At 35.3% G+C, this 107,926-nt stretch overlaps 7 protein-coding genes across 11 annotated transcripts; 4 read left to right on the top strand and 3 right to left on the bottom strand.

Moving 5' to 3' along the window:
• The first annotated feature begins 1,995 nt into the window (after positions 1–1,995).
• LOC138319668 (solute carrier family 49 member 4-like) lies at positions 1,996–5,340 on the top strand. Its single transcript, XM_069262815.1, has 5 exons — positions 1,996–2,103; positions 2,765–2,832; positions 3,066–3,184; positions 4,329–4,511; positions 4,912–5,340. Exons 1-5 carry the CDS (start codon positions 1,996–1,998, stop codon positions 5,046–5,048), a joined length of 615 nt encoding a protein of 204 aa, XP_069118916.1. The 3' UTR covers positions 5,049–5,340.
• A 5,592-nt stretch (positions 5,341–10,932) lies between these two features.
• LOC138318519 (growth hormone secretagogue receptor type 1-like) lies at positions 10,933–21,914 on the top strand. The gene is made up of 2 exons (XM_069260960.1): positions 10,933–11,008; positions 20,019–21,914. Exon 2 carries the CDS (start codon positions 20,027–20,029, stop codon positions 21,314–21,316), a length of 1,290 nt encoding a protein of 429 aa, XP_069117061.1. The 5' UTR covers positions 10,933–11,008; positions 20,019–20,026; the 3' UTR covers positions 21,317–21,914.
• Positions 21,915–22,468: 554 nt separating this feature from the next.
• Positions 22,469–29,731, top strand: LOC138318520 (perlucin-like). Its single transcript, XM_069260961.1, has 4 exons — positions 22,469–22,626; positions 28,263–28,357; positions 28,953–29,049; positions 29,384–29,731. Exons 1-4 carry the CDS (start codon positions 22,578–22,580, stop codon positions 29,596–29,598), a joined length of 456 nt encoding a protein of 151 aa, XP_069117062.1. The 5' UTR covers positions 22,469–22,577; the 3' UTR covers positions 29,599–29,731.
• A 2,972-nt stretch (positions 29,732–32,703) lies between these two features.
• Positions 32,704–38,701, bottom strand: LOC138320043 (lectin BRA-3-like). The gene is made up of 4 exons (XM_069263133.1): positions 38,518–38,701; positions 36,617–36,714; positions 36,204–36,303; positions 32,704–33,071 (listed from the first exon to the last, which is right to left on the bottom strand). Exons 1-4 carry the CDS (start codon positions 38,567–38,569, stop codon positions 32,836–32,838), a joined length of 486 nt encoding a protein of 161 aa, XP_069119234.1. The 5' UTR covers positions 38,570–38,701; the 3' UTR covers positions 32,704–32,835.
• A 2,213-nt stretch (positions 38,702–40,914) lies between these two features.
• LOC138318518 (lectin BRA-3-like) lies at positions 40,915–51,367 on the bottom strand. Its single transcript, XM_069260959.1, has 4 exons — positions 51,182–51,367; positions 49,380–49,477; positions 42,320–42,413; positions 40,915–42,086 (listed from the first exon to the last, which is right to left on the bottom strand). The coding sequence occupies exons 1-4, from the start codon at positions 51,231–51,233 to the stop codon at positions 41,857–41,859; spliced, it is 474 nt and encodes a 157-aa protein (XP_069117060.1). The 5' UTR covers positions 51,234–51,367; the 3' UTR covers positions 40,915–41,856.
• Positions 51,368–55,002: 3,635 nt separating this feature from the next.
• Positions 55,003–103,164, bottom strand: LOC138318517 (TOG array regulator of axonemal microtubules protein 1-like). 5 transcript variants are annotated; one of them, XM_069260953.1, is made up of 24 exons: positions 101,049–103,164; positions 89,903–90,059; positions 89,585–89,692; positions 80,141–80,218; positions 78,779–78,826; positions 77,908–78,098; positions 75,470–75,508; positions 73,673–73,860; positions 72,610–72,902; positions 71,309–71,425; positions 69,167–69,357; positions 68,815–69,013; positions 67,924–67,999; positions 67,498–67,644; positions 67,100–67,205; positions 66,177–66,263; positions 65,724–65,872; positions 65,247–65,405; positions 64,446–64,572; positions 62,444–62,544; positions 61,930–62,107; positions 61,431–61,647; positions 60,774–60,860; positions 55,003–60,373 (listed from the first exon to the last, which is right to left on the bottom strand). In XM_069260953.1, the coding sequence occupies exons 1-24, from the start codon at positions 102,939–102,941 to the stop codon at positions 60,117–60,119; spliced, it is 5,193 nt and encodes a 1,730-aa protein (XP_069117054.1). In that variant the 5' UTR covers positions 102,942–103,164; the 3' UTR covers positions 55,003–60,116. The 5 variants fall into 5 exon arrangements, with proteins under 5 accessions (XP_069117054.1, XP_069117058.1, XP_069117055.1 ...); XM_069260957.1 differs by lacking the exon at positions 71,309–71,425; XM_069260954.1 differs by lacking the exon at positions 75,470–75,508.
• A 2,350-nt stretch (positions 103,165–105,514) lies between these two features.
• LOC138319667 (uncharacterized) lies at positions 105,515–106,849 on the top strand. The gene is made up of 3 exons (XM_069262814.1): positions 105,515–105,526; positions 106,283–106,414; positions 106,649–106,849. The coding sequence occupies exons 1-3, from the start codon at positions 105,515–105,517 to the stop codon at positions 106,847–106,849; spliced, it is 345 nt and encodes a 114-aa protein (XP_069118915.1).
• Positions 106,850–107,926: the final 1,077 nt, after the last annotated feature.

Below are 107,926 nucleotides of genomic sequence, written 5' to 3'. Positions count from 1 at the left end.
ATTTTCGTCTTTTCGTCTTTTCGCCCCGAAAAGACGAAATTTAACAACTTTAAATTTGGTCTGAAAAGACGAAAAGTCAAACCAACGAAAAGACGAAAGTGATACACGCTAATTAGCGACTTTGATTCTCGTCTTTTCGCCTTCAAAATTCTCGTCTTTTCGTCTTTTCGTCTTTTCGCCCCGAAAAGACAATTTAACTAACCTTAATTTTCGTCTTTTCGTCTTTTCGCCCCGAAAAGACGAAAATTAACAAACCTTAATTTTCGTCTTTTCGTCTTTTCGCCCCGAAAAGACGAAATTTAACAAACCTTAAATTTCGTCTTTTCGTCTTTTCGCCCCGAAAAGACGAAAATTAACAAACCTTAATTTTCGTCTTTTCGTCTTTTCGTCTTTTCGCCCCGAAAAGACGAAATTTAAGGTTTGTTAAATTTCGTCTTTTCGGGGCGAAAAGACGAAAAGACGAAAATTAAGGTTTTTTAATTTTCGTCTTTTCGGGGCGAAAAGACGAAAAGACGAAATTTAAGGTTTGTAATTTTCGTCTTTTCGGGGCGAAAAGACGAAAAGACGAAAAGACGAGATTTTTGAAGGCGAAAAGACGAAAATTAAAGGCGCTAATTAGCGTGCTTCACTTTCGTCTTTTCGTGTTTGACTTTTCGTCTTTTCGCCGCGAAAAGACGAAATTTAAATTTGTTAATTGTCGTCTTTTCGGGGCGAAAAGACGAAAAGACGAGAATTAAGATATCTAATTTTCGTCTTTTCGGGGCGAAAAGACGAAAAGACGAAATGGCATAAATCAGCCACCGTAGTATTGGCATACTCCAATGATACTAGACACTTGCACGCACCCGGATATAGGCCACAGTTCATCTCCTCTGTCTTGTTCTGGGAAGGCGCATATTTAAACAATACACGGGACTCAACATACAATTCCATATCATATATTTACTTCCCTAGCTAAATTCTTAGACATTTAGCCACAATAATAGCATTTGAAGTTTCGTTCAATATAGCCTTTATATGTATATAAGATTGGACGTTGTTATCAGTGAAGAATATTACAACACTAAGATCAACCTCTATAACACATTTTGAGGTATGAGATGTATTAGATTTGCGCAAGCCTTTCTCATAGGCACAGTGTTTGGCTCCTTCATCATGGAGATGTTCTACAAAAGGCCACTAGTTGTTGGGATTTTTTTTTTAAAAAGTCGTATGGAAAGTTTTCGTCACTGAAAATTGACCACACACTTTAGGTCCTGTATACGCTTTGTTTGTTTGTTTGATTTATTAACGTCCTATTAACAGCTACGGTCATGTAAGGACGGCCTCCCATGTATGCGGTATGTTGCATGTATGTTGTGCGAGGTGCGTGTTTTGGGAGACTGCAGTATATTCATGTTGTGTCTTCTTGTATAGAGGAACTGTTGTCCTTTTATAGTGCTATAACACTGAAGCATGCCGTCGAAGACACCAAGCAACACACCCCACCCGGTCACATTATACTGACAACGGGCGAACCAGTCGTCCCACTCCCTGTATGCTGAGCGCTAAGCAGGAGCAGAAACTACCACTTTAATAGACTTTGCCAGTTTGGTGTGTCTCGTCCAGGGGACAAAACCCAGAGCCTTCCTCACAGGAGCGAACGCCCAACTCAAGGCCAAAAGTGAGGCGGTGCCAAAGGAGGCATTAGGAAAGATAAAGTCAGTTAGGAAGAAGAGAAAAAATAAGATCCTAAATTTAGTCGCCTTTTACGATCATGCAATAGGGGCAGCTGGTACGATTCTAACGCCCTACCTGCAGGGAGACAAATTACCACTGTATCGTTTACGGATTTGAATATTCCACAGCTATCTTGAAATTCTTGACATTGTGGTACTTTCGGTGTTGTAACAGCTTTCTATTTTATAGTACTTCCGGTGTTGTAACAACTTTCCATTTAGAGTACTTCCGGTGTTGTAACAACATTTCATTACAAAGCACTTCCGTTTGAACAGAATGCTTCCGTTTTGGCATTTGGGATTAGCCTTCTCTATTCCTTCCGGAATTTATGGTGTGTGGGCCTCCACGTTGGACGTTACCGTCAACCAGTTCGGCATTTCTCAGGTAATATGTTAATGCAGAGTCTAACGGTTATAGGTACGACAGTGGCCTTATTGCATGTGTAAAACGAAGACAATATCGTCTCATGAGAAATTGCGAAGAGGTCTAATGGTGACAACTTTCAAAATAATAAACAAGCATCAAAATATGAATTTTTAATACAATATGCTGTATACACGACAAAGTTTCTGTTAATCCCAATATATGATTCATCAAAGGACTACAAAGTTGCACTTTAGAATGATATGCGACTTGTGAAAGGGATTTCCTCGAATTACACATGTCTAATTTTAAATCATAACAATGTGTCACCTCAAACCTGACAGGAAAAGATTCAGGGTAAAGTAGATAAGTAGTATAAGTACATTTTCACTATAGCACAGAATTAGGTAGTGAATTATTAATATTGTATAAAGCTCACATGTTTTCCGTTTATAAGCAACCAAAGAAAAAGACCGTGACTTTCTATTTTGGAGCTGGGAGATCCATGATGGGTGATAGTGACAAACGGGAAATATCCACACTTCATTGCTCTTGTAAAATAACCGATGCTTCAATGATAGCTATCACATCGTCACCAATGGGATACCGAATAACCAATTGATTAATTTTATACATGTACAATTCTGTTACCTAATAATTTCACCTCAACAACATTTTTCAGACTGAAGCAGGTTGGCTTGGATTTTGGGGAAGTACAGCAGGAACCTTGTTAGGAATTATATTTTCGAGGTTAGTTGTTCGTCATATGACTCTGAGGTTGAGGTAGGACACTGATCAATGGTCATCATGCTCCAGCATTTGTGTCATTTACGTAATAATCTCAATAAATTATCAAAAAAGTTTAACATAAAAAATATGGACCCCTTGGAAGTATAAAAGTAAAGAAAATTTAGTCCACAACTCCTTGAAGAAAATTTACTGTTCCTTCCAATTAACAAATGATATATTACCTTCCTTCTCAGGTTCGCTGATATCTTCGCCAAAAGGATGAAACTTTTCCTGATCTGCATATACATCTCGGCAACAGTATTTTACGTCGTATTTACATTAAGCTGTAATCAATCGATTCCTGGAAACAAAGGTAATATACAATGCATTAAAGAAGACTTTGACTTTAGTAAACAAGTCTTATTAATCAAAAGGATAAAAGGACGCGTTTATATCGACGTTTTCAAAGGCATTATAACAACTTTTTGGACTGCGGCATAACGACTTAAAAAGACTTAGCGTGTTTGCTATTTTTAAAGGGCGTTATAACGATTTTTCTGTTATATAAAAGGATTTAGTTTTATCTGATATTTTGATTTCTAAATTCACCCTTGTAGGTTTTCGTAAAGATTGACATAGGCCGCAAAGAAATAATTTTGTTATCGTTGATTTTGTTTTTTTAATTAAAACATAATATTTTATTCATATGAAAGAAGGGTAAGAAGAGGGTAAGATAGAGGAGGAAAGGGGAGGGGTAAGGGTAAGGGAATATAAACTTGTATTGAAACAAATAGTCATGGTTCAAAAAGGTATACAAGGTAAGGATTCATAATAAATCAAAATTTCTAACTAAATTTCTATTACTTTAATTACCGATATCCCAGCAATTAGTAATAACATACATAATATGTGGTTTTCGTCATATTGGGTTACATGAGATTCGTGAATGTGAATGAGAAAGATACAGTATAGAGGGAACTACGGTGGCTGATTTGTGCCATTTCGTCTTTTCGTCTTTTCGAGGACGAGAATTAAGAAACCTTAAATTTCGTCTTTTCGTCTTTTCGCCCCGAAAAGACGAAATTTAACAAATTTAAGTTTCGTCTTTTTGCGGCGAAAAGACGGAAAGGCGAAAACTCAAACACGAAAAGACGAAAGTGATACACGCTAATTAGCTACTTTAATTTCGCCTTCAAAAATCTCGTCTTTTCGTGTTTTCGTCTTTTCGCCCCGAAAAGACGAAAATTAACAAACCTTAGTTGACGAAATTTAAGGTTTCTTAATTCTCGTCTTTTCGGGGCGAAAAGACGATAAGACGAAATGGCATAAATCAGCCACCGTAGGGAACGAGTGTACTGAGATAAAAGAAGGAAGACTGAGTGTTGGCTAGGGCTGGCATGTGGTAGTAGACCTCAACGATCTGTTCAACGTCATATAGCCGTCCTTTTTAATTTTAGTTTCCTGAATTATGTGGCATAGTTTTAAGCATTCTATTGTTGTGAATGCTCTATTTATAGCTTTGATCTACTTTACGTGTATTTCCGGGGGTGCCGTGGTCTCGGGAGCCTTGCCATTGTTTTATGAGATGGCGTGTGAGCGTGCCTACCCAGCAGCGGAAGGTGTGATATCTGGATGTATCACCCTCTTTTTGAACCTCACTGGATCTCTGGTTCTTCTGTTATCTTTCATACCGAATATAGGTTTGTATGGTTACGAGTTAACATCAGAACAACTTTTCCAAAACGAAAAATTCTTATACATGCCAATCATAGACATCATTAACTTGCAACATCTCGCGGAAACAGTCTTCGAATTGTACTTTTTTTATTAAAAAATCGAAACTTGTGCCACAGGGTGAGGCATAGACTGGCCACCAGACCCTAAGTTGCTGATAAGACTTTCTCAGCAGAGTTCTTTACTAGAATATCTCCCCCTAGTTTAAAACTTACTCTAGAATCAAGCATGTAGTAGAGACAAAAATAATCAAGCCAATTTTTAGTGATTTGTTTAATATTCTAGAGACTGGTAGCCAGTCTAGGTGAGGCCATATGCCCTTCTCCGTATACGGACACATAATAACATATTTTTTTATATGAACAGGCACTACATGGATGAATTGGGCCTTGGTATCTGCTATGGCGTGTGCCGTGTTGTTAATGACAACGTTTAATGAACAGTACTGGAGACGGGATGTTGATATTCCGGATAAAACAAACCAGCAAACACCGCCACCTTAGTATAAATTGAACAGGAACCTAAGGCATTTCCACTGAAGAAATCAATGCCACCTGATGTGATATTAAATTATGAAGAGTTCATCATTCATATAAGATGTTCAAATTCAATAGTATGACCTTTACAACCACGTGTATGACATTAAAATGTGGATATTTCATATTTAAATAATATGGTAAAGGTTGTAGACATATTCCCTTGGACTGTGATAAAACTGTTATCTAAATAATTAATTACAAATCTTTTTCATTTCGTATCTATCATATTGTTACGGTGGCTGGGAGCGGACATGAAATAAATAATATTATTGCGTGGGAACGAAATATTATTGCGTGGAAACGAAATATTATTGCGTTCGAACAATATACTATTGCGTGGGAACGAAATATTATTGCGTTCGAACGAAATACGATTGCGTGGGAACGAAATATTATTGCGTCGTGGGAACGAAATATTATTGCGTTCGAACGAAATACTATTGCGTGGGAACGAAATATTATTGCGTGGAAACGAAATATTATTGCGTGGAAACGAAATATTATTGCGTGGGAACGAAATATTATTGCGTTCGAACGAAATATTATTGCATGGGAACGAAATATTAATGCGTGGGAACGAAATAATTATTGCGTTCGAACGAAATAATTATTGCGTTCAAACGAAATAATTATTGCGTTCAAACGAAATAACTATTGAGCTCATTATCATTCATGGATGATATGACAGTAATCATGCCACAGTAGTAATATTATATGGCCTACAACTTATGAAACCGCACCTTATCTAAACAAGAGGCCCAAAGGGCCTTAACGGTCATCTGACTACCTTAGCAATAGTAAAATTAATTTTATATGGTGTCACTTTGTCAGGACGATGTCAGGATCATTTTCAATTTCTTTCAACAAATTTTATTTCAAACAAGAGGCCAAAGGGCCTTAACATGTAGGAAATTAATTAGATATAGTGTCATGGTAGCCATCTTCGATTTGGGATCAACCTGAAGTTCAAAATGTGTTTTTAAGATGGCGGCTGTGGCAGCCATCTTGGATTTCGGATCGATCCGAACAATAACAACACTTTGTCGGGACCATGTCAGGATCATTTCATGCAAGTTTCAGCCAAATCGCACCGGTAGAACTTGAGAAGAAGTTCAAAATGTGTTTTCAAGATGGCGGCTTTGGCGGCCATCTTGGATTTCGGATCGACCCGAAAAATGTCAACACTTTGTCGGGACCATGTCAGGATCATTTCATGCAAGTTTCAGCCAAATCGCACTGGTAGAACTTGAGAAGAAGTTCAAAATGTGTTTTCAAGATTGCGGCTTTGGCGGCCATCTTGGATTTCGGATCGACCCGAAATTAACAACACTTTGTCGGGACCATGTCAGAATCATTTAATGCAAGTTTCAGCCAAATCGCACTGGCAGAACTTGGGAAGAAGTTCAAAATGTGTTTTAAAGATGGCGGCAGTGGCTGCCATCTTGGATTTCGGATTGACCCGAAAAATAACAACACTTAGTCGGGACCATGTCAGGATCATTTCATGCAAGTTTCAGCCAAATCGCACAGGTAGAACCTGAGAAGAAGTTCAAAATGTGTTTTAAAGATGGCGGCAGTGGCGGCCATCTTGGATTTCGGATCGACCCGAAAAATAACAACACTTTGTCGGGACCATGTCAGGATCATTTCATGACGGCGCACGGCGGACGGCGCACGGCGCACGGCGGACGACGACGGACGAAACATGACGACTATAGGTCATCCTGACCCTTCGGGTCAGATGACATAAAAAGATGTTTTCTTTATTTTTAACCATTTAAAGTTTTGTTTATTGTAATATGTATGAACAACTTAGTATATAAACTTGTACGTGCAAGATACTAATTTGTACGTACATGATACTACGTTGTACGTGCAAATGTACAAGATAATAATTTGTACGTACAAGATACTTAATAACTTGTAAGATATTAAGTTAAACGTATAAGATAATAATTTGTACGTACAATTAAAATACTAGCTGTACGCACATGATACAGCGATGTACGTACTAACGTACAAGATAATAATTTGTGCATACGTACGTACAAACGTACACGATACTGTAACAATAGATACTAATAAATTACTAAGTTATACGTAAAAGATAATAAGTTGTACGGACATGATAAATAAAATCATATATTGGTCCTAATACGCTGCCGTTAATAAAAGCAGTTTATGTGCCGTTATATTACTGTATATATATGACTGTAATGCATCGGGTTATTATGTTTAAATATTTCCATTTTAATGTGTGCAAATTGTGTTACAACAAACATTATTTTGTATCAATACTTAGTCAACTAATTTAAAAAGTAAAACAATGAATTTCCATGACTTTTTCTACAATTTTAATGCAAATCATTGAAGGCAAATACTGTAATACAATACAAATCCAAACAATATATGCAATAAACTTTAAATTAATGGTTTTAAAGTAAAAGATGCTATATAAAATATACATTATTAAGAAGGTTTACACAAAACCACTTTAAATGACCAATTACAAAGAATATTGATATGAAATTGCAGACTGCCACATTTGAAATCGCCAAAGGTAAACCGTTGATATTTCGTTCCCACGCAATAATTATTTCGTTCCCACGAAATAATAATTTCGTTCGAACGCAATAATATTTCTTTCGAACGCAATAATATTTCGTTCGAACGCAATAATATTTCGTTCGCACGCAATAATATTTCGTTCGAACGCAATAGTATTTCGTTCCCACGCAATAATATTTCGTTCCCACGCAATAATACTTCGTTCCCACGCAATAATTTTATTTATTTCATGTCCGCTCCCAGCCACCGTATATTGTTGATATGTTTTTCTACGATATTTGCTATTCTGGCTTGCTATTCATACTATTATCTAGTATGTATACATTGCTTTTTTACTGAACAGACCTTTATTTCTACAACAACAGGTGACTGTTACACAACTTTGTAAATATATTGCCAATCAATATTGTTTTTACTGTTTTTATATTATGCTTAGTCAACGCAGTCAATATATATATGCACTTAACTTTAGTACTGTGCGTATGTAGCTTAAGAATAAAATGCAATAACGAGTGTTGTTTTATTGAAGATTAATGTCAATTCTCACATAATTATCACACATAAGTTACCAGCGGTCATGTGAGAATCTATAGAACAATGAGTGTGGAGACAATCAGCGTCGTACCTGTAAATTACTGTGGGTGTCGGACAAAGGATGTGTGAACAACAACGACCATAATAAACAAATACCATTATCACGATATAGTTTTATTGGAAGTACGAAGTTATGACACCGCGTAAACAAACCTGCGATTTCATAAAATAGTAATTAATTATAGCTACCAAGCATCCATAAACCAATGTTTCTACAATTAATTATGAATCAACATAACTTATTCTGTGGATTATCAAGATTTGCAAAACATCCTCACCAGTCGTTTTCTCAAGGCAGATGAAGCAAAACAGAATTGCTATCTACAGCCGATCTGCTATTGATGTTGACATGGAAACGATGAGAAACACTTGAAGCATTGATAAACAATTAAAACCCTTCAAGATGAATGAAAATAATGTTATGTCGTTGTTAAAAGAAATTTGATGAATATGGAAATAAAGTGGTACGAGGATCAATTCCTCGTAAATACATAATAACACAAATAATCAAGTCGTTTGTAGCATTTTGATGAGAAAAATCACTCCATACGAAATGAGTAAAAACGTCTAGGCTAGACGAGTGCATATTGGGAAGAATATGTTTCAAACATGTTTATAACGTACCGATTTTCAGTATTTCCTACTGAAATCAAAAATAAAAGAACTATATTTCTGTGTTGTTAGTTGTTTTGCGTTTAATGTGAAATATAGTATACGAAATATTACTCGCGTTCGAGCGAATTGATATTGCGTGGGAACGAAATATTATCGTGTGGGTACGAAATATTTATAGTTATGAAATCTGTAATAAATTAAAGTATCTGAGTGGGGTGTAAATAAGTTACAATTTGTTTAAAAAAAAAGCTTTTTATCATTTAGCAGCTCGAGTTGAGGAACTATTGATTTCGCATTGGCTGACACCTTTCAATGGAAATGATTTCACACCTATGTTTTATATGGCTGTGAGGCTTTAGTAATTATAAGCTCATTCACTGCTTACCACTCATTTTTTTACACATCTTTAAGATAAAATAGAAAACACCAAATACTATTAAGCATTAATGTCACTATTTCTTAATTTTATCGGGGTATGGGAAAAAAACTTGTTTGCAAACTGTGTGAATCCGATTCTCACAAAAGTTTGCAAATTTTTTTTTCATAACCCGATAAAATTAAAAATAGTGACATCAATACTTATAATTATTTTCATACTCTATTTGATAAAATGAAGTATGTTTAAATGTGACATTTTAGTGGTTTTTCAAGAGATTCTCTTCTCCGAATCGATACGCAACGTGAATGTCTCTATTGTGACGTCACGATAACGTCGGGGTTTCGCGCCATTCTCGGATTTTTTTTCATAGTGGTTTGCAAAAAAAAAATATTGGCCAATCAGAAAGCCAGATTTGGTATGAAAACAAAGAAAAAATAATTATCAATACATAGCAAACTTGGAAGGCTTGCGCTTTGCATTAATATTAAAGTTAGAATGATCAGCTTTTATGCTAAACATATGAAACATTATCACAACAAGTAGCACAGCAATCAAATTTTATTAATTTCATCACATCATATATGAAAAACATTTTTGAAAAATGTGATATAATAAATCATTTCAAAGATTTCAAAGATTTATATATTGTCAACAAAATTGTACATATTTCAGAAACTCAAAGAATTTTTTGAATGTAATTGGATGAGTAATATCTATTATTCGCCAAAATATGCATTAATTATCGAATTCGGATCAGAAAACTATCTTTTGAACTCCCTCCAAAGATGGCAAATTTTATTGTAGATTTGGAGTTCGAAATGAAAAAACTACTAATCGAAAGTGGCAGATTGTCAAATACATCACACAGTAATAGAATAAGTAATTGAGAGATATTGAGATGCATTTCATTATTTGTTTAATTGTAAAGTTCATCATCCTATTGTCAGTAGAAAGAAGTACATGTCTAGATACTATTACGAAAGGCCAAGCACCTTTGTATTTAACACTTTGTTCAAATATGCATGTCATAGTAAGTTGATATCAGTAGAAAAGTTCACTAAAAATAAATCTAAATTTACTTCGATCTAATATACATTATGCTCAGTCAAGTGAATGCAATGTTTGCATTACTATACATAACTGCCTATATTTGATAATGAATCAAATATTGTCATTGTCGATTGCCTTTAGATACTACTATAAAATATAATTAACAAATTCCATTATCTTGGCCAAGACGAATTGATATCATTAATAACAAAGTTTACTTTATATATCAAATATCAACTTCTAACCAATATCCATCATGTTTATCCAAGCAAAGATATGATGTGTACTGTACTGTGATTCTTTAAGAGGGTAAAATTTTATTGTCACTGGGACTAAAAGCATGTGTTGGTCGTCTGGCGATCTGATCGTCTGGTGATCGCATCATAAATCTGACTTAGATGGAAGTATCTATCAGATCTTCTAAAGGTGATATACGCATGTCAGGCCGGATGTACACGATGTATCAAAGCACTGTTTGTTTCCTAATTATCGAACCAGCCCGCGTCTTTGTTAAAGTCAACAACGACTGGCATATCTCGTGGAGCTCTGTCGTTAATAGGTGAACTATGGTTGATTGACAGGTGAGATACGATGTTTTATAAGCATGCGGATAATATAAGTATGAAACACAGGTAAAATATCTGCGAATACGGAGAATTGTTCTTCTCAGTGTTCACATCAAACTCACCTGCTGAAAATTGTACCAAAAAATTATAAGGTAAGAAATATCCTTTTATTTTTTCCTATTTAATTCAAAATAATAATAATGTCATTATATCAACTTTCGGAAGTATGTATATCTGATTTCCTATAATGACTGTTATTATTTTTAAAACTTTTATTTTTTCACGACGAATTAGTTATCTGACAGTATAATAAGTAATAAGGTTACAAACTAGCCAGTAGTTACTAAGCAGTTCCCGAAGAAACAACTTTGAATACACTTTAAAGAGCCTTAGTAAAATGATATTTTACTTTATCGCATTGAACACGATTTTTTTGCATTTGAAATTATTATTATCAGAGTACAATACGTTCGAAGGAGTCCACCAATCAATCATCTCTTTATAGCTTTTGTATAGATTACGAAGAATTATAAAATATTAAGCGCTATAGCACCGAACATTTATTTACAAACAGTTGATTTACGAAAGGTATGGTAATTTACTACATTTTCTCCTCTGTTCAGCGTTTTGCCCTTTTGCCGTTTTTTATTTATCAATCATTTATTTTAAAACATGGGATTAATTTTTAACCAACATTAATCTAAATTGTTAATGGACTTATTTTAAATACAAGGATTCGATTTAACTTAGACGTATAAACAGAATTTCAACCAAATAGTTATTTAATTCTTCAAAAATGTAAATCAAACAAAAGGATTTTTCAAAAATTTTCAAAACGTTTTGTATGTTTCATTATTCTTTATTTTTTAATTGCAACTTTGTTAATTATTCAAAAGTGAACACAATTAATTTCATGGAAAAGGTGTTCTTTATAAACCATTAATTACTAGCAATATAAAAACACCTTTTCCATGAAATTAATTGTGTTCACTTTTGAATAATGACTCTTGGATGTAATATGAAGAATAATTAGTTCCTCAATTTATGTGTACAAAGTTAACAGCTACACGTTGTCTGCGCGCAGGGTATTATTCATATACATATTATAAATATGAAGATAGGAAATATTCGTCCACTAGCTTTCGTTTATTTAATAAAATATTTCCATATTAATACACTGTGGAATTGTATCATTATTTTCCACTCAGATGTAGAAAGAAACTGTGCTGCCTTGACATATTTATCAGATAATTTTGAAGATTATAGTCTTCTGAAGTCTTACTAACATCGGGTATAAATCCAGTTTGTACAGCTGACTGATCAAGCTACTAATATAAGCGTGACAAAGATATCGCCTCAGATAATGATTTTGATTTTGCAATTAGTGTGTGAAGAAATAAGAGTTTCTTGTTATCGTTTTCCACACCAATTATCTGCGTTCCGGGCGCATTGGATTGACGATGTCTGATCGATTAAGCTTATAAAAATACTTGGGGTATTTCCACGATTTCATGTTGAAAGGCATTGGGTCGTTTACTATACACTGGACATAATTACTTGTTAGTGTTGTTGGTGACGCAAACATTTTCGGCAACCCATTCAATCTTAGAACAAAGTACATTTTTAAATCTTTATATGTAAGAAATCTAAAATGCATACTTGTACAAAAGTAAAATAATGATTCTTTAGTATAAATACACCTATTATGTTGCTTTGAAGTGATGAGCACACCATGCTATTTACTATAACTGTTAGAAGTAAGTGTTGGTACTATTCTTATGGGGGTGACTATAATGATGTACTTCAACCTATAGACCGGAATTCTAGAAATCAAAATGTACGTTTTAAATAGCCAGTTTTTGGTCTAAGTGACCTAATTAAACATTTTAAGTTAGCAGACATGTGGAGAAATAAACATCCAAATGTCCTGCAATATAGTTGGCGGCGACGGAATAGACAAGAGGCCAGTAGATTAGACTATTTGTTGGTAAACAAGGCCTACCTCATTAGGATGAAATCGTGCGATCTCCGACCCGCTCAGATACGCTCGACTGACCATCTAGCGGTATCTATGAAAATTCACCGACCAATGGATAATCGGGATAAGGGAGTTGCAGTGTCTTAAAGGATGCTGAATATAATGAACTGATAAAATCTGTTTTATTAACTGTATTACTGAAAGTAATGCATTTAGGTTGAGTAAACAACAAACATGGGATTTAGCGAAGAATATTATAAAAGAAGCAACGATCAAATACTGTTAACAACGAAATAAAAACCTAAAACAGTCTGTCCTTGATCTTGAAGAAAAATTAGCAGGGTTTTATCAACAATGTGATCTCACAAGTACAGTTGAGTGTGAACAAGAAATTGAAAATATCGAAAGGGAATTAGAAGTTTATTACCAACATAAAGCCGAAGGGGAGAGGGTTAGATCACGTTGTCAATATCTTCTAGAAGGGGAGCGAAATACAAAATTCTTTCTGGGGCTCGAAAAGAGTAGACAATCAAAAAAGGTAATTCACCAAGTTTTAAATGAAATAATCAAACAATTACAGATAATGAGGATATCTTAGATGAAATACAGAAATTCTATAAAAAAATTGTATACATCCAATGAGCCTGATGATAATGGTATAAAAAAAATATTTAAAGTGAATAGTCGGGCAAAGACACTCTAAATGCGTTCATTGGCCTTCCAAAAGTTCTCACATATTAATACGACGGTCAAGTTCTGCTTACATTTCCCAGTTCTGACCATTGAAATAAATAAAAGTTGAAGCATTGAAAGCGAGGCTGCGTGGAAATGTAACCACCGATATAGTCAGCCGGGAGGACGTTTTAGGATTCCTATACTTAAAATTAATTTCTTCGTACGCGGACAGATTTTGACGAGAGATATTCTATTTCTAATTCATAAGAAATTATGCTGGATACATTCACACCATTTTTACCGATTTTAGCCATCCTTGCCCGACTGTTCACTTTAAATGATATTAATATTGAAACTAAAGTTAGTGAAGAACAAAGGGAAATTTGTGAGGGAATACTGACAAAAGATGAATGTAAGTGTGCCTTGGACCGTATGAAGCAAAATAAACGCCCGGGGACTGACGGGATTACTACAATATTCTACCAACATTTTTGGGATTTAATTGAGGACACTGTAGTAGAGTCTCTCAATGAGGGATATGCGATAGGAGAATTGTCCGAAACACAAAAAAATTGGTCTTTTATCTTAAATGCATAAAAAGGGTGACGAAAATAATCTTCAAAATTGGCGACCAATAACATTATTAAATAATGATTACAAAATTGCAGCACATGCCCTAGCGCACCGTTTAAAACAAGTTATGCCGGACATTACACATACCGATCAAAATGGTTATATCAAAAATAGGTTTATAGGATTCAATGATTCAACATAAGACAAATAGAGGATATTATTGATTACTCTGAAAATTTTCAAATTTATAGTGTTATTTATTCTTGGACTTCAAAAAAACGTTTGATACGACAGAATTACCATTCATTATAGAGACTTTAGGAAAATTCATCCTCGATATTCCAGGGGTTCCGATCACTTACGACCTCTACACCCCTGGACTATCTCATAGTAAAACTGGAGGCAACAGAATAGAACAGGTAATTTAGTCATTTGATGCACATCAAAAGAGCCGTATAACGGTACACTGTGGTTGACTGTCGTTCTCTTTGTAGTCTTCGAAGGAAATCTTTGCTAGCCTGTGATTGGTCAAATGTTTTCCGCTGAGCTGCTTCAATTTCACGATGAGATAGTCCAGGGGTGTAGAGATCATTAGTGATCGGAACCCCTGGAGTATCGAGGATGAGGAAAATTCGGTTTTGGGAATCTTTCATTACATGGTTAAAAACACTTTATAAAATATTCAAGGTTGTGTATCAAATAACTATTGGATTTCTTGTCCGTATGAGGTGACGAGAGGAATACACCAGGGCTGTCCATTGAGTTGTTTGATCTTTGTTATCTCAGTTGAGATTATGGCGATAAAGATAGGGGAAAATAATATTATCATTGGTGTGAAAATCAGAGATAAAATTATGAAGATTACACAACTAGCAGATGATACAATTTTATTTATGAAATATAATGATATTTAAAAAAAGCAATAAAAGAGATTGAGCTATTTGGTAAATTTTCTGGCTTACATTAAATAAGAAAAATCGGAAGGAATATGACTAGGTAGGAACAAAAACAGAGAAGATAATGTAGGAAAAATGTCAAGAAATACGGTCAAATCATTGGGGGTTATTTTTGGGGTAAATAAAACAATTGCAGATTAAGAAAACTGGGATAAGATGATAAATAGATTATCTGATCAAAAATTCGAAAAAAACGTAAACTGTCTATTTCAGGAAAGATTATAATTGTCAATTCGCTCGTCATTCCTAAAATAACGTTTTATGCGTCAGTGCAATATATTAGTACGGAAAGAATAAAACAATTAGAAAAACTAATTTTCAAATTTATCAATTTATTTGTGATGATGAAAATGACAGAGTAAAACGTGCGGTAATGATTAGAGATTACTCTGAGGGAGGGTTGAAAATAAGAGATGTAGAATCTCATGTAGATATGTCGAGAATTTCATGGGTTTATAGATTATTCAATGAAAAAGAAATATTCAATTTCAAACTGGAGTGTAGTATACCTAGATTTTATTACAATTTTTTCGGGAAAAACGCTTTAATATTCAAAGTGAGGGTAAATAATATTAAACATCTTAATGATTCTTACAAATTACCTGTTTTCTATAATAGTATTTTAGAATCATGGATGAAATTACAGGAAAAAGAAAATTGTAAAGAAGTCTTACTAACATCGGGTAACAATGCAAGTGTAATGTTAACAATTTTGGCTATAAGTTATTGCAATTGTGTAAACAAAATAATATGTACATCGCAAATGGAAGAGTCAGAATTGATAAATCTGTTGGAAAAACTACTTGTAATGACACAAGTGTTTTAGACTATTTAATAGTATCATCTAATTTCTTTGAATTAATAACTGATTTAGATGTAATGGATTTTGACCCTTTATTCTCTGATGTACACAGTAGAATTGTATTTCGTTTAAGTAGTTAAAATAATACTGAACCTTCACCAAGAGAGGATGATCTAAACTTATCTAAAGATAAAACTTACATTAAATGGAGAGCAGATAAACAACAATCCTTTTATAATTATGTACAAAGAAAACTGCTGTGAACAATTAAATATCATAAATGAACAGTTAGAATCCTTAACTGAGAAGGGGAATAACAAGATCACAACTAAGGATATCGATAATGTTGTAAATAATATCAGTGATCTTTTTAAGACATCTGCTAAAAAGGTATTTGGTACAAAAAATAGTGCAAAGTATATTAGCCAAACCAATAATAAACCTTGGTTTGGGAATGATTGCCATAAAAGGAGGAAAGAATTTCATGCAGCTAAAAATAGATATAAACATTGTAAAAAATCAGACAATAAATCAACGTTAAAACATGCGAGCAAAATGTAAAGACAAACTTTAAATAAACTTTTCATGATGCATAAAGAGAAGAAACAGAATGAAATAAGACATACTGCGAAATGTAACCCCAAAGCATTTTGGAGGTTATTAAATGATATTGGAGGTAATTCAAACGAACAAAACGTTGATATTAAAATTGAGGAACTATATGATTATTTTAAAAATCTTATCAAGGAAGATAATACAGACGAACATTTTGACTTCGATGATGTATATAATGGTTTGTTTGATGATATATTGAATGATGTAATTACTGTGGATGAAATAAAGCATGCAGTTAAAAATCTTAGTAATAATAAGGCAGGTGGTATAGACTGTATTATAAATGAATACATAAAAAACACACTGGACCTATTTTTAAATGTCTATCATAAATTGTTCAATATTTTTTAAATACGGCATGTATCCTAGAATCGTGGAAATTGGTGTAATAAAACCTTTCTATAAAAACAAAGGAGATCCGAAGAACTTAGATAATTATAGAGCGAGGTTAGCCTGGTATCTTGCCTAGGAAAAGTGTTCACATGTATTTTGAATACCAGACTTAATAAGTTATCTGATGAATTTCATATCATTAGTGGTGCTCAAGCTGGCTTCAGAAAGCAACATTTTACTGTTGATAATATTTTTGTTTTACATACCCTTATATCTATATAAATATATCACGCAAGAAAAAAATATACTGCTCTTTCGTAGATTTCAAAAAAGCTTTCGACTCTGTTTGGAGAATAGGATTATGGAAAATGGTTTAAAAAAGTAACATAACCGGGAAAATTTTAAAAGTCATAATTAACTTATATGCCAACACGAAAGCCTGTGTCAAGAAAGGGAATGAACTGTCAGGATTATTTGATTGTAATATTGGTCTAAAACAAGGGGAAAATTTGTCACCTTTTTATTTGCAATTTATCTAAATGATTTAGAAGACTTTTTTCGTGAAAATGACGCCAGTTATCTCCAAACTATGAAAAGCTTGAGTGATGATGTTGGATTGTTTATTAAGATGTTTCTTATCCTTTGTGCTGATGACACTTCCGAATCAGCAGAAAGACTACAGACCTTATTGAATATGTTTGAAATATACTGTAATGAGTGGAAACTTACGGTTAATACGCAAAAAACTAAAGTTGTTATATTCTCAAAACGGAAGTGTAAAACACGTTTGCGTTTTTATTTTGCAACGAAGAATTAGAAATATTAGAATCTTTTACATACTAAGGCATTTTATTTAACTATAATGGTACATTTACTAAAGCAAAAAGTAAATTAGCGGAACAGGCGAAAAAAGCTTTATTTGCTGTTTAAAAAAAAAAAAAAAAAAAAAAAATAGAAATATTTCTCTGCCAGTTGAATTACAGCTGAAGATTTTTGACACTCTTGTACAACCTATCCTTTTATATTCTTTTGAAATGGGGTTTTGTTTTGAGAATAATACTATTATTGAAAAAATCCACTTGTAATTCTGTAAACGTATCTTAGGTTTGAGACGTAGTACACCAAACTTTATGGTCTATGGTGAATTGGGTAGATGTCCGTTGAGTATTGAAGTGAAATGTAGAATGGTCATGTTTTGAGTATAATTTAATTTCCACTGATAAATTGTCAAGCAAAATATATAAACTAATGTACCAATTGCATGTAAATGGAAGCATAAGTTTTAAATGGATCGATTTTGTACGAAATATTTTGTATGAGACAGGCTTAAATTTTGTATGGAATATACAGGAATCTTGTACATTGAACAAAATATATTTAAAATTTACCATTAAACAAATACTTCAGGATCAATTAATTCAAAGGTGGTTTAATGATATGAATTTGTCATCAAAATGTGAAATGTATACAGTTTTTAAAAACGATTTTCAAATGGAGAATTATCTATTGAAACTGAATGAAAAAGATAGAAAAAATATTGTTAAATTTCGTACTTCTAATTTACATTTGCCCATTGAAACGGGACGATGGGCTAATATACCACGCAATGAAAGAATTTGTCCCCTTTGTTCTAACGGTATTGGTGACGAATTTCATTACTTATTTAATTGTACTCACATATCAGTTCATCAAATTAGGCAAATACATATAACAAAATATTATTTTACGAACCCTAATCTAACAAAAATGAAAGGTCTAATCTCACTGTGTAACGTACGTATTCTTTGGCAACTTAGCAGGTTTATCGAGAAATTAGAGAAATTCATTTATAATAATTAGATCAATTAAGTCCATTATATTCTGTATTATACTTATGTTGTGTTGATTGTATTATACTAATGCTATGTTGATTGTGTTCCGTCATGTCAAAATGTAATATACTGATTTGACACGTAAGTGTGTCAGAGCGTAATAAAGAAATCTGAGAAAAAAAATCTGGGTATAAATCCAGTTTGTACAGCTGACTGATCAAGCTACTAATATAAGCGTGACAAAGATATCGTCTTTGATAATGATTTTGATGGCAATTAGTGTGTGAAAAAATAAGAGTTTCTTTTTATCGTTTTTCCACACCAATTATCTGCATTCCGGGCGCATTGGATTGACGATGTCTGATCGAGTAAGCTTATAAAACCACTTGGGGTCTTTCCACGATTTCATGTTGAAAGGCATTGGGTCGTTTACTACACACTGGACATAATTACTTGTTAGTGTTAGTGTTAGTACTTTTCTTTAAATTTTTATATTTAAGAATCTAAAATGAATAGTTGTACAAAAGTAAAACAATGATTCTTTAGTATAAATACACATATGTTGCTTTGAAGTGATGAGCACACCATGCTTTTTACTATAACTGGCACGGAATCGAAAAATAACTAATAATTCTTTGCGATATAATTGATTCTATTTTCATAATACATGGGGTTTTTAGGAATTTCTTTTAAAATCTATATTTAACAACATATGCAATTTCTCTTGCTTCGTCGCCATTGAATATGAATTATACATGTATATATAAATATATATATAGTTATCATGTTACTTTTTTCGATAATGAAGATCATTACCTGTATAATGACATATTAACAAAGCATAGTTCAAAATCAAAACTGAACAATAATGAATATTGTATTACACATTGAATATTATTTCATGCAATTTTGTCAAACTGTTTATTGTTGATTTTATAAATAGAATACGTTTGATTATACATAATTAATTCACGTTTGTATAAGCGTTGCGCTCATTGTAAAGAAACGGTTCAACTAACCTAGGATAGCTAATGTCGAAAGGCTATTGTTAGCCCTAAGGAGTTCCTGTCATTATATCACTTTAACTATAACACTGTACATGTTCATTATATCAGAAAGTACTTTTGATTTAGATATTATTTCCTGTGTGTATATTAAATTCAAAGACTATTTCGTACCATTCAACATACTAGAACACCAAATGCATGTCACATATTAATATGTGTTAAAATTTGACAACCAATGCTAAAGTGTAACATATTGATATAAAATAAAGGTTAACCGGCCTTCATAAAACCCGTAACATATCAGTTCTTATATAGTTTAATACTACCTATCAACGCATGAGTGAAAACATTCACAACATCTACATATATACATGTATATAGCATTTAACGCCACTTTTCGTTATTTTTACAGCTCTCATTATGGACATGTTCGGGACCAATTCGATACTCTCGTCATTTAATGATACAACGGACAGTCCAAGAGGAAACTTCATAAATGTTTCACAGGATGCAGTGGAAAATGTTTCATGGAACAACACCGCGTGGCTTAATACATCAACTGAGGCACCAGTGATGGCGGACGACGACATTTTGCTGAAAATCCTAGAGGTCCTTCAACATGCAAACTACGTCTTGCTACCAACGTTTCTCCTGCTTGGCTTGACTGGGAATTGTTTGACAGTTATCATTATGACTGGTCGGCGATATGCTCACCTTACATCTCGTCTGTTACTCATAGCGCTAGCCGTCTCTGACTCAGTTTTGCTTTTGACACAACCTCTGAATAAAATTTTTGTAATTGAATTGACTGGTATAGATTTGAGAGCCTTCTCTGACGTAGGATGCAAGATTTATTTTGTCTTGTTTAAGACGGGGAAAATGACATCCTCTTGGTTTGTGGTACTACTGTGTTTTGAGCGATTTGTTGCAGTTTGGTTCCCGTTTCGTGCCAAGGCGATTTGTACGCAGAGAAATACTATCCTGTCAATTATCTGCGTGTATGCAGTCATTGGTACCTACAACTCCGTCTGGTCGCCCTGGTCCACCATCATTAACGATAGATGCCACCCGGATGCTTATAACGCAAGCGATCCTGAAGATAAAGCCGCGTTTGGGAGATTTCTCGTATGGGGTTGTAGTCTCTATTCATTCATACCGACTGTAATTATGATGATCTTGACACCTCTTATCATCAAGAAACTTCTGGAACACAAGAAAAAGAGGAAGGCTATTGCCAGCATTAAAAAGAAGGTGGAAGAAACTAAGATCACGGCCATGTTACTAGGCATTGTGACCGCCTACATCATCCTCATTCTACCCGTCACTTTCCTGCATATCACCTCGTTCCTGATTGGCGTCAAGGCGTTCGGGGAAAATCCAAACGGCTTTCTCATCTTCAGGGATGTTACCCAGATCTTGGAACAAGTTAATTATGCAATTAACTTTTTCCTTTATGTCACGACTTCACAGCAGTTCCGTAAAGGCCTTGTGGATCTGCTAAGCTGTAAGAAGATGGGGAAGCCTTACATGTCCAGAATCGGTACCAACAAGACCTCCAGTCAAAAGAAGCTGAATGGAAGCATGCATGCCTCATTGTATTCGGGATCAAGTGACTCAGATGCTGGGAGCAGGTCTGGGATCACGGCTATAAGTAACTTGGAAAAGCAGCAGTTCCAGCCGGAGTCACTACCCGGCGTGGCCTACCCATGATGGTAAACATAACTTGATTTAGTGACATTGTAACCAACTATGAACTAAATCGTACCGATCAGATTCCAAGAATAAACAAAAAGTGCATACCTCGATGTTTATTAATGTTGTGAAATATTTGTGATAAATATTATGAGTATTATTGTGATTATCATTGTGATTATCATTGTGATTATATTTGTGATAATACTGTTTTCACTTTGGACATTATCAAATAAGGATATCATTTTCCACGAATGGACTCATTTGAACTTTAATGTTAATTTCGATGGTGAACTCCTTAACCTTCTTCCGTTTAGATGCGATTTGACGGTAATATCCGTCAATAAACACCGACATCCAACCTAAGTCAAAATGAGCTCACGACCACAGGATGCACTCGTAGTCTGTAATCGCCTCCTTTGTATCAGACACTATCATGCATGAAAACAGGAAGACTCTTGTATATGTAGCATAATAATAATTATTATATCGGGTAGTAAAACTTAATTATTTATGATAATAATAATAAATAAATAATTTTATTATTTTAAGTTATGACTATGTTTTCAAAATAGTGTTGGTGTACAAATTACGTGAATTAAATATATCAAACCTTTATATGCGTGCGTATTTTTGTTTTTTTGGTTTAGTTTTTTTGTTTTTTTGTTTGTTTTTTTTTTTGTGTTTTTTTTTTAAACAATACAGCTCTTATTATGTAGGTGTTGTTAATTAAAAAAATGAATTTCATTGGATATTGTTGGATTCGTTGAACAGTTTTAGATAAAATGTGAAAAATTAAATACAGTGGTCTAGTTTAAAAATTTAAGTCACATTAGGAGCCGAGAAAGAAAGATACTAATGTATTCAACATTTCAAATATAAAAAAAATAAACATAAGGCTTCGTGGCTTCGTTCCACCAATTATTTCTAAACTTCCTCTAACCTTTTAGTAATGTTGATGTTATATTCGTCACTCTTTATCTACTTAATTGACAGTTTTGGGTCAGCTTGGTAAATGCTGAAACTGAGATTTTAAATGCCAATTTTCTACAATTACAGTCATACCATATAAGTATTATATGTGATTTTATCAAATGATATATCAAACAATTTACAGCGCAGCGAAATAGACTTAAACTTTGAGCAAATTAGCTACCACCAAAATGCACTACCACTCAGATATAATTGGCGATGATATCCAACATAACAACGATTGTCACCGTATGCTTCTCATGAAGGAACCCCAATACACATCTGAGAGATTGGTATAGCGTGGAGGATGGAGCATGCTCTCTGCATTCTATTCCTTTGCTGGTGTTTTACGCTTGGTAAGCGAATTTTCTTACTTGAAGAGTTTTTATCCTACATAATCATTCCTCATTGTATATTTTAACTACATAAACTATTTAGCATTCGCGTAAAGTTATACATGTATAATAAGATTTTTAACTTCTATTAAACATTTGTGTTGACAAAACATTATACGCTCAAAACCTTTTGTTTATTTTTCGAATGAAAACCGATATCTGCTTATTGTTGTTAATCCTTTAGTAAAAGAATAAACGAACCTACTTATTAAAGTTCATACTTTTCATATCAACCTCATGAAATATACGGGTTATAATAGAGCTCATAGTTTTCTAACCTCTGACGTTTGATGGCATCGTTAATTCAATTAATAGATTTAAAATAAACACTCCAAGTATTTTAATACATCTTCAATGGTTTTCATTTCCTTTAACCATACATCTTCAAAAGTTTTCATTTCCTTTAACCATACATTTTAATGGTTTTCATTTCCTTTAACCATACATCTTCAATGGTTTTTATTTCCTTTAACCATACATCTTCAAAAGTTTTCATTTCCTTTAACAATACATTTTCAATGGTTTTCATTTCCTTTAACCATACATTTTTAATGGTTTTCATTTCCTTTAACCATACATCTTCAATGGTTTTCATTTTCTTTAACCATACATCTTCAATGGTTTTCATTTCCTTTAATCATACATTTTTAATGGTTTTCATTTCCTTTAACCATACATTTTAATGGTTTTCATTTCCTTTAACCATACATCTTCAATGGTTTTCATTTCCTTTAACCACACATCTTCAATGGTTTTCATTTCCTTTAACCATGTTTGGTAAGTCTGTGAAGTCTATAACATATTGTCTTCCTCATTGCCTCGAATATAAATCCGTTAATTGTAATGCATTATAGTAAATCGCCTTCTTGACTTTTCGCTTTCAGTTTGTGCCATTTTTGCCTCTGATATAAGTCCGAAGATATATGATGTCAGTGTAAAGTAAAAAGCTTACGTCCTTCTCAATATTTTCATCAATATTAATACAGGTGCGCGTCCATACAATGGAAAAGTACAACCATATAAAGTATCTATGCAAGAAAATAATGATGTTTGTGGATGATGTAAGGTAGAATAATAATTTGGTAAACGAGAATAAAATAACGATAAAATCAATTCAAATAAAGATGAAATCAAATAATATATATATATAATATAACGATGAATGAAAATAATATAATGTTAACATCAATGATAGATGAATATCAAATATATCTACAATGTACATGTATGTCACCAATCATATTAATGATGAAATTGATTGATATGATGTTTAAAGAAAAGAATACCATGTCAAACGAAAATAAGATGATGGTAGAAGCAAATAATATATCAGTCACATCAAATCAAATATTGATAAAATCATACCCTACACTGATATAATTAAGTGTATTATGATGATAAAACCATATGATATAATGAAAACACAAATTCATAGAGTATATTTGAACCATACGAGACAGCTATGGCGTTCCATGCATGTTCAGGAGTAGCGATCTGCAACTTGCCGTTGTCTCCTTCCGCCGGGGTATCATGCATCTGACCTTCAAAGGGTTTAAGTAACGATAGAAAGAGATACTTCCTGGATAAAAGTAAATCATCATGATAAAAACATATCATATAATGAAAACACAAATTCATATAGTATATTTGAACCACATGAGTCAGCTATGGCGATCGATAGACATGAGCTCTCTGGTTTGCCTTGTCTATGACCTAAATTTAAGATGTTATGTTAACTACAGGTTTAATGGGGCAAAAAATATTGTGTTTAAAACGTCGTATTTAGTCAACGAACACTAATAGGCCGGGATCTAGGGGGGTCCACGTGCACACACCCCCCCAACTTAACGAACCAATGTTTTCAATGTTTTTTCTGTTTTTTTTTTTGAAGCCTTATGACCCACTGATAACGAAATCGAGAGGTAACATTGTATAAACTGGGATGAACTTCCGGTCATGACGTCATCAAGATGGCTGCCATCTCGAATTTCACTAAAAATTGAAAAATAGTAATAACATTGACATTTTTCAACCGAAGAAGACAAATGAGGCATCAAAATGACCACAATAGAACATATAATACATATCAGGACCATATAATCCAATATATGAAGTTATTTCTACGCAGGAAATATAAAACTCGGATTTTAAGCTCATCAAGATGGCCGCCATCTCGAATTTCACTAACAATTGAAAAATAGTCATAACATTAACATTTTCAACCGAAGTAGACAAATGAGGTATCTAAATGATCATAATAGAACAACAAATTTATATCGGGACCACATAATTCAATATATGTAGTGATTTCTAGGTAGGAAATGAAAAAATCGGATTTTAAGCTCCAAAATGACAGTTATTTGACCTCTAATCACTCAGTAAAACAATAAAATATATAGAGATACAAAAAAAATAATGTTATATCATCATTAAGTTCACAAAACATCATCGGGTGCGTATACTGGGTATATGCTATTTTTCTAACTCCAAACCGCTGACACTACAGTTTCCTGGTGTATTATAAGTTCCTTAAATAAGTTTGACTATTGGCAATTTATAAGTAGGAACGTGAATGAAAAGTTGACAGAATATCTAGGTAGGACAAGTCACAGTTTCGTTTATTTCCTATGCATAGTATAAGCAAAATGTCAGATGGTTACCACAATGTCACATATTTCTTTCACTGGTTCTCAATTATAACCATTATCATTGTGCGTGCTTTCCCGCCTCACTGCACTATCCTCTGACGTGACTCGGCATGTCTGGTAGCTGGTACATGCAGTCCGAAACAGAGTAATCGAGATATCAGTATCCAATTCGTCGAAAGCCAGAGCTTCGTCTTCGATGTCGATGAGCTGATGTGACACTACATTACCAGTGGTGTTCTAGCCTGTCATCTTTCATGACCCATCCATGGCCAGAGTTTATATCAGGAACAACAGGTTCAGGGATGTGGGATCTCTTTCAGATTCTAACATATCGTATATGCTGTTTCAGACTTCTCAGGAAATTACACCAGATCCAGATTCTTCGAATGGTGGAATGATTCAAGCACCATTCATCAACCTTGTGGACACTCGTGCGACTATAGATGGCACAGGTGATATCCTCGAGGTCTTTAATGAGGTCATAAATGTTAAATGTTTTTCATTGGTCAGACTTTCCCCAGTCCCTTGAAGGTACTGGTTGTGTCGCATCTGGTGTATGCGTGGATACACCATTGAAGACTCTCCAGAAAAAAGTTTTTCTACAGTTCTCTCCAGACTTGGCAAAGAGAGGAGCTTCACTGTAGACCTCATTTATGACCTCAAGGAATTCACTTGTGCCATCTATGGTCACTGAGGGTTCAAAAGAATGAGGAATTGTGCTTCATACGAATTAATGAGAAGCAACTCAACCCTTAGCAGAATGTGGCCCTGGTGTCTTTTCTATCCTACCGGAGAGGTCTGGAACATCATATGCGATATGTGAATCACTAGGTTGAAAACAGGATGAGCTCCCACATCCGCGAACCCGATGTTCTTGATGTTACCTCTGGCCATGGACGGTTGACAAGTTAGAACCACGATGGTAAACCGGTAATGTAATGTCACATCAGCTCATCGACATTCTGGCGAGAAAGCACGCACAACGATAATGTTTATCATTAAGAATTATTGAAAGAAATATGTAATACTGCAGTAACCATCTGACATTTCCTCACGTTATACACAGAAAAATAAAGTTAACAGTGGATGCGCTATTTCTGAAAGAAACAAATTTCGGAAAGTGTCGTGGTATTAACGGAAACAAATGCTTTCTTCAGTTTTAATTTTAATGAAACTGGAGCTTATACAATGTTAACATTGTTTTTTTGTTGGTGTTGTTTTTTGATTGATAAGAGGTCAAATAACTGATTAGAAATATTAGTTTGCTGTTGGCAAACATTTTGCTGCGTCAACCCAAATATGAAAAATTTGCTTAGAAATTACAATTTTCGAGCTTAAAATCCGATTTTTTCATTCCCTGCGTAGAAATAACTACATATATTGGATTATATGATATATGATATGTATTTGTTGTTCTATTGTGGTCATTTTGATGCCTCATTTGTCTTCTTCGGTTGAAAAATGTCAATGTTATGACTATTTTTCAATATTTAGTGAAATTCGAGATTGCGGCCATCTTGATGACGTCATAACCGGCAATTCATCCCAGTTTATACAATAAATAATGTTACCTCTCGATTTCGTTATCAGTGGGTCATAAGGCTTCAGAAAAACATTGGTTGTTTAAGTTGTGGGGGGTGGGGGTGCACGTGGACCCCCCCTAGATTCCAGCCTATAACGGTTTTATGTAATTTGATCACCAGAATTATATCAAATAAGCATCATGTACATAATTCAACCATTTCATGCATTTGTAAATCAGTCACACAGCATGACAATGACACGAAACTTTAACATTTCTGATAAGTAAATTATGATTTTGATAATTGTATCGACCATAACATCATCGTCATTGCTTCCCGCTGAAACCTAGTTGTCCAAGTGAGTGCCTCTTTAGAGAGACCATTATGACGCGCGTTATTGGTGTTTTACTGCTTGCTGGTCATTTTACGTTTGGTAAGCTGTTTATCCATACATAATACATATCGATAGTTTCCTAACTATCTCCTTGTTATTATTTTGTTTTGCTTCTTTCTTATTTACGGTTAGTTCTTGCTGGACAGACAGCAATATGTCATTATATATTCGTCACACGGTTTCACACGATTCTCAGCTTCCTTTCGTTTATTTCTGTTGTGGTTTAGTAATACAGGACTAAACGATTTATGGAATTTTGAGCATATAGAAGAAGATGCTAAATGGTTACGTATGATTTGGGCATTTTTGGCCTCAAAATCCATCGAAGTTCTGAACTACATTAAAAATTTAAATTGTTGTATTTGAAATATTTAACACACCTTTGATTCAATTGTGATGATTTCGGTTCCACTGTAAACATCTAATATATGCATAAATAAGTAAATTTGAAAAATGAGTACCTTTTTTGCATATTTTTGACAGTTTTAGCCCAAGAAACAACAGAGCGCTATATTGTGCAAACTTAATAATTATTTACTGGGAATAAGTAGGTCTTCAGATAAATCTTTCGGAGAAATATGAATTTTGTTCAAAGATACGCTCTATAAATTATAGATAAAAAACTTAGCAAAAAATGGGCGAAATTGATAATTCCAAATGTTCATAATTTATTCATATTCAGTTACATTGTACCATAGCAACTGTAGCTCTGATTATACACAACCATCATACCTATCATATCAAGGATGTACTTGATATTCAACAATTAAATCATCGAAAATATGAATGATTTGAGGGCCAAAAGCGTAGGACACAGATCACACATAGTCCTTTGACGGCAAATTGTAAGTTTTCGAATAAGTCGTTTGACTTCGTTGTTTATATCGCCATGATCCCGCGACAGACATCAGAACCGAAAGTCTACCTTCATCCTCTCTACAGTTTGTTCACCAAAAAAGTTATGCACCTGAAGTCGCCCAATAATGTCTACCTATATATATCGTTTACATCTCGTTTATATCTCCTTTCAAGGATCCAGTACCGAATGCCCGGGTGAAGAGTGGAAGCGGATGGGAAGTAGCTGTTTTTATTTCAGCGAAGAAGTCGTGACATGGAATAATGCGAGGGTAAGAAATTAACAAAATATACAGCAGACAAAAAAATCCAAATCATTTTAACTTCAACAAAATTTAATTTCAATCAAATTGAAAAGCAATTGAACAACAGGCAATGTCTATTTAAGTTCTCTCCCCAAATAGTTCTTGTGAATATACAAAAAATCAGTATATATTCCAATTGATTAAAGTTGGACGGCATTTTAAAACAATTTTTTAAATAAAGTATTTCAGAAAGTAAGAAGGTAAGTTCGTAATACTTCATCAGCGGAAGTATTTTTATCTGTAAGCACGGCAATGTTTGGTTTTGGGTATATGTAATATTACTAATGGAATATGGAATAGCCGCCAAATGTTTCGATATAATAGTTGGATCATGAATTATTATTGAAGACTAACAGCTATCTATCTTCCATTAATAATACATGTACATATTACATACATAGTGTTTTCAATGAAATAACTTTCACATCATGTTATATTTAATTTTATATTGATTTGCTGATTACTTCAATTAACACTTCTAACAATTCCTTAGCAAAAAAGTTATATCATAAGTTATATCGTAAACTGTATGAAGACGTTTGGTTCTCTCCGACTTTTCCAGGACTATTGTGAACGAAGGTTGCATGCGACCCTCGCTTACATCTTAAATGCGGAAGAGAATCGCTTTATAGAGTACCGACTAAACACTTACGGTTACAGTAAGTACGTTCACTGGTCGATGTTTAACAAATGAATACAAAACAGAATATTATAATATCTCTTTTATAAAATCTACGCTCTTTATATTTAAATTTCATCTGTGTTAAACCTCAGTGTTTCTGTAATTGAATCTTTCTAATCGATTATTTTTGATATTACTCGTCACATATCAACAGATCTTACGTTGAAATTAATTTTATTTACGTTTGATAATCTTGTATTTTCGGACATATTACATCTTCCTCGTCATATATTGAAATCATTGCACGATGAAATTACTATTATATACAAAGTACCAACGCCCGTGTAATAATCTTGTATTTCCGTTTTAAGTCCATTTTTACCACATTGGAGCCACAGACCAGGACCGTGAGGGTAGGTTCGTTTGGGTAGATAGCAACAGAAGAATGGAGTATAGTAACTGGTCTCTTGGGGAACCAAACAGCGCCGGTAGTGAGGACTGTTCAGAAATCAGCACTAGAACGGGCACATGGAACGATATTCCATGTGATGAGGAACAGCGCTTTGTGTGTAGGATCGAACTTTAACATGCTTTCCACTTACTCTAACACGGTTGTGTCATAATATTTCGATTTCAATTTTATTTTTGTTGTGTTCCAAATGTAAAGCTGAGCACAAGCATATAAGAAATAAAAAGAAAATAAAAGACATGTAAAGTCATCCGTGGTTATTTTTTCTGTGTTAGTGTTTGTTCTTTGTTATTTATTTTCGTTTTGGAGACTTGCTCCTTTACTACATGATGCTAAATACATTATTACAATAGGCTTAAGATTTGCATATTTTGTTTATCAATCCATATGCCTAAATCAGCAACATGGTATTTGATCAATACTATTTCAGATCAAAATAAAGGTAGATTTCTTATTTAAATAATATTTATGTTTACATGTTTGGGGAATGACTTCGAATTTAATATATATTAAAAAAACAAATCAGACTGACTGCCGACAGATTTCGCTTTACGTCATTGATATACATATCCTTTTATGACCAACTTACGATCAAAACCAGAAAGGCTCTCTTTAATAGTCAATATTTGAAAAAATAAAACCACCAAGTTGGTGTAATATTTTCATCATATTCGCTTGTGGATTGATTATATTTGTCTATTAGAATAATATTAGGATTTTGCATGGAAACTATTTTTTTTTTGCAAGATGTTCACGTAATAAAGATCTCTCTCAAGAAGTAAATCAGTATCATGGCGTCTTGTTATCATTAACGCTTAACCAACAACCATAATTGAAGGCCGACCTCTGCTGAATGGTATATATATATATATTTATCCCATAAATATGCATGTTTCACAATGGAAAACCCATGTGAAAAAAACCCATAGTAGTTGGTTATCGTTCACCTACGGCGCCTCTGATTGGTCAATTCCAAGATCTCTTGATTTAGATTGCCAAACAATTTCGGACTACTTTTCATAGCGCATTTTCTTTTAAATAGCACTGTATTTACTGTTATAAAAGGTAGTTGCTTATTCAAAGTATTAAATAATAGAATATTGACTCTGTATTTAGGCACTATATCTCGTGGCGGAAAGATACCACTACATATTATTGTATCGTGGTAAGTTTCCCTGAATGAAGACGAGAAAAATGGTCACCACGGTATAAATATAGAGTTAAAGTCATGGGATAAACAAGTTCCCCAACGCGTGACTGTTGTTTATCAAGTTTATCTAAACTCTCGTTAGTTAAAGCTTAAGCTTGTGTCTTTTCAAAATTGGAAAATTAACTTACTTTTGATAAACATGATAAACAACAGTCACTTGTTGAGGAACCTCTATATATATTGTGTGTAATGAGAGCAACTTATGGCTTAGGAATGATCGTTTTGTGTCGCCTTGTCATAGTGACTCTCGGTTCTATTTTACAGTGTCATATCACTGAAGCATGCCGTCGACGATAATTGTATATCACACCCAGTGATACTATACCATCAACGTTGGTCCCTCTATGCTGAATGCTAAACGGTAACAGAAGCGACCACTCCAATACATTATAGTGTGTCTCGGATAGAGCTCTGATCCCAGAACCATCCCCAACGTATCCAGACACATTATCACAAGAGCTCCATCTCTGGGTTAAGATCTCTCTCAAGAAGTAAATCAGTACCATGGTGTCTTGTTATCATTAACGCTTAACCAACAACCATAATTGAAGGCCGACCTCTGCTGAATGGTATATATATATATATTTATCCCATAAATATGCATGTTTCACAATGGAAAACCCATGTGAAAAAAACCCATAGTAGTTGGTTATCGTTCACCTACGGCGCCTCTGATTGGTCAATTCCAAGATCTCTTGATTTAGATTGCCAAACAATTTCGGACTACTTTTCATAGCGCATTTTCTTTTAAATAGCATTGTATTTACTGTTATAAAAGGTAGTTGCTTATTCAAAGTATTAAATAATAGAATATTGACTCTGTATTTAGGCACTATATCTCGTGGCGGAAAGATACCACTACATATTATTGTATCGTGGTAAGTTTCCCTGAATGAAGACGAGAAAAATGGTCACCACGGTATAAATATAGAGTTAAAGTCATGGGATAAACAAGTTCCCCAACGCGTGACTGTTGTTTATCAAGTTTATCTAAACTCTCGTTAGTTAAAGCTTAAGCTTGTGTCTTTTCAAAATTGGAAAATTAACTTACTTTTGATAAACATGATAAATAGCAGTCACTTGTTGAGGAACCTCTATATATATTGCGTGTAATGAGAGCAACTTATGGCTTCGGAATGATCGTTTGTGTCGCCTTGTCATAGTGACTCTCGGTTCTATTTTACAGTGTCATATCACTGAAGCATGCCGTCGACGATAATTGTATATCACACCCAGTGATACTATACCATCAACGTTGGTCCCTCTATGCTGAATGCTAAACGGTAACAGAAGCGACCACTCCAATACATTATAGTGTGTCTCGGATAGAGCTCTGATCCCAGAACCATCCCCAACGTATCCAGACACATTACCACAAGAGCTCCATCTCTGGGTTAAAAGTTCAAATCCCATGTAGGGCAGTGTCATTGTATTGACTGCAGGTAGGAGGTTTTTCTGCAGGTTATCCGGCTTTGTTCCTCCTCTTAAATCTGGAAAGTCATCAGTTATTAGGGCGTCAAACCAGATAAACCATTCCACACGAACGCGATAACAAGGGAGACGCTAGGAAGAATACAGGAAGAAAAACTATTCTCTTTTTAATACGCGTCAGTAGGTACAGCAGAGACACAATTCGAATCAATGTCACAAGTTCCCCAAGTACACATACATATAATTAATAAAATTATTCACATGAGTGTCATTTTGATATGATTCTGTGTAATTAACAACGTGTAACGTCGTTCTATTCTCACCACAAGAAACTAAGGCGTTGGTGTATATATGAGTATATGATGCGTAAGTTCTATGTATACATAGGCTCATCCGCATTTCTGACCTGTATAGGACTTGATTTTTTACAAACTGTTCCAAAGTCCCTGTTAAGGAGGATATTTTAACATATTCCACAAGTATAAATTGCTAATATATGCTATATATACGTATCTTCGGATAGTTTTTGAGGACAACGTCCAGTTAATATAGATGCTTAAACAAGACAAAAACAAAAAACATCTCACGAATATTCTTTAATATTTTTTTTAAATGAGAGACTTTGCCAATAATAAATTACTTGCCACATGACTTGATATCGGTGTATATCTGAAAAAGGTTGACATCTTTTGAAAAACACATCTTGAAATTTATTACTTTTCGTACACAGGAAGTTTACAGACATAGCGCATGACAATATCGCAAGGTATGTCATTCCATTTACCGTTGCTGATTTTCATTTCAGCACAGTTTTCGGGTGTATCGAGGTGCTGGTTTGGCTCGCCCTCATTCCAGTTAGTGTATGTGTCATCCAGAGATTCTCCACTGTTTTCCCAAACAAAATGGCCCTCCCATTCTCGATCGGTCGCTCCGATATAGTAGTCTTCATCTGTAAAAAAATATTTTTTTATCTAACATATTGAAAGTTTAAAATACATGAGTCACTGTGATCGAGTGGTTAGAGTGTTCCCCATTAGGTTCTTGGTTTAGGATGAATTTTATTTAGGGCAGGTTACACTTACTGAAGTTTTCAATGCACGAGCCTTGAAGTACATTTATATATATATATATATCGGTATTTTATATTTGATTGGACGCTTAACTTTTCTCCGCAGTCACGATCTGGCATGTGATTGAAATATTAAATAAAAAGATTAAAAATCAGCATTAAATCATAAATAATTATGTAAATAGTTTGCTATCTGTAATAACATGCACGTTTTGTATATATGTATAAGAAAGCGAATTCTGTAAATTATATTTCGATCTTAAAATCCAGTTATAATAATGGCATGAAGGGCACGAAGTGCAAAGCACTTCTAAGGTAACACATGCATGAAAAAATGATTTACCGATAGTCTAATAAGAGATGCAACAACATTATAACAATAGGTAGCAGACCAGAGAAGAACAGCCTGGCCACGGTCTATATTTTTATTAAGTGGGGAGCCCCTGTTTTGAGCCATGCATAAACAATTAAAAATAAAATATATTCTGAAATTGGTACATCCAATATGGAGGGTTTGATTTAAGTTTCAATTTTTTCAAAAATAAACATAACAAAAATGGGTTAGAGATTACAATTCTGGGCTCCTCCGGAAGTGCGTCTTGACCGGAAATGCTAGCTTTACTTGAAGGAAAATCCATGGCGCGGGTTTAGGCAAAAATATTGGAAAATCCACACAATCGACCTATGGAATAAATTAGCTTATTTTGCCATTGTGATAGAAGTGCTCAATTTAAGGTAGGTCTTAAGAAAAAAATTGAGTACGATTTTCTGCAATTTTGGGCTAAAAATCATGATATTTTGCAATTTTTCAGGTATTTTTTTGTTGTTACCATGGTATTCACATGCATGAATAAGCGCAGAATATGGCCAAACCTGTATCAAAATATCAAATTGTAATTGCAAAAGTTGCGCTGATTGATTATATATATACTTTTGTACAGGCATTTTTTACAGTTAAATGACTATATCTATATTTCTAAGGCATGTGCCTTATTTTCATAGATTGTCCAAATCTACTGTTTTCTGCTACCATAATGGCTTTAATGAATACCACTTCCAGAGTACATCTATTAACTGTACCAGACCTGTATCTATCAAATGAAAATTGAGAATACAACAAAAATGAGTGTTGCAAATGTCATGAGATATATAGGTCTAACCGGACAGGTAAACATAGAACAAACATTTTTACAAAAAAATGTTTTAAACAAGAATCAGGCACTACACACCATCGTAATACTACCGGGAGGGTGGGAGTGGGCAAATAATAATCCGCCTTTAGCGTGGCTATTGAAGCAAATGTGAATTGAAAATGAGGCGCGGTAAAACATTGCAGAAGTACATCAATTTTTAGAAGCACTACCAATACAGAATACGGGAAAATAGCGAAACGACAATACTAAAATTATATTTAAATGTAAATAATACTTTACTGATAGTCTAATAAAAGAAGCAACAACATTATAACAATAATGGCTTTAATGAATACCACTTCCAGAGTACATCTATTAACTGTACCAGACCTGTATCTGTCAATTGAAAAGTGAGAATACAACAAAAATGAGTATTGCAAATGTCATGAGATATATAGGTCCAAATCCAAGTTGTTGAAAAGGAAAGGGAAAAGGAGGTTAGGATACAGGTCAACGAGGAAGAGGTAAACAAAAGTTCATAGCATTGATACGTTTGCTCCTATTGGTTTCAATATAGCGTCAGAAGTTGGATATCGTCATCTGCGACACCACACGAACTAGCCCAAGTAGCAGCCCCCGCCTCAGAGAGTGACCCCCATAGGAAGCGGCGTAGTACCCTAGTTGAGAGAGAACCAAGCGGAAGGCCTTAAGGAAACCAGAGTAGGATTAACACTTCCCAGAGGATAAGAGGAACAGAGGTTGGGTCAAATATGGTCGTACTAAAAGCTGCTGAAGTGGGGCACAGGGGCAAAAAGGGGGTGACCTAGCTGTAAACGGGGAAGAACAATTTCAATAGTAACAGCTCTAAAATGCACGGTTTTTATAACTTTTAAAGACAATAACATACCCCATGGGTGAGGCAACAAATCCAGACACTGAACATGACTGGAGGCGTCAAATACACTTTTTCAAAAAAATAATCAGCATTTAGCGAGGCTGTTGAAGCACATGTGAATTGAAAACGAGGCGCGGTAAAACATTGCGGAAGTACATCAATTTTTAGAAGCACTAAAATACAGAATGCGGGAAAATAGCGAAACGACAATACTAAAATAATATTTACATGTAAATAACACGAAAAAAAACCTTCATAATCTAATCCTACATATTGACAGCTTCAGATTGTGTCCTTTTTTTATACAATGTACATATAGGGTGAGTAATCATGGGTAATCACCATGGATATGATGATTTGAAGTAAGCGCATTACATAATCGAGCGGTTCAAACGCTCTTATGATCTGACAAACGTAATATTCCTCCGACAGAAGCTCAGTACTGTCGCTCTCCTTTATTTGCAAATGTTCAAATTTTGACCAATTATAATCAGCTGACAAAAAACGGAAGATCTGTTTACAGAAATAAAATTGCTTCCTTCTCTAATGGGGATTTCCTTCTCAAATGGAGGTTTTACGACAAAGATAGAGTGGGCATATATGAATAAAAAATAAACAAAAAATTCGGCTCCGTTATTTCCATAAATTGCAATTTTTAACATTGCATAATTACATAGTTACTGAAACACTTTGCTGCGCTTAAAAGGCTTTAAAGTATTCAAAAGATATATGCTTATGGTACTCATCCCTCTATAATCATTCTACGCAGTCTGAAATACATGTTAAATGAAATCTTATGTTCATTCATACATGTTAAAATGTGAAACTGTCATCATTTCTTCAGAAGTCCGAATAATTAATGGTAAAAATGGTAGGAAATCATAAAAAGGAAACGAATGAAAAATGTTACAATTAACTTGATTAAGTCACCCTGACACTTGACTTGGTTTAGACTCCAGTTATTATACAAACAACCAAACTTACAGTAATGATAGGTATTCAACCGTTCAAAGATCCAATTGTTCTCTTCTTCTGATAAAATGTCAGCGATATAGCTTCCTTCGGCAGCACGTGTACAGGCCTCCTAATGAATCAAATAGACAGTGCACTCTCTACATGGCGTATGACTCAATGGAGACAATTAAGGTTCTATGGGATGATATACTTCATAGAGAGATAAATTTACCAAAATTTGGAAAATCTCAATTGAATAGCTGTTCACAGGTGGACTCTAGTAAATTCACAGTCGTTTAAGATCAGCTAGAGTGATCACTTAAATATTCACAATTCGAAATTTCCAACATCCCAAGGATTTATCATTATTTAAACTAAGTCATTTAAAAATCGAAATAAATATATTTCCTTTGAAATAATATATTCTATAACTATTCTCTTACCTTTGCCCTTCTCCAGGTAGCGGACCTCTCACTGAAGTGATAGCAAAAACCCCTGAACTCCTTCCATTTGTCAAACTCTCCATCAGGACAGCGGGACCCTAGAACATAAGTCATGTTACTATATAATTAACATCGATGAATCATTCTGGCTCGGTTTTGATAACTCTGGTATTCAATTTTTTATCAAAGAAATTTTGTGCGGCAGTATGGATTTGACGGAGTATTAAAACATAAATGCCAAACTCAATACCTTGATAATGAAAGTGAAAGTGAATACCGATATTTGAAATGACATCTAGTTACAATGAGTAACAAGTCCTTCTCTTACCCCAGACAGGAATATCCACAGTTTTACCAGTGTGAGATTTTTCTATCTCACCCTTGGGTAAAAACAAAGCTACATGAGATCTTCGCACGTGCTCAACAATGGTATGACGTCATGACAACAGTATCATGACGTCGCGGTTATAGTATTATAACGTCACAGAGACGGCGACTCATTAAAGTCAAGTCATTATCGCTTGCATAAGAGACTTGTTTATTAGAGACACAAAGTGGTGCACGGGGCAAGAGAAAAACAATCATTCACCACCTTTGGGGTGAGACAGAAGCTCGTGTTTGACAACTTAAGAATCTTACCCCTCGGGTTGAGATTCTCCTGTCTCACCCCAAAGGGGGTGAAAGATTCTATTAAGGTTGTATTCTTCTGAGGTTTCAGTCCCGTTGAAGTCTCGTTTCGACATAGATCAAAGAAGTTATGAGATTTTCAAATAAAATCTATCAATATCTGTAGCAAGTTGCCAATTGCAAATTTTGTCAAAAAGTTACATTTCTATTTTTAGGAGATTTTTTTATACAGGGATTTTAAGAAATGGCCCATTTGGCAGCCATTTTGAAATTGTGTCTTTTTTCGCTTTGAGTAGAGCCACAATTTTACCATTTTTTTCTGAAATTGTTTTTTCTTAAATCATCGCTGCGCCAGTATTTTTAGCTGTATCGAGCTAATTTTTGCTGTAAATCTTTACTGTTCGTGGCAATCAAAATATTGAGCTTTAATGTGTGAAATGATACACTTTTGTCACTTAATTTTACCATTTAATGCGAATTTGAGCACTTTTATTTTTTACTCCAAAATACTGAAAAATAACAAATATTCAAATGGGCCAAAAAAGTAAGCACACGGACCCCCCATTTTTCTGCCTGATTTAGAAAGAACAACCCTTTTCCTGTTGATATGCAAAATATTAACAAAAGTTTAATACCAGAACTTTTTCTATAAAGGGTTAAATTTGGCAAAAATGGCTGAAAATGGTGCATTTTGTAGCTCAAAATTAAGGGGTAGGGGTAACATATATTGTTATCCTGAGGAAAAATATTAGTCTTATTAATCAAAACTGGTATATTTTTAAAGAAGACTACTGGAAAATAAATTCTACAAACATCCATACATATCAAACACCTCATTAGGAAATTATGGCTTTAATATCTTGTGTATATGGTCAAAACGACAAAATTCCCATAAAATCCTATATTTTGTCAACTAGGTATCTTTGATTGACAATAGCTCAAAAACGAGCACACGGACATATGTTTTTTCTTCCATTTTCTTTTATGATATGAATTCCTATTTCCAAAAATCTATATGAGCAAAAAAGTTTAATACAAGAAAATTTTGACTTCTCAGAGGAGTACACCCTTAATCCATTCACACGCTATTGTTGTGGATAAAACAAGACGCAGGACGAAAGGTGCATGTACAACTGAACTACATTGTATATACCATACAATATATGATCAGATACTGTGTGTATATTACTATGAAATACGCTTATATAATTCTTCTAAACAAATATAAAATATTTAAATAGATTATGATTTGTCATGCAAACTTACAAACTTACCTTCAACACAATAGAGAATGAGCACCAGGAAAAGTATAGAACAATTTAGCATCTTTTGGTGAGAGCAGTTAGAACTGTTCAAAAGTTAACGGGTCTCGCTCAAAATTTACAGCCGAGGAGTATATCCAGATCGAGGCTATAAAACGGAAAAGACACTAAATTGCTATCGTTTAGAAAATGTCAATTGCGCGGTAAGCCTATTATGTATAAGTTTTATGTAGTGAAACACGCTTTGCCCTGCATCCTAAATATACAGTATTACATGTAATTTACAACCTGAATTTATTCTCGGTTAGTAAGATAATTTCACAATTTACAATCAATCATTCAGAAATAAGTTTCTATGTAAAAAACACAAATCATAGGCTTATTTTATCATTATTTCATCATCACATTTTTGTTCCTGTAAGTAATCGCTCTTTACATAATATTTTCACAATTTTAAATGACATTTTTACATCTGCTTGGAACTCGATGGAATGATTCAGGATTGGGCTGTTAATTAGCGTACAAGTGAACATCATATTATAGAGTATGTTAATATTGTGAAATTCTATTGGCTAGAATTCTTCGATTTTTTTTTAACACTCTTGAAGTTCAATGTCTGCTCAGAGTGGTCCTCCTGTCGACGAAACGTTGCCCCGATATGATAAAGTACAGCTGTAGAAATTTAGTTTATCTCTACATTCTTTTTGGTCAAGTTCATTAATTTCCGCGCACAAAAATACCGGCGAATAAAGTTGAAAGAATGACAAAAAATATTTTTCACGTGAATCAATATATAAGAAAAACAGACAAACACATTTGTGGTGGATTTTCACAACCACGCCAGGGCTAATTGTATTAAGTTTAGGTAATGCTGTTTCCAATTGCTTTATTAGTAAAAAAAAAAAAAAAAAAAAAAAAAAACATTCGATTTGATTTTATATAAAGTTATTGTTTGAATTTTTTCGTGATGATGAGTACATGACATCTATGGTAGCCATTTCAATGTCCAATCGATATGGAATTATTTTAAGATGTAGGAACATAGATTAATGTAAGTAAGCCAAAGCTAGCTGTTGTACTAAATATGCGTAGTAGTTACTAGCCGCTTGTTGGTTCAATTGTTTTCGTCTATTGATAACATGTCATTTCCACGAAAATTAACAATTGACGCTTATAGTCGTTAAGCATTTTTCAGGAAATGTGGATTTCGCACTGAAAATCTTTACTGAGTGTCATTAATGTAAGATAATGACAAAGTCCCCGTTACTTTAACATTGTTTCGTGGAAGAAAGTGAAGATGGTGTAATGTATGTAACGCTAATATCCTATTGACCCTTTAAACTTATAAAAATGGTTGTAACTCGAGAAAAAAAACATTCTTCAACTACAAAGTATGGTTTTTGTAATGATATTTGTAGATAACCAGTAAATATTTCTAATGTGTTGACAAGTAGCATCGATCTCTGAATTTCCTTTCAAAGACAAAGCGTATACTTTTACGTCTTTGTGTACGAATACCGTCTGGTCATTTGTCTGATGAGTGTGTTCACATCATACTAATCATCGAAATATCTCATGAAATATCTACTGGTTGAACACCATAACAGCTCGAAACTTGACAAAAAATCTCACACAATTGGTGGTGTTGATATGAAACCATTAGCTGACCATTGACTAGCAAAGATGATGCAAACTGCACACAGAGCAAATATCACGATTTTGGAGTTTGTTTTAAAATTACCTGTTATGATAGATTTTTGATCATTTTATAAATAGAAGTTCCTTAACAAGTGACTGTTGATTATCATGTTTATCAAACTTGGGTTATTTAATTTTCAAATTATGAAAAGACAAGCTTTAGCGAGTGTCTTTTAAAAATTTGAAAATTAACTAACGAGAGTTTAGATAAACATGATAAACAACAGTCACGCCTTGGGGAACTTATTTATCCCATTACGTTAGCTCTATATTTTTACCGTGGTGACCATTTTCTCGTCTTCATTCAGAGAAACTTACCACCATACATTGTGTAGTGATATCTTTCCGCGATAAAATATAGTGCTTAGATAGAGAGCTTATATTCTATTGTTTGATACTTTAAATAAGCAACTACCTGTTAAACAGTAAATATAATGTTATTTAAAGAAAATGCGCTAAGAAAAATAGCCCGAAGTTGAGAGCCAATCTGAATCAAGAGATCCTGGAATTGACCAATCAGAGGCGCCGTAGGTGTTTACACACTGGAGTGTGTAAACATAAATGATAACCAACTGCTATGGAATTTATCACATGGTTTTTCCATTGTGAAACATGCATAGTTATGGGATAAATAACAATTATGCGCACTATTATCAATTTCAGTTCAATAAAGAACTGTGCCATGTACACAAATAACTCATGTAACAGATATACTGTAGAATACGTTTATATCATGTACTACACTTTTTATTGATGCACGTACAATGTACATGAAACTAAAAATAATATAAGTAACGAAATGATATACCGGGAAAATGTACGATCAAGTTCCACAGAATATGGTAATCGCACACAAATAATATCGAAAAAAATGTACACTTTTCTCGTTATTTCATTTTTAAGAAGATTCGAAATCATGAACATCCATAATGTCGATCCTCCAGGGATTACTGTCACTGATGTTATATCCATCTCTAGGCTATTTCAAAGTAAAACTAGAGGAAACAGAAGACACGTGTAATTTGATCCTTTGATGTACACCAAGGGAATCGTATAACACCACACTGTGGTTGACTGTGTTGCTTTGGAATCGGGGGTTGCTCTCTCTGTAATCTTCAAATGAAGTCTCTGCGGGGCTACTATTGGTCAGTTTTTTTCTCCTGAGCTGCCTCCAGTTTTACTATGAGATAGTCCAGGGGTCGATAAAACTTCAGTGAAAGTAACCCCTGGAGTATCGAGGATGATATACGACACAAAATACAGAAATCAAATGAGCTACACAGAACAATAACTCTTTACGCGGCATGACACTTGTGTATGGCATATATCAAACAATGAATAATGCACATATTTCATTATATCTGTTACATGAACAAACAATGGAAAATTTACTAGTATACATGCACGGCATTCTCAGATCGGTTCCCGAAAGTATTAACGAGGCTGTTAATAGGACGTTAAACTAATAAAAAAAAGAGGCACTGTACTTTTTCAGCGGCTTTTATCAGCAAGCATGTTGATTATATTGTGGTCAGTGACCATTTATAAAAAAAATGTACATTTGCATGACCTACGTTACAAATAACTTTTTTTCTACAAATTATATAAAACATTTTTATAACTACAAGCACAGTCTTTACGTGATTTTAAAAGTTACTTTCTGGTTACTGGTAGTTTACATATGAAGCGCAGTATATCGTCACATGGTACATCATTCCATTGCCCGTCCTCAACTTTCATTTCCACACAGTTTTCGGGGTAGCCCTCCCATTGGTTTGGTTCACCCTCCCTCCAGTTGGTATACTGCAGTGCATCTCCGCTGTTTTCCCAAACAAAATCGCCCTCGTGTTGCCGATCTGTTGCTCCGATGTAATAGTGTAACTCTACAACATTTGATGAAAAGAAAGTTTTGATTACGTTACAATATTATTTGGGTAAAATGTTTTGGAAACAAATATGAACAAACTAAGATTTAGAGGACCTCAGCGACCGAGTGGTTGAGATTTGATACATAAACTTTTCAGAATTACTTTCCTTTGTTCATTATAGTCAAATGAGTAGGACTAGGAATCGTTGTTGTTGGTTCGCCATAAAAACATAACTAAGTCGTTCTTACCGTCATTATAGGTATTCAGTCGACGGCTAATCCAATCGTTTTCCTCCTTTGATAAAATGTCAGCCAGATAACCACCGTCTCCAGCACAGGTATCCTAAATAGGTTAAGTTTTTTTTAATCAAAATTCATTTAGGAGATAAAACCTGGAAATATTTAATCAATTGATATAACAAATTATGCTCAAACTAATAATATGTAATCCTAATTTCTGAATAGAACAAAACCTAAAAAGAGAACAAAATACTTGTCGAGAGGAATACGATGACTTATAGTAATATGTAGTGGCTATACAAAGGAGCAAAATAATGTCACTTTTAGTGTGTTGGAGAATTTTCTGAGCTAAATATGATCATTATAACAGTTATTGTCCGCACAATAACCCAATTAATATACACGGTATTGTCAGCCGCTGACATCAAAATCAAATGTGTAAACAGCCATCATTATTTCATTACAGGAAAACAATTAGCCTGAGATACCCTGGCCCTTACACCAGACTTAGACATTATGACAGATAGATGTCTGGTGTAGCCAGGGATACCCTGGCCCTGACACAAGACTTAGACATTATGATAGATAGATGTCTGGTGTAGCCAGGGATACCCTGGCCCTGACACCAGACTTTGACATTACGACAGATAGATGTCTGGTGAAGCCCGGGATACCCTGGCCCTGACACCAGACTTAGACATTATGACAGATAGATGTCTGGTGAAGCCCGGGATACCCTGGCCCTCACACCAGACTTAGACATTATGACAGATAGATGTCTGTGTGAAGCCCGGATGTCTGATACCCTGGCCCTGACACCAGACTTAGACATTATGACAGATAGATGTCTGGTGTAGCCAGGGATACCCTGGCCCTGACACCAGACTTAGACATTATGACAGATAGATGTCTGGTGTAGCCCGGGATACCCTGGCCCTGACACCAGACTTAGACATTATGACAGATAGATGTCTGGTGTAGCCCGGGATACCCTGGCCCTGACACCAGACTTAGACATTATGACAGATAGATGTCTGGTGTAGCCAGGGATACCCTGGCCCTGACACCAGACTTAGACATTACGACAGATAGATGTCTGGTGAAGCCCGGGATACCCTGGCCCTGACACCAGACTTAGACATTATGACAGATAGATGTCTGGTGTAGCCCGGGATACCCTGGCCCTGACACCAGACTTAGACATTATGACAGATAGATGTCTGGTGTAGCCAGGGATACCCTGGCCCTGACACCAGACTTAGACATTATGACAGATAGATGTCTGGTGTAGCCAGGGATACCCTGGCCCTGACACCAGACTTAGACATTATGACAGATAGATGTCTGGTGTAGCCAGGGATACCCTGGCCCTGACACCAGACTTAGACATTACGACAGATAGATGTCTGGTGAAGCCCGGGATACCCTGGCCCTGACACCAGACTTAGACATTACGACAGATAGATGTCTGGTGAAGCCCGGGATACCCTGGCCCTGACACCAGACTTAGACATTACGACAGATAGATGTCTGGTGTAGCCCGGGATACTCTGGCCCTGACACCAGACTTAGACATTATGACAGATAGATGTCTGGTGAAGCCCGGGATACCCTGGCCCTGACACCAGACTTAGACATTATGACAGATAGATGTCTGGTGAAGCCCAGGATACCCTGGCCCTGACACCAGACTTAGACATTACGACAGATAGATGTCTGGTGTAGCCCGGGATACCCTGGCCCTGACACCAGACTTAGACATTATGACAGATAGATGTCTGGTGTAGCCCGGGATACCCTGGCCCTGACACCAGACTTAGACATTAGACAGATAGATGTCTGGTGAAGCCCGGATACCCTGGCCCTGACACCAGACTTAGACATTATGACAGATAGATGTCTGGTGAAGCCCGGGATACCCTGGCCCTGACACCAGACTTAGACATTATGACAGATAGATGTCTGGTGAAGCCCGGGATACCCTGGCCCTGACACCAGACTTAGACATTATGACAGATAGATGTGTCTGGTGAAGCCCGGGATACTTTGGCCCTGACACCAGACTTAGACATTATGACAGATAGATGTCTGGTGAAGCCCGGGATACCCTGGCCCTGACACCAGACTTAGACATTATGACAGATAGATGTCTGGTGTAGCCAGGGATACCCTGGCCCTGACACCAGACTTAGACATTATGACAGATAGATGTCTGGTGTAGCCCGGGATACCCTGGCCCTGACACCAGACTTAGACATTATGACAGATAGATGTCTGGTGTAGCCCGGGATACTCTGGCCCTGACACCAGACTTAGACATTATGACAGATAGATGTCTGGTGTAGCCCGGGATACTCTGGCCCTGACACCAGACTTAGACATTATGACAGATAGATGTCTGGTGAAGCCCGGGATACCCTGGCCCTGACACCAGACTTAGACATTATGACAGATAGATGTCTGGTGTAGCCTAGGATACTCTGGCCCTGACACCAGACTTAGACATTATGACAGATAGATGTCTGGTGAAGCCCGGGATACCCTGGCCCTGACACCAGACTTAGACATTACGACAGATAGATGTCTGGTGAAGCCCGGGATACCCTGGCCCTGACACCAGACTTAGACATTACGACAGATAGATGTCTGGTGTAGCCCGGGATACCCTGGCCCTGACACCAGACTTAGACATTATGACAGATAGATGTGTCTGGTGAAGCCCGGGATACCCTGGCCCTGACACCAGACTTAGACATTACGACAGATAGATGTCTGGTGTAGCCCGGGATACCCTGGCCCTGACACCAGACTTAGACATTATGACAGATAGATGTCTGGTGAAGCCCGGGATACCCTGGCCCTGACCACCAGACTTAGACATTATGACAGATAGATGTCTGGTGAAGCCCGGGATACCCTGGCCCTGACACCAGACTTAGACATTACGACAGATAGATGTCTGGTGAAGCCCGGGATACCCTGGCCCTGACACCAGACTTAGACATTACGACAGATAGATGTCTGGTGAAGCCCGGGATACTCTGGCCCTGACACCAGACTTAGACATTATGACAGATAGATGTCTGGTGTAGCCCGGGATACCCTGGTCCTGACACCAGACTTTGACATTAAGACAGATAGATGTCTGGTGTAGCTCGGGATACCCTGGCCCTGACACCAGACTTAGACATTATGACAGATAGATGTCTGGTGTAGCCCGGGATACCCTGGCCCTGACACCAGACTTAGACATTATGACAGATAGATGTCTGGTGTAGCCCGGGATACCCTGGCCCTGACACCAGACTTAGACATTATGACAGATTGATGTCTAGTGTAGCCCGGGATACCCTGGTCCTGACACCAGACTTAGACATTATGACAGATAGATGTCTGGTGAAGCCCGGGATACCCTGGCCCTGACACCAGACTTAGACATTATGACAGATAGATGTCTGGTGAAGCCCGGGATACCCTGGCCCTGACACCAGACTTAGACATTATGACAGATAGATGTCTGGTGAAGCCGGGATACCCTGGCCCTGACACCAGACTTAGACATTATGACAGATAGATGTCTGGTGAAGCCCGGGATACCCTGGCCCTGACACCAGACTTTGACATTATGACAGATAGATGTCTGGTGAAGCCCGGGATACCCTGGCCCTGACACCAGACTTAGACATTATGACAGATAGATGTCTGGTGAAGCCCGGGATACCCTGGCCCTGACACCAGACTTAGACATTATGACAGATAGATGTCTGGTGAAGCCCGGGATACCCTGGCCCTGACACCAGACTTAGACATTATGACAGATAGATGTCTGGTGAAGCCCGGGATACCCTGGCCCTGACACCAGACTTAGACATTATGACAGATAGATGTCTGGTGAAGCCCGGGATACCCTGGCCCTGACACCAGACTTAGACATTATGACAGATAGATGTCTGGTGAAGCCCGGGATACCCTGGCCCTGACACCAGACTTAGACATTATGACAGATAGATGTCTGGTGAAGCCCGGGATACCCTGGCCCTGACACCAGACTTAGACATTAGACAGATAGATGTCTGAAGCCGGGATACCCTGGCCCTGACACCAGACTTAGACATTATGACAGATAGATGTCTGGTGAAGCCCGGGATACCCTGGCCCTGACACCAGACTTAGACATTATGACAGATAGATGTCTGGTGAAGCCCGGGATACCCTGGCCCTGACACCAGACTTAGACATTATGACAGATAGATGTCTGGTGAAGCCCGGGATACCCTGGCCCTGACACCAGACTTAGACATTACGACAGATAGATGTCTGGTGAAGCCGGGATACCCTGGCCCTGACACCAGACTTAGACATTATGACAGATAGATGTCTGGTGAAGCCCGGGATACCCTGGCCCTGACACCAGACTTAGACATTATGACAGATAGATGTCTGGTGAAGCCCGGGATACCCTGGCCCTGACACCAGACTTAGACATTACGACAGATAGATGTCTGGTGAAGCCCGGGATACCCTGGCCCTGACACCAGACTTAGACATTATGACAGATAGATGTCTGGTGTAGCCCGGGATACCCTGGCCCTGACACCAGACTTAGACATTATGACAGATAGATGTCTGGTGTAGCCCGAGATACCCTGGCCCTGACACCAGACTTAGACATTACGACAGATAGATGTCTGGTGAAGCCCGGGATACCCTGGCCCTGACACCAGACTTAGACATTACGACAGATAGATGTCTGGTGAAGCCCGGGATACCTGGCCCTGACACCAGACTTTGACATTACGACAGATAGATGTCTGGTGAAGCCCGGGATACCCTGGCCCTGACACCAGACTTAGACATTATGACAGATAGATGTCTGGTGAAGCCCGGGATACCCTGGCCCTGACACCAGACTTAGACATTACGACAGATAGATGTCTGGTGAAGCCCGGGATACCCTGGCCCTGACACCAGACTTAGACATTATGACAGATAGATGTCTGGTGAAGCCCGGGATACCCTGGCCCTGACACCAGACTTAGACATTACGACAGATAGATGTCTGGTGAAGCCCAGGATACCCTGGCCCTGACACCAGACTTAGACATTATGACAGATAGATGTCTGTTGACGCTCGGGATCCCCTGGCCCTGACACCAGACTTAGACATTACGACAGATAGATGTCTGGTGTAGCCCGGGATACCCTGGCCCTGACACCAGACTTAGACATTATGACAGATAGATGTCTGGTGAAGCCCGGGATACCCTGGCCCTGACACCAGACTTAGACATTATGACAGATAGATGTCTGGTGAAGCCCGGGATACCCTGGCCCTGACACCAGACTTAGACATTACGACAGATAGATGTCTGGTGAAGCCCGGGATACCCTGGCCCTGACACCAGACTTAGACATTATGACAGATAGATGTCTGGTGAAGCTCGGGATCCCCAGGCCCTGACACCAGACTTAGACATTACGACAGATAGATGTCTGGTGAAGCCCGGGATACCCTGGCCCTGACACCAGACTAAGACATTATGACAGATAGATGTCTGGTGAAGCTCGGGATACCCTGGCCCTGACACCAGACTTAGACATTACGACAGATAGATGTCTGGTGAAGCCCGGGATACCCTGGCCCTGACACCAGACTTAGACATTATGACAGATAGATGTCTGGTGAAGCCCGGGATACCCTGGCCCTGACACCAGACTTAGACATTATGACAGATAGATGTCTGGTGAAGCCCGGGATACCCTGGCCCTGACACCAGACTTAGACATTACGACAGATAGATGTCTGGTGAAGCCGGGATACCCTGGCCCTGACACCAGACTAGATAGACATTACGACAGATAGATGTCTGGTGAAGCCCAGGATACCCTGGCCCTGACACCAGACTTAGACATTACGACAGATAGATGTCTGGTGAAGCCCAGGATACCCTGGCCCTGACACCAGACTTAGACATTACGACAGATAGATGTCTGGTGAAGCCCGGGATACCCTGGCCCTGACACCAGACTTAGACATTACGACAGATAGATGTCTGGTGAAGCCCAGGATACCCTGGCCCTGACACCAGACTTAGACATTACGACAGATAGATGTCTGGTGAAGCCCGGGATACCCTGGCCCTGACACCAGACTTAGACATTACGACAGATAGATGTCTGGTGAAGCCCAGGATACCCTGGCCCTGACACCAGACTTAGACATTACGACAGATAGATGTCTGGTGAAGCCCAGGATACCCTGGCCCTGACACCAGACTTAGACATTACGACAGATAGATGTCTGGTGAAGCCCAGGATACCCTGGCCCTGACACCAGACTTAGACATTACGACAGATAGATGTCTGGTGAAGCCCGGGATACCCTGGCCCTGACACCAGACTTAGACATTACGACAGATAGATGTCTGGTGAAGCCCAGGATACTCTGGTCTTGACACCAGACTTAGACATTATGACAGATAAATGTCTGGTGAAGCCCAGGACACTCTGGTCCTGACGCCTGTCTGGATGTCTGGTTTATCTGTAATAATGTCTAAATCTAGTGCCAGGGCCAGATTATCTCGGGCTTGAAAACAATAAGCTCTCATAGATCAACTTAATGATCAAATATTTAACAAAATACTTAATGTAGTAAATCTATACATCAACATATCAGATGTTGTCATATCCTTTTACGTGTCTGAGATGTGCTTAATACCTTATTTCAGAACTTCAGACGTTTCTCTTTAGATGTATTATATGATATAAACTATTTGGTTGAATCTTCTTGATATCAAGATACTTTATATTCTCACTTATATATACATACGTACAAGAAATAAAAATATTTCTAATTAAAAGTTCCTACTATTGCAAAGAAGCACAACACGAATATACCACAGCCTCCCAATGCATAGACATACACACTCGCATCGCATACAGGGACCGTCCTTAAATGGCCTTAGCTGTTGACAGGACGTTAAATCAACCAACCAATCTATCAAATCAGAATTGAACTGGCTGATTCTGCTCGTCAAACTAGCTATGATAATATTGTGCGATATCTTACCTTCGCCGCTTGCCAAGAAGTGGACCTCTCACTGAAGAAATAGCAATAACCACTGTACTCCTTCCAGTCATCGAACTGACTATCGGGGCAGCGAGATGCTAAAATAAGAAAAGATACTTATATCGAAAACCTAGGTGAAATGTTTCTTTTTTTATCGCCGATCAATCCAAACACTCTGTCCGCTAACTTATTGTCTTATCGATTCACACATTAAACAACTCCCTAGCTTGGTCATCGACACAATTACGGTTTTTTTCATTCATCAATATATAATATCAATATCAATATGTGGTTTTTTTTTTTTTTTTTTTTTTTTTTTTGGGGGGGGGGGGAAATACTTATAAAATGGGGGGAAATAATTATTTTATGGTAGAGTACATAATATACGCTTTGCGTGAAAGGAGCCGACGGGAAAATTAACAATATTAAAATCTTAATTATAAGTAATTAAATAAATTGACCAACTACAGATTTTAGCAAAACAAGATAATTTCTTAATATGAAATAATCAAAGCAATAGCAATGAGCATGTAATGACATTACTTCCGAAGATGACAACATCACCGATGCTCTTAATTATAATAAAATACAGAAAGATTTATGAGTAAATATGCTAATTCTAAAGACAATAACCTAGTTATGGCTAACAATTCCATGACTACAACATGTAATAATTTCATATTTACAACAAGTATTAAAAGCAAACAGGTCACGGCTGTTGTCTCAAAATAATCATGTCTGTTCAATAAGATTTATTATTTAAATCCTAATGATCTATATTCCCACAATAATCAACATATGCCGATATTATTATAATTAAAATGATCATATTTACAAAGATAAACCATTATAATTAATCTGTAAAGTTAATGTTACACAGCGTAATGTAAAGAGACTTAGCTCAATAGGTTTAGATACAATATGGCGGTCTCCGCTTTGCGGGACCTTATCAAAGATGGTTAATTACAGATAGATTTTTTTTATGTAGTTTTTTTTGTTGTTTGTTGTTCGGTTGTAGTTGGTCTATAAAGCTGTAGTTGGTTCTGAAATAATAGTCAAGCCATCTATCCATTTAAGCCTCTACTCTTATATAGACACTGGATGGCTACAGGTGATAATCACACGCAAACCGGCTTTTTCAGCTAAAATTTTGACAGCCGACACGAAAACAATGGTGACCGCTGTACGGTGCCAAAGGGTAAAAAACATATTCTATGACAATAAGATAGGTTCCGCTATCACTTAAGTAATCTTCACATTACGTGTGATTTCCTTTGATTAACAATTTCAAGATGACCGAAACATCCGGAAGTTAATCTCCCTTTTGAATTCATACGTGTCGGTCAGAACGATTTATTGACTTCAAATATATTGATGGCTAATTGATAAGCCGACACATTTTTCTCATATCAATGTTTAAATGAAATGTGTTACACACACTGATAAATATATATATACACAATATACCTTAGCTATAAAATGATACTTTTGAAAGTTCAATGTGTTTACAAATAATCATTAGTTTCATAAGGGTAAAATATTCCTTATGATAAATACCTCTGGTATTAGGCGAATGACCAAAAGAAAGTAGTCGGTTCAGCAATGAATGTATAACAAAAAAACACAGAGAGGGAATAACTAAATTTGTTTAAAAGTAATTTGGACGCTTATAGTTGTAAAATATATATCTTAAGATAAACATCGTGCTCAATGTGATTATATTTGTGTTTCAAAGTCGTTATTGAATCGGCCAATACTGATCTTTTCATAAATATTAATTTTGCCACACAAAACGTACTTACCTACAATAATGCACAAACTGAGCAGTAACAGGCATATGAAGCAATTCTTCATTTTGAGAAGCTAACGGTGATGCTAAACTTGTACGGGATTAAAGAATGGTATCATTCACTGGTTTTGCTGTTTCATCTCATGAGAGTGAATTAACATAAGTTTGCATTCGTAATCTGGTGATTAGAAAATGTCAGTTGGGTATTTAGCTAATTTTGCAATGATTGATATTTTGTGAAATATAACACGCTGTGCCTTTCATCGTATACCGCATTAAACTAAGTACATAATATATATCTATTACCAAGCTCAACTACCCAGAAAATTGATTCTAATTGATCAATTACACTTCTACATTAAACATTAGCATTATAGCGGTGATTTTGCTTAATCATTGATGTTTCCACTGTCACTGACTAAATGCTAGGATGCAACATATGGTCAGATCAGATACAGTACACGCTATGACATATATTTATATAAATGTTGTAATAGTAGCTATTTTCGAAAATGGATTATAATTTGCCTTGCAAAACAAATTTACCTTCAACAAAATACGACCCGCAGATCCCTAGCCTGAGTTACTCTGGCCCTGATAGATGTCTAGCGTAGGGCCAGAGCGCAGTAGTACTCGAAAAACTGAAATAAGCCGACACCGTTTGGTATCGGGTCAGGTCATCTCCGATTCCGACTGCTTACAAAACATTACCGCCGAGAAGCGTCCCTTACCTTGGTCTTTTCAACAAATGAATATTTTTCTACCCATACCAATCCATTTTACCACGCATGCACCTCATATTATCTCAATACAGTAGCTTCTTTTCCGCAATCTGAAATTTCTCTCCTCGCCGTCGCCATTTTCTCATATTATGCAAATCTACTATATTAAGATGATATGAGGTGCATGCGTGGTAAAATGGATTGTCATGGATAGAAAAAAATATTCATTTGTTGAAAATCCAAGGAAAGGGACGCTTCTCGGCTGTAATGTTTTGTAAGAAGTCTGAATCGGAGATAGGCTTATTCCAGGTTTTCGAGTACTATTGCGCTCTGGCCCTACGCTAGACATCTATCCGTCATAATGTCTAAGTCTGGTGTCAGGGCCAGAGTCTCTGGGGCTAGCAGATCCTCAGTCCGACCATTTGTACAATGTTGAGTCACAAACCCATAAGGATGCTACCAGTCAAATTGTTAAACTCCGACCAGCGTTTATGAAAAAAAAACGATTGTTGATGGACAGAAATAAGCGACCTGAAATACGTCTATGTGTCAATGGTAGATAAATGGTGCTGATGCTGATCTAAGAGAGACCAGTCTGAAACAAATAACAAACATATTGTAGTCTACGATAGTTTATAGAGCCTTTTACAGGTCCGACACGTGGACGGGAATACAATCGTAACAGGTACCTCACTACTCTAAGTGACCACCGTATCACAGAGTATGTAAACAGTGTGATAGTATATCGACTCGTACCCTTCGAACTCTTGGATACAAGTTCAATGTCTACTCTACTTCTGGTATGAACAAGATGGTCCTCTTGTTGTTGAAACGTTGCTCCGATATGATAGAGAACGGCTGTAAAATTTTAATTTGTAAATGAAAAATACTGATTCAAGAAAGAACATGTACCTCCGCGGTGGTTAACTAGTTACTCGCAGTAATATGGCCCATAAATGACAAGACTGTACTTCTTCATGGAGTTACTCAAGAGACGAATCACATACGAAAAAAGCAAAACTATGCAGTAAAAAAGGAAATAATGAAACAATGGATTGGAAATCCATACTAGTAGGGTTACGCATAACAATGCTCAGAAACGATTATAAAGTATGTAACCACAAATAAAAATATCGATGGGGAGGACGACGCAGGATTTTCTTAAGCGATTGATTACATGATTTATGTTATGTACATGTAACTCGAAATGAGATTTCAATGAAAGGATTGCTTGCAACAACGAAAGAACATGATAGCGCTATAGGAGGATTTTAGTTGACCATAATTACTACAGAAAACGTATATTTGATATAGTTGTCTTAAAATATTTAGGTTAATGGAAAAATCTTTTGTAATACGCCCCGCAAAAGATATCGCAAGTAAAGACAAAACTTTGTAAATTACGTGTCAGTTTCGAAACAACATCTGATAGCCGTCGAGGACAGACGAGTGGTACAGTGTTCATAAACTCATACTCAGTCAGGAAAGAAGGATGAAGTAACCATGCAGTGGGGCGTGCAGACGCTGGAGAAATGTGGAATAACGAAGGCGCAAAGTCCCAGTGCGAGTAAAGGAAAAGAAAAAATGCCATTGATAAACACATATGACAAAGAGTCAAGTTGCTCGGCAAAAACAATAAGAGTGGAGTGTAAGAAATAATTCCAGCAATAAAGACTGGGATTTCGAACACATGATGACATGAGAGATTAGTCCGCTAAACCTGCCTATATTATTAGGCTTTTTTATTTTTTTTATTTTTGGCTAATATATATATTAGGCAAAAAAAAACACACAAAAAAAATTAAAAAGCCTAATAATATAGGCAGGTTTAGCGGACTAATGAGAGATGACATAAGGCCACAGACAAAGGAGTAATAGAGATCGCAGGTGAAGGAGATGTTTAGAGATTAATTGGAGTGATAGACAAAAGAGTTGACAAACGAAAAAGAATTTGAGAGTGAAGATGGGGGTTAGATGGTGGCACATACAGAACGAAGAAGTCATGAAAATTAGGAAAGTCGTAAGAGACGATGGTATGAAAGCAGTGAAGCTAACAGAAAACAAGATGGTTATCCAAAATTAAAAAACAAGATATACCATAAGAGTAGAATAAAAAGACTGAAGGTGAAGATTCATATGGAAGGTGATAGATCAGTTCATTATAACTATTACGTATATTTCTGGTACAGATAAAGAATCTAGCGGTAAACTCCTTCATTACACTATTCCCATCCTAGTAAAATAATTTTCAGAAAAGTGGTGCAGACCATTCACGGTGAATGTCGGTTGGGATTACTTGTTTGATTAATTAACGTCTTATTAACAGCTATGGTCATGTAAGGACGGCCTCCCACGTATGTGGTGTGCTGCGTATATGTTGTGCGAGGTGCGTGTTTTGGGAGACTGCGGTATATTCATGTTGTGTCTTCTTGTATAGTGGAATTGTTGCCCTTTTTATAGTGCTATATCACTGAAGCATGCCGCCGAAGACACCAAGCAACACGCCCCACCCGGTCACATTATACTTACAACGGGCGAACCAGTCGTCCCACTCCCTGTATGCTGAGCGCTAAGCTGGAGCAGAAACTACCACTTTTATAGACTTTGGTGTGTCTCGGCCAGGGGACAGAACCCTGTGAGGGGCGAACGCTCAACTCAAGGCCAAACGTGAGGCGGTGCCAAGGGAGGCATTAGGAAAGATTAAGTCAGTTAGGAAGAAGAGAAAAGATAAGATCCTAAATTTAGTCGCCTTTTGCGATCATGCAATAGGAGCAGCAGGTACAATTCTGATGCCCTACCTGCATTACGTGAGGAATAAGCTTGTTTAGAGGAGAAAGGAGTACGTACAGTTGAACATGACAGAACATCAAAAAACATTTCATAGAGAAGAAATGCAGATGTTTGTAAATATTGTTGACTTTGAGAAAGGATTTGATTCTATCCACATAAAAGAGAATTTAGTCCACGGTAAAATACTATGACAAGCTTGTTGTAATGATTTAAAAGATCCTTATAAATATTTTAATATTGCAATATTGACAGACGCGGCATGATGACTATAGGTTATTCTGACCCTTAGTATCAGATGACCTAAAAAAGACACAACAGTATGCTATTTATGACATCATTTTATTCTTTCATAGCCAATACAGCTCAGTGACAATTGGAGGGAATAATATAACAGTTTGAGCAAGCACTGTGCTATGCACTGTAGACTATCTAGATGCTGTTACAGACTGCTACATACAGAGTACTCCTCCTCATACCAAAATACACAACATTGTGCTCTGGAAATTTTAATTTTGGGATTTAAAAATATCAAAATAACTATTATGTTATTACTTATTACTCCTTCAGTAATCATAGCATATAACAAATCTAGTCTACCATATGTGGAATTATAAATAATAAACTTTTAATAGACAAACCACATAGAACTTCATTAGAATGAAATGGATTCTATAAAATGCAAGTTATTTTTCATTGAACAACTCGTGAGGTTTTAAGTACGGATATGCAATACAGGAACCAAAACATTAATTACAAACCGCAGGGATGTTTCAAATAATTATATGTACCAGTAAGAAACTTTGTGAATTTTGACCACTGTTTACAGTACATGTTAATCAAAGCATGGTGTCATTGGATGGTGACGCTTTGGATTGGAATCCAACATGTTTCCATACATGGCTATAAGATCAGAACATGACAAGTTGTAACTATAAAGGTATACTAGTGTCATGTTTATATCACAGGTCAACTCATGGATGTTACTGATATTCATGAAATTACTTCCAAATCAGGCATCGCCAACAAATCCCAAGTGACATACTAACATGTACAGTACTGACAACAATTTTTTTGTGTTTTCTTTTTATTTTTAAATTGTATTTTATTTCCAATCTGGGAACAATAACTGGATTGCTATCATACACTCAAAAACTCAATTTTCAGATGGACGGTTGAAAATTTTGTGCATAAAAAAATATACAAATAACACCAATCATTTCTAGCAAAAATATTGAATTATGGATTATAACCTGAAGATGTCTTTTAAATGATATTTTTATTTCCTAACATATTGAAATCAGATTCAGTTTACAATCAAAATGCAATGAAGAAATTTTTCAGAAGACGATGACCTTAAATTTGTTTTCAAAAAAATTGTTAAGAAAAGTATTTTCAAAGATGTCTTTCATGTACAGAGAAATTCTAAAATGTTGACAAAGTATTGTATTGACTAATTAGAATTTAAATGACATTCTGATATATCCATCATACATATAATATATACTAGTACAGCGGTATAACATATCACAGTCTCCTCACATCTAAAAATAATAGATGTGGTATGTATACTGAAGATTTGTAAAACTGTTGTTGGTCTCCGTTTATTTATTAGATCGATGAAGATGATGGTGTCGGGTAAAAGTCTATAAATCCTTATATTGTGTGTATAAACAATAAATGGAACAAATACATGACCATGAAACGTGACTCAACGCTCTTAATTATCTAGCTAAAACTTGAATAGTTACTTCCTACCAGAATGGAAGATTAACAGTTCGGATACCATAGTTTTGTACAAATAGCATAATATTCTCTATCTTGGGTCAATATTTGTAATAGGGCATCAACTTTGTCTACAAAATATATACTAATATTACAAATACTGTATTATCACATTAAAATTGTCTCCCCTTGTTTATAAAAGAATCAGTTTTGAGACAAATTTTGACTAGCAACATATGTATCTTGAGGGAATAAGAAAAAGAGAACAATGTATTAGTCTCTTCACTGATAACATATTTAGCCCACTACAAGAAAGAATTTTCAAATTTTCTAAGATTTCATTTCACAGCAAAGGCAACGATTAATTTATGCCAACATGCGAAGGTGTCGGAATGAATGTCTCTGATGTAAATGTAAATTTCAGTAAATTTACTGAAATCTTTCCCCAGTAATTCATGTAAATTTATTTGTTTGATATAAACACTTGATGTGTACACATGATTATAGATAGTATAAGTCAGACATAGATTGGACACGATGGACAATTGCAATACTGCTGTAAGTTTCCAAAGTTCTAGCATGCTATCTTAGAGAGATCAGACTGAAATATCTTTGTTACTTACAGAACGCTATACAGATCTGTAAGTCATTGACGAGGAAAATAAAATTTTTTACTGATTATTGCATCTTCCACGTGAATTAGAATAAACTGAATCAAAGCAATATTTATTTACCACATTTTGAATGGTGGTTTTAGTCCAAATATTAATGCTGGATATTTTCGTAACAACCTAGTTAAACTGAAAATAATCATGAAAAATACACTATCATTTTCATTCAGGTTTAAACATGGCTTCTTTAGAAAGTTTCATATTTAAAGATGTCTCTGACAAAAAAACATTCTACAGGCAATGACATCTTCTTAGGGTAGATAACTCACCAAATAAATAATACACATGAGGCAGGGGAGACAACTGTAGAGCTACCACAGGTCTGCAGAGTAATACTGGGAGGTTGTATGGACAGAGTCCTCTTATAAATACCAACTATATACAACATCTACATCACACATATACTGTATGTACATGCCAAATACTATACACTGTAGATTATCAACAAAGAGCCACTTAGTAGACCTTGTGGCTCACCCAAGTTTCAATAATTGAAATGCTTATACAGGTGTAAAAGGAACAAAGTCTCCTAATGATGACCTTTGACCCAATGATATTTAGACTCTTGCCATTTGATCTTATGGAATGATGACGTGGTTATGCAATGATTGTTTGAACAAACTTAATCTTTTGTCTCAAATGCTAGGAAGTTGGACATCTCCCATGGCAGAGCACATTGACGCTGGACAAAAGGCGACTGCAAAAATGAACTGATGACTATCGAGTCCAGAGACCTTAAAACCTGTACACAACTTTAACAGCTAATTTACAACAAACACCTCCTCATTAACAATGGACGGATTTAAATGGAGGAGTACAATAACGTAATAATAAATAATTTTACCTCCAGCTACAAACACAAGATTACATGACAAACATAAATATTCTCGCAAAATCAAACTATATAGGTACTGAAGAATGGTTCTGGTACAAACTAGATTTCAATGTTCTCAATGGGAAAATGACACAAAAGTTGACCAAATTATGCATTTTCACTATCCATACACTTCATATAAGTCATTAGTAAAGGTACACTGGCATTTTAGATGTAGAAAAAAATCTTTGTTCAAACAAATGCACCCTATATATGTGATGAAATTTAAACAATGCATTATGATTTGGGAACCAATACATTTTTTGTACATAAAAAATAACAGCTGTATCATTTAAATTCAGCTGTGAAGATTAAACCATCAATGTAAATGACAGAATATACAGATGGACTGCAGAATGAACAGTGTTAGTTAATTTGTAATCTTAAATGTTCAATGATGATGCATGAATAATTTATATTTAAAATTATAACAGATATCTTTTCTGTGCATCATGATTAAGAAAATGTTCCTAGATCAAACTTGATGAGCTATATTGTACAAGAAGTAATCCAATTTTACCAACGGTTTCCACACTGACAACATTGCACGCAATCATAACAAGCCAAAAATCAAACATCTTTCAGTAGAAGCGATCATTATTTTTCACTCAAAGTTTATCTTAGGAAACTAATTTTAGAATGTAAAATGGATCGTCACTGTTCCTCAATTCAAACATTTTAATATATATAATATATATATATTATTCTGTATTCATCTGCAAATAAGCAATATTCTAACATTTTATCTGACCCAAGAAAAGGTTACTAAGTACAAATGATCCTTTGAACTAATGTCTGCCACTACAGTTTTGAGCTCTAATATAGCACTCATTCTCTCCACAACTATCACACAAAAACCTTTATGAATCACATTGATAAGCTATAATAAAACCTAGCAATGATTTACATATACGCATTCTAAACATCTATCTGAAATATATGAAAAGCTCTACACATGACATCACTTACAAAGTAATTCTAAACATATTTAACTGGTACTTGGAATGGAATGTAATCAGAAATAATATAACCTTACTCCACAGGTGAATCTTGTGTGTCTGGATTGTTTCCATCTTTATAGAAAATAATTTCATAAGAAATGTTTTTCTCGGTTACTTTAGAAATGCCAGTAAATGAAAACCTTTCTTCTGAAAGTCCCAGGCCCTACATAATTCCACTGTACAGTATAGGCCAAAGTGAACATCTTTTAATACCTTGCAGTATACACAAATTAGAAATATTAATCACCAATAACAGTATCAAACATCACCAACATCTCCTAAAGCATTGATTCTCTATAAATAATTCATTCATTCTATCACAAATTTTCTAATTAGCACTTCAAAAATTGTAAAGTAAACATCCATCTCCATACATACTCCTGTTTCTAAAGATCACCCCCACTGTTACTCCATACTGCCACCCTATACAAATTAATGAATGTGTTAATAAATAAAGTAAGTGTCATGTATACTGACATACCTTTACAATTTTATTTTTTATCCTTTCAGATGTTACAGGAAGCTCCTAAATCTTTCAAATGAGTTCAGCTCTCACACTAATGGATTGTTAAAACAATTAAAAATTGCAACACAAACATTCTTGGGGTGTTATTTAAAACCAAGGCAGTGTATGTCTCTAAAGCTATACTGTAACACATTTGTGCATTTGCCTCCATCTACGCATAAGATATCAACCACACTGAATTTTAAGCAAATCATACATTCTTCATTTAAGGTAAAACACTTAGCAATGACTATTTCATATAATTATACTGAATCAAAACAACAATAAAATTCAAATTAACATTAAATATATCTTCATATCACATTTTATCACAGATATAAGAGAATAAACAAAACTGAATGGTTTTGATGTAACCAAGATTTACAATACAGACTCCAATCAGAGTCTTTTGATCTGTTGGAAAATTGCAACCAATCCAACATCCTAATATATCAAGACAAATTTAACTTTGTCCTTTAAAGAAATAAGACAAATTTAAGTCTTTCAGGATAAATAGAAAATATAATTAATTTCCTAATCCCACCAATCACAAATAGTCTTCTGTCAAGATTAAGAAATTGGATGACCAATCACATTAATTGTCTCTTGTCAATTTAGGTAAGTCTATGGACGGTTTGAGGGTAAATCAGCGATCAACAAGAATCATCTGTCAATCAGGTCCTGGAGAAGCTGAAGATGGCGAGGGGTAACATTGGGGTCAGACGTGGCCTTTTCTAGAAGGTTGTTTCCCATGTGAGAGTACAGGGCATTGACGAGGGAGCCAGTTGCAGACCTGATACTCGAACTTCCTCCCTGGATGGCTCCACTGCTGTGAGTAGCACCGAGTAGGTGCCACACCAGGGGCAGTACATGTAGGATAACCTGTTTGTGCTTGCGTTGGTACACTTTTATCACAAGTTCTGAAAAAAAAAAAAAAAAAAAAAAAAAAATGAAATACCTACATCAATGCATATCAGCAATTCTCTTAACGTATTATTAATCAAGCTTGATTTTAAAAAGAATTTGTTATTTTTTTCTCTTGATAAAATACATGCCACAATACAAAACCAATGTCTATATTATAAGAAGTAGAATGTGATCAGATTTGGAATACTGTTTACCATGAATTTTTTTGTATGTAAATTTTTTTTGTTTTTGTAGTATGCAATATTGTTATAGTTTTATAGCCTTAACAACAAAGATTCTACCCTCAAAATACATAGACAACTCGAAACCATAAAGTAACCATGTATATATATATATATAAAGTTATACAGGTCTATTTTCTCGGTATAATATTGACAACCAATTGACACTTACCTGCTACTTTTTCTACCAAGTCTGGCTTGCTCCTGGCACTGGCAGACTGTGCTTGGTTGGCAAGAGGTTGAATCAGAAGACCACCATCTACAGAGTAAATACCTTGATGATTATTTTGTAGTATTTAACAAGATTTCTGTCTTTTTATTGCTTATATACAGATAATACAGAATCCCTATCCAATCATTGTAATAAATTTTTTTGTTATAGAAGAAAGGACTTTACATTGTGAGCAAATCAATTGCTGTAATATTACATAATAAATATCTTAAATGTACAGTGAGTGCCGAGGAAATGATTTAGGGAGCATAACTAATAAATCATGACTTGTGCCTTTGAAGTTCTAACATTTATACATACTAAATGTTTGGTAATTCTTTCTGAGAAGGATACAGGAAACGTAATCATCTACCAGGATCATGGTAGACCTTCATTCCACCATGCTATAGACTTAAAATCAGGCCTCTAGGCTTCATAGTTATTGACAAGATGTCATTTCAAGATTTTAGCCTTTTTCACCCTTGTGACCTTGCATGAAGGTCAAGGTCATTTATGTGAAAAAACTTGGTAGCACTTCATTACAACATGGTATAGGCTTTCTTGGGTCAGATGACCTAATAAAAAGGAAATATATATAAACACACAGTATAAAATTACCTATATTATCAACAAGAGCATCTATAACATCCATTGCTGTTCCATAAATTTCCTTGTTACGAGAGGAAAGATTTGGTGCCACATTGCCAACAGCGATGTTCAACACCACTGCTAAAGAGTCTGATAAAACCGGGATAATCTGAAGAAACACTTGTAGGGCATAAAGGTTGACCTTGCTGTTAGGATCTTGTAGCCGAGGCAAAAATTTGTCAAAAATCTGGAAGAGAGGAAATCACAAATCTAAAAACATGAAAAGATATTAAATATTTCTTTTGCCAAGGAGTAGCATATTTCTCTTTTAATCTAATTTTTTAATTTACATCTTGTTTTTCAATCTTTTTCTTTGTGATTAATCTGCTGTTGTGAGGAGGTATTAAGGCATTTAGTTACATGGTAAAGTATATCATTTTCTTACAAATTTTGACATTACTCTCAGAACCCTACTCCAAAAGGCAGATAACTCAGTATTACATTCCTTGAGAACTCCACAGAAACTCACCTTTACCATGCTGGCTGACACAACTTCAGCATGAGTCTCACACATCTCAAGGAGTCGTGTTATACCCTTATAACGATCCCTCCAATCATTAGCTGCGATCAGAGAAGTCATTTGTTTCACTTCCTCCTGTGTCGCTTCATCAGTTCTCACTAACTTTTTAGGAGTGGCATGTTGCTCACTGAAATCAGGGGAATACATAATGTTAATAGATGACAAATTACCTTTAGATCTCAAACATCTACAATTTCTATCTTCAGTTAAAAATAAATTATTCATATTAATTACTTATTCTAAATTCCAATAATGTTTTGTGATTTTTAACCAATGTTATCCATTCTTATTCAACCATCAATAATCAATTTTGATTCAAAGTCCTTTACAACTCAGAAATTTTCACCAATTCTAGATTATTTCTAAAATGACATTCTTTAACCAATTAAAATAATTCCCTGGATTCTGAATCCTGATCAAATTTTGGATTAATTTCCTGACGAGATCCTGTCCTCAGTATTACCTGTTAGCAGATCCACCACGGATCATGGAACTGTTACGACTACTAGCGTGTGATCTTCCTCCTCTGGCAGACGACGACTCACCAGGTAGGTCTCCCAAACCCTACAAACATAAAACGAAATGTTATTAAATAGCAACAAGAGATCCCAGAGGGATCTTGGCGCCCACCAAAGAATGATCTATGTCTGACAATGGAAAGAGGGATCTTTTCCCTGCTTTTCAAACTTTTTCAAACACACTAAATATAAAATTTGAGACAGATCGCTATAGTACTTTCTAAGAAATAGTGGTAACAAATTTTAACAATGAAATCTAAGATGGCGGCCGGTTTGCCATCTTGTTTACCGATCAGTCCCGAAAGGCATTATGGATCAGTCCTTACATGTACTATGCACAACTAGGGTACAAGGGGAAACTATGCATGGAATTTGAGAAAGATCCCTTCAGTACTTTCTGAGAAATAGCGATAACAAACTTTAACTACCGAAATCCAAGATGGCCGTCAGTTGGTCATCTTGTTTACCGATCGGTCCCAATATGCAATATGCACAACTAGGGTCCTAGGGGAACCTGTATATGAAATTTGAGAAGATCCCTTTAGCACTTTTTGAGAAATAGTGGTAACAAACTTTAACCATTAAAATCCAAGATGGACGTATCTTGTTGACCAGTCGGTCCCAAAATGTAATATGCACAACTAGGGTCCTAGGGGAACCGACATATGAAATTTGAGAAAGATCCCTTAAGCACTTTTTGAGAAATAGCGGTAACAAACTTTAACTATCAAAATCCAAGATGGCCGCCTGTTGTCCATCTTGTTCACCGATCAGTCCCAAAATGCAACATGCACAACTAGGGCCCTAGGGGAACCTACATATGAAATTTGAAAAAGATCCCTTTAGCACTTTTTGAGAAATAGCCGTAACAAACTTTAACTATCAAAATCCAAGATGGCCGCCTGTCGGCCATCTTGTTCACCGATCGGTCCCAAAATGCAATATGCACAACTAGGGCCCTAGGGGAACCTATATATGAAATTTGAGAAAGATCCCTTCAGTACTTTTTGAGAAATAGTGGTAACAACTTTAACCATTAAAATCCAAGGGCCCTAGGGGAACCTATATACAACAGAAACCTAATATGAGAAAAGATCCCTTCAGTACTTTTTGAGAAATAGCGGTAACAAACTTTAACTATCAAAATCCAAGATGGCCGCCTGTCGGCCATCTTGTTCATCGATCGGTCCCAAAATGTAATATGCACAACTAGGGTCCTAGGGGAACCTGTATATGAAATTTGAGAAAGATCCCTTCAGCACTTTTTGAGAAATAGCGGTAACAAACTTTAACTATCAAAATCCAAGATGGCCGCCTGTCGGCCATCTTGTTGACCGATCGGTCCCAAAATGCAATATGCACAACTAGGGTCCTAGGGGAACCGACATATGAAATTTGAGAAAGATCCCTTCAGTACTTTCTGAGAAATAGCGGTAACAAGAATTGTTAATGGACGGACGGACGGACGGACGGACGGAAGGACGGACGGAAGGACGGACGGACGGACGGACCACGGACGAAAGGCGATTTGAATAGCCCACCATCTGATGATGGTGGGCTAAAAAATAACTATATTCATCACTTTTAAGGAAAGCAAAATATTGTTTCATTACCACAATCTGTCTCTATAATATGAAACACAACAAACAGATGAATTTATGATACATACGTACATCAAAAGATATTTGTACTAGTTGTATAACTTGTTTCAAGATCAATGTAAATTAAATTTAGTTTACAGTTTTTTAAATTTCCGAACGCAAACTTTACAAAATCATTCCTTATAATATTTTCAGTTTTGTTTGTTTGTTTTTTATTTTTGTTTTCCTTTAACTTTATTTGAAAGAGCACTTTAGAATAAATCATTTTTAAAATCACAGGAAAAATGTATAAATCACTCTGTTTTACAACTAAATGATTCATGACAAATACCAATGAGTTGCTTACCTTAGTTCTCAGTGTATCCACGACCTCAGTCACATTGCGCAGAGTCTGGGGAGGTAGATGCTTTGAAAGCATTTTATCAAAGTCCTGGTGCACCATCAATATTGAGAATATTTTTCTGCCATTATACCTGCAAATTGATAAAGAAGAGTCAATAGACTTTTTATCATCATTCTAGTAAATATTTGCTTCCTGTTTGAAGACCATTCAAGAAAATTTCAATTACTGATTATTAATGTAGGTATAATCCATTAGGTGACTGGTCATCAGATGCATATAGTCGACAGAGAACACAGTCATAAAAACATATCTTAATTCAAACTAGTATTACTTAAAAACAAATCATATACAAGACAGATAGGAATTCAGGCTATTTGACAGATAGGAATGCAGGCTATTTGGCAGATAGGTATGCAGGCTATTTGACAGATAGGTATACAGGCTATTTGACTGATAGGTATGCAGGTTATTTGACAGATAGGTATGCAGGCTATTTGACAGATAGGAATTTGACAGATAGGTATGCAGGCTATTTGACAGATAGGAATGCAGACTATTTCACAGATAGGTATGCAGGCTATTTCACAGATATGTATGCAGGCTATTTCACAGATAGGAATGCAGGCTATTTCACAGATAGGAATGCAGGCTATTTTTGCAGATAGGTATGCAGGCTATTTCACAGATAGGTATGCAGGCTATTTCACAGATAGGTATGCAGGCTATTTCACAGATAGGTATGCAGGCTATTTCAGATAGGTATGCAGGCTATTTCTCCACTTCACTTTTTACCAGCACACTTACCTAGTTTCCTGTGAACCATCTAAACAGAAGCTAGCAGCAGTAGGTAATACCCTGTCTGTTATATCTTTCACACCACTCAGAATCCGACCAGGACCCATCTTATCCACAAGGTCCACCACAAAATACGAGGTGGTCTTACGAACCTGTGGGTTTTTATGTCTGTAGAAACAAAACCAATGTTATGTATACATCTTTAAAACATTTCTGAATAATGCAAATCAATCTTGATCTATATAAGTTATAAAACACCTAATCATTAAATAAATAATTAAAAGACTTCAACTTGATCAGTATAGACATTTTTATGTGTAAAATCACAAAATACATGGCATATTTTCACTGATAAGGGAGGGGAGAATCAATGAACATGGAAAGATGATTTGGAAAAAACTAAAATACTTTCATTCAGGAACGATTTCCATCATCAGTCAAATAAAATGGTCATCAACAGCATGATATATACAATAGAAAACTTACGTGGCACCTCCAGCTATCAGTGCCAACAGTGACCTCTGTGGAGTGATAGAATCTACCATCACAGCTAATGCTTTCTCCACATCTTCACGGATAAACCCATTACTCTCTCCATTTTTGGCTAGAAGAACTTTGGCAGTAATATCAACTTCCTGTTGAAGAGAAATTTGAAAATTTCAACAATTTATTTCCAATAAGCTTTATATGTAAGAACTCAATAAGATTCTACTACTTTTAAACTCTACGATCAACAAATAATTAGATTGTTATAAATTATACAAATCATCCAAATTTTAAAATCTTATCAAGGAAATGGCTAATTCATAAGACATATTTTCATAAATTTGTTTCGGTTTTTTTTTAATCTTTTTCCTATAATAAGAACCAATATTGTTTAAAACTATTTTTATAAATTCAACAATGGCAATGTTTTAAGTAGATAATCTTGGTACTTACAGCATCCATTCCCTTCCGTAGGCAAGAATACAGATCTCCTATACATACAATGGCTGATCGGGACACTTGTGATCGCAAATTTTTTACCTAGGATAAGAAAATTTAGTTAATCATAACAAATGACCAATATATATACACAATTTCAAAGCATACCAAATATAACTTCAGCAGTTTCATCATTCTGGTGGTTTTTTTCTCAACTTCTTACCTCAATGTATACCAATAATAATAATAATAATGATGAAAAAAGAATTACAGAAATATGACTTAATCATTTACAGTTATGATATTTTATGGGTTCTTTTTTTCCTATCAACAGCAAAATTACTAAATTCACAATTAAAAGAAGTCTCTATCTTTCTTTTTCTTAGTTGATATTTTCAATTATGTTTATATTTCTGCTTATTCTGATATCCAAATTTATTATACCAATTAACAACATAATGACTTCTCTGACTTACTTCATTTTATTTATTATACCAATTAACAACATCATGACTTCTCTGACTTACTTCATTTTATTTATTATACCAATTAACAACATCATGACTTCTCTGACTTACTTCATTTTATTTATTATACCAATTAACAACATCATGACTTCTCTGACTCACTTCATTTTATTTATTATACCAATTAACAACATCATGACTTCTCTGACTCACTTCATTTTATTTATTATACCAATTAACAACATCATGACTTCTCTGACTTACTTCATTTTAATTTATTATACCAATTAACAACATCATGACTTCTCTGACTTACTTCATTTTAATTTATTATACCAATTAACAACATCATGACTTCTCTGACTTACTTCATTTTAATTTATTATACCAATTAACAACATCATGACTTCTTTGACTTACTTCATTTTATTTATTATACCAATTAACAACATCATGACTTCTCTGACTTACTTCATTTAACATTGCAATGACGACACTGTGTAGTTGTTGATTGATGACCTCAGGGTGATACTTGGCTAGTCTCCTCACCATGTTGATACCACTACACTTTATCTCCCTGAAACAACATGATGAAATTACAATTGTTTCTTCTTTCTAAATAAATATCTAAACAATGATTGATACCTATGTATTCAAACTAGAACTAAACCTGAAAGTTGTCACAGAAACCGATTACATGACTTGGTATCTATTTCTCTCTGATATAGATAAGTGATTTGTTACTGTCTATTGGAGTTGTCTCCCTTACATTAACAGTAATTTGATCACCCCTGTAACAAAGAGATTATTATGAAACTCAGGGGCAAATGATACAATATCTTAAACCAGTGTGTGTTAAGAGAGCTCACCAATCTTCTTGAGCAAGGTTCTTGTTGGCATCTTTCAGTGCCAGGTCCGGATCTCTGTAGGGTTTCCAGTCGTCCGGATTGTCCGACTCCAATGGAGAGCGTGATGAGGAAGCGGATACAGGGTGACTAGATGTTCCATTGACTTGCCTGTGAATGAATCAGCTAACTCATGTCATACATGATAAACTAACATAAATCATTGTTAAATATTATCATATCTATAGTCATGGTATGAATTTAAGCTAAACATCTAATCATTACAATAAAATATGACTCAAATTGTTATTTGTTTGCAGAAATATTAAATACTGAAAGTACTTCAAAATGCTTCACTTTTAAGATTCCATAATGAGCAAATGCCTTCAAGTTCAAAGGCAAAAATCAGTTAATTTATGAAACAAAATGGAAGCTAAAGTGAACTCTTACGGTTTCGTCCTTTTGCGAGGTGAGAAAGCTGGCGATGTTTTTGTTTTCGGTGTATTAGAACCGGATATAGATAATGCTGAAAAATAAAATAATACATAATGAAGGACTACTTAGTAAAAGAAAAAAAGGAAAAGATTTACAGTATCAAAGATATTCAAAACTTCATTTTGTATTAAAATATTTAAGTCATAAAGTCAAATTAACAAGTCATACAACACTTAAAAATGGTGGAATAATGGAATTTTTCTTAAATTTATGCAGAAAATTTATAACAGACATTATCAATGACACAATTTGTATTGCAAAGATGTCAAATCAAAGGGCTACAGTTACAAAATATTGTATATCACACATTGTTATTACAATCTAGGCTTTGATCAATTGTAAATCAAATGTGACAAAAAATGCTTTAGCATGTCAAAGACAAAAGGTGTATTTAGGAGTGTATTCCTTCATATTGAAAACTTGTTATTTTTAAAATCATACAACACCTGCCAAACACTATATATAGATTAGTATGAATAGCTTGATGATGAATGATCACAACTTTTCTGTGTTTTATTCTTTCACAAATATTTTCACAAATGCAAATTGTATGTTTGCTTTGTATTTTTTTATATGTACATCCATATGTCTGTCTTCTTTCTGCCTAATGAAAGTAAAGTGAAAAAGCCAAATGCATCCTGTAAATCACCTATACAAAACCACTGAATTCCTCCATGTTTTAACATTGCGGAGTTATCTTCTCCTCTCTGTAGGTATTGACTGTTGTGTCTCTTATTAATAAGGATAATCAATACCTTCTCATTAGAGTAGATAATTCTGCATTGGTAGATAGTGGATCTGTGAAACATCAAACATGTGGTGCCAAGTGATGTTAATAACACTTACACTCTATACCTAAACTTTCGCTGGTATTCAATCGACGAAGCTTCTCCTGTTGCCTTTCTCGTTCCTTCCTTAGTTTCTCTTCATGCTCCTGCTTCTTCTTTTCTCGCTCTCTTCTTTCCCTTTCCAGTTCCTCCTCTTTTTGTTTTTGAGCCTGTATGATTCGATCTCTCATGGCTCTGCTCATGGATTTGTTGGGATCCTGCAAAACGAAAGCAGGTCATCAAATATCAAGGGATATTTAACTCCACTGTACATGTACATACTAATAATTCTGGTTGGCTTTTCAAAACAGGAACAATGTTAAATAAGACGGAAAGAAAAATAATTTGAGAGTATTGATAATCTTACAAACCTCAGTACTGTAACTGGGATCATCCACATATGGTTCATCACTGGAGCCCTGTCTGTTCATGCTAACCCCAACAACGACATTAGGCATGTCACGGCGGTCAGACTTCATTGACCGGTTGTCATAGCGGTCCTGTGACTGAGAATTGCCGACAGTAACAGCATGGTCTGTCCCATTACTGGAGTCAAACATTCCTATAGGTACAAAATAGTTATTATATCATAAAACTTCACAAGGATTTTAATGCTACAAGAGACTCACACCACTGCACACTGTTAAGGGTAAATATTGCCAAAACGTGCCAGTTATCTAATTATCTACCAGACAGTGAGGAGTGTCAAACAGTGATCAGTGTATACAGAGTGGCTAATTCATTACAGTGAAAAGTCTGAAATCACAAAATTATCATCAATAATCATAAGTAATTCAATTTGCAATAATGATTTAGTAATAAACATTTATGATAAATGAATCAAATCAGTCTGTATAATTGGAGTTAAAAGTGACGTAGCTAGGTACAGGTCCCCTTTAGAGATAGACAGTTAAGTATTGAAGAAGTAGACGAGGTATCGGTTATCAGAAATGACAGGAGATCAGATGAGGTTATTTTTGTTAATTAGGATAATCCTCAGTCTATTTTTAAACTAGTACTGTAAACATGGACATTTTTGTAAGTGTTAATTTCTTGAATTCATCAGTAAATATTGCGTAAATTCTAAACATTTGTAAGAGTTGCCTCCCTTACTTCCTGCTTGCCTAGAATCTTAATACAATATCATTATATCAAACAGTACTGGCTACCATCAATTAACATTAATCATAATTGCCCCTCGATTCTGACTATTTTGACCAGTGCTTTTACACACAAGTAATTGCCATGCAGCAACTTGGGGACAGGTTGTTAAAAGTCTTTAAAAAGTCTTTAAAGGCCCACTACCTTTCCGAAACGGCTTTTAATTTTTAAAATGGGAATGTAAAACAAGATCGATAATTTTGTAGAGTCTTAAAATTTATTTACTTACCGTTAATACTACTTTATCATCACCTTCTGAACGATTTGATTAAAATAAATAAAATGTTTATTTTCATAACGCGGGTCGTATTATGTTTCCCGCCGTCTTCCTAAATACCGCGCGGTAGTTGACTATCACTGCACCAGACGGCAAAACAACGAATTGACTCTCCGCTGTTTTCATATATTACGCAGGAAATCTTGCACATGTTTGGTGTCGTAACCTTATTTTAGGTCATCGGTATGCATTTTCTTATGTTATTAATTTTTTTAAGAAACCGTTATATTTTGCTCCGGAAAGGTAATGGGCCTTTAAAGTCTTTTCAAATAATTATCTGATTTTCAAGCTTTTGTTTACCATTCAAGGTGATTTCCATATTGGTTGTTTTTTAGCCAATGCAATTTGTTTTACAATTTCTTTTTTTCAATTTCTGAAAGATCTGTTATCATTACTGTATTCTTTATCGTTTTATCAACAAATTCAATTCATGTAACAAATTGATCTTTCTTCTATGGAGTTTAAGCAAGTACAAAATATTACATGTGGGGGGAATTTTTGTGATCAAGCGACCTTCACATGATTAGTGTAATTTTCCACGTTTACAGTATACTGAGAAACAGCATGAAGGAAGCAAAATTTGATTCAGAAAGGACACTGATGTATTTATCCCAGCAACTCAACCTATTTTCTTAACTATCTAGACTTCATTGTGTTAAAACATTTTCATTTTTCAAACCAAACCTCAAGACAATTTTCAACATAGTTCCTTTCAAGCCTTCTTTTGAATCAGATGATTTCCAATTATATTTAAGAAGTAGTTATCATTAAAATGATTATCCCATAAAAACATTAATATGGCAGAACTTCTGTCTTCTATCATCATCTAACATCAGTCTTTTTACAAATCTAAATGGGTCCCCTCCTTTCTCAACAAGCTCTTCATCAAATGCCGATGTGAATAGTTTTGTTAACACCAGAGCCGAATACAACAGTCTTCCAACATTTGAATCTTTGAATCTTTAACCCCTTGAGACGAGATTTGGAATCTCCACCTAACACATTAAATGATCCGATCCATCTCCCTGACAGACGCCTCCCATACTCTAGCAGTGTAAACACTATAGACACCTACCCCTGCCCACCACTCGAACACCAATGTTTCCATCCTTGGCCGGGGCTTGGTCATCATCTAGCTCCACGGAGCCGAGACTGTTGGACGAAGCCACGCCCAGAGGGGACAATAATGGTCCTGAAAAAAAGACATCATGGAATGCTGGGATATGTGAGGTGAAGGACAGTGATTTAGGCCACTCTTATCAGGAAGACATTCCATTAGGGTACCGGGCTATCTCTTATTTGTTTTTATCCTAAGTGGTGAATATTCTTCAGATTTTTTCTTATAGATCTAGATTTGTATTTTGCTTCTTTTTAACATGAATTTGAAAATTGAAAAGTTTGTTCATCACCTTAACTATGTTGTGTACTGAAGAAGCAAAACTAAAGGCCCATAAACATTATTCATCTATGTTCACATCTTGTAGTTCTCAGTGAGTTAAAATGAATTAAATAAAGAAATATATTCTGTTTCATTTTTCAAAGTAATCAATTTAAATAAAAAAATAAATTGATGGATTTGAAAAAAATATATTCAAGGGTGAACTAAATATTTGTGAATTTTTATTTTGAAAATAAAATAGAGAATCTGTTGAACAGGTCATTACCTTTGTTGCCCAAATAATTGAACTATTTGAGGGCAAATCATCATCATTATCATAGATTCTATACATAACAAAGTCCAATGGAATGAATTCCTATCCAGGCAAAATTAATTTACATTATTATGAATTAATAACATGCAAGTCCCAAGAACACATGCAGTGAAACTTCACAAAGTGATTCAGTATTACTTTGAATTTTCCATATGGATGATCAAATTGGGCCAATTTTAGATTTCTGATTGTTTTGTGTGTTAAAGCACCATATCCGCCTACTACTCCGTTATGTTAGGGACATGCATGTCGACAGAGACCCTCTGATAAAGAGTTGGTTATAGTGATGATGTATAGGATTTCCATGTTAAGAGGAATACAAACAGAGGGTAAGCATCTTATAGACCTTTATAATAGTTCACAATCACCTACGACATTTCTTTTCTTTCCTTCAAAATATCAATAGAAAAGCAATATCACATTTTTCTTTAAGTTATCAATTTCAAAAGATAACGTATATTTTTAAATAATTTGTCTTGGATTCTCTTTTAAGAAAATGTTTCAATCTACAAAAAATGTGATTGTGCACAAATTGAAGATCACTGCTTCCATCAGTTTTTACTAAAGTTAAGACATTTTTTATTTCCACACTGATATAAGATGTTGAGGATAGGAGAGTTTCAGTCCAGTATTTCCCATCACATACAGAGATCACAGCTGTTACCTTTCTGTGTGCGTCGACGTGCCTTGTTATTGGCTGCAGCAGTGGCCTTTGATTCGGACGTAGGGTCGTCGTTGTATCCACGACCTACCACCTGGACGTCTGAGTTGCGGTTTTCCCTGAAGGTCACGCCACTAACAGGGTTGTAATCTATGTGTAATGTACTACTACTACTGCTAGAGTCGGTAACATCAGACCCATAATCCATCACATCACGACTGCTGCTACTTTTCCTCAAATCCACTTCTGATCTTGCTAACTTTGGTCTTGACTCAAATGGAGATTCCACCTTTTTGCTACGAAAAAAAGAGGATTTTTTAAAATTAACTATATGTTTTCTTATTTTCTTCCACAAACCAAAAAATTGCTTCTTGTGTTGCCCCAGGTATTATTTTTCTTATCTATTAGACCAGGATTCTGCAAAAAAGAATTATCTACAAAAATTATCTTTTAAACCAAGTCAAGAAGAAATTATTAAAGTTTCCTTACTTCAAACTGGCATGTTAATATCAATATTTTTGTTTCCAGAATTCTATAAATAGAGGTTACACAACGAGTGGTTGTTGGATATGGAATTTATTCCACACGAGTGAGTTATTTTTTTAAAAGTTACAAAAGACACGAGCTTTAGCGAGTGTCTTTTGTAACTTTACAAAATTAACTTTTGAGTGTGGAATAAATTCAATATCCAACAACCACAAGTCGTGTGACCTGTTTCTACCACAATAATATCCTATTTTAGCCGATACAAATACGACGAGGATAAGTACGCAATCCAACAGCAGTTTTGGTGTCAAGCGGCTATCACAGCATAGCATGACGTCACTCGATTATTGATGACTTTGACAAAAGATGATATGACACTGAGAAAAGATGTAGTTCGGTCAAAGTTCATCGTGTCAGCCAATCAGAATGCGTACAGAGTTTATACAACGTGTATAAACAAATTGTTAATCAACAGCTGCATCGTTTATTTTCGATACCCCAGTTGAATAACAGCGCATATTGTGGTAGAAGTACATTTACATGACAAGAACGTTTTTGTAAGCAACGATGAAATGATTACCTTTTCTTGCTTCGATTTGAAAGAGAGCTAGCATCGGAATCGTTATCTCGTGACGATGTGCTCCATATCCCACTCTCGTGGAAATCTGGTGAAGGAGACCTTGACGTCAAGCTTGTGTTTTTCTCTAGCACAACTTTTTCTTTCTTTTTGTGGGCACTGCTCCGGATTCCTTGTAAGGACTTCATCATCTGCAAATCAAAGATGAAGTCTGAAGGACTACATACATACATTACATCAGATCTCTCCTGACAGCCTCAAAACAGCTTGACAGTTGACACCCAGTCATCAACAAGTTGCTGAAATAAATTCAACAAATATGACAATCCTTCAGGAGATAATAAAATGCTTTGTGTAGGTAATCAAATTACTGATAAAGAAACTAATATGAGAGCTTAAGAAAGTGCTCTTTCTGGTTTTAAATTCTAGCTATGTCCAAAAATCAATATAAATTGTGTTTTAATAAAAAAATTTTTTAGTATTTTGTAACCTTATATACATTGTCATTTTTTATTCATATTTCTCTATATCATCAAGTGTAATACATGTCATAATGTGTTTCTTAGATGGGTATTTCATCCTAATGGTATGTTTATAACTTAACTTATACCTATCCCATGCATTCTACACATCACTTGTCCTCAGATTCACCCTATCATGCGCACACACACATGGGTTTAAATTTACTCTACCATCTTCTGGCATTAACCACATGCAATATTAATACTGGGTAAAATACAGGGTAATGAAACCTTAACACACTATTTCAAGATGGTCCATCAATTTCTATAAATTTTTTTGAATATGTAATTATAAAATATCTTTTCATAATTTTTCAACTCGTGAACAAATGCCCGATTTGAACATAGCAGTTAAGAACTTATAAAAGCATGTGATATGAAAAGGTAAATATTTGACAGAACAATATTTTTAACGTAAGAGTTTGTATGAATATGTATGAATGACCAACAAGGTCCAAATGTTAAATTCAAAGTAAGCAAAATGATTTAATATCAATTAATATTACTACAATAGGCACCAGAAAAGCTTAAAGTTTTTGCAAAAGTAGCTAAAGCTGAAAAATAATGAGAAGAAAATATTTCCCTTATCTTATTTAAATTAACAGAAAATAATGAAATAATTTTCTATACTATGAATACTGGGTATATACACTCAGTCCTATTCACTCGACAGCAAATGAAGAAACACATTGTCTATCTACATTTTTGCCCCAGCATAAAAACGAAACTTTCAGAATAACAATTTACACACAATTATGTATTCTACATTATGGTACTTTCATAAATACAATTATTTTACCCAAAATATATAATGATCTTTATGAAAGTAAACATTTTTATACAGGACATATTTCTGTACACATATCAACTACTATCTAATCATCACATATGCATGTACCATATAACTTGACTGCAGAAATTTCATTATTATCTTTGCATTTCTTGTTGTTAAGTTCCGATACTTATTTACAGTAATAGTAGTGCTTGAAATCTATTATACGTGGACACATTAACTATGAGGCAGTTAAATATGGGTTATTGATAATATGTAAATAATTAATGACAAATTAATGTAGTTAAAATGTTCACATCACATCATAAAGTCGTATGTAAATCAAATACAGCCTTCTCAAAGGAAGCTGGTCAACAAACAAGTTATTGTTAATGGAGTTTTGTTAATACAAATGAGAGAAAACAAACAAGGGACATTTTTCTGGAGGTGAAAAATAAACCCAAAAAATGAAAATTGAATAACATGCGGGAGTGCATTCAAACCAACCTTGGAACCATTGCGGATACTGTTGAGGTACTTCATCATCTGTCAATAAAAACATATCAACTCACTATTCAGTGGAAAACTTCCCCAAAGGAAAGAATATAGCATAAAAAAGACATAGTGGAAAGGGCCAGAGGTCATTGAAAGAGGTCACTCCATGTGTTTTTTGTATAAATGTGCAAGATTTATAGAAGTTAAAGAATTTGTTTATGAGGTGTTTGTTTTTGAAAATAACAATATATTCTGGTCCCTTTGTGACAGAGAGACGCTGGCGCTGGGTTAATAGGGTTATCTCACTGAAGCTGACCCAGCACCTAGACCTCGAGTCCTAAGTCAGGTGTACAGGTTTGTCTCACTGAAGCTGACCCAGCACCTAGACCTCGAGCCCTAAGTCAGGTGTACAGGTTTGTCTCACTGAAGCTGACCCAGCACCTAGACCTCGAGCCCTAAGTCGGGTGTACAGGTTTGTCTCACTGAAGCTGACCCAGCACCTAGATGTCCAGTCCTAAGTCAGGTGTACAGGCTTGTCTCACTGAAGCTGACCCAGCACCTAGACCTCGAGCCCTAAGTCGGGTGTACAGGTTTGTCTCACTGAAGCTGACCCAGCACCTAGATGTCCAGTCCTAAGTCAGGTGTACAGGCTTGTTTCACTGAAGCTGACCCAGCACCTAGACATCAAGTCAGGTGTACAGTGTGTCTACTATTTGTGTAATGTGACCGTGTGAGGTCTACCTGATTTTCAATACATTGATAAAGAACTTGAATTATACCTTTCATATTTTGTGGATAACTTGAATGATTTCATCGATCTTATGTGAAATGCTCCAAGACCATGATGACACTTCTGTATACATATACATATATTGAAGTAGTCAATGATTTATCTTTCAAATCATCATGATATCAAAATTCCTTTTGAAAAGCTCCACAAAAAATGAAGGATACTGTGATAACATGCATGGATGATTAACAAGAAAAATACCAGAAAGAAAAGAATGGTGCAATGAAAATCCCTCTAACATTGATAAAGATTTTGATAGATCACCAACTTTTCTATGGGCTAGATTTGTAATTGCCTTCTTACACTTTCACAGGGACGAAGTGTTGAAAAGTGTATTAACTAAATCACAGAGCTCTATGAATCTCAAGTTCGTTTTGATTTCCATATTCTAATTATCGTGTCAATCCAATAAATGAGAGAAAATGTCCCACATACTATGAATGAAATCCAAAGAAAAACTTAGTCTGTTAAATCACAAGCTGGCACTCAATAAATGGTCTTCAACAATAACTGTGTTTACACAATGGTTAAAATTAAAGGCCAGTATTATCTTAGTTTTCAACAGACCAGCCATAGAAGCTAAACACTGTTAGTTAAATGTAAGGGTAAAGCATGTGTCCAGACATGACCAGGTTTCCTACTTTACACATGGGATCTTCATCAGACGTCTTTAATTTTACACTTCATTAACGTGACCAGTTACTTGTATATATCTGTCTACTTTTAACACTAAACCTCCATTCAGCTTAAAAGTCCTCACCACTTTACATGGAAAAGGACACACCCTAATTACAGTGATGAACCTTAGCCTAATTGATACAAAAACTATCTATCAATGTCATATGCAACAGATTACTGACAAAAGTTCTCATTGCTGGAAGCCATAATTATACAGTATGCTCTAAAACCTAAAGAAGGAAGAGGATTTTTGTCAAATGTTTCTGTTGAGAATACTCTTTAAGACAGGTTTGAGTGTATTTACATTTTTTAATATCTGGTATATATAGCACTCAATGTTTGTACTATCAGATATATCCGATAACTGGATGTGTCATATATCAGACTTGAAGATCAACTCCCTTCTGACCCCCAAACTCTAAAATTTTCATATCATTAATCATGGAATAATATCATGTCCATTAGTAACCACCCAACACCGTAGTACTATATATGATGTATTACATGCATCTAAAAGCTCATTTTTATCCAATAATGGTGCAAAAAATAGAAGTTAAATAACTACACCAACTACAATTAACTTGCACTACGATATGCTAAATTTGAAAAAAAAAGACAAAAATATATATTGATAAATAATGAAAAGTGTCTAAAAAGTGATAGTAAAAGCTTAACGAAAATTTCAGAATGAATGCTATTGGTATTTTCTATGACTTTTTTGTCACTTGAGCCAGAGATTAGGACCAATAACTTTGGACAGTAAATTGTTTGACCAACAACCCTAGTAGAAGAAAGATTTATTACTGAAAGAAGGCCTACATATAATTACTAATTCTATACATGGTGCCCAATGTGCACAATATGATAAAGGTGGAGACCCATGCAACTGCACTGAACTGGTGATACTACCCCAGGGATTACAACATTAAAACAATGTGACCTTTGACCTTCTCCAGACTCGTCTTGAGGATTGTGTTCTTACCTCTTGATGCGACTCCTTTTCCATGTTGCTTTCCAGAGAAGCTGCATATGCACTGTCACTGTCATCTTCCTTGTGCATGGATGAGAACTTGTCCGACTGAGCAGTGGATATTGGTGGTACCTTCTTGGTACTACGTTTGGTGGCAGAACGGGCCAGTGTGGGTTTAAGGGGGATGGGGGACTCATCATTGGCTGGAAAGAGACAAATTGGTATAGATAACATACATGTGATAACGTATCTAACATATCTGAGCTTTCATTACCATGTAACTAGACTTTACTGAAATTAAAACCATATACCAGGACTGGAATAAGGTTTTTATTTGACTTCATGACTTTTTCGATGAGTTGGCATGCAGATGACAATTAATTTAAAAGACAAGAGAAAACAGCCACTAAATTTGTCAATTAGATCAAACAATGGTAATTAGATCATCAAGACAACACAACAAAATCATGCAACATCAGTGAGAAAGAAAATGAATCAAAACAATTTTAATTTATAAATATTCCTTCTCAAAATCCTGAATATATTATATCTAATAGTACATATGTCATTCTCTACAATCTATTTCAAAACATTTCTTCATCTCCATGTCTAACCACCTAAGAATATCAAACATACACAATGCTACACTAAGAAAAATGAAAAAAAATTGAATTTAAAGCTTACAAAGATGTCTTTTTTAATTAAGTTTAAAGCCATATCAGATATTATATATCTAATAAACAACTTTTTACATGATCACAATGCATGCAGCATACTAGTTTTCCTTTAGAAATGTACAGAAAACATTCAATATGACTAAAATGGAAAGAGAACAATAACAATAAGAAAAGTAAAATACAACATCAATAGTTTTTTGTTCTACCTCTCCAATAGTCGACTTCAATGGGAGAAATGGGAGATGCAGCCACGTCTGGTGAAAAACAGGATGCACCATAATAAACAATACCATAAAGTCACTTTTGTATGAACTCAAAAATGATTAGGTGATGACAAAATATAAGCAAAAACAAGACGTTCAAAGCCACTCTTTATAAAGTACATTTAGGACCAAGCGCTCCAGCAGAGTAATCACTGTTTCAATATGGACACCTATAAATTTAATCTAAGTTAAATCTACTCACAATGATGAATTAGAATCTCTAGGACGAAGACATCAGTTTATTTAGTTTGATAGGTCACTCCTATATTAACCTTTAAAGTGAAATACACAATAAAACTGCATATGCATTTGCTCAACTTCTTCTAATTAATGATTTTAGAATCATTTATTGAAAAACATCAATGGTTTTTAAATGTCTTTATATAGATTTTGTTCTCTTTTTAATTTCTACAAAGAAATGTTAATCACAATTTACCAGTAAAAGCATGAGATTTTCTATTAAATACTGCAGATGTCATGTTAAAACACTGTTTGGTTTTACAAAGTAGGCCTTCCTGAATGAGTCATCGGGACCATCTATAATTCCTTTCAATCATTTACAACAGAGCTGATTGACAATATAAAAAGAAAGCCAGTTTTTTGATACTCATATTTCATCGCTGACCATTATAAATAAGTATTACCAAGTCTTTTCCTTTACATATTGTCTTGGAGCAATTTAATTAAACATCACAGACATTTGTATGTTAAAACGTCAGAGGAGAGGCTTGTGCAGTACTATTCTAAAGAACCAATGCAATCCTGAGTGAACAGGTTGACAAAAGAGTATTGTACGTCATTGAGACCTTCCATTTAAACAGTCGTCATTATGACAACTGCAGGAAAGTGATTTATCTCGGTTACCCATTCACATATATATATATATATGATCCTCAGCATTTCATACCTCAAAAACATGCAGGTGTTAAAAGAGCAGTCTTTACCTCTATATATCTCAAAATGGTGTTAATGATTTCTATGATCTTATCCACATATCAAGTGACAGGGACAAAAGCTTTATAAGAAAACACTTAGCCATTTAACAAAGATGTCTCAACTGATCATAGCTCGTTCTAAAGCACACATATTCAAAAGAATTCAATGAATATTTCAAATAGTATTTTTCCATTTCATGCTCTTTTCATTTCTTGTATGTTTTATACATTGATATTCTATCCTCCAAAAACACATATCTCACAGCACTTGTTAAAAAAACCCAACATTTTTAATAATATTAATTAATTAAGCGAACAATATTAGCAGTCAATAACAAACAAGAATCTGTAAACACTTGCTATAACTTACAAGCTTTTGGGACACTTGGACTTGGGGGTTGTTTTACCATACTAGTTTTAACCTTTTCTGGTACCGGTGGTGGTTGTTCTGTGAAGTGTATTTCATAAATGTAGGTAATATACAAAACATATACTCTTCTAGTAGATCATGTATCCTCCCCTCTAAAACCAGATTTTTGTCCATTTCAAATTTCAATCACTTTCAACAATATGTACATATTATGTATCTCAGCATCAAACATTCAATATTTAAAGCCTGTTTTCAATTTCATAACACAGTCCATTATACAAAATAGAAACACATTTTAAAACGAGACCTAATTTTCTCATGTGACAAGGTCCAGTTTCTCCGATTTCAAATAATGGAGTTGTACAAGAACAATGGGTGTAAAAGGGTGTTCCCAGGATTTTATTCACACCAGAACTCTTACCAGTATCCTATATTAAACACAGGACAGCCAAAGAGCAATATGTAGAAATCTACTGATCCATGTACATGTCTACCTAATATCATCAATGCAACTATGCATGACAACCGACAATCCTTCCCGTCCCTGGGTGCTTCCCGATCGGAAAGTGTTTAATTATAGATGAGGTTAGATTGGTTTGGTTTATAGAGCAGTATTCGGTTTCCAAGTAAGCCTATTTAGCATACATTAGATGATAAAGGTACCATGATACTCTGTCACCACTCATTACAGTAAGAAAAACTGACAGGTTGGATAATATCTTAATGGACAGGCTGCATAACATATAGAATAATACAAAATGTCACTGAATCCGTTTCAGTAATAGCTATACCACACAAATAAAATGCACTTGGATTAGGCAATCAGTGAAGTTTCCCAGGGGAATGAAAGCTTTTGATAGTGAACTGTTCAAACAATTTTGTTATGTGTTTTTGACACATTCATCATAACATTAACAAATATATATGAAACAAAACATTTAACAGATTTTATCTTAATGAAATACAACCAAACCCAGAAATCAATCCCTGATCGCCTTACTAGCAATAAATGGATGTCAATAGGTATACTAGCAATAAATGGATGTCAATAGGTATTGTGCAAAGTTTGAACATTTAGCCTATAATTTGTATACATAACAAGATTAACTGATTATGTCAGTAGTAAATAGCATTACATAGTTTTACTTTAAATTTGAAAATGCCTTCATGACAATTAAACTGATCTCTCAAATACAGGTAAGACAAATTAAAAAAAAAAATCTTTTATAAAGTTCATAAACCAACTGACAATTTTACCTGTGGTTTTGGAAGTGGCAGAACAAGATAGTCCCATAACTGTGACCACCCCAAAAGTCATCTTATAGTAATCTGACCAAGAGTCCCATAATTGTGACCACTCCAAAAGTCATCTTATAGTGATCTGACCAAGAGTCCCATAACTGTGATCACTCCAAAAGTCATCTTATAGTGATCTGACCACACAGATAAATCCAATCCACCAACCAATATTCATTATCACTAAATGTTGTTTACTGTATTAAATTCCCTCTGATCTCCAGTCACACTACACTATAAACATGACTAGGTTTTTGAGGGTCCTGCATCTCAAAGGTACATCCACACCAGCGTCCAGTGTTTTACAACTGACCGCTACATAACCCACCATTGATTTACTGGGTAGTGAGAGATACCCCAGGGATCCCCGATCCACGCGAGAGGTCACATGACTATCTTGTTATTGAGATATATACAGTAGTGATCTACCTGTATTCAATGGTGCGTACATATACCCTGCATTAATTATAAGTTAGAGAGAAGTGATTTATTGAGGTCATAGAAGAATGAACACAGAACTTGGGCTATACATTACCGGGCTTTGTGTGTCTAATGAGTGAAAGCCATTAGGCATTACCAACAAATCATTAAGATAAATTAATTTTTAATTACTTAAATTGTTGAAAATCTTTTTTTGAAAATTGGACATTATATATATTGTTACTAGGAGATAAATTTCTTAGTAAATCATGAATGGGAACTATTGAAATACCAAGTGTTGTATTTATTGAGGATAGACTGTTTGAAGTTATTAGCAGATCAATGACTTGAAGGTGTTGGCTGACATTTCCATTACCCTCCCACGGCGAGTATCAAACAGGGTCAAGTCTACTCTCTAACACTAGCATGTGTCAAAATTTAAGACAAATCTCGGACCGAACATGTCAAATTCAATAAGAGGAAATAGCTGTGTGGTAGACTTTAAGCGTGTTGTTGTCACTGTCGCTGGTGTGTTGTCCCATTGTTTGTATCATATTTATACACTCGGCCTTATCAACACATCGAATTCATCATAATGAATACACAAACCCTATGTTACCTCAGTCCACGCAGGTCACCGATATATCAACTTTAATACTCATGTTACCTAAGCTACGTACACATCTCTCTTCATTAAAATGCACCCCTACACATAACAATATTTACTTCATTTATAATACCACACAATGAAGAAGACAATAAACCAGTGGAAATATGACCAAATACATATATGTAAACTACAGTCCCTACATGTTTCATTTACTGTATCCATTAGACAATAGGGGAGCACATAAAAAGTGTATAAACTTAACCGTCTTTTTAAAGATTATCACACGCTGGACCAAGGCCTCATTACACAACACAACAGATATTGCAACAATTTAAAATTCTTTCTGTAAAGTCCACTTCAAAACATTTAAAAATACTCTTAAAATGTTTGCAAAATCCATTTCACCAGTTTGCCCTCGATGTCATATAATCACAAATCATCTTGAAAGGGTACTTAGCTGTAGACCTGACACTATTAACTATCATGTATTACATGGGAACCATGATAATTATGACTGGGAGTACACCTATCCCCCCCAAAGGCAGTCACCATAAACAGTCTGGCCTATCTAACGTGACCTAACTGTATTCCAGTACCCGTCAATATAAATTTGTTAAGTATCATTTTTGCATGTCAATAGAATGTGATTCGGTCGTATCTTTATGGCCTGTATCTTAAATTGTGAGACATTCAATAAGGTCACCTTAATGTGTCTTGTACTTAAAACATATCACTTTTTAGTCTAATATGAAAAGACAGAAAAAAGAAGCACTGTTAATCGATTTGAAAGGAAATGGCAACGACTAGAAGATCCACTTATGATTGCATGTTTTCTAATGCATAATGTTTTGCTTTATGACCATAAACCAATTATCACATTTCATTTACCTCAACTTTCAAAAGTGACAGCTTCTCAGCTTGTTCTATTCAGATCTTTGGAGTCTTTTCAATTTTTATCTGACACAAGAGCCATTAGTCAAGGCATTGCACAACACCAAAGATGTTGGAGTTGCTTGTATACATTTAAATTTCCTTTTTCTACTTTCCAAAACCGAGAATGTCTGAAATTCCTGAGCTCTCATGATTTACACATACTCATATGAAATGATATCAGAGTGTTAGCAATAGAAATTTAATAGGAGAATACTTGCAAACATGTTTTTACATGACAATTTTTTACTCAAGATGCAAGCATTTGTAAACATTAAATAACTTTAAAATCCTCTCACTAGTGACATGTTTTTTCAAAAAATTCAAAATAATGATACCATACTACAGGAGCCTCTTGCATGATTATCCTCTTTAGTTGGAAGATGGAGATAACAAGTCATTATGGAACAAAGATCTAGAGTTTTTATCCTCTTTAGTTGGAAGATGGAGATAACAAGTCATTATGGAACAAAGATCTAGAGTTTTTATCCTCTTTAGTTGGAAGATGGAGATAACAAGTCATTATGGAACAAAGATCTAGAGTTTTTATCCTCTTTAGTTGGAAGATGGAGATAACAAGTCATTATGGAACAAAGATCTAGAGTTTTTATCCTCTTTAGTTGGAAGATGGAGATAACAAGTCATTTTGGAACAAAGATCTAGAGTTTTTATCCTCTTTAGTTGGAAGATGGAGATAACAAGTCATTTTTGAACAAAGATCTAGAGTTTTTATCCTCTTTAGTTGGAAGATGGAGATAACAAGTCATTATGGAACAAAGATCTAGAGTTTTTATCCTCTTTAGTTGGAAGATGGAGATAACAAGTCATTTTGGAACAAAGATCTAGAGTTTTTATCCTCTTTAGTTGGAAGATGGAGATAACAAGTCATTATGGAACAAAGATCTAGAGTTTTTTATCCTCTTTAGTTGGAAGATGGAGATAACAAGTCATTATGGAACAAAGATCTAGAGTTTTTATCCTCTTTAGTTGGAAGATGGAGATAACAAGTCATTATGGAACAAAGATCTAGAGTTTTTATCCTCTTTAGTTGGAAGATGGAGATAACAAGTCATTTTGGAACAAAGATCTAGAGTTTTTATCCTCTTTAGTTGGAAGATGGAGATAACAAGTCATTTTGGAACAAAGATCTAGAGTTTTTATCCTCTTTAGTTGGAAGATGGAGATAACAAGTCATTATGGAACAAAGATCTAGAGTTTTTATCCTCTTTAGTTGGAAGATGGAGATAACAAGTCATTATGGAACAAAGATCTAGAGTTTTTATCCTCTTTAGTTGGAAGATGGAGATAACAAGTCATTATGGAACAAAGATCTAGAGTTTTTATCCTCTTTAGTTGGAAGATGGGAATAACAAGTCATTATGGAACAAAGATCTAGAGTTTTTATCCTCTTTAGTTGGAAGATGGAGATAACAAGTCATTATGGAACAAAGATCTAGAGTTTTTATCCTCTTTAGTTGGAAGATGGAGATAAACAAGTCATTATGGAACAAAGATCTAGAGTTTTTATCCTCTTTAGTTGGAAGATGGAGATAACAAGTCATTATGGAACAAAGATCTAGAGTTTTTATCCTCTTTAGTTGGAAGATGGAGATAACAAGTCATTATGGAACAAAGATCTAGAGTTTTTATCCTCTTTAGTTGGAAGATGGAGATAACAAGTCATTATGGAACAAAGATCTAGAGTTTTTATCCTCTTTAGTTGGAAGATGGAGATAACAAGTCATTATGGAACAAAGATCTAGAGTTTTTATCCTCTTTAGTTGGAAGATGGAGATAACAAGTCATTATGGAACAAAGATCTAGAGTTTTTATCCTCTTTAGTTGGAAGATGGAGATAACAAGTCATTATGGAACAAAGATCTAGAGTTTTTATCCTCTTTAGTTGGAAGATGGAGATAACAAGTCATTATGGAACAAAGATCTTGAGTTTTTATCCTCTTTAGTTGGAAGATGGAGATAACAAGTCATTATGGAACAAAGATCTAGAGTTTTTATCCTCTTTAGTTGGAAGATGGAGATAACAAGTCATTTTGGAACAAAGATCTAGAGTTTTTATCCTCTTTAGTTGGAAGATGGAGATAACAAGTCATTGTGGAACAAAGATCTAGAGTTTTTATCCTCTTTAGTTGGAAGATGGAGATAACAAGTCATTATGGAACAAAGATCTAGAGTTTTTATCCTCTTTAGTTGGAAGATGGAGATAACAAGTCATTGTGGAACAAAGATCTAGAGTTTTTATCCTCTTTAGTTGGAAGATGGAGATAACAAGTCATTGTGGAACAAAGATCTAGAGTTTTTATCCTCTTTAGTTGGAAGATGAAGATAACAAGTCATTATGGAACAAAGATCTAGAGTTTTTATCCTCTTTAGTTGGAAGATGGAGATAACAAGTCATTGTGGAACAAAGATCTAGAGTTTTTATCCTCTTTAGTTGGAAGATGGAGATAACAAGTCATTATGGAACAAAGATCTAGAGTTTTTATCCTCTCTTTAGTTGGAAGATGGAGATAACAAGTCATTATGGAACAAAGATCTAGAGTTTTTATCCTCTTTAGTTGGAAGATGGAGATAACAAGTCATTGTGGAACAAAGATCTAGAGTTTTTATCCTCTTTAGTTGGAAGATGGAGATAACAAGTCATTATGGAACAAAGATCTAGAGTTTTTATCCTAAAGTTGGAAGATGGAGATAACAAGTCATTTTGGAACAAAGATCTAGAGTTCTTAAAAGTGCAGTAGGCATCAATGTTCTTTCATTATAAATGTTTTAACCACATGCATTTACATACAAAACATAAAACATCAAGATACTACTTCTCATTTTTCATTTCCTTCAATCCCCCCCCCCCCTCCCCCCTTCACCCAAATGTAATATTGAATTCAAGTAACAACTACCGGGTACATGTGTCTGGAAGGAGATGAAATATAATTTACAGGTTTACTATCCCACTATTCTGTTTAAACATGTATACCCAACAATAAGTACACTTCCTTCTCCGTACCATATACATCAAAGGGGAGACAATCTCGTGATAACTTCACCACAATTCTATCTCAATAGATGGATTTGTGTGTGATTTATTGTGCTAACTATCTTCTGGTTGGTGGAAGAAGAACTAGGCTACCTGACATATAGCACACAACTTTTAAATGAAGATAAGATTCAGCCAATGTATAAACACATAAACACAGAATCAAAATCTTCCTTATAGCCTTGTCAACTTTTCAGTTCATGTAATATATAGTAGATGTAAATCATGCTAAAATTTGAAAAACATTCTTACTCCTGTCATTTCTCCTAATTTATCTCTAATCAATTTATTCATTATTTTTTTTTCCTCTTGTGTATGTGGGGGCAGTGTTTTAAAACCCTACATCAATCAAGTCAATAAGTCTTATCCCTTTTTTCTTTTCTTTTTAACTTTAAACAATTTTAATGCCATATCAATACGTATAGCGTGTCTTTCCTCCTATCACAAAAGGGACAGAAAGGGTGAGCTTGTGCTTTGTTTACTAATATACCTATCATTGTTACTGCTGTCACTCTAGGCCTAGTGTCACTAATGAAATACATGCTTCATTACCGTATAGACAGAGTTTGATCTTGCAGTCAACAGTGTCAACTTATAAAATCAATGATGATTCTTTATGCATCACATGGAAACAACTTATTTACGATATAACTTAGTATTGTTTACCATAACTGTCACATTTCTCAACTACTTTCCATTTCCTTATTAAAATGTATTTTATACAAACATCTACAATTATTTTTCAAAGGTTTCTCTCAACTAAAAAGTACATGTATATTTGTATAAAAAGAGCTACAAATGAAATACCAGACCCAAGATTTAAAATCTTAATTTGCTGATCAACAAAAAATATATCTAATTTAATAGATTTATCCCGATTCCACCTCTATTCAACATTTAGCATGACAAGCTACAATAACCTGAAGAATGACACATTGATCTCATGATCTTTTCCCATTCCAATAATAGAATTTTCATTTACATTTTGACCCTATATCAGCCTTTCGCAGGCCTAGTCTTAACAATACACTCGCCGGTAGGCACTTGTCCAGAAATCTGGTGTTAATCTATTGTAGTAGAATTAACCTTAAATAACCAAACATTTTACAGGCCTGGCCAAGCACATCTTACAACTTTAAAACTCCACATTCATAGTTATTATCTCATGTGTTATATCTCTAATCCAAATTTATTCCAATCTGGAGGCACACATGTATACATGTTCAGTGTTCAGGGTTTAGTGTACGGGACTTAACATTGTATTACACAGTACCTTTAATTATATCATACAAAAATTCATTTAGCTATACATATTGAAAGGAACCTTTAATTTATACCTTATAAGCACAATCAAAAGGAAAAATTACATTTTACATGTATAAGAAAAATGGCCACAAAGTCAGCTTTTGGTTTAAAAATTATGTGAATATAGTAAAAATTTGATTGTCTTGAAGATGATCAATTTTTATAATGCTAATCAGGACACAAAGGCTAACTTAAATAGACTGCAAAGAATATCATTTGAATTTCATGAATATTAACAATAAAACATTGACATTACCACCTTTTGTTGATATTTTACAAACTGTGTTTTATCTGAAATTTTTAATTGCTAAGTTGTGAAACTTGTTTTGGAAATGTGTTCTGAACTAGATGTGGGGTGATATTAACTGAACATTTAGTTCTGGATTATATTATGTTAATATAAAATGGTGGCACCTTTTTTAAATGCATTTCATTTCTTTTTTTATAGTTTCAGTCTTATACAATTGCTCATTTACAAGAGAAATGCTACAAGAACTATTCATTTACTTATGAGAGTTTTAACAAGTTTTATGCTCATTATTGACCATATTAGGACATTCTATTTGGTACTCCGCTAAAATGCAATGAAAATGAAATTGTGTATTCAATACATGTACTTCTTAAAGTGATAGGGTCTTTAGAGACTCAACAAGCAGCAATGTTTGAAATAATCAGATACCTGTAACTACTAGATTTGACCAAATCTTTAAAGCGTGGTAGCTAGAAACAGAAAGGTGGATATTTTCCCTTGGTGATCATATTAATTACTCCTGCCCACATAGCAGTTATTGTCAATAGATCCCTATTCCCTAAACTTGATGACAAACATTATTAAATTTTATCATATGAAGCTGCTCTAGAGATGATTTGTGATACATCATCTGTATAATGTAAGATAAAGGTCAGCTGTGTGTGTCCCCAGCAGCATGTTGATTTCACAATACCAAGTAGGTACATATTTACATAGCATCTGTATCAACAGATTATCACAGAAATGATGGATGGCACACTAAACTTGTCACTGCTACAGTAAATACAGTAGAAACACTGGGTATACATTCACACACACACACATTTCGGAGCTATTTCATTAATTTTTTGATCAGGTCATTAAAATAACTCCGTCATTAATTTGTCTTTTTCAATAAAAATACAAGCATTTTCAGTTCCAAATAGCATAAAAACAAACAACTATCATGCATAATAAAATCCAATAAAAGAACAAAACCTGTCTGAGATAAAAATCCTTTCACATCAAGTAAAAGAGAACACAATGATAAATATTGATCTGATAATTGCTATGTAATAGATGAAACAGAATTAAGTCACCATTCTAACATCAATGGAATACTACTTTAGCTATATATGTATACAGTCTCTTGGATAAAAAAAATCCCCAATAAATAGGTTTATAGGACCAACATTGCTACTGTGTCTCTTTGATTAGAGAAACACTAATTATCCCCCTACTTGTATGGTTCATATGGCAACCAACAGACTATTTCTGATACAGTGCAAGTAGCCATACATAGCAGGATCAGCCACTGGAACCAGAACACGTATCTATAGACTAGCTATATCTACCCTACAAGGCTGTAGGTATGTTGGTAGGTATGTGATCTATAATTAATCAGAGTAAGTTTGGATACTGTCAGAGTAACAGCAGTCATTACCAGGAGACAGAATCACAATAACAAGCCACAGCTTCAGGTTATTATCTCCGTTGTGGCAAGGCAAAATAAAAGGCAATCAATAAACAACAGAATTAGTACAATAACTAGCCTTATTATGGGATTTATAACAATTTTTTGCAGACATATACATTACTTACCTCTCTCAAAATCAGACTGGTCATACCCTGAACTGGGGCTGGCATTAAATTTGCCTTGATTTCCCTGGTTTTTCTTGAGTTTATTCAGGTGTATTTGAGAATAGGAATCTGTAATGAAGAAGCCGATATGATCATAACAAAACAACTTGTAGGTAAAATAAAGAGAAATGCAGCTATTCAATATGGAACACAACATATCTGTTTCCAAGTCATTCAAAAGTCAAAACACCCAACATAGAATACATTAAACTTCTGTAATTAGCTTGTCAAAATATAAGTTTTTTTATTTTATTTTGATAAAACTCATTTAGAACTTACTAGCTTCCTGTTGGGCTGTTTCCTCTGCTGTGTTCAGTCCGACCACAGTGATTCGTCGTTTTGGTACACGTTTCGGAGGCGGTACATGATTATCACTGCTGTCGCCCGTATCATCTACTGACCAAGATGTGTTTCGTGGTTTTGGTGGACCATCATTCTGAAGTATCAAAAGAATTTTTTTGTTTTTGTAATGATATGCGATATCAGATACATTACTACAAAATTACATTCTACATATTCAAGACGTTAACAGTTCAAAAAAATACCAAAATCAAACTATAGATGACCTCTCTTTGGGTGAAATCATTTCATTGAGGATCTTGACAATATTCCATTAGGGGTTGCATTCTGGTGACCAAATTAACCAATACATTTACAACCTCAAAACTACTTGATTTTTTTTTTCATTTGTAATTTCAGGGGACAGTTAGCTGTCAGAATTATTTTTGTGTGCATAGTCATTTCATCCACAAACAGAATAGCATAGCTAAATGCATATAAGCTTATGCTGTAACAAAATGTCGACTTTAGTTGATGTAGCCAGATGAAGTACCAGGAATATAAAGGTCCCCAGAACATGATCTCTGATGCAATGTTGTCATATCCTCTATGAAACAAAATGAGAAGATTAGGAAGTTATTGATAATGCGACATATCTAGATTTCTTGATTTACAATGCCTCCCTTGTGGTATTTAGGACATACACTATAATTATTCACCTATACAATGACAATTAACTCATACATGTACATCAATATGTACAAGAATCAATATCTGTTGTACTGTGCTGATATCAGAATCCATAGCAACCACAAATATGGCAAATAGGATTTTAAGTAAGGATAGAAAATTTCATGTGTATGATATATGGTCAATAAATTATTCAAAATTTATTAAAAAAAAAAAAATCAAACATAAATATTTATACATTTGAGACTGTCACAAACGGGTTCTCAAAAACAACTCCAGGATGTAAGTGTGTACTGAATCCTATCATTTGATCCATGGGATGGTCCAAATCCGATTATGTGAAATAGTTCAGTTGAGGAGGACACAATGGTTTGTTTATTGTAAACAGTACATTTTACCACTTTGGGGGATGTGATTTATTTTGTTGTGTTAACCTGCCATCATTTATGGTCATTGATCATGAGCCATGGAAGAAAATCAAAGTATTGGAGAAAAAGAATCAACCTTCGTATTGCCGAACATATGCATGTAGACTGTAACTATATTATAACAAATGCCTCTGCTAGACTTCAAACTTGTATAATCAAATGATTATGGGAGAGGGCTAGTTGTAGTACTGAGGCAGAAGTTCTGAATACTCTGTCAAAGAAGCTTCTCATTTGATTAACAAACACATGTGAACCTTAAATATTCAATTCATATTATATTTTCCACAAATTGACAACAAACCAGATGTTGAAGAGGTTTACCACTAAAACCAGAAATTTTTTACGCCATGTTTTATTTGCCAGCATGAAGGACACCTAAGTGCCTTTGTCAGAGATCATCAAATACATATACTTTCAGCAGAAATAATCTTGCAAGATTTTCTTCTTCTCTACCTAATAATACAGCTACATAATTTTACAAATAGGGGTCTTTTAAATCATTGGATTTTACAACCTGTATATTTTTTTTTTGTATGTATAAGTGTAAATGTAATCTACAAACAAAAAAATGGATATGATCAAGAGCATTTGAAATTGTCTACATACATCTGTTTCTTCTTCAAACATACCGCATTTAACTCATTAAATGTCCAGGGCACTTTTGAAACAAAGGGGGAACTTATAAGTAATAGAACCAAATTGGAGCTTTCCTTTCAAAAAATTATAGTACAAAGCTGTATTTAATTTAAAGTTATTAACATCATATTTAATGTAGAGATGAGGGCACTAACTGGGTCCAATATATTACATTCAAGAATTATCCATTAATGTATTTGAAGTACACTAACTGGGATCTTAATCAAACAATGAAATAAATGTCTGGACAAGTGTTTCCATTTTGCCAAGGTGCTTTCTCAAACAACTAATACTCCTAAAAGCTGTAGACACGGTTCGACAATGACTGGATTAAACGGCCCTCGTTCACATTGTTAATGAGTTGGTTCATCTCTAAGCTGAACAGTCAATATTTAGTATCCCATATTCATAGCTGGCAACCTGTACACATTCATCTCTCTATATACGTACATCCACATTTCACTTGTACTCACACAAGAAACCCTTTTTACTATATACATCATAAACAGACTGGTCCCTTAATTGGGCAAACAGCTGACAAAAAGGTTGAACTTCATTATTCAGTACAATCTTTGGACTACTTTTGAAAATTAAAATCCAGTGAGACTGTGGTCATTCAAAAAGGCTTTAATCATAGCCTCTCGTTGTAGTTTCATCAAATAGATTAAACTTTGTACAGTATCTAAATTTGGATTTCTATGCCAGTAAATTGTGACAAATTTGTAAACTGTCATATATATAATTTTTCAGGGAGGTATATACTCTAGACTTGTTGCAGGACAATTATCAAAATTGGTACTAATTTTCAGTCTTTTTCATGACATTAACTACATACATTCAAAGACAGCTAGACCTTACAAACCTAGAATCTCAAAAATGAGTCTGATGCTCTACCAACTAATCATCAGCGATTGGCAAGACTCTGAACTATTACATTCTTTTGATTCCATTCTTTTAAGTCTTCTTGAATACTCAACATATATAGAGCCCAGACTCCAGTAATAGTATCCCAATTCTAGAAAAAGGGTTTGGTCACGGCATAAAATATACATGTAGGAGTGAAGAAAATACACAGCCAGTTGTAGATTCTAACCAGGGATCTAGATTTCCTAACACTTGCATTTGTTGGATGCTCTACCAATTAAGCTACCGGTATATCTGCATGGTCGCAAGCGATCTAAACGTGACCTACAACAGTATCATATGTACACAAATCTTTCCCTTTATTAGTAACTAGTTAACACCAAAACTATATGTGATCATCATGAACTGACAATCAAATTATAAATTACAACATGAATTCTTGTTCCTAACAAAACTTTTATCCCATAATATTGAACAGTTGCACTGTACTGCCTAAAGACAAAATAGACTAACAAATATCTGAAGGACACTTTGAAACAATTCCTTTAAAACTAGTAAAAGGCAAAATTAAAATCTTAAGGCGGCATATACAGTCAAACCTCGATGATTCGAACTCCGATGAATCGAATTTCTCGCTGTATCGAACTTTTTGTCTGGTCCCGAATTGCTTCACTATATAACATCAATAACTAACCCATGTATGAATCGAAGTTTTATTAATCGAAGTTCTCGATGTGTCGAATTTTTTTCATGTACCATTTGTTATAGAATCATAGGCAACTGACACTCGATGATTCGAATCAAAATTTACCTGTACAGATCAGGTGTTCGCCGATACCCCGTGGCATGCTGTCACACCTAGATGTCTAGCGACGGCCCTTCGCCAGACAATAGGGATTATCAAGATAATTGATATCACTTACCAGGCCGATACCCGGTGCTTTGTTTTTACAAGCTGCGTTATTAAAATATTAGTACGGCAAAGATACAGTTAGTCGTTTTTGATGGTCGCCCCCGCCATTAGGAGCGGTTTTGTAGAATTTACGGAATGGTAAATAGCAAGCCACATTATTAGTAACTCATACTCAAAACTGTTACATTGCAAAACTTTGGCATAAATACTGGAGCAAATCGATCATTCTAAATCGAAGTATTTTGTAGGTGTTGTAGCGCTTTCGGTTCCTCCTTTTCAGTTTCATTTTTACAACGTGTTTTCGTTTTTATATTCATTCCGTAATATCAACTCTCGCTTAAATATAGTCACCAAACGAACACATGTACATGGGTTTAGCCTAGTACACATAAGTCTTGTTTATAATATACATATGTATTGCTAACGATAGCAATACATGTGATTAATTGCATACTTTGTTTTTATTTTGTTTTGTTTGTGGTAAATACAATGATTATAAAGCTTACGGAACGGAGACGACATGTACACAACTACCACAGTTGGTTATGGTAAAAAAAAGCACATCAGTATAATTTCAACCACGAATAATTCAAAGTCTCGATGATTCAAAGTTTTTCTGATGGTCCCTTGAACTTCGATACATCGAAGTTTGACTGTTTATTGTTGATAGGATTTGTGCTATCAATGACGCACTCGCTCTACTTGTTTATTAGAATTGTAGTCTTATATTTGAAAATCATTGCAAAAGGTGAACGGCAATCTTAGAAATAATTGATAAAGGTATGCACAGGTTAGTTAAGTTGTTTCAAAACAACTTAACATAAATGACTTAATCCCAATATGTTCAATACGCCATTTGCAAACAGCATAAATGTGAGCATATATACTTGATCTTGTCAATACGAAGACAATCTAAAAAGTTGGCTGACATAAGGAGTGCTTAGATGAGTCTATGTTATCAACACATAAATGTTTTGGTACTTACGGGCCGATTTGTGATGACAACAGACACACACAAATTCCCTACACCAAGCACGGACCAGGTGTCGAGGAAGCCCATGTTTGTTATCCCGTTTGTGTGTAAACAATGTCTGCAGCGCTAATGCATTTAAATCAAATGTACACAGTCATCTTGATCACACAATTACTCCAAACTCCAATGTAACTCCTTAATATATTTACTCTGCTATGAAAAGCTTTGTCGGAAGTTTCCTTTCTCCCGTCTTCCCTTGCTAATCGCTGACAACTAACAAGTTACCGGCCTGTCCGCAGGAACTTTACAGACCCCTGATCACATTGGAATGAATACATGTATAATATACGTCAGTCGTCTTTGATTGGAAAAAGTAAGATCGAGACACACACCCTATCACATTTCTCCAGGTGAATAGAATGGTGTATAGCACATAGAAAACCAATGTACACTCTCTAAAGCCAGTTCTGTACGGCAAGTTTATTCAACCATATTTGATTTTCATACTAAGCTTCTCAAATCCCTGTCACCTTTTAGATGCATATAATACAGGAGACCTACCATGAAAGCATTAACCATAATTGAGGTCTATTTATTGAGAGCAAACATAACCTGTGCATACATGTATCTCGAGGTATCAATATGCACATTTCCCAGCAGGCTTCCATGCCAACAACATCATACAGATCTCTATACATTTTCAAAAGTGAATATTTTCTCAGTACATATCATAAATGTAAATCGCTGAATAAATTAAACCATAGGAACCAGGCCAAGTTCTAACTGAGAGAGAGTAAATAATTTATTTATTAACTATTTGGGCGATATTCAAATTTACTTTCAATGGCCCAAGTCAATTCAAATCTGAGGACAGCATTACATGTATTTTGTATAACCTCACCCCAGACTGTTGATCAAGCTGTTGTCATATGCTTGCTAATCCTACTTAAAACAAAATGAATAGCTTAAGGTTGGGCAAATATTTGAATACCTTCCTTGAGGTAAAGCTAAGAGACTGGTCTCTCATAGTTATCCTTATCAGCACACATGTGGCCATTATATATCTATAGAAGAACAGGGAAAATACACATGATTCCTGTCAAGTGCCCCGACCAGGAATCGAACCCAGGTCTCCGGTCTGGAAATCTACACCCCTACTGACTGAGCCAAAGAAGTATGCTCCGTCAACTAAGAGACAGAGACTGTATACGTATCTAACTTTATGTAAAAACCACACCAACCCACTCCTCCTAAATATCATTCAAAAATTATCTACTTGATGCTTTTATTTGAAAGGGAGTTAATTCACTAAAATGATACATTTACAAAATAGAAATTTAAGGGATGGATTTATTAATTCAACGTTCATGCCAATGGTTCATTATATATATAGTCCAGTATAAAGTTAACCCAGCTGCAAGCCAACTTATTCCACTTACAAGAGTTTGGCATGTAGATCATTTTGGTATGTTTAAGAATTAGATTTTATAATCTCTAATGCAATAAATTTCAATTGATTTTGATGAGTTTATGACAATTCTTATAATTAGTAACCTGTCAACTATGTAGCTTTTTAATCATTTAATGATTAGGAAGTATCCTGCAATTAATGATTCTCTAGATAGCTACATACATGTATACAAGTTAGGTGGGAGAAAATGCTTGAATAGTGAAAAGTAGCTAGTTCCAACTATCCGAGATATAGGAGGTCAAATACAATCTTACTGAGTGTCTTTTCTCCTAGATTTGTCTGCTTAGGCTCATTGTGACGAGCGCTATATATATTGTATTGTTTAACCTGAACAGTTGTACAAAAGTACATATTTAAAGCCCACTAGCTCCGGTTGAATGTATATCAGCAGTCTAGGGCCATTTGCTTTGTATAATTGATTGATTATAGAACACAGAAATGCTCTGACCCATTCCGTAGACTAATTCAGAATTACGTACTCATCTCTGGTACACGATTTAACAAGTATTAGTTATTACAGGCACATTTGTTATTCAACTGGACGTAATTCATACAATTGCCAACACTGTGTCACAGAACCTATCACCTTATTTCCGATTCTACGGATATAAACGTCTTTGATAAGGACTGTGCTACAACACATCTGTACATATCTGCCTCTGATCAGGTTTTGTATACAGTCTCGGCCATCATTCACACGGAAATAAACAATACATTTCAATTTCCATGTTTTCCTATCCATTTCTACTTTGTTTTAATTTAATAAACATAATAATATAATTTGAACATGAAAATTATTTTATTTGATTGAATTGCCACAGACTCTAAAATTTTTTCAATATTTAGCCGTTTTGACCACATACACTAGAATTTAAAGCCATAATTCCCAAATGAGATGTTTGATGTGTATGGATGTTTGTAGAATTTATTTTCAAGTAGTCTTCATTTAAAATATACCAGTTATGATTAATAGGAGTAATATTTTTTCTGAAAATAACAACATATGCTACCCCTACCCCTTAATTTTGAGCTCCAAAATGCACAATTTTCAGCCATTTTTGTCAAATTTAACCCTTTATAGAAAAAGTTCTGGTATTAAACTTTTGTCAATAGTTTGCATATCAATAGGGAAAGGGTTGTTCTTTCTAAATCAGGCAGAAAAACGGGGGGTCCGTGAGCTTACTTTTTTGCCCCATTTAAATATTTGTTATTTTCAATACAAATCACCATTAAATGTAGAAATAAAGTGACAAAAGTGTATCATTTCACACATTAATGTTCAATATTTTACGATACAGCTGAAAATCTTCGTGAAGATAACTAATAAAAGAAAGCTCTCGGAATCTACAAGACAGGTTATAGCTACATTTGGATGAAAGTGTAATGACTAGCTTACTTGATAACTTGTCATTTGTTACAAGATGTGTTAACGTGCTTCTAAATATTACCCTACCTTAGGCCCACCTTCTGCAGTGATGATTTAAGTAACAAGAGGCCCAGAGGGCCTGTATCGCTCACCTGGTTTTTTGTTAGTAATTATCACAAGGATCTGACAATTAGAAAAATAAGCAAAATTGACTCCCAAAGTTTAATTTTGAATCACAACCATACAGTGATGCTATTGATACCATACAAATATGCTATCCAATACATAGGTTCAGAGACAAAGTAATTTATTTGAAAATAGTAGTCTAATTGACCTTTTTGACCTCGCATCTATTGCCGTTTAAGGCCCTGGGGGTCAGCCCTATCATTTGTACAATTTCAAATCCCAACCCTATAAGGATGCTACCATTGCATTATAAGTGCTCTTCCATTCTTAGTTGCAGAGAAGAAGTCGTTTATATGGAAATAGCTAAATTGACCCCCTTTGACCCCACCCTTCAGGCTCCCGGGGGGGTCAGCCCCATCATTTGCAAAATTTTGAATCCAAACCCTATAAGGATGTAACTATTGCATTATGAGTGCAATCCCATGTTAAGTTGCAGAGAAAAAGTCATTTATATGGAAATTGACCACTTTTGACCCCGCCCCCCAGCCCCCGGGGGTCAGCCCTATCATTTGCACAATTTTGAATCCCCAGCCTACAATGCAAGGATGCTACCATTGCATTATAAGTGCTATACCATGCTAAGTTGCAGAGAAGAGGTCATTTATATGGAAATAGCCAAATTGACCCCTTTTGACCCCGCCCCTCAGGCCCCCCGGGGGTCAGCCCTATCATTTGCACAATTTTGAATCCCCACACTATAAGGATGCTACCATTGCATAATGGGTGCTATACCATGCTTAGTTGCAGAGAAGAAGTCATTTATATGGAAATAGCCAAATTGACCCCTTTTGACCCCGCCCCTCAGGCCCCCGGGGGGTCAGCCCTATCATTTGCACAATTTTGAATCCCCACCCTATAAGGATGCTACCATTGCATAATGGGTGCTATACCATACTTAGTTTCAGAGAAGAAGTCGTTTATATGGAAATAGCCAAATTGGCCCCTTTTGACCCCGCCCCTCAGGCCCCCGGGGGGTCAGCCCCATTATTTGTACAATTTTGAATCCCCACCCTATAAGGATGATATCATTGCATTATGGGTGCTATCCCATGCTTGGTTTCAGAGAAGTCGTTTATATGGAAATAGCCAAATTGACCCCTTTTGACCCCGCCCCTCAGCCCCCTCGGGAGTCAGCCCCATCATTTGTACAATTTTGAATCCCCACCCTATAACGATACTACAATGGCATTATGAGTGCTATCTGATGCTTAGTTTCAGAGAAGAAGTCATTTATATGGAAATAGCCAAATTGACCCCATTTGACCCCGCCCCTCAGGCCCCCGGGGGGTCAGCCCCATCATTTGTACAATTTTGAATCCCCACCCTATCAGGATGCTACCATTGCATTATGGGTGCTATCCCATGCTTGGTTTCAGAGAAGAAGTCGTTTATATGGAAATAGCCAAATTGACCTCTTTTGGCCCCGCCCCTCAGGCCCCCAGGGGGTCAGCCCCATCATTTGTACAATTTTCAGTAAGTAGCCCATAAGGATGCTACCAGTCAAATTTTATTGAAATCCGACCAGCGGTTATGGAGAAGAAGTTGATTGTTGACGGACGCCGGACGACGGACGCCGGACGACGGACGCCGGACGCTGCCGTATCCCATAAACTCACCTCGGTCCTTTGGACCAGGTGAGCTAAAAACAATTTAAGTAAAAAATGGGAAAACGACAGCTCTACTCAAAGCCAAAAAAGACACAATTTCAAAATGGCCGCCAAATGGGCCATTTCTTAAAACGCTGTGTAAAAAAAACTGCTCAAAATAGAAATGTAATTTTTTGACAAAATTTGCTACAGACCACATGCTACAGATATTGATAAATCGTATTTTAAAATCTCATAACGTTTTTGATCTATGTCGAAACGAGACTTCAACGGGACTGAAACCACAGAAGAAAACATCCTTAAATGATCAGCAATATGACACTTTGTTCACACTAAAGAGAATTCCACAGGCCATTTGTAATGGAAGATGATCACCAAACATGGACATCAACCATTTCAGCCCCTTGTTGCCTAGACAGAAAATGCAATTTCATTTTTATTGACCCCACCATTCCAGCCTCTTAGGGCCACATTTTAATACTTTGTAAATATAAAATGATTCCCTTTAAATACCAAGTACTTTTTACCTGATAATCAAAATTCATGCTGTCATTCATGACTAGAAGAAGTTTAACGGAAAAGTTGATAGACGAATGATTGGTTAAGTACACAGATCATGAGATAATGGAAATACAATTAAAGTCATTCTAAATTTACAGACACCAATCAAAACCAAATCCAAGAATCAAAACTCGAATAGATGTCAATGATTCATGGTTCATCGTGTAGTGAAATTGGACTGGTTCAATCATCAGTGACCAGGTAGTTCAGTCGGTTGAACATTCGAAGTCACAGGTTCAAAAATCGGTCTGGTCGCTGCTACCTCTCCTGTGACAAAATTGGTGATCTTGCCAACCCATTTCAAGCATTGGGAGTATGTTAAGCATTGCATAGATATGCATACATGTATCTTTGGGGGTGAAGGCTTAGAAAAAAAAGTGAGGAATGTAGTGTAATTGGACTTGTTCTATCATCAGTGACCAGGTTACTCAATCAGTAGAGCATTCGGCTAGTGTTTGGAGGTCCTGGGTTCAAATCCTGGTCTGGCCACTACATTTTCTCCTCTCCTGTTACAATCGAAACAAGATTATATAATTTGTTTCACTACTAGTGGGAATCTTGAATTGAAAAATCACCACACTTGGTCAGGATTATTTTAGGCAAGATACTTACTAAAATGTGATAAGTTTATGCACAGCAGACGACGGACGAAATACGTTGGCTATAGGTTATCAATACATATCCTTATTCTCATTGAATCTGATTTTTTTTACCTTGCTGTGTTAAGCTTTTCTTAAAATTATCAATTTTGTTTCTAGATAATGAACCTAATGTTTACAGTAATTATACATCTTTTAATAGTCAAATAACCATAGAGTCTACATTAATTAGCAGATGACCAATTTTGCTTAACTTCAAGATAAGGTAATTTCATTATAAAAAGAATTCATGCATGTTTAGTTGAACATCCAGGGTCATGGAGGTGACACAATCATATATATACTACAAACTGCAGGAAAATCATGATCAGAGTAACTGGGAAAAAAACATTGGCCGCTCGGCCAGAATCTCATCCTGGCACATGGCATACAATCTCATCACTGCCCAGGTGAGGCGGGGTTGCAGTAGTGTCAGGACATCTTAACCACTTTACCTCCCGAAGTAAAGTATGCTACATGTTTATGTCTAAGCAGATAGTGAGTGCATGTGTTTCGGGAAACTTTATGGTTGGTTATGTTTGTGTTGTGTTTGAACAGTTTCTTTGTGGACTGAAAACTTGAAAACTACCTACTTCATAAAGTCATCTCACCAAAGCTTCCTTTAGCCAGTAAATATATATCAATAACCAAACCCTGTCAAGTTGTTCTGACACCAAGCCAAAGTGAATCCAAGGGCCAACTTACCATGTGGAGACTTATCTGGATTCAGTTAAATGCTTCATTATTTCAAAATATGCATGCTGTAAACATAATTTTTCATACGTCCAATGGATGGACCATAATATTTATTACCTGTCTGTGCCCTTCATCTTCTTCCCATGGCAATTTGTTTCTCCCTCTACCAGCACTCATGAATCGCCGGCTGGTTGCCGGTGTCGCCACCTCTATAACGGCTGGAGTCGAGCGTGCAGATGAAGATGTCACAGACTCCACCTCCATTGTATCAGATCTTGATATCTGGCGGGCAGACCCAGTACTACCTACAGACATTATCCAATCTAGATCAGCACCAAGAGATTGAACAGGTGTTCGGGAGGAGGCTGAAGAGGGAATGGGGGTAGCATACTCAACAAGGCCATCAGAATTCAGTTTTGGAAGCTGACGTCTTGCAAGTCTTGCCTGAACAGCAGTCATTACCCCCTCCCCCTCAGAACTAAGTTCTACACCATCCACAGCATGCACAAGGGGTTGTAGCTTTCCAAGTCCCATTGCTTGCGCAATCACAGCTAAACATTCAAGTGCAGCCTGACGAACCTGTCGCTTACTGTCTGTTAGTACAGGGGCCACAACTTGACAAATTTTAGGCAAGTCAAAATCATAGCTTGGAAAAGTTAAGAGAGCCGCAATGACAATATTTAATGTTTCTTGTCTAATTCTTGAGTTTCTGTGTTGCAAATTTTCACATAAGATGCCCAGTACTGGTTTTGCTTGATAACTTTGCATCATTTTGGTTGCAACTCTCATAACAGCCTGACGTACAACTATTTTGTTATCCCCCATACGTTTAGCTAATATGTTTGAGAGGGGTCGCAGAAACTGTTTAACATTTGTACCCAATTTTTCCACCAATGAATTAAGTATTTCTAAGGTAACAGTTGTTATTTTGAAATTTGAATCGTCCATCAGATTATTTAAAAAGCTAATGAAAGGCATCATGTGTGGATGAAGGTTTCCTGTCACATCACTACTTTGCAATTCCCTTACTATCGACTTCAGTTCTTCAACACCTTGTGCTCTGAGCTTGAAATTTTCTTGATCGTTAATCAATTTCATAACATGACTAGGAATGATGCCAAACTCATAGGTTTCAACAACTGGTTGTCGTCCTGTGTTCACTTGATTTCCATTGTCCTGTTTTGAAGGTTTTGAAAATGCATGCTGTTTGGAATTTCTAGGAGTAGGGGCTTGGGATACAATTTGATCAGGTTCAAGATCCATTCCTGTCAACTGGCAATAGTATCGTTTCAAAGGTGCGGACAGTTTGTGTATGTAATTAGCAAACTCTTTCTCACCAACCAGATTCTTTATCTTGTCCATGGTCATTAATGCACAATCCCTGAGGTTATCTCCAACAGATGAATTGTCAAGCAGCTTTTTTGCCAGAGATTGGGTAATTTCAAAGAAGTTTTCCCGTTTAAAGTCTGGTGTGAACAGCATGGGTAGTGCCACAACAGTCTCTTTAATAACCCTTGGGTCTGTATTTTCTAACCCATGTTGAACAATTGCTTTAAGAAGTCCTTGCACTTTGTTGGTATGCTTCATGTAGACATGAAGAGTCTGGATCACAGCTCGTCTAACAGTTATTTTACTCTCTCCAATGTTTGGTATAAGTTTTCCCAGTATGCGTGACATGCAACTGTCCAAGTCATCTCCGAATTGTGGAATGACTTCATTAATGAGTTGTATACATTTAAGTCTAACGTCCCAATTCGAGTCCGCGAGGGCCAGGGATAGGCCGTTGAAAATGGCCAAAGGGTCAGTGTATGGTAAACGTCCTCCATTTCTTCTCACGGTAATCAACAACTGTTCCAAAATTTCAACGCGTCTATTGAAGCTCTCATCACTTAGCTGATCGAGAACCTCATTTTGTTCCATATTCCACAGCCCCGGCGTATTTGTATCTAGGTACGATGCATTGAATTCATGGACTGGAAACTTGGCTACATGGGCTACTTTACCAGCCATCTAATCTAAGGACAGGAATAAAATTGAATAAAAAATATGACCCGGATCCTATCCCAGTCAAACCTCAAGGTGTTGTAACGCTCCGTCTGCATGGCATACATTTCATTGTTCACGACATGGCTTAAAGCTCACATGCATCCACAAATATCACATTACTGTTCGGCCATTGAAGAGCTGTCAAAGATGGCGAACTTCACCACAACAACACAAACTATGGTGGTCACATGACTTCTATTCGAGACACCCGTATGTTGTACCGTGTCCATAGTTTTAATAGTGTGGAACGAAAACAATTGATTTAATTGTCCCTGCGTATTTCTCAAGAATTTCCGCTTACACTTAATATTCTTAGTGTCTTTTGATATGACGAATAAGTTTCTACATTCATTCAATAAGAAAGGGCATAATTCTAAAAAGAATTACGGATCTAACAAACCACGGACATTATAATAAAACGAAACGAACCAGTGTGTATTGTACACAGCTGTGTCCTAGAATCTTCTTAACTTTTATACTTAGATAAACCCACAAAGGAAAACATTACTTTAGTTAAAGAAAATCAATTTTAATTAAGGAACTTCTCCTTAAATTATGATTTAGAAAAAACCTTCTAAATAATTCTTTAAAAAGATCACGGTTTTAACTCAGTGATGAATGAATTTAAATGAATACATAATTATTGTAGATCTTTATATTGTAATTACTAGGTTTAACATCTAGGAATACATCTGTTTGGACAATATATATATTTGTAAGACTTAACCTTATATATACAATGTAATTGTTTACGAATCCAACTCTTGTTTGAATTCCCAAGTTGTATACAAATACCAGAAACTTAATTATATACTGTATACATATATATAATGTTTCTGCTAATACATGTACATGTTTATTAGCATATGAATAAATGAAATGAAGTTTATATTAAAGATACTCCACCGCTGACAAATGGTATTTTTTCACAATTAAAAACAGGAGCAGACGATTTAGTATTTTTCTTCAGTTACAAAAGTTACTGACTTTACACCATTATCACCATTAAACAGTCTGAGATTCTAATTTTACTTAAAGTTGAAAATATGAAAAATAATTAATTGCATCCCGAAAAAAAAAATCAATAGCACTATACCCTATATGGAATGAAGTAATGATTGCGCATGCACCAAAGGCAAAAAAAAACTATTTTATATAATTTTTTTGTGTTAATTAGATTAAACACCAATTGTTGTTCAAATGATGAATATAATTTATGCTCTGTCGGCGATGGAGCATCTTTAATATATATCAAAACTTTTTGTCCCCTGTTTATTTGTTTGGCCTCATGGTTGCATATAATAGAAGATTAAGATGTTTTAATTTGAATAAGATAAACAGCACACTTATTTTGCTTTTTAAAAATACAATGTACTAAACAATCATAACATATTTCTTTTGACGGTGTGGTTCATGTGATGTTATATTTTGACGATCATAATATTGCGTGTGACTTTTGAAATCACAACGAGTTATTGCTTATTATTTTATTGGTCGCTTTGTTTTAGAATGGGTTTATGTTTATACACTAAAATCAAACATCTATGAAGTTTTGTTCTAGTTTCGAACTACATGAAGCTCATCATGGTTGATGACCAGACAGCTCAAGGTATTTATTGACACGAACATGACAAGTTCGCCCGCGCGCACCTGTAATAAAGATATAAAGTATAAAATACTCTCCCAAGCACTCCAAAAGGGTATCGGCGACTCGTCCGGGAATGGGACCAAGCTAACAGGTCACTACTTGCTCCTATGTATCGCACTCACTGGTCACCTTTAAAGGACTAGTAATTTGACCAGTCGGTGTCCAGCTCCATTGGTAATTATCCTAATTGACGATTCTTGAGACCATTCAGAACGACTTGACATAAATGCATGCCACAATTGACTCAATTAATTATCATTGTTATATTTAATTATCATTAAGATGATAATCTTAACGAAAGTGTGTTTGATATAACAACAAAGGTATTCAAATTCAAAGAATGACTCGAGGCCAATCTTAATTTGTAACGAAACTGTTTAATTTTTCCACATCTTTTCACAGTATCATCTAGGGAAAAAAAAAACAGTTTCTGACTATTGAACATCTTGAAGTTTGTTATTTTCTGCATTTATTATTTTTTTATATTTGTAATTTCCATTAAAAATATTTTAAATGCTATTTTTGTAACGATTTAATTCAAATCCAATAGAATCAAATAGAATGAAAAAACAAATTAAACAAGAAATATTTAAACCATCAACGTGTTTCGGTTTAAAGAGACGTTAAAAATAACAAACGGAAAAACACAAAATCGATAAAAACTGAAAAGGTTAAACTACAATTTGTTATTGATTCTTCATTACTGTGTCTTCTCACTACAAATAACGCTACCAGTCGACTGTTTATTATCTATTATTAGTCGACTAATCTCCTTGAAGAGAGACTGCGCGTTCCATTTGCGTGTACCAAACTGATACGGCACCCCCTAATGGAACGCGGTTTTTTTTTCATTAAATATAAAAACTAATTATTTTCTGTTAACAATAAAATGGATAAAAAAGTAATACCTAAATAGTTTCGACATACATTAAATAAATTATTCGCGTAATTACATAGGATATATATACTCTCTGTCCATTTATTTTCCACAAAGAAAACATTCCGATGAAAAAGTCTCGGGTCCGCCATCTTGGATCCAAGTGGAACGCTTGCTAGTACGGCGCGTTCCATTTGAGATACAGAAGATTCGTATCGATACAACTGGTACGAATCTGCAAATGTAACGCATGGTCTCGTGGTAGCCAACAGGTACCTGGCACGAAAATGTTTAACCAACAGTTTACATATATATATACTATAATATATAAATATGTATACTGTTGGTTAAAAATTTTCGTGCCAGGTCCCTGTGGTAGTAGCTACCAAATAGCGTGTTGAAAAATAGGCGGGCAGCAACTTCGGTTGGTTCCTTTATCATGTACAACAGAGTCAGCATCAATTTACTATTTGTCTTTGACTGGTATAAAACCCAATCTGCCATTGTTTCACGACATACAATTTATGGAATATCTATTTATGTGCAGTTTATTTGTCTGTTTAGGGTTACCCGACTGACCCCAATTTTTTATCGCCGACCCTAATTTTTTTTCTACTTTTCTAAGAAAAAAAAAAAGAAAAAAATGAAAGTCGGGATTTTGATCTCAGACTCCGATTCCGGCCTTTCCTTTAGAGTGAAAGACACTAAATAATAATAATAATATTTGAAAAAAATGCCGACCTACCGACCCTATTTTTTTGCCAATATAACCCTAAACAGACAGATTTTATCGAACTTAAAAATGAAATATCTAAATTCAGTTTGGATGGTAAAATCTTACTGGCAGGGGATTTTAACGCTAGAACTGGGAACTTGACTGATTTTCAGAAACATGATGACGTCTCACCTCATGTCTCGCCTCTACTAACTTTTTATACTATTGATCGAGATATGAGCCGCGGTGGCCGAGTGGTTAAGATGTCCCGACATATTACCACAAGCCCTCCACCTCTGGGAAGCGGGTTCGAATCCCATGTGGGGCAGTTGCCAGGTACTGACCGTTGGTCGGTGGTTTTTCTCCGGGTACTCCGGCTTTCCTCCACCAACAAACCTGGCACGTCCTTACATGACCCTGGCTGTTAAGAGGACGTAAAAATAAACAAACCAAACAAACGCGAGTCACTAGATCAAGTAATTAACGTTCAAGGGCGGCAACTCATAGATTTGTGTATCTCTTCAAGGCTACGGATATTGAATGGAAGATATTTAGGGGATTTATTGGGTAACTGCTCTTGTATTAAACACAATGGCAGTAGTGTTGTTGATTATGTTTTAACAAGGATTTAGGGAGTACGTCCTTGGTTTTAACTAGTCCTCAGTAAACTATTTCGTTGTAGAAGCACCAACTTACTTGTCAGATCATGTACTAAGTTACTTTTTAGATTGTAAAATAGTCGAAAATCCGAGAGTGATCTTGCCTCCCCAAAATACTATTATGAAAACATATCGATGGGAAAATTCCTCAAATGGCAAAGTAATCGAAGTATTGGGGGATATAACTATAAAAGAAGATATTCTGAGGCTTGAATCTACCATGTACTAACGAGGGAGTAGAGAATACAACAGCTTTGATTACGGACATACATGTATATGAAAAATAACAAAAACGATGTATGTCGGATTAAGTACGTAAAAGAGTGAAACCAAAGCGAATCATAAAGGAACTTCAGACCAAGGAATGTTTTAGCCTTAGGTCAACGTTTAACAGCCTGGGCAATAAACTTAATTAAGAAAATTCAATATGACTCGCAGCTAAGGTTGAAATTTCTGTTTCTATTTGCAAACAACTAAACATATGAAAAAAAAAAGAAAGAATATGTTTTATAAGCAAACAATTCTTGAAAAAATAAATGCAATACCTTACAGTGAGTCTAATCAATTATGGCACTGAAGTACTGAAATCCCTTAAAAATCCCCTTGCCGAACAAGGTATCGGTAAACATCAAGGACGTAAATGACTTATAAATCCTTGGTAAACATATTTTCAATATAATATGCGACATGTATGAAAAAACACAATCCTCAATTAAATTCAAATCGTTTTAGCCGCATAATCCGTATCTTTCAGGGTCCGTAAATCAACAAAAGAAAATTAGGGTACATATATTATAAAAAGTTATCAACTTTCCCCTAATTACACACCCAAAAAGTCCCGAGTTCAAAAGAAATTAATGATTAAAAATTCGATAACGAGAGTGTTTGAATATGCATTTTCAATCGTAGACGATCACGTGACTTTCCAGACCAAACGAAATGGCGTGCCCAGTCAAAAGTGTGTCGTTCATGTTAGCAGGAACTTCTACGGAAGAACTTATTACTTTTCATGAACAAGTGAATGTTTTGTTATGTAATGAAGTTAAAGAG

Source organism: Argopecten irradians, chromosome 3 (genome assembly GCF_041381155.1).
Source record: "Argopecten irradians isolate NY chromosome 3, Ai_NY, whole genome shotgun sequence".
NCBI classification, from domain to species: domain Eukaryota; kingdom Metazoa; phylum Mollusca; class Bivalvia; order Pectinida; family Pectinidae; genus Argopecten; species Argopecten irradians.
The sequence above is the reverse complement of the archived record's forward strand: the minus strand, read 5'-3'. Positions and strand labels throughout refer to the sequence as shown.

Excerpts from the sequence above, each read along its gene's own strand:
- LOC138319668 (XM_069262815.1), top strand. The coding sequence starts at position 1,996 with ATGCTTCCGTTTTGGCATTTGGGATTAGCCTTCTCTATTCCTTCCGGA. Across the intron at positions 2,104-2,764 it reads ACCAGTTCGGCATTTCTCAG|ACTGAAGCAGGTTGGCTTGG; the intron begins GTAATATGTTAA and ends AACATTTTTCAG. Across the intron at positions 3,185-4,328 it reads ATCGATTCCTGGAAACAAAG|CTTTGATCTACTTTACGTGT; the intron begins GTAATATACAAT and ends CTCTATTTATAG.
- LOC138318519 (XM_069260960.1), top strand. The coding sequence starts at position 20,027 with ATGGACATGTTCGGGACCAATTCGATACTCTCGTCATTTAATGATACA.
- LOC138318520 (XM_069260961.1), top strand. The coding sequence starts at position 22,578 with ATGGAGCATGCTCTCTGCATTCTATTCCTTTGCTGGTGTTTTACGCTT. Across the intron at positions 22,627-28,262 it reads TTGCTGGTGTTTTACGCTTG|GATCCAGTACCGAATGCCCG; the intron begins GTAAGCGAATTT and ends TCTCCTTTCAAG. Across the intron at positions 29,050-29,383 it reads ACTAAACACTTACGGTTACA|TCCATTTTTACCACATTGGA; the intron begins GTAAGTACGTTC and ends TTCCGTTTTAAG.
- LOC138320043 (XM_069263133.1), bottom strand. The coding sequence starts at position 38,569 with ATGCTAAATTGTTCTATACTTTTCCTGGTGCTCATTCTCTATTGTGTT. Across the intron at positions 36,304-36,616 it reads CTACCTGGAGAAGGGCAAAG|GAGGCCTGTACACGTGCTGC; the intron begins GTAAGAGAATAG and ends TTGATTCATTAG. Across the intron at positions 33,072-36,203 it reads GTTGAATACCTATCATTACT|ATGAAGACTACTATATCGGA; the intron begins GTAAGTTTGGTT and ends ATTTTTTTACAG.
- LOC138318518 (XM_069260959.1), bottom strand. The coding sequence starts at position 51,233 with ATGAAGAATTGCTTCATATGCCTGTTACTGCTCAGTTTGTGCATTATT. Across the intron at positions 49,478-51,181 it reads CAGTTTGTGCATTATTGTAG|CATCTCGCTGCCCCGATAGT; the intron begins GTAAGTACGTTT and ends TTCTTATTTTAG. Across the intron at positions 42,414-49,379 it reads CTTCTTGGCAAGCGGCGAAG|GATACCTGTGCTGGAGACGG; the intron begins GTAAGATATCGC and ends TAACCTATTTAG.
- LOC138318517 (XM_069260953.1), bottom strand. The coding sequence starts at position 102,941 with ATGGCTGGTAAAGTAGCCCATGTAGCCAAGTTTCCAGTCCATGAATTC. Across the intron at positions 78,827-80,140 it reads TCCAAGTGTCCCAAAAGCTT|ACGTGGCTGCATCTCCCATT; the intron begins GTAAGTTATAGC and ends GTTTTTCACCAG. Across the intron at positions 65,406-65,723 it reads CTGATAGCTGGAGGTGCCAC|ACATAAAAACCCACAGGTTC; the intron begins GTAAGTTTTCTA and ends TTGTTTCTACAG.
- LOC138319667 (XM_069262814.1), top strand. Across the intron at positions 106,415-106,648 it reads ATGATGACGTCTCACCTCAT|GACGTAAAAATAAACAAACC; the intron begins GTCTCGCCTCTA and ends GGCTGTTAAGAG.